This window comes from Eublepharis macularius, chromosome 18 (assembly GCF_028583425.1).
Source record: "Eublepharis macularius isolate TG4126 chromosome 18, MPM_Emac_v1.0, whole genome shotgun sequence".
NCBI classification, from domain to species: Eukaryota; Metazoa; Chordata; class Lepidosauria; order Squamata; family Eublepharidae; genus Eublepharis; species Eublepharis macularius.
The window spans coordinates 1,380,901-1,524,240 of record NC_072807.1 but is presented as its reverse complement, the minus strand read 5'-3'; the positions used below and the strand labels follow the sequence as shown (position 1 = coordinate 1,524,240).

At 47.1% G+C, this 143,340-nt stretch overlaps 3 protein-coding genes across 3 annotated transcripts; 2 read left to right on the top strand and 1 right to left on the bottom strand.

Moving 5' to 3' along the window:
• Window positions 1-45,160: 45,160 nt before the first annotated feature.
• On the top strand, window positions 45,161-46,072 carry LOC129345685 (taste receptor type 2 member 8-like). Its single transcript, XM_055002913.1, has one exon. It carries the CDS (start codon window positions 45,161-45,163, stop codon window positions 46,070-46,072), a length of 912 nt encoding a protein of 303 aa, XP_054858888.1.
• Window positions 46,073-60,530: 14,458 nt separating this feature from the next.
• GSTK1 (glutathione S-transferase kappa 1) lies at window positions 60,531-78,821 on the top strand. Its single transcript, XM_055002973.1, has 8 exons — window positions 60,531-60,654; window positions 68,803-68,884; window positions 69,412-69,540; window positions 71,794-71,894; window positions 72,645-72,680; window positions 73,408-73,524; window positions 76,066-76,159; window positions 78,204-78,821. Exons 1-8 carry the CDS (start codon window positions 60,571-60,573, stop codon window positions 78,245-78,247), a joined length of 687 nt encoding a protein of 228 aa, XP_054858948.1. The 5' UTR covers window positions 60,531-60,570; the 3' UTR covers window positions 78,248-78,821.
• A 1,526-nt stretch (window positions 78,822-80,347) lies between these two features.
• On the bottom strand, window positions 80,348-135,957 carry LOC129345401 (rap1 GTPase-activating protein 1-like). Its single transcript, XM_055002531.1, has 22 exons — window positions 135,934-135,957; window positions 132,284-132,331; window positions 127,807-127,845; window positions 127,033-127,224; window positions 125,608-125,711; window positions 125,403-125,481; window positions 122,806-122,859; window positions 122,635-122,718; window positions 121,098-121,198; window positions 119,329-119,458; window positions 118,912-119,067; window positions 116,108-116,179; window positions 109,320-109,406; window positions 107,151-107,285; window positions 95,574-95,738; window positions 92,899-92,999; window positions 87,757-87,873; window positions 86,529-86,652; window positions 86,290-86,395; window positions 84,546-84,631; window positions 84,341-84,410; window positions 80,348-81,004 (listed from the first exon to the last, which is right to left on the bottom strand). The coding sequence occupies exons 1-21, from the start codon at window positions 135,949-135,951 to the stop codon at window positions 84,387-84,389; spliced, it is 2,022 nt and encodes a 673-aa protein (XP_054858506.1). The 5' UTR covers window positions 135,952-135,957; the 3' UTR covers window positions 80,348-81,004; window positions 84,341-84,386.
• Window positions 135,958-143,340: the final 7,383 nt, after the last annotated feature.

The following is a 143,340-nucleotide window of genomic DNA, read 5'->3' as shown; positions in this document are numbered from 1 at the left end:
GCCAATTCGTGAGGGCTGCCTTTACTGCAAAGGCTTCCTTCTCCCACACATTCCAATTTCTTTCAGCCTCAGAAAACTTTCTCGATAGGAATGCACAAGGTCGAAGCTTCCCGTCCTCCCCCTTCTGCAATAATACTCCTCCAATTGCAGTATCGCTGGCGTCGACCTGCACTATGAAGGGGTAGTTTTCATCAGGGTGGCGGAGAATGGGTTCTGTTATGAACTGCATCTTGAAGCATTCAAAGGCTATTTGGCAATCGGGTGTCCACAGTAATTTGGAGCTGGGCTTTTTCGCTTGATCCCCTTTGTCTTTGGTTTTTAATAGTTCCGTCAGGGGAAGCGCTATCTGCGCGAAATTTGCAATGAATTCCCGGTAAAAATTGGCAAATCCCAAGAAAGATTGCAGTTCTTTACGGGTAGTGGGAGTTTGCCATTCTTGGATCGCCTGTAGTTTGGCTGGATCCATTTTTAAGCCATCTTGGGATATACAGTAACCAAGGTAAGTGAGTTCAGTTTTATGGAATTCGCATTTAGACAATTTAATAGGCAGTTTATTATTCATTAGGGTTGCCAGGACTTTTCTGACCAATTGTATATGTTCTTCCTCCGATTCTGAATAAATTAACACATCATCTAGATACACCACCACTCCTTTATACAGAAATTCATGTAGCACTTCATTTATCATAGACATGAATACAGACGGTGCTCCCGTTAATCCAAAAGGCATAACTAAGTATTCATACTGTCCAAGGGATGTATTAAAAGCGGTTTTCCACTCGTCCCCGGCTTTGATACGAACATGGAAGTAAGCATCTTTCAAATCTAATTTTGTAAAGATCTTACCTTGGGCCACGACGTTGAGAAGATCCCGGACGAGTGGGATGGGGTAGGCGTTGTTGGTTGAAACAGCATTAAGTCCTCTAAAGTCTGTGCATAGTCGGAGTCCTCCGTCTTTTTTCTTTACGAAAAGAACTGGTGCCGCATGGGGACTATTGGCTGGACGAACGAATCCTCTCTGGAGATTGGTGTCAATGAACTTTCTGAGTTCTTCTCTTTCCTGGAGACTCATAGGGTAGAGTCGGCCCTTTGGTAGCGAGGCTCCGGGTAAAATCTCTACCGCACAATCGGTCCGTCTGTGTGGGGGTAGGGTATCGGCTTCCTCTTCGGAGAAGGCCGGTAAGTAAGCCCAATAATGTTCAGGTATCTGGTTTATTTCCTCCTGTGTAAGGAGGGCTTTTTCGGTGTGGGTCGGATTGGTACCCCAATTTTGATTCCACCGATGGTCTTCGCAATTGGCGTGACTGAATGTGACGCTTCCTTCTGCCCAATTTATGTAGGGGTTGTGATCGCATAGCCACTTGCTGCCCAGAATTAACGGGTATTTGGCGGTGGTACTAATAACAAAGGATCTTTTTTCCCAGTGTTGGCCCATGCCCGTCACCACCGGTATTGTTTCAGTGGTGACGGGGTTCATATTGGTGCCATCCATTTGCTCGAAGATGACTGGGTTTTTTAATTCCCGCACTGGCAATACCAGTCCATTAACCAGAGCGGGGGCAATGATGTCTCTAGAGCAGCCCGAGTCAATTAGGGCTTGTACACGGATATGCATCTTTCTCTCAGGGTTTAACAAAGTCACTGGCATAAACAATATGGACCCTTGTGGCCGGTCCCTTGTTGGGACGGACTGAGGGTGGATCTGCCGTTTGGGTCCCTTTACGACAGATCCATTTCGTTTCCCGACTGGGGGCTCTCTGGATTCTCCTCTCCGTTTAAGGCGGTAGGGTCGTATTCCATGAGTTCTTCCACCTCTAACCCTCTGTTGGGGACATTTCGTTGAGAAGTGCCACAACCCCTGCCCAATCTGGGAGCGGGTGTTGGGCGTTGAGATGGGGGAAATGGAGCAGGGGTTGGACGCCGTAATTGGAGTGGAGGTCTCTGCACAGGCCGGTATGGACATTGTGCTGCAAAGTGACCACCTTGCCCGCATTGCAAGCACAAACCTTGTTGCCATCTAGCATCTCTCGCTCCTCGAGTAGCATATCCAGTGCCCCGTCCTCCCTTTTGCAAAGTTAGAGGTCGTCTTTGTCCCGATTGTTGTTGTTGTTCAACTAATCGGACTTCTAATATACGATTCTCAACTTCACAGGTTAGTTGAATCCATCCCAACAGCGTAGGAGGATTGTCTTGCATGAGCGCTCTGTCCAAAAGTTTCGGGTTTAACCCTTGTTTGAACAATATTATTTTAGTGGATTCCTCACATCTGGGGCATTTGGCAGCTAGTTGCCGGAATTTTGTAACATAGTCTCTGGCTGACATGCTGCCTTGCTTAATAGCTTGCAGTTCCGTTCTGGCTCTAGTTTCTTCTAACGGGTCTTCGTATTGTGCCCTTATAGCATCCACCAACCCTTGTAAGGTATTAAGTTCGGGGGCCCCAACATTATATAGTCCTACATACCAGTCCGCCGCTCTGCCTTGAAGCCGGGATCCGAGATGTTCGATCTGGCTGGCCTCGCTCCCGAATAGATGTCCCCATCGATTGAAGAACTGTACCACTTGTACCAGAAAAAATCCCAACTTGGAGGGATCTCCGTCAAAAGTGGCTTCCAGTTTTACCCAGCCCATTGGGAGATCTTGTTGTGGGACTGGGGTGGTGGTGGGGTAGTAGTCCATCGGAATGGATAGCTGCGTTTGCGGTGTGATAGGAGGTTGCTGGGGGGGTGGGGGTAGTTGGGGCCAGGGTTGTGGTTGCGGTAATGGTTGCCCGGGCCCCCCCGGCTGCGGCGGAAGATGCGGGATCGGTTGAATTGGTGGCGGTCTCACCGGCTGAACTGGCGGTGGCCGTACCGGTTGGGTTGGGGGTTGCCGAACAGGTTGGGCCGGAGGTGGTCGCTGGGGTGTGGGTCGGAGCGGTCGAAGTGGGGGAGGCCTTACCGGTTGATCGGGAGGTGGTAACATCGGTTGAGCTGGAGGTAGCCTTATAGGCTGCGGTGGTGGTATTTGTTGAGGTCGGAGCAGAAGGGGCCGCTGCGGTGAGGGCCTGATAGGTGCCGGACCGCGTGGGCTTGCCCCTCCCGGCGTTGCCAATCTCGGACCTGGAAGTATTCCTTGGGGTATGGTCTGCAGAGGTTGATCCCCCCCTGGAGGTTGTTGCAAGGGGGTTGTTGTTGGCGTTTGGTGTGGTGTCCCCCCCCTTGGAGGAGCTGGAAGTTCTTCTTGCTGATCCGGTTGGAGAATTACCGGAGAAGTCGGGGGGGGGGGTATTACCGGAGTAGTTGATCCCGTCGGGCGGACTGGCTCATCTCCGCCCGCTCCCGGGACCTCTGTCGGAGTATCTCCAGGGCCGGGATCTTTAGGGACTTCTGTCAGAGTATCTCCAGGGCAGGAATCTTCCTCTTCCTCCGTGTCAGATGTAGACCCCTCAGGATCGTCTGGGCACAGGTTATCGGAGCAGGAATCCCCTTCACCTCCTGTCCCTTGTTCGCCCGTGGGTGCCGGCTGAAATGGGGCAGACTCCCGCGGGTTGGAGATAACGCTTTGGAGGGTAGCTATTTGTAGAGCCATTTCTTCGGGTGATGGCCTCTCTCCGTTCCCCGCTACCATTACTGAGAGTAAATGTATGGCATGAGCTAGGCTGTCTTCCATATCGGCTAACCTAGCTTCTAGTAACTGAACTCTACTTGGACCCTGTTGGTCCGTCGGTCTTTCACTCAGTGTCGTTGAGTCTCCTGCAGTGGTGGCCACCGGGGTACTCGGCCTCCATGGTGGAGGGTCTCCCTGATCGTCTTGCGACCTCGCTGCTAGAATTCCTTTGGCCAATCCCGTAACTGCGGAAATGCCGGAATCCACAGCCAGGGTACGACTTTGCATTTGTACCCAACGTTGTTCGGAAATCTCTGGTTGTCCCGTCCACGGGGTGACTTCCGAATAGTCCCAGCTTAGGACGCCGCGGCGGGACGTTTCCCATTCCATCTGTTCGGTCGTCCTGTTCCAAAATAGCCATGGTTGGCTGCTGTCCTGCTCAGGGACTGTCTCTAGGCTTCGGCGCCCATCCATGGTTAACGGATGGAGCATCCCGCTGGCCCTGTGTTCTCTCGTTTCCCGAGGCCTGGGTCCCCACTCCAAGGGTGTAGGCACCGAGAACAGTGGGATGGTGATGGCCTTCGGCTTTTCACCCTCACTGTCGAGATCGATGAGAGGAGGGGTGGTAGTCGAAGCTCCGGTCCCCGCCAGTGCAGGGACTTGAGGTTGTAACTGTTGATCGCCGGGAGAAGCATACGGATCAAACAAAGGATCCCTGTCCGGGACTGCTTTGGATTCCGATGAGCCCGGCTTAGACATGATTGGTAACAAAATGTCAGACTGTGGCTAGATAATGTCCTTCCTACAGATTCTCCTTTACAAGCAAACAAGAGTCCATTGTTTGAATAAGGAAACTTTACTGCAGAAATAGTTCATTATAGTCCACTGGCCTGAATAGAAGATTCAGGATGGTACAAGAGCATTGTTACCAATGAAGAGAAAAGCATGAGGTACAAAGTAACAGTTCCCAGCTGAACCAGCCTCCCCCCACAGTTCTCAAAACAACAGCTTTCAGACTTGGGAAGCTGGACTCTCTCAAGGCCAATCTTGGGTGGAACGTTGATAGACATAACATTCTCTTTCGGTGAGAAGTCTGCTTGGGAACCTGTGCACCTGTGGAGAGAGCACTTAAACACTAGAAGCATTAGAAAATGGAGTCAGTACAGCTCATATATACACTGAACCTGACAATTGCAAGAGGTAGTCTGGATTACAACTTTTAGCAAGCCACAGTCTGAAAAAGGGCACAGCAGTCCTTGCATTTGTGGGTCGTCATGATACCCAGAGATAAAGTGCTGTCTGCCTCATAAGCCACTTCAGGATCATATGCTGTGCCTGACTGAGCCTTGACCTTCCATGGAAGTGAGCGCCTCTCTACTCATCTTCCAGGATTGCTTTGCTCATAGAGAGACTCTGCCGCTCTGTGCACCTTGGGGTGATCTTGCTGGTACTTGGCCACCACTGCTCAGTGCACTGCAGGAGTACGATGTGCATATTTCTTTGCCGCATCTCTAAGTTGCTTCCTCCTTTTAGCATTGGTATATCTTGTGCAACATCTGCTAGGAGGCCTCTTGGGGGTGGTAAGAGGTGATGACTGTGAGAGGTGTGAGGGGGAGTTGGACTGAGGGAGGGGTGGTGTGGTGGTAGGGTTGCCAGGTCCAAGTTGGGAAATTTCTGGAGATTTGGGGGGTGGAGCCTGGAGAGGGTGTGGTTTGAGCAAGGGGAGGAGCCTCAGTGAGGTGTGATGCCATAGAGTTCACACTTCAAAGCAGCCATTTTCTCCAGGGAACTGGTCTCGGTTGCCTGGAGATCAATTGTAATTCCAGAAGATCTCCAGCTACCACCTGGAGGCTGAAGTCAAGAATAATAGGTAGCCAGAGGGCAAAAGAAGTATTCAACAACACTCTTGTTCAAGAATTCATTAATCTCTTATTAAGACTGGTAGGTCTAATAACACATGCAATTAATACATATGCAGTTCATACATCACTATATGTGAATTGCTTGTTGATATCACAAGAATAATACATATGCTTATAACAGAGTCCCCGCCTGAGGACCCGGGAGTGTACAGGCAGATGAAAATCAACCAGGTAAGTTTTAAAGTTGTTATTGGAGAATTTCAAAAGTAAATGTTCCTTTTTCTTCTGTTTTCTCTCTCTGTAGGCAAAGAAGAATCCGAGGTGTAGATGGCAAACACCAATACAGAACAAGCCCGGAACCACAGCCGGCAAAACTTCTCTTTACTTTTCAGTTCTTCGTCATAAGACTTCCTGAGGGGCATTTACTATATAACAATCAATAAAGAACAATATTTCCAACATCTGCTGTATATAAATTATTTACACACATCCACATATAATATATTGTACATGGTACATGCTCACCCTTATGATGTTACTTCTCAGATTTGCCTGCAGGGCTATTGTCAAAACACTCTATACCCGACAATAGCCCTACAGAGAAGATTAGCACATCAAGCACCAATCCATATGCAAAAGAACCTCCTCAGGATACAGTGAAGCCTCCCGCCATTAGCACCCTGCACCCTGGGAAACTCTTACAGGATGACTCAGCTCAACCCCACCCCTCCTGAGTAGATATAAATGACCTGCCAACATCTTTTCCACACTGTGACACTGAGAGATCTCTGTCTTTTGGTGCTACATCTCTGAAGACGCCAGCCACAGCTGCTGGCGGAACTACAATGCCAAGACCACGGCAATACAGCCCGGAAAACCCACAACAACCATCACTTCAGTGATAGTTCGTTGTTCAATCCCTTGGGTGTCAAAATGCCCAGGGAATGAATCCATTGAGCCTCTTTACGGAGGAGATCTTGTTGAGCATTAGATTCTCTGGTGGTATTGTAAAGTCCTACCACTTTAATATCCTGTGCTGAATGCTGTGTGTCCATGAAGTGCTGTGTGAGTGGTGCTTCCTTTACTTGATGCCTAATACGCGACATGTGTTCTAATATTCTTACTCTTAAGGCTCAGGATGTGCTACCTACATAAAGCTTTGGACAGGGGCACATAATTAAATACACAACTATCGTTTGACAGGTAATGAAGTTTTTAAATTCTATATTCACATTCAGTTCAGGTATGTTAATACTGGTGCTCTGGAGAATATATTTGCATGATGCACAGTGTGTGCACTTAAACGTGCCCCGTGGAGGAGGTAGATCTGTTGTCCTTGCCCTCACTTCCTCATTGGGCAGGGGATTTAATGAGGACCGCACCAATAAGTCTTTTATGCTGTTTGTTCTCCTGTACGCAATCCTAGGCTCCAAATCACACCCTGGGATATCTGTTAAGATGGACCAATGCTTAAGCACAATTTTTCTCAATTGTGCAGATCGGGGAGTATAATCAATCGGCCACGTAAGCCGTTTATCTGGTAGTCTAGTCCTTTTTGTCAATAGTGTGTCTCTATTTACTCTCTCACATCTCTCCCTTGCCAAATTAATGGTCACTTCAGGATACCCTCTAAGAGCAAAATCCCTGGCAAGGGCCTTGCAACCTTTTCTATATTCCTCCTCAGTAGTAGAGTTCCTTTTAATCCTAAGTGTCTGGCCATATGGGATATTGTTCTTTAAATGAAAAGGATGGAAAGAGGTGTACTCAAGATATGGATGGCAGTCAGTGGGCTTGCTGTATGGTCGAACTCATAAGCTATTATCCCTATTCGTATACACCACAATGTCCAAAAAATTAATGGAATCCCTGTTGATGTTCCAAGAAAATTGGATGTTTGGGTCTTGTTCATTAATCCAATTACAAAAATCATGGACTGCTGTTGTTCCTCGGAATAAAGACTCTGCTAGCCGATTCATGATTGTAAGTGAGAAGTTGTTTAAGGTTGGGGGGCTGTCTGTAGGCAAGGAGAGGTCTTCCACCCAGGGCTTCTGAGAGAGAGGCATCATTTTCCAGGATGGGTTGTAGATCACTGATGATATGTTGGATGGGTTTGAGCTGGGAACTATAGGTGACAACCAGTGGTGTTCTGTTGTTAGTTCCTTTAGGTTTGTCCTGGAGCAGGCTGTTTCTGGGTACTAGTCTGGCCCTGTCGATTTGTTTCCTCTTAAGTGGGAGTCTTAAGAGCATTTTTGCAAGCATTTTTGGGGCTACAGTACCCACTTACAATCATGAATCGGCTAGCAGAGTCACCAGCACAGGTACCAGGCCCTGCAACAGACCCAGATGCCAGCTCTGCCCTTATATCTACCCAGGGAATACAACTACAGGACCCAATGGCATCAACTACACTGTCTCTGGCTCTTACAGTTGCTCATCCTCCAATATGATATATGCCCTCATGTGCCAACAATGTCCATCTACTCTGTACATTGGACAAACCAGCCATCCCCTACACAAAAGAATAAATGGACACAAATCTGACATTAGAAATGGCAACGTCCAGAAACCAGTGGGAGAACACTTCAATCTACCAGGACATTCCATCAAAGACTTAAAGGTCAATGTAGTTGGTTTGCTAATTGAAACTCCCATTCCTGGATACCTTGGTCATCCGCAAAGCAAACTTTCAGTTAGGTCACAAGGTCTACAGGAAACCAACTCACACTGATTGGTACTTACACAAAAACTCCAATCACCACCCCCGACAGAAAAGAGGCATAATGAAAACATTAGTGGATCGTGCAAGACGGATATGTGAGACGCACTTTCTCAATGAGGAAATTAATCATTTAAACCACGCACTTCAGGCAAATGGCTACTCCAGAAATGAAATCCAAAGAGCAATCAAACCCAGGATGAATCAAACAACCAAGGAAAAACAGTATCCTACAGGAAAAGTGTTTTTGCCATATATCAAAGGAATTACTGATCAGATGGGAAAGCTTATGAAAAAGCATAACCTTCAAGCAGTATTCAGACCCACCCGAAAAATACAACAGATGCTACGATCAGCAAAAGACAGTAGAGACCCCCTCACCTCTGCAGGAGTATACCGTATACTCTGCAGCTGTGGACAAGTTTACATCGGGACCACAAAGCGTAGCATCCAGACAAGAATAAAAGAACATGAAAGACACTGCAGACTTGGACAACCTGAAAAATCAGCAGTGGCTGAACATAGCCTAACGCAAACAGGGCACAGTATCTTATTCCAGGACACCAAAATACTGGACAACACTTCCAACTGCTTTGTCAGACTGCACAGGGAAGCCATTGAAATTCACAAGCATAAGCAAAACTTCAACAGGAAAGAAGAAACATTAAGAATGAACAGAGCATGGTTTCCAGTTCTGAAAAACACCAGGCTAACAAAACATTCTATCTCCGACAATAGCCCTGCAGAGAAGATTAGCACATCAAGTACCAATCCATATGCAAAAGAACCTCCTCGGGATACAGTGAAGCCTCTTGACATTAGCATTCCACACCCTGGGAAACTCTTACAGGATGACTCAGCTCAACCCCACCCCTCCTGAGTAGATATAAATGACCTGCCAACATCTTTTCCACACTGTGACACTGAGAGATCTCTGTCTTTTGGTGCTACACCTCTGAAGATGCCAGCCACAGCTGCTGGCGAAACGTCAGGAACTACAATGCCAAGACCACGGCAATACAGCCCGGAAAACCCACAACAACCATCGTTCTCCGGCCGTGAAAGCCTTCGACAATACGTCAATGTAGTTCTTTGTTGACGTCTTCGTCTTTGTTGACGTCTTCGGGTTTGTACCGTAGATCTGAGAGGAGGCTCAGAAGGGAGATCGACTCTTTCTTCTTCTCCTTGACTTTCCTCTTCTTGGCTGTGCAGAACCCCCAGGCTCTTGTCAATAAAATCCTCTCCCTCCTTGATCTCCTGAAGGGTGGTGATCCTCTCCTCCAGGCTCTGAACCTTTTCTTCAAAAGTCTGACCAGCTTACACTTCTGGCAAGTGAATGCTGTCTTCTCTTCTGGGAGGAAAACAAACATGGCACACTCCATGCAGGTGACTGCGAAGGGGGCTTCGGTAGACATGATTGCCTTCCAAATATATACCTAGAGTACTAGCAGAACCAGTATACTAGCAGAGTTTCAGGTCCCCCAGGCAGATCCCCAGGCTAAGAGCCACAGGCCAAGAGCCCTTTAGCTCTCTCCCTCTGGCAAGGAGGAGCCTTTTGTTTCAAAATGTCACTTCCTGCCTAGCCCAGCAGGGCCCCAGGACACTAGGGGGCGGGGCTTGTAACCAAGAGCAACAGCAACCAGCAGCGAACAACAGCAATTCACTCAGCCCCCAACAGCCTCACACAGAACTTAACCAGATCCACTCTCTAGCAAGCTACCCAGAACCACTCACGCTCAGCTTCTCACACAGTAGCTAGGGAAGGCAAAAGGCAGAAAGACAACAACCCATTACCTTCTAGCAGCAGCTCTCCACCATGCGCTCTTGCCTCCGCCCAGGTGCTTCCTGTCTTGTGTACAGAGAAACGAAACTAAAGGAGCACCCCTCAGTGAGAGAACCTAGAAAAAGCCAAAAGCAGAGGGCAATATCAATGAAAAGAATTTAAAGAGATTAAAGATATATTACACTCGTGTGTAAAAGTTCAAGTTGCTTTATTAGAGATATATCAGTATCAAGGTACTCAGATAGGATCATTGGCAGAAGTGACAAAAGGTGGATAAGCAGTGTTAATTATAGGGAATGTTCCCAGCCCTGGGAATGGGAGACCGTTAGGGTTTTGGTGCATGACCTGATACTCAAATTGCCCCAATGGGGTGTTGAAAGTGGTCTTCCATTCATCCCCTTTCTTTATTCTTACCTGGAAGTATGCATCCCTTAAATCTAATTTAGAGAAGATCTTCCCTTGGGCTACAACCCCCAGTAGATCTCTGATGAGTGGGAGGGAGTACGCATTGGACATTGACACCGCATTAATTCCCTGATAGTCCATGCACAGCCTCAAACCCCCATCTTTTTTCTTCCGAAACAGTACTGGGGCTGTATGGAAGGAGCTAGCGGGTCAGATGAAACCCCGGGCCAAATTTTTATCAAATTGCCGCAGTTCTTCTCTCTCCCCCGGGCTCATAGAGTATAATTTCCCCCTTGGCAGCTTCTGCCCTGGGATCAGTTCAATGGCACAGTCAGTAGCCCTGTGGGGGGTGGGGGCGGGGAGCTCGTCGGATTCCTTTTCGTCAAACACCTGACTGAGGTCCTGATTCTCAGGGGGAATCAGTACCTTCTCCTCCTCCATTAGTAGCATAGTCTCTGGGAGGGAAGGGGCAGCGGTTCCCCACTCTCTATTCCACACGTTTGTGGCAATCCCCCCCAGCGAAGCACAGCTCTCCCGCTTTCCACTGCACATACGGGTTATGGTCCCACAGCCAACGTATTCCCAGCACCAAAGGAAATGTAGTGGCTGCACTAACTATGAAAGATCTGGCTTCTCAATGGCTTCCCATTCCCAGGGGGGCGAGATCAGTCTTGTAACTAGGAGGGGTCCTTCTCATCCGGGATCCGTCCATTTGTTCGAATACAATGGGATGAGTTAACTTGCACACATTTAGTCCCAGTCCCGACACTAAGGCGGGAGCAATTAGATCTCGGGTACAGCCAGTCAATTAATGCTCGCACTCGGATGTGTGTCCCCCTCCTGACATAAAACAGGGCTCCTTTGGGTCTCACCTCTTCGGGTGTTGGTTCCTTGGTGACCTGCTGGTGGGGCCTCCTTACAGCAGGTCGAGGTCTTTTCCCAACGGCTGGTTGGGGTCCTGTTTCTCCCCGATGGGTCTCTGCTGGACGGCTCCATCTCTTCTCCCAACTTGAGGCTGGTTGTGCTCTCACTCCTCGCTCGTACCGGTTTCCAGGTCATCTTGGAGGATCCTGTGGGAGGCTTTCGTGCTTTGTGCCCTTTCCCCTGGCCTTCCCCCTTTGACCCGGGACAATTGGTGGCAAAGTGCCCCAACCCCCCACACTGTAGGTACAGGCCTCGTTTCAGGTGAAGGACCCACTCAGTTTCGAGGGAGTGGATCTTGGGAAGTTTCTTCTCCCTTGTGCTTGTTCCCAAGGGAGGTTTGCGAGGTCCCGCTTGGTGCTGCATCCGCAAGAGCTTGACTACCTGGTCCCAGTTTTCGACCTCACTAGCCAGTTATTTCCACCCTAGTAGGGTTCTTAGATCGTCTTATACCAGTGCCTTTGCCACCAAGTTCGGGTTTAGGCAAGCTCGGAAGAATTTGATTTTTATTCCTTCAGCCCAGTCTCTCACCTTGGCCACATATTTCCTGAATTCGGTAGCATGTTTTCGCACCAGGCAGTTGCCTTGCTGCATCCAGTTTGGTTCTTACCCACTCCTCCTCAAGGGGGTCTTCAAATTGCGATCACAGGGCCCTGATAAATGCTTCTAGGTTCTGCAGTTTGGGGGTATGCACCTCATACAGAGTGACATACCACTTCGCTGCAGGGCCCCCCAATCACGAGCCCAGGTAGCTCACTTGGCTATGCTCATTGGGAAATGTATGCCCCCATTCTTGGAAAAACTCCATCACCTGGACCAGGAAGAAACCCAGTTCTTCGGAGTCCCCCTCAAAATGAGCCTCCAGCCTATGCCATCCCTGGGGCAGAGGGGCGGCTGCTGGGCAGGAGGGGCTCACGGTCCAGGGCCCGGTGCTGGCATGCCCACATCAGGTGGCAGTCCAGCGGGTAGCCCAGGTGGGGGTAGACATCTCATCATCTCCTGGATACCCCCCAACATCTGCTCCATTCCATCCCTTTTTTTTAACTTTTAGTATTAAGCTTTATTCGTTTTTCTAAATTGTAGACAATCAGAATCTTGTATTATAGTGCTCAAATAAACTTGTTTAACATTTTAAATGTTATTTAACAATCAAGGCCTTGTATTCTTAACTATTAACTAACTAACTATTTTAACAAAGTGTTTGACTAACTATCACTAACTTACTTCTATATTAACTTAGTATGAGTAAAATAAAAATAAAGGAAATTTTTCTTTGTGATGTTAATCACACACATACACACACACATATACATAAGAGATGCACAATAATGTTCCCTTACTCAGGAACTTATAACTTGCTTTGTTCAATATTAACAAGTATTGATTTTCCTTGAGCACAATTTAATAGTAAACTTATTCCACCTCCCTCCCCAAAGACTAATTCACCCTCTGCTTCTTAGACAATAGTCTTAGGTAACTATAGTTCGAACAACCCAGGACAGGCTTATATGGGCTCAAACAAGCTACAAGGTGTTGGAATGAGAACCTACACCAAATGTTGACCAAAGAAAGTTTTAAGCAAGGCAAAGCTGAACAATACCTTTACTCAAGGTACCAAGACAATAGATGGACTTACACTCTGGTTTATGTCGACGATCTGATTTTGTGTTATGAAGCGGAGGACTATGATGAAATAGCCCAACATCTGAGTCAAGAGGTTGAAGTGAAAGAGTTAGGAGTTATCACCTACTACCTGGGAGTCCAAATAGAAAGAGATGAATATGGGAGCTATCTTCTCAGACAAAAACAGGAAGTACTAGAGTTTCTGGAATATATGCAAATGAAAAATTGCAAGCCAGCAGATTCTCCTATGGAAGTAAATTACCTGAAGCAACAAGGAAATGATGAACTCCTGCTCGACAAGAAACAGTACAGGGAAGCAATTGGAAAACGGCTGTACATAGGTGCCCTGACATGTCCAGATATAGCAGCAGCAGTTGGCATGTTGCGCAGGAAGGTTGAATCAGCAAGCAAAAGAGATTGGAACGCAGTCAAGAGACTGGCCAAATACCTGAATGGGACAATGCATCAGAAACTGAAGTTGCCAACAAGGGATAATCCCAGATTGGTGGGACATACGGATGCAGACTGGGCGGGAGATACCAAAGACAGAAAGTCTACCAGTGGACATTTGTTCTTTTACGGCAACGGAGCAGAGAGTTGGAGTAGCAGAAAACAAGGAACTGTGGCTCTGTCCTCGACTGAAGCTGAATATGTACCAGCAGCCGAGGCATGCAGACAACTGGAGTGGATGCTGCAGCTGATGAATGACTTTGGGACAGAAGAACCCAAACCGATAAAACTCTTTGAGGACAATCAAGGGTGCATAAAACTTGCACAAACAGAAAAGATAAACTCTAGAACCAAACATATTGGTGTGAGACAACATCTAGTGAGAAATATGCAAGAGGATGGGCTTATTGAGTTGGAGTATTGCCACACAGAAGAGTTAATTGCCAGTATAATCACTAAGCCACTCCCTAAAGACAAGTTTAAAAGTCTACACAAGAAGTTAAACACTAGACCTTGAGAAGGGGTGTTGGAAATACAATGTCTTGTGTACAGAGAAGGCAGAAGACACAGAATACGTGCAGGGGCAGCAAATCTGACTGTTAGATAGCAAAATAAGATCCTTCTTTCTGACTCTCTTTTGTCCTTGCATATCTCCAGATTGTATTCTTAGGCTATTTCCTGCTTTTTCTCAGAAGTCCCTCTCACCCAGTTCAGTGAGGCAGTTAGTATCTATTCTGTTTCTCTGCTTTCTATCAAAGTTGTAGTTCTTTAATAAACTCTCTTTATTCGCTCCTTAATCAGACTCAAGATATTCCTAAGATATACCAGAGCCTACAGGCCCTACCTTCCTTTCTGCAAAGAATACCCCGTATGAATTGGTTCTCCATGTCAGTGGAGGTCTAATTCACACAATATTTGTCCTTAAAATTGTAGGTGAGTGGGAATGAATCATACAGACTTGGCTACCCTGTGATTGGGTGCTTATTTGGAGGGCCTTCCATTTTTCTCCTCTCTCTCTTTTCCCCCTTTCTCTGACTGATCGCTCCTTCTTTCTCTCTGGTTGGTGGGTCTATGTCTTCTGACCTCGAACCTTGATCACTGTTCTCCATTTCCAAGTCATGTAGAAGCAGTGCTTTTTTTCAGCAGGAACACAGTGGAACGGAGTTCCGGAACCTCTTGAAAATGGTCACATGGCTGGTGGCCCCGCCCCCTGATCTCCAGACAGAGGGGAGTTTAGAGTGCCCTCTGTGCTGCTCGGCGGCGCGGAGGGCACTCTAAACTCCCCTCTGTCTGGAGATCAGGGGGCGGGACCACCAGCCATGTGACCATTTTCTCCAAAGGCAACCCACTGAGTTCCACCACCTCTTTTCCCAGAAAAAAAGCCCTGTGTAGAAGTGCTTCCGCTTTTTCACCTTCAGCTAGTTTGGTGTAGTGGTTAGGAACGTGGGACTCTAATCTGGAGAGCTGGGTTTGATTCCCCACTCCTCCACTTGAAGCCAGCTGGGTGACCTTGGGTCAGTCACAGCTTCTAAGAGCTCTCTCAGCCCCACCCACTGCTTAGGGTGATTACTGTTGTGGGGATAATAATGGCATACTTTGTAAACTGCTCTGAGTGGGCGTTAAGTTGTCCTGAAGGGCAGTATATAAATTGAATGTTGTTGTTGTTAGTATTATTGTTATTGTTATTATTTTCCTGCCCTGTACCAAGAAAATTTCTAGGATAAAAAGAATTTTCCAATGATATCTTATTTGTCTCTATTCTCAGATCTGCTTCTATCTATCTGCTTGCATGTAGATCTTGTGCTAAGTTAATTTGTTCCTGTGTCCCTCTGAGTTCTTTCTGTTGGTCCTTGATTTCTTGAATATTTTCCCTTTTTTTTTTAACTTATGTCTTGCAGTCCAGAAGATAACTCAGTCCTTAATTTTGTAGGTCTTCCCTAAATCCAGAAAAAGTTTCTTTGGTCTTCTGATCTGTTTTCTGTAGTTGAGTGAGTAATATGTTGTTTTCTTGACATATTTCTTTGATCTTCTCCTTTTCATCTGAACCAATTCGGTAGATAAATTTTAGAACTGTTGTGACATGGAGGACATTATTTTCTCCATTAATATATCAAAGTTGTCCTCTGAAGAGAGTTCAATCTTTGCTTTTCTGGTGTCTTTGGCCATTTTCTTGAGCTGCTTATCAATATAACAATATATTTATAATGCTATACTTACACGTTAGAACTTCAATATTCAGCATTCAATATATCCAACATTCATGTAACAAAATTACCTGGTGAGCAGATTAATAGTCTGACTCTTAGGCTAAAACACTGTACAGATAATACTTTACAATGATTGCTAATTTATAATGATTAATAAACGTTGATATTCAATATAGGTATCAACACCGGTAATCAATATAGGTAAAAACACTAGTATTTGATATGTGTGTGTGTGTGTTATGTGCCGTCAAGCCGCCTCCAACCTATGGCGGTCCTATGGATGAAAGACCTCCAGAACATCCTATCGTTAACAGACTTGCTCAAATCTTGCAAACTGGAGGACCTCACTTCTTTTATAAGCCATCTCTTTTCCTACCGCCTTCTACTTTTCCTAGCATTATTGACTTTTCCAGAGAATCTTGTCTTCTCATAACGTGACCAAAGTATGATAGCCTCAGTTTTGTCATTTTAGCTTCTAGGCTTGAATTGATCTAGTACCCACTTATTTGTCTTTTTGGCTGTCCATGGTATCCACAGATCTCTCCTCCAGCACCACATTTCAAATGAATCCATTTTCTTTCTGTCAGCTTTCTTCACTGTCCAACTTTCACATCCGTACATCGTAATGGGGAATGCCATTGTTTGAATTATTTTGATCTTGGTTCCCAGAGAGACATCTTTATCTTTAAGGATCTTATATAGACATCGAAATTAGCTGTTCAAATGATACCAATAAATCTCATGTGGCAATTTAAATCTTCTTCTTCATTTTAAAACCAGACCAGCATCCAGCAAATATATATATTTTTTTAAAAAATGAAGGTTCTAAGGTGTTGAATGTCAGTTCATTTTCCAGCCCCGTTCAATCTTCAAACTACAGATGGATTTAAAAAGAACAGAAAAAATGAAAAAGGAGGGGAAATCCTGTTGATTTGAATATTAAATATTTTTTAAAAACCATGCCAGCAGGTGGTAGTAGAGTTCTATTCATAAATTTTACGAAGTTGGAATGGTGTAATTCAATTCCAACCTGCAGGTGGCAAAAGGGTTCAGTTTGTAAATTTCCAATGTTCTTCGCTTTAAGCTTTCAGCCATTTTTTTTCCCAAAAGGAAAAAGGAACGTTCCAGGAAAGACCAGTTATATGTTTGTAAGAAATCAGCTTTTCAGCTTTATAACTTTAAATCCTTTCTTGTATAATATACTTCAATCAATAATAAAATGACTTGAAATAGTTACTTTTGTAGTCTGAAAGCTGCACGGGTTTATTATGAGTTGGTCCAGTAAGCCAAACAATTTAGTGTCTGTTTTGTTTCATTTCTTCTAAAAAAACCAACAGAGCAGAGAAAACAAAAGAGAAGATAGTATCCAAATTCTGGTGAAGTTCTTGGATATGTTCCGATGTACTCCTATAATAATCAATTAAAATATAAGATAAAAAGGCAAACAGTTTTCGTACTAAAATCTTTGTCCTGTTAAGGTCCATGGTCTCTTGTAAACGCAAAATTAAACAAGATAGTTTTAAGGTCATCATCCGAATTATATTTTGAAATCCAAAGACCTAATAAAGTGTAAGCAATTGTGGTTTAATTTTAGAGCTGTGGATTTTGCTGTCTGTCTTCATTCAGGTTAAAAAAAATAAAGCATATTGATCCCGTAGTTTTTAGTTTCAAGTCATGTTTTCTTGAAAATTTGGAGGGCCTGATTGTCAATAGAGACCACTTGCATTAGGGTTGCCAGCCTCCAGGTGGTGGCTGGAGATCTCCCGGAATGACAACTGATCTCCAGGCCACAGAGATCAGTTCCCCTGGAGAAAGTGGCTGCTTTGGAAGGTAGACTTTATGGCATTATACCTTATTGAGGCTCTTCCCCTCCCCAAACTCCACTCTTTCCAGGCTCCACGCCCAAAATCTCCAGGAATTTCCCAACCTGGACCTGGCAACCCTATGGTGGGGAGGTCCTCCTATATCTCCAACACCAAACTATTGGAGCAGCACCTCCACCAGATGAATGGATGGACGGGGGTTCAGAACAGCAGCAAACTAAAAAACGAGGCAAAGGACTGCTTGTTGCTGTTTTTTGTGTGACTCTTACACGGCAGTCCTGAAGCCTGGCAAGGTGCAGTGAGGCCCCCATCTCCCTGACAACCCCACCAGCACCCCCTCACGGCTATGCCAGCCCTCTTGACAGGCCTGCGAGCAGCAAACAGAGGCACAGCCAATGCGTGGACCTTGGTCTCCATTGCCTGCTGACATCTCCCCTCCTCCAGAGAACAGGCAACTGGGGACAAGAGGCATATACGGAGATGCCGGCTAGGGGGAAGCCCTCCGTGGGGGGAGCCCGGGTGCTGGCAAGGTGGGCCTGAGCCTCCCCGAGCCACCACTCCTGCCCCACCACTTTGTGAGCCCTCTCCTGGCTCGTGCTCTAAGTCCCCACGGCAGGGTGCTTTTGAGCAGGGGCTCTGGCTGCGCCTCGACTTACGTGGGGCCATGGCCACCCCAGGCAGAGGTTATGTGGGCTGAGCAGAGGATGGCTTGGCTGCTGGGGAGGGGGCTTGGCTGCTGCGGGGGTGCAAGCGGATTGGTCCCTCCAGTAGTCAGCATCCTGCGCAACAGTGAGCCACTTGGACGGAGCCGGATTAGCGAGTTTTTCTTGGCTAAAATGGTTGAAAGATTCAGCAGGAGGTACATAGGATGCAACTCCCTTGGCCTCAGCAGTATGGACCTGGGCAGGCTACAGTGTGATTCTAAGCTTTCTAAGTTCATTGACTTCAATTGATATTGTAGGTTGCCTAGGACAGCAGTTGACAAAAATATAAAAATCAGACTAAAATAAGCCTTTGCTATCACACCCGAGTTTTCCCCTGTCCTTGCCATCTGTTTTCTGTTCCACTATTTACGGAAATTAAGAGATGAGATAAGAAAGTCCCCCCTTGGAAAGAACACTTTTACCTCAAAGACACGTAATTTTATATTCTGCACTGCTTCTACTCTGTCCTCTCTCTCAGAAGCCGTGGAAGTGTGGATTCGGGACCCCAGCTCCCTATACTCGATGGGGCAGTGCTTACACTGGCTCCTGTCAGGCTATGTCAGGAGCATTCCCCCCTGAAGGGAAGCAGCTCTTCTGGCAAAGGGGCAGCCGTTCTTTGGCACAAACATGCTTTAGCCTTCTGAGAGAAGCCGCATAGGGTTGGAAGGGACTTCTAGGGTCATCTAGTCCAACCTCCTGCACAATGCAGGTAATTCACCTCCCCTCCCCACATATACACCCAGTGGCCCTGCTCCATGCCCAGAAGATGGAAAAACACTGTCCGGATCCCTGGGCAAACGGGCCTGGGGAAAATTTGGCACAGGGTCTGAAGAGAGGTGACTGGCCAGATGGAGAAGAAGGTAATCTGACATGAACAACAAACCTGAAATGACTAAGACATTTCTGCCTATCTCTATAACATCATCGGGATAAGTTCAGAATAAGGAAAGGTAGATGGGCTCCATTGTATTTGCTTTTCCTGTGCTCAGATGTTATAGGACTCTGTCAGGCTGTTCAAATGTATGTTTTTTGTGTGTATCCAGTGTGTTTACTTGTTTAGATAAAAGAATTTCCAGCCAGTTTGGTGAAGTGGTGCGAGTGCTGGACTAGGACCTGGAAGACCCAGGTTCAAATCCCCATTCTGCCGTGGAAGCTTGCTAGGTGACCTTGGGCCCGCCAAACCCTGTCTGTATAACCCACCTCACAGGGTTGTTGTGAGAATAAAAGAGAGGAGAGAAGAGGGATGTTAGCAGCTTTGGGTCCCCACCGAGGAGCAAGACTGAGTATAAACGAATGGAAAAAATTAAAATCCTTTTTTCTGAATTTGGAGTCCTTTGGTCTCTGCATATATGAAAAAGCCTCATTTTGGGGCTCACACATATCAAGGTATAAGGAAGAAGCAGGGAGTATGTGCCAATTGGAGATCATCTCTAAAAAGCAAGATTTTGACAGTTGCTCCCTAACTCCACAGTCAACTCATGTAAGGAGGGGGATCTGATGCCTGAAAGGAGGTCCGGTGGCTGGGCAGCCAGACGGTTGCTGTTTCCTGAGAGACCAGCTGATGGCAGCAGAGAATAAACCCCCAGTGGACTGAGTGGATAGGCTGTGAGAAGTTCCTCTTAGAGGGCTAGAAGCTTAAGACCAGGACCAGCGAAATATATCCCGCATTCTCTGTGGTAAGAGCAAGGGCCCGTGGGATTGTTTTAACACATTTTGGAATTGAGAACAGAAAGATGAGCAGGATCTTATGCTGCCCATGGACCTATGGCACCAAAGCAGCCAGTACCATTGAGCAAGGTGCACTACCAATGTGGAAGCATCAAAAGGTGGCTCAGTGCACTGCAAAGAGCTGTTGCTACTCAAAACTTGGCATTACAATTTATGTTGCTACTCAAATGACACCAAACTGAGAGCCAGTTTGGTGTAGTGGTTAAGAGCGCTGGACTCTAATCTGGGGTACCCGGTTTGGTTCCCCACTCCTCCACTTGAAGCCAGCTGGGTGACCTTGGGCTAGTCACAGCTCTCTGGAGCTCCCTCAGCCCCACCACCCTCACAGGGTGATTATTGTTGTGGGGATAACAATGACATACTTTGTAAACCGCTCTGAGTGGGCCTTAAGTTGTCCTGAAGGGCAGTATATAAATCGAATGTTGTTGTTATAAATTAGGGTTGCCAGGTGCCTGGAGAAAAAAAAAGTCCTGTCCCTAGAGGCTTTTAATGGGATGCCATTTCCCAGCCAAAGTTATTTGCCTCCACGCCATGGCAGCAAATAACTGCCCATTTCCACATTGCCCATTTCCACACATTAAGCCTGCAATTAAGGGACAGGACATTTTTCTCCTGGCTGGTTGGCTACTTATTAAAATAAATATCTTGCACATACCTAAAATGCTGGATTTGTATAAATCTGGACCTATGGCTCCATTTTCCCATCCTGAACGATCTAATCTTAAAAATCCATTGGCTGAGAAACCTTATTCATAGCATCTTGCACAGAAAGAGGGGTTTGCCTTTCCTTGGGAAAATCAACTTTGGGGAAGAGGGTGATCAGGAATGGAGAAGTTGTGGAGGAGGAGGAGGCGGAGAAGCATAACCCGTTCACAGTCCAAGCTGCTTCCCCCTTCCCCAGCTTACAGTGCCACCAGGACAAAACCAGCAGTGCGTGTGTGGTGTGTGTGTGTGTGTGTGTGTGTGTGTGTGTGTGTGTGTGTGTGTGTGTGGCTTAGAAGCGGTGGGCAGGGAAGGAGTTAAATCTTCCTCTTTTCTGCAGCTTCTCTACTCCACCTGCCAAAGTTGCTTCCCCTAGGAAAATCAGCCTTCAGGATTTCGTTACAAATATATGCATGCAAAGCAAAGGTATATATATATATATATATATAACTACTTTAATTCCAGTTATAATATTTATGTAACATTTTTTGGTTGCGGGGGGGTTGAAATGTAACATTTATTGAAGAGATTTTTAAAAGGAATAGATTGTAGTGCAATAAATAAGTGAAAAATACGTACAACCTTTTTTTTTTCTACTGAAGGACCTCTTTGTAGACCTCATCGGTGATTTTGCCTCAACGATGTTCCTGTGGAGGGCTTTCACTCACAGTCTAGTTCCATTGCAGAGTTTGGGTGGGTTGAGGTTCCAGAGCAGCATTGCTGGAGCCCCCACTTTGAGGAGAAGCTTATGGGCTGGGAAGCCAGGAGGGTTGAGCATGTTGAGGAACTCCATATGGGTAGTGGGCCGCGTCATCCACTTGAATCACTGAATCCCCAGATCTGTACTCCATTTCTGTCCCTTTGAGGGAGTTGTGTTTCAATAATGATGGCAGCCTTGTCATTCTTGAGTGTCAGAACGGCACGCTTGCATAGCCAGTCCATGGACTTCTCCGTAATAGTGGCGATATCAGGGTATGTCGTGGCTGTTAGGTCTGCTAGGGTCATCAGTACTGTGCCCAGGCCTGCAGGCCTTTCCCTTGGACTCGGGATACTCTCTGTCACCTATTTTTAATAGGAGTCCAGAGAATTCCCCAGTGGTCAAGTGGACCCTCTCAGGTGGACCCTCTTAGTGAGAGTTTCCTGATGAGGGTCCACAGATATGATGCCTTGACAACACACGGTAACCTCGTCAGCTCGAGCTCCCCTTGGGAGTACTGGCAGAGTCTGCCGGAAGTCTCCAGCCAGCATCACAGTGACTCCCCCCATCTCTCTCTCTCATTTCCCCTGACATCTTTGAGGGTTATGCTCAGTGCATCAAAACACCCCTTGTGCACCCTGGTGCTCTCATCCCAAACAATGAGCTTACAGTTCCACAGCACTTGGGCCATGTTGCTTTGTTTTAAGATGCTGCATGGATGAGGTTAAGAGGCAGCTTGAAGCTAGCGAAGGATCATAGGCCATGCCTGAGTGAGCCTTGAACTTCCATGGAAGTGAGCGCCTCTCTGCTCATCTTCCAGGACTGCTTTGCTCATAGAGAGACTCTGCCGCTCTGTGCACCTTTGGGTGATCTTGCTGGTACTTGGCCACTGCTGCTCAGTGCACCGCAGGAGTATGATGTGCATATTTCTTTGCCGCATCTCTAAGTTGCTTCCTCCTTTTAGCATCGGTGTATCTTGCACAACATCTGCCAGAAGGCTTATTGGGGGTAGTCAGAGGAGATGGCTGTGAGAGGTGTGAGGTGGAGTTGGACTGAGGGAGGGGTGGTGTGGTGGGCACTTCGGCAGGTTCATGTGAGAGGTTTGCATTGAAATGGCCCCTAGAAAGGTCGTGCACCATCGCCCCATGAACATTTAAAAACTCAGTTGCCTTACTGGCTTTTATATAAAATCCCTATTCAGGAGTCTTGTACTGTCTTTCTTCAACTGTCTGTACTGTCCTTGACCTTATTTTTACCTCAGAGCACAGAGTTCCACAGCTGACCCATCTGAGAGAGGGGGGGTGCAAGCAGGCAGGCCTCACAGTAGGGTTGCCAGGTGCAGGTTGGATAGAGTGGGGTTTGGGGAGGGGAGGGGCCTCAGATTGGTATAATACCATAGAGTCCACTGTCCAAAGCTGCCATTTTCTCCAGGGGAGCTGATCTCTGTCAGTTGTAATTCTGGGAGATCTCCAACCACCAACTGGGGGCTGGCAGCCCTACACCACAGGGAGATTGGCAACCCTGGTGAACTTTTAGGGGAAGACTGGGAGGTGCATTTTACCTCAGGACACATTCAATGACTCCCTTAGCAACTGTTTGGAATGTTGGCCCCATATGCAAATGACCTTGAAAGCTAGCCCAATCAGGGCAGAGTGGCTGAGTTGGCAGTTGGCAGGGCGGGGGAGGAGAAGCCTGCCAGCCACACAGGGAAGCTGTATCCCTCTGGGAAAACACATTTGACCCCCTTTTACCCTCTTAGGGGGTGAATTTCTTAAAATCCCTTCTCAGTGAGCCCCTCCATCACAAAAGGAACATCCTGCCCAAATTTCACGTTTTTAGGTCCAGGGGTAATGGCATGGTACAGACCCTGTGGGGCGCAGTGTCAGAGCAGAACATGGGAGAGACAGACCCCAGTCCCTCCTTCGCCCTGAAGCTGACTGGGGGGGGGGGGTCATGTCCCAGTCATTCTCTCTAAACTGGACTTACCTCACAGGGTTTTTGAGAGAATAAAATGGAAGAAAGTATACTATTGCTTTTACGAGTATTTCAGCATATGAATCTAAAAGTAAGGGCTTTCCCCCCCAAATATGATTATTTCCTAACTCTAAAGGATGGGGAAACAGTTATAAGGAGATATAGCATCAGGGGAAAATATCGATCTTTAGGTCTGATAGTTGGCAGAAAAACACTTGAGGGGAAGGAGTCTGGGACATGTCCTTGAAGGACTTTCTTGGCAAAATGCTCTTTGCATTTCAGAGAGCCCTTTGAGAATTAAAATGCCAGGGCCAGCTCAAAGCCCTTATTTTTGTCACACATTAAATCACTTGCGAAGCCTCTGGTGCTCCTATGTCAGGAGTATCTTTTGATTTGCACCTACCTGGCCACAGCTGCGCCACAAATGAAGCCAGGAGGAATCAGCCAGTCTGGCCGGTGGTAGAGCCTTCGTGCCCTTGACTCCTATTTGACCTCTCCAGCTAAAGGTTTGTTTCAAAACTTTGAATTAACATTAAGTGCTAGTAGGAGAATAATCGTCACTGATGTTCTGTTATGCCCAGTCACTTGTTGTACAGGCTTTATCTCAGAAAGGTTGTATCATAGCTGTTGTAACCAGCATCATTAGATCGTATTGGCAATGTTGCCCCTAAAATCCGGTCTCCATCGCTTTTTATTTTCAGCACATGAAGCTACCTTATTCTGAATCAGACCATCAATCCCCAAGGGCCTCAGGTAGCAGGCTTTCCCATCACCTCCTCTCTGGCCCTTTTTATTGGAGATGCCGCTTGCCAAGCATGGCCCTTGCCAGTATCTGAAGACTTGCCCTTTGGCAACCCTCAGTGGCTAAACCCCTGCAGCTAAACAAGCGCCCCTAAGCCCCAAGCCCCCACCTTCAAGAAACTGAGGAGCAGGAGACAAAAAGTCTGGAAAATGGCATCTATAGCTACACTCTAGGGATTTCCCCACAGCTCTATGGTTTTTACCACTGAGATTAGGGGAAATTCCTAGAGCACTACCCCCAAATGATGCTCCCCAAATTCCACCTTCTCCAGGCACCTCCCCCAAACTCTTCTGGCACGAGTCAAGGCAGAGTTGGCTACTATGAGGATCTTTCTGCTCAATGCTAATAAATTCACAGGGAAATACTAAGCGGAGTCATGCCAGTCTAAGCCCACTGAAATCAATGGGCTTAGACTGGAGTAACTAAGCCAGAAAGGCAGTCAGACTATTAGCAGACACGGGAACGTATCCCTGGTCTAAGGCAAGAAGACAGCAGAATTCTTTGCATTGTGATATGCTGTGGAAAATGCAGGGTTTTTTTCCAGAGATAGCATCTGAAGAACTAAACCAAACAGAGGAGAGATCAAGTTCCAGAGTTACTAGCAAATTAAAAATTAACTCACATTGAGATTTTAATGGTACATGTAGTTGAATAATACCTGTAACGCACAAACAAAATTTCATATTGGTGAATGGGTGAAGGTGTGTGAATTCCTCCGCCCCACACACTCACAGAAACGCTTGCAGGCTCTAACTGGATTTGGGGTTTTTCCACACTGGGTTTTTGCTTCAGCTTAGCTTCTTAACTGCACTGCCCCCCCTCCCTTACACACAGTATTTGCTCAATGCTGTAAGTAGTTTCCCCCCCTTTCTTTCCGGGATGGCCTCTGAAGAACTGAACCAACAGAGGAGAGATCAAGTTCCAAAGTTTCTTGCAAATTAAAAATTAACCCACACTGAGATTTTAATGGTATATTTTGTACCTGTAAACTACGAAAAAATTTCGTACTGACAAATTGGTGAAAGTGTAGGCTCTAACTGGACTTTGGGATTTTCCACACTGGGCTTCTGCTTCAGCTCATCCTTTTAACTGCACTGCCCCTCCTCCCACACACACACAGTATCTGCTCAATGCCACTCATTAGTCTTCCAGTTTCTCTACACGTTTTTTCCTGCCATAACCCTGAAAATATTACTGTGTAAGAAAAGGGGGAAACTGATGTTAATCAGGAGTCAAGGCAAAAATCCAGCATGGAAAAGCCTTTTTTTTTTTTGCTCTATATTCATGGTACAGGAAGCACTGATAGGTTAAGAACTTGTTGGTATATCAAATAAACTTTGCATGCATAAATCTTCTTAAAGTTTGTGCAGATTTTAAAACATGTATTTAGTAAGAAGTGGGAAAAATCAAGTATTCTTTTTTCTTTTGTGTAAATATTGGGATTTACAGGGATAGTCTTAGTGATTTGGTAAAAGTCCAGCATGGGGGCCCAGAATTGCTGATACCAAGACCCCCCAGGCCCCACAACCCCCCCCCCTCTGCTGGGGCAAAGCAAAAAAGAGTCCTCAGCCTGTGGGAGGTGGGTGGGAGCTGTCACTGGAAGCTAGTGGCTCAAGCCTTGAACAGAGCTGGCACAAGCAGCTATTGCCGAGCTGGCTGTCCAAGACCCAGACAAGGGGGACATGTGTGGTCATTGCTGGGAGCAGACAGCCTGAGCCCCAGACAGGAAGTGTGCAAGTGGGTGGTGGGAGGCTTTGCTCCCCTCCCCCCCGCCCCAGTCAGCAGCTGTCCCAGTTTCCCATTAGCTAAGACCGACCCTGCTCACACCAGCTTTTCTGCAGGTGAAAGAGGGAGGAGGAGACCCTTTTGGACTCTGGGGAAGGCTATGCTGCAGAGCAAGGGACTCAAACGGACACTGAAATGTAGTTTATTTTATATATTGCAGGTTGTGTATTATGTTAGCATATACTCTCCTCCGTTGCGTTGCCCCAGCACCTACCGCCAGGGGAGGGAGGTGGAGCTTCTTCACCTGGCAGGGTCAACCCAAGGAAGGACATTGCATTGCAGCAGCCGCTCTGCAGGGGTTGATGTGTCCTTGTTCCTTAGATTATCCTTGTTTTGTGGTTTCTCCTCTCCCTTCAGCCATAATTTATTTAAGACAAGGAAAATGAAATACCCTGACAGGAACCCTAACCAAGAACAAGAACCATGATGCTGAAGGACAGAGCCCTGACCTTTTCGCTCCTGTCCTCCTGTCCTCTTTCACTGTTCCATCACATGCTTAGTTGCTTCCGTTCTTTTGCTCGTGAGGAACCTGAAAAAGAAGGGCCTGGGTGGGCACGAAGGATCTCAGCACTCAGGCCCATTTGAATGTCTTTCTTTTCTTGTTGTATGTTTTTAAGTTTGGCAGTCTGGGGTAGCTGCTTTGCATTGTTGCCCTTTCTTCATATCCTTCTTTTCATTCAGTCCTCTTAATCTGATCAATTCAAAACTGAAAGAAGTATGTGTATGGATTCTGAACACTGGGAGAGCAGATAATAAAGCCTGCTCTTGAGAAGCTGAGCTTTCCACTTGGCATTCTCGTGCTTTCAGGAACTTGAGCTCAATGAACCCTACAAGATACAGAAGCCACTGACCACACAGTTTGCAAGGACGTCCCTCTCTCTCTCTTGCTATAAATACAGAAGTTAATTAAACGTACATTTTGCTGCGTCCCTGGCTGCTCCTAGAAACCCCTCCCCCTCCCTTCAAGTCTGACCCCCCTCTGTGTGAAGGTGTCATGCAACTTCCCCCAGTTCACATTCCCGTCCATGCACGGCATGACTTGCTCTGCGCAGGAATGCCAGTTTCGACTGTAAAGTGACCTTCGTAAATTAAATGCCGGGTGTTTTGGTGTAACGTGTCCCATTTTGGGATGTTTCTGTTTGCCAGAGGCTATGTTTAGACCAAATTTTACTTTCCTGGATGGTATGGAATTACATCTGTTATCTTTGCAGGGCTATAAAAATGTTTTCTAATAATCAGATGCCATAAATTATCTGTGTAACAATATTCATATTTCTCAGTTGCACTGAACTCTATCATTTTGCGATCAGCAGCATGCAACCCATTTCAAACTGGAAACGTGTGGAATTTCAGATTTTACAGCAATGAGTATGGACTGGCCAGTACCACATTTCACCTCAATTTTCAAGCCACGGAGAAGAAGCGTAACAATTCTGATGCCACAAGGACTGCGAGGATGAGCATTGGGGCCAAATATTACATGAAGTTGGAGATCTGTAACTGGATCTTCCAACATTTTATGTTACCGATCAGGAAATATGTGTAGGGGGGACTCCATGTTGGATTGGAGTACTGGTGCTTGGGGACATGTAAAATTCGAGTCCAGGAGCACCTTAAAAACAAACAAGATCTCCAGGATATAAGCTTTTGAGAGTCAAAGCTCCCTTTGCCAGACAAAATCAAGAATGGTGCATCTCAACCTGGTTACCACTTCTTGAATCTCAAAGGGTAATCTTTGCAAACATTGTAGGCTAACAAAAATAAATGTTCTCTAGATTTTGTAATGTATTGCACACAAGAACAGTAAGATAATTCTTTACATGGATTTTTCAAATGCAATCCATCACACAATTCCTTCAGTCTTAGCCCATTAAAATCAATGGAGCGTCTGTGCACAGAATGGGTTATTCCTTGTGCTGTGACAAGTAGAGCTCCCAATTCTAATCCCTCCAAGTCTGAAAGGACATCTGAAAGTGAAAACAGCTACAAACCTGTCCACTAGGTGTACTAACTCATCGCCACTCAACCAAACAAATCTGGGGATTAGCTCAGCCCAGTCATGGCCATCAGACCCAGTAACTGTCAAATGTGTTCATTGTGAATTTTTCAACATCTCTAAGCTCATTACAAGTGTAAAAGTCAATCAAATTAATTCAATGCAGTGGCTTGGAACGCACTACTTAGCATCCTCCTGCTCAGCAGTCAAGGTCGAATCCCTCCATCAGTCAGCAAAAGGGGCCTGGCAGGGGGTTTGATCTGAGGCTCCTTCAAGGAGGAAAGTCTTGGCTGAGCAGAGTGGTGTGGCACAAGCCACTTGTTTTGGATTACATCCTATGGGCCCCTTTTTCTCAACATAATTTACCTCACAAGCTTGTTGTGAGGAAAAAATTGGGAATGGAGAACAGCGTATGCTACTCTGAAGTATGTGGAGGAAGGATATGTGGAGGAAGGATAGGATAAAAATGCAATATTGTATTTTAAAACTCCAAAATGATGGAGCGCTGAAGTGCCAAAGCTATGAAGGCAGGGAATACCATTTCCCTGATAGCAACGCCCTTCGGCATTTCTTTTTACTGTGGTGGGGAAATAAGACAAACATAATATAAGCAGAGGTAGCAGCGCTCAGAGCATCCCAAGGCAAAGGCAAAAGCTGCTCAGGTTTCACACAGAATGGGAATGTTTGTGAGTGCAATCAGGGCCGTTTTCACACTACTAACCTGCTTCCGTAACGTTGCGCAAAAAATGCGGAAGATAGCTTCTTATCACGAGAGTTTTGTGTGATGCCATGTGTGAAAACGGATAGTAGTGTGAAAATGGCCCAGGATAGAAGTTCAGAGCTCTTTGTAAATCCTGTTCCTGATGTCCCAAAGCACTGTAAAAATGGCTTATGGAGAATTGCCATATTCTTGCTTGCGCAAGTCTGGACAAATCCCTGGGCAGATGTACACAACATGATATCTGACTGCAGCATTAGTAACAGAACCCTCCTCAGGCTGTCATCTCACTCTCTGTGTGGATAGCAGGCCACGATAATTAATACAGCACCCAAAGCCAAAGTTTTCTCTAATAGACACCACACAGAAACGAGGACAGCCGCGATTTAATTCCACTTTCCCCCCTCAAATATTTCTTTCAGAAGATGGCAGTGATGCACAGAAACAATATTTTCTCCACTGAGTATCTTGTTTTAATCATTGTTGGGACTGAGTCCCTTGTTTCCCTGTTAGGGAATGGATTCATCATAGCAGTTCGTGAGGGGCCACAGCTGGCTTCACTGACTCCACAGCAGGACGACTGGGACTTCCTCTTGACCACTTGGAGCCTCTGGATTTCTTTTGCTGTGAGCAGCCAATTTGTGTATTTCAGCTCTCCATACATATACAGCATGAAACAAAATACATTCACCTTTACCTGGATTTATTTGAATATAGCCAGTCTTTGGTGTGCCATGTGGCTCAGTGTCTTCTACTGTGTGAAGGTCACCAACTTTGCCCACATTCTCTTTGTGTGGCTGAAGCCAAGAATTGGAGTACTGGTGCCCAAATTCTTTGGAATATCACTCCTGGCTTTCACAATTTGGTCTATTCCTCCAATCATGAAAAAATAAGGAGAGAAAAAATATCACAATCTCACAGGAAATCTAGCAGAGAACCTCAGTCAAAGCGAGGCTTGTAGCAACTACTCGATGGTGGTTTTAAGTCCTCTCCAGTTCTATTTTACTGCCACCAGTTTCAGCACAGGTGTATTGGCATCCATTCTTGTTCTTGTCTCTCGGTGGAGACACACGAGGAATTTGAAGAACAGCCTCAGGACTAAGGACTTCAGCACTCAGGCCCACCTCCGCATCATGAAGCCTTTGCTTCTCTTGATTGGCTACATTTTACATTTTGTTGCCATGATCGCTGCCATGGGTGATATTCTCAAGTATAGCAAACCCGAGCGACTGATTTCTGACATTGTGCTGTCTTCATATCCTTCAGTACACTCCATCATCTTGGTATTTACCAATCCCAAACTGAAAAAAGCAGATATCCATATTCCAAGCCTGAGAAGAAGTGCTTTCTACGCAGAAGAAAAAGGAGATAGATGTGTGAGGTTTCTTATCCTGTCCATTTTTATTTTTTGCTTTTATAGTTCTGCTGCAAAACGCTTATAGCACTGAAGTTATTGAGTGAGCTGTCAAGAGCATGGTTTTCAGTAAAAACAGAGAAATATGCAGTGTAGAAATAGCAAGTTGCTTACACAAGATTAAGCCTACAAAGCCCATGATGCAGTGTGATGTTGAATTAAATACACATGTGCTAGACTAACCATGGAGACACGAAAAGGTAGAAGATTAACACACCCTAAATAAAAAATACAAAATAATTCCGAGACATAACACCCAGACATTTGAATTGCTTGCTTGTTTACTGTCTCTTCACATCAAGTACATATCTTTAAAACCTAGGTGGGAAAGGGGGTGTTCAGATGGCACTTTTTACAATGGATTCCTCATTTAAGATCACAGGAATGCAGCAAAACAAATTGTCCAGTCCTTTTCTCAAACTATGGCCAATATATGTGCAAAAACTCTAATATTGGAACCAGGTCTGAGTAAATAGCTTTCGATAAATCCCAAATGAGATACCCACAATTTGTCACTGAAAGGAACATGTTCCAGAGGTTTGGTCATGCAAAATTTAATTATGTCCTTTGGCATATGCATGCAACACAATGCACAACCGTATCATTGGTTGGAAAAAAAACCCTTACAATTTGCATCTCTCTCTGTATAAATGACCTATTTGATTATCCAGCAGATTTCCAATCAAACAGAAACTAGGAAACCTGCAAAGAAAACAGACCTTGATCTCGCAGAGTGACAACAATGGGTGCTGAAAGGTCAACCCCCCTTCATGTTCTTTGCCTGGTCCTGTTTGGACTGATGTCCATAGTTGCCTTACTAGCTAATGGATTTATCATAGCCGTGAACGGTCACAGTTGGCTCCGAAGCCGGAAACTGATCCCTTGTGGTCTTCTCCTGACCTGCCTGAGCATCTCCAGGTTCCTGACGCAGGGGCTTCTCATGACAAGCCAGTGCCTTTATAACAGCTCTCCCAGGACCTACGAGTTCAGCCGTGCAGAAAAGTTAATTAACGTGGCCTGGAACTACTGCAACATGGCCAGCTTCTCGTGTGACACCGGTCTCAGTGTTTTCTACTGCCTGAAGGTCACTACTTTTTCTCGCCCTCCTTTCCCTTGGTTGAGATCAAACATTGACAGGCTTGTGCCACAACTCCTGGTGGTTCCCTGTATTGTTTTTGCGTTTTTTTCTCTTCCTTCTTTCATAGCTTATCTGAATCAAGGAGAATGCCACAGTGTGGCAGAAAACCTGACAGAGCACAGATGCTCCAAAAGCAAAGAAGTCGTTGCCATGTTAGCGCCTGTCCAGTTCTCTCTCACTGCCCTCTGTTTCATCGTCTGCTTAGCTGCAGCCGTTCTTTTGCTTGTCTCTCTGGGGAGGCACGTGAGGAACCTGAAGAAGAACGGCCTGGGCTTGAGGGACGTCAGCACCCGGGCCCACCTGAACGTCATGAAATCCCTTCTGTGCTTTCTTCTCTTCTTCGTTTTATATTTTCTTGTAATGAGTGTTGCTTTTTTAAAAGATTTTAGAATTAACAGCCTTGAGCATCTGATCTGCATTGTTCTGCTATCTTCCTATCCTTCTGTCCACTCGATTGTTTTAATACTCACCAATTTCAAACTGAAAGAAATATGTGTTCAGATGCTGAAAACTGGGAAAAGGTTCTTGTGTGCAAGTGGCACTAATGCTGAATGACGCCTACGAGATGCAAAAACCACAGTTCGCAACAACTTGCTGGATTTCATCCGTTTCTTTTTCTATAGATACTGCAATAGATGAAGCTTGCATTTGGCTCTCTTCCTGGATGCTCCTGGAGACCTCGCTGTTTCTCCCCCAAATCGGCTTCCTCTGTGTGAAGGTGCAATGGAACTCCCCCCCATTTGCACGTCAGTCCATGACGGGCATTATTTGCTGCATCCTAGAGTGTTCACTTAAATTCTAAGGTCACTTTCGTAATATAAATGTTGAGTGTTTGGAGCATAAACTGTGCCATGTTCAGACTTTTCTCTTAATCAGAGTCGTGGGCTATTTGTAAATCAAATTTTACCTTTCTGTGTGGTGTAGAAGTACATCTGCTATTTTTGTCCTATGTCTCAAGACCCCATGGTGGTCCTATGTCTCAAGACATTATAGAAATGTATTCTTAGTAACAAGATAACCTGTGTAATAATATTATTTCTAGCTCGCATCAAAGTCCATCATTTAGGGGTCAGTTATATGCATTCCAATGAAAGGGGAAGATGTGCAAATTTTCAGATTGTATAGCAGGGCTTTGTTTTTTGCAGGAACACAGTGGAATGGAGTTCCGGAACCTCTTGAAAATGGTCACATGGCTGGTGGCCCCGCCCCCTGATCTCCAGACAGAGGGGAGTTTAGATTGCTCTCCACGCCGGAGGGCAATCTAAACTCCCCTTTGTCTGGAGATCAGGGGGCGGGGCCACTAGCCATGTGACCATTTTCTCCAAGGCCAACCCACTGAGTTCCACCACCTCTTTTCCCAGAAAAAAGCCCTGTTGTATAGTAATATGGCTGGGCTACATTCTGTACCAATTTCACTTTAGTTTGCACGCCATGCAATAGGCAAACATTTTTGATGCCACAAAGATTGAGTGAATGAGTGTTGGAGCCAGATTAACATGGGAAATAGCCATGAGTGGACTTTCCAACATTTTTATCGTAACTTAAAGAGTGGGGGGGGGCTCCAAGTGTCTTTGGAAGTGTGTATCTCAACCTGGTCACCTCAACCTGAACCTCAAAGCAAAAGCTACAAGCGTTAAAAACATGGTAGGGTAAAAAGAACTAAGTGCTCTTTTGGAGCCAAATATGACGTTTTAATGTATTGCAAACAAGAATTGTACTTGAAGAGTTCAGGAGGTCTGCTGGCATATTTTCCAATGTGCTTCTTAATGTATTTGGTGTATAGTCCTTTACATACATGTTTGCTACAACCCTATACAGAGGAACACCAATCTTAACCTGTTGAAAACAGTGTCTAATCACACCCAACAAATTCTGTCAAGAAGGCACTGGTAAACCTTTGGCAACGCAGGAGCTCAGAATGATTAGACAGAGAAAATGTTCAAAGAGAAATATTTTAAAAGCTCAGGTGGACACCTGATTTAGCCTTCTCCAACTCTGCAGGGCGTAAGGTGAAACGTGAGTATGGGTGTCTGCTTCCTCCTGCCAGCCCTCAGAAGACCCAACCTTGATGTCAGGGGTTCACCTGTCAACTGAGATCCAGTTTGGTGTAGTGGTTAAGAGCGCAGGACTCTAATCTGGAGAGCCGGGTTTGATTCCCCGCTCCTCCACGTGAAGCCGGCTGGGTGACCTTGGGTCAGTCACAGCTTCTAGGAGCTCTCTCAGCCCCACCCACCTCACAGGGTGTTTTGTTGTAGGGATAATAATAGCATACTTCGTAAACCGCTCTGAGTGGGCATTAAGTTGTCCTGAAGGGCGGTATGTAAATCGAACGTTATTATTATTATTATACTCAACAAGATCCAGTGTAATGTTTGTTTATGCTCTGATGCTATGGGTCTAACTAAAGGCTGAAGCTATTTTGTGCCGGTGATGTGAAAGTATGCAAGGGAGGGGCTGTTTTTACTGTTATCTGTATGTTCTCCTAGAGTCCTCTTGCCTGAGCCTGAGAAGAGATGCTAGCACAGACATTTCCTTGAAACTTTTTCGACATCAGTTCTGCTCTCTCCTGCCTGGAGGCTTTTGCTTGAACTTAGCTCACCATTGATTGCTGACACCAAAGTGAGAGGCTGCCGTATTGCTCAGACAGCTCCATGTATTTTTGTGGGTGAGGCATTATCACATGCTTGTATGCACTTTACTTGCCTATTTCTGGCTGCTTTATTCTGTTGTACTTAATAAACTGGTTTAATTGATAAATCTGACCAGTTATATGTAGTTTTTCTCTAGCCAGTTGGAATTCTAACTGAGCAGCACTATGAGGAACCTTTAAAAGGAATGACTTGCAGTTACAATGCAATATTTCTACTGTGCACTCAATGGGCAATAATCAGATTCCCTTAATATAAGACTGGTGGTTTATAGCCTACCATGCTGCTCCATCATGTTTGAAGAACAACGCAAGTAAAAGGAGTCATCCTCCAGCAGAAATGGCTTGGAAGTGGCTTTTGTCCGAGGAAAGCTTCCTGAGCCAGAAGAAGGCTTCAAACGTCAATGAGCCACTGGCTTGGCACTACCTTTAGGTCACTTTATCTGAAAAACTTACCGCAGTGGGTTGCTCTAAGGATAAAACAAACAAACAAACAAAAACAGAGAGCAATGTGTGCTGCCCTTATGTACTTGGGAGAAGGATGGGCTAAAAATGCATTAGATGGACCGTCTGACATTTTTGAAGGTTCCAAACCAGCTGTGAGAGTAGGAAGTGGAAAGATCTAAGCAGAAATAGCAGCTCTTATTGTATTATCCCTTGGGGAGGGACACGTAGGAATGGGCTTTCCTATCCAGACAGTCAGCACAGAGGAGATGTGGGCACAGTTCCAACAACAGGCTTCTTTATTGCTCCCAAAGAGGGAAGAGCACAGGCATTCATTGACTGCTATAACTAAGAGCCAAGCTACACGTGACGAATTACACTTGCCTGGCAAGTGAACAGACTCACGTGTATTCCTCCCTGTTCACTTGCGCTCCACTTGCCAGGCAAGTGTAATTCATCACTTGTAGCTTGGCTCTAACTCACATAGCACTGAACTGGAACGGATAATGCTCCCTCCTGTACATGCCTTGAGGGGGGAAACCAAAAGAAGTTTACGAGGGTTTACTTAAAGGCATATGCACGTATATACATCACACTCATAACTTTCCCTGGACAAGGCAGCTGCCATCAAGGCAAGAGAGGCTTCAGAAGAGAAAAAGCCTGTCAGGCTATGGATGGCAGGATATGGCAGACAGATCCCTGGACCATTGCAGCAAGACACAGGTTCTTGGTTAAATGGTTTTTTATTCAGAAATCAGATCATTTCCATATGTATGTCCACAGGACTACTCAGAAGCAAGGTAAGCATCTAAGCAGCAAGAGTAAAAGTTGACAGGAATGACATCATGTGAGAGAGCTTCTCTTTTAACATTCAAGTCTGCTCTTTTCCCCCCTCCCAATCATAAACAAGATTTTGGCGCTTTTCTTGTGTGAGAACGTTTCTCATATTTGTAATATCAAGTTGAGTCACTAGGGCCGTTTTCACACTACCTTAAGTTCCCGCTTTGTCCCCGCCTTTACTAATGCCGTTTCTTCAAAATCATTCCACACTCCTATTGAAAACGTGCCTGTCTCCTCACCATCCTTCAAAGGAGCGGTTTTTACTCAGGCATGTAACGTGATTGATCACGTGATCTTTCAAACTCGCGATAATTTTCTTTTGGCTCTCTCATGCATAACAGCGCTATACGGATTTATCATGAATCAAAATCTGGACTCCACCCATCATTGAAATGATTGGTTCCCAGCTTGGCCGCCAATTTTTGGTTCATTTTATTGGTTTTTCAAATAGGCAGGCAATTTCAAAACAGTGTGTGGTGTGGTTTGGCACTTGGCGAGAGTGTGTGGCTGTGGAGGATCGTTCTGTGTACGGAAGATTAGCAATGGCACCAAATGCAGCTCTGTTCATTGTATTGGTGAGATTTGTTTTGACCCTCATCCAGATAACCATGCAACTGCATGCCGCATATCTGAGACGCATACTGTGGCGGCAAAAACACTATGTCAGCTTCAGAGATGAAATGTCTCGCAGGCATAAGTGACGGCAAGCGCTTGCCATTCGAAGGCGCAAATTTCAGAGAGAACAGTGGCTCACTTTGGCAGAGGAGCATGTGCCTGGGAAGTGTTGGGTCACTGAGAAAAGCCAGGACTGGTGGGATCGCATTGTCCTCTGCACCTGGGACGATGAGGAGCGGGTTGAGTGCTTCAGAATGACCCGAGAGACGTTTGAGTACATCGTGCGGATTCTCAAACCGCGCCTTGAACGCCAGAGAACAACATTCCGTGATCCCATCACTGTTGAAAAACGGGTTGCAGTGGCAATCGGGTGCCTGGCCACCGGCAGCTGCTACAGACAGGCCAAGGATCAATTTGGCATCGGAGTTTCCACTGCGGGGACTGCTTTTCTGGAGGTGTGCTACGCACTGGAAGCCAAGCTGCTCTCCAAGACCGTGTGCCTGGGAACAGCGGTTGGAGCGGTGAGGTTTTTTTAAAGAAACTGTATTGGAACAGCGATATCACGTTATCTAGCAATGATTTCCAGACTCAATCAGTGATTTGAATGTTCAGCAGTTGTGGAAATGAGTGCCTTCCCTCGCTTGACAGAAATTTCTTTCCTTTTCTTGTGGTAGGTGATGGATGGATTTGCGGCGCTTGGATTCCCCCACTGCGTGGGTGCAATCGATGGGACCCATATCCCTATTTGTGCTCCAGGTGGGAGTCCTGAACAATACGGCAACCATAAAAAATTTTCATCCATACTTCTTCAAGGATCAGTTGATCACAGAGGGAGATTCATTGACACCAAATTGGTTGGAGTGGCAAGAACCACGACACATTCATCTTCAGGAACTCTGCAATATGTGCTGCGATGGATGCTGGGACATTTGTTCCAGGCAATCCTTTCCTGCATTTGGACGGTGTAACGGTGCCTCTGATTGTCATTTCAGATGGAGCATATCCAATTGGGAGGTGGCTTATGAAACCCTATGGCACTTACGCCAAAACAGAGGCACATAGGAGCTTTGACCGTGCGCTGTGTCGCTCTCGCAATGTGGTGGAACACAGTATCGGATGCTTGAAAGCAAGATTTCAAGCGGTATGTTTGATGCATTTACTCCTGGTATCTACTCTACAAACATCGATAACTCATCAGCTGTAATGGCCAAGCATTAAACTATGTTACTGTATACAAAATCATTACAAGTTAAGAATGCTACCATTAGATTTTTAGCATCAGCATCTAAATAACAGGGGAAAATAAAGTCAAAAGACACAGAACTAACATGAGTCATCTTTTATTCACAGCGGCCAAGTTCGAAAAAAGGATGGGACAAGTTGAAAAAAGGTTGGCAATACATGGCCGTGTCATCTCCGCAAGTTGGAGGCAGCAGCAAGGGAAAGACACACTCAGAGTGCAAAAACTGTCTCCAGAGCACAAGAACAATGACCCTTTGTTCCTCCCAGTTGATCTAATGAAGTTTTGGTTTTTGGTTCGAGTTAAGGTTTCATGTGTGCATTGCTGATATCCAAATACAAACTGTTTTTCAAAGATGTGGAGTTTTGTACATAGTGTGTGTATTTTTACTGTTAATTAAAGATGTCTGGCCTTCAAATCATTTTCTCACTTGAATTAGTAATGGTGAAACAAATCAAGGAACAAAGATTGAGAGCCAAACTACAAGTGACGCCTGACACAGGTTGGACACTTGTCAGCTTCCCTCAAGTTTTGATGGGAAATGTAGGCGCCCTGGTTTTACAGCTTGGCTCTCCATTACAGCTGCAAGACCAGGATGCCCACATTTCCCATCAAAACTTGAGGGAAGCCGACTAGTGTCCAACCTGTGTAAGACATCACTTGTAGTTTGGCTCTGAGGCACAACAAGTTACAGATGGTGTGTGGGTTTAGTGTGGACAATGACTACAGAGTGAGCTGCTCCCTTGCTCTCCCCACACAAGATCGTTTGGGATGAGCCACCCTCTTTGGCTGACTGTTGCTCGCAGACTGATTAACTGTAACATTAGTATTGACGTGCCCTTGCTCCTGCCCCAAAAGCGCGGAACCTATGTTGCTTAGTGCACTTACTGCAGCTTTCAAAATATCGATGTTTTTCGAAAATACATCCTGGATTAGAAGCCTCTCCTGTCTGTTCTCAATCATGAACTCCTGGTGCCATTCTCTGGCCTCCTGATGTTCCCTCCGTCTCTCTTCCATTTTGCTTTTGTGCTGTTCTGTGGAGTGGAACATCAATTTATCTGCCACAGAGTAGAGTCCTGCATTTTAACGTTTCTTTGATCTTATGTTTGACAGACGAGTGCCAGGTGAGAGCTCTGCAACTGGCCTGGATGGTGTATCTGAAAACAATTGTGTTGAAAAAAAAGGGAGAGTAAACTGAAGATTGAATAACAGCACAGCAGGCACAACTCACATTTCCCCCAATTAAGCACATGCTCCCGGGTGCTTGTTGTGGCCGGTTGATAACACTCAGCAGCAGGAGCGGACTACACACAGAACTGTTCTTGTAGCCTCTGCTCTATTCTGGTTATGAGCCATTGGCTACACATCATTTGCACCGGTTGAGAATGGCGTGCGTGCCATGCCAATCATCCCTTGTGTAACAACTGTGCCACAAAAGTTGAGAGATTACCCTGTGGTCGAGGACAACATGGTGAACACACGGGCGGTTCGTTCTCCTTATCCGATCATGGGTTCTCCTGTTCTGCTGTGTCAGTAATGTCCAATGTACCTGAAAAATTGGTTAATATTGCCAATGAATTTATCATACACATGAAAACATACATCACCATTTTGCAGCCACTGAAAACAATTTTTAAAAAATTAATGCCACCCTGCAACGGTGGCATAAAACGCACAGCACATCTCCGTTTCATGTTGCAATTATTTTGCATTAAATCTTTCAAATAATGAATTATCACACAATCAATTGAGGGTGGAGACCCCCTGTCACTGCAGTTTAAAAACACTGTATTGATTCAAACCGTACCAGAAAAAATATTGAGTCATGAAACAAGGAAAAAGGAACAAAGACTCAAGGTGTGTCACTGTTAACTTGATGAACATAAAGAGGCATACTTGATGTCATGCGAGAGAATGTAATCTCAGCTAAATCTGGTCGTCTGGGATGCACACATCCAGCCCCAGTACTAGAGTAATAAGGTACAGCTGTAGTAACTTCTGAAACTTTGAGGGGCCGCTCATCTCAAAACGTGTATCAGTCACTGCATGCATAATAGAGCAACCAAATATGTGGCGTGCAGCCACGTCAAAAACACAGATGAACATAGAATATAAAAAGAGAGGTTTTTTGGTTGAGTCACTCCAAACTTGCCCCCCCCCCCCTCAATTGGATGGATTGGAAATATGAGGCGAGTTACCGTTTAAGTTGGAACGATCCTCCAAGCCATCAATGGTGGCATCCAGGTCTTGATCCCCTTGGCTGAGCTCTTTCTTTCGTTCCTCCTCAATTTCTGCAGAGGGAAAAAAGGAAAAGTGGAATTGAAATGCACGCCCCCCCACAGACACACACCACAAGAGATTGGAGAGGTAGATTTTAGCTTGAAAATCTTCAAATTTACTCGCTAAACACATCATAACTTACCCGAAATGACAGGAGTTGATGTGGCGAAACCAGCAGAGAAAATAACTTCATAGTCGTGGGAGAAGAGCTCCTCCGAACTGGGCTGCAGCTCTATCACATTCCTCCTTGGCTCCTCTATGACCCGCAAAACAGTGCTGCAAGATACCCTCTTCGGCCTGACGCTTGCATCACCTCGGAGAATGCTATCCAGCTCTCTAGAATAAGGGCAAATTGTGGGAGCGTTTCCGGAACGATTGTTGTGAGCGACTACCGGCTTATATTCCAAATGCATTGTTTTTGTCCTGGTGCGGCACTCTAAGGCTGAGCGTTTATGCCCCCTGAGTGCCATCTGTTCTGCCACCTTCAGAAAGCAGTCGAAGTTCCTGTGAGAAGTTCTTAGGGCCTCCTGGATCTTCTCCTCTCCCCAGCAGCTCAGGAGGTCTAGAACCTCCTTTTCTTTCCATGTGGCACCCCTAACCCCCACCGCCTTACCGAGCTGTGTCATCTACAAATCACTCACCCACCCCTGTTGTCTCCAAAGCACAATTTCCCTGTTTTTCAGCCTGAAAATAGATACATGCCTCCGGCTACCACCCTAAACATCCCACTCGGTCAATTGTCTACAGCCAAGCCTTACGTTACAACCGTATCTGCTCCAATGCTCCCACTTAAGAGATTTACAACAAGCATTTTTGGGACTACAGTACCCACCAAATGAAGTGAGGAAACAAATCGACAGGGCCAGACTAGTACCCAGAAACAGTCTACTCCAGGACAAACCTAAAGGTATATAGCACAGGTATATAGTCACTCTACGCAAAAGAATAAATGGACACAAATCTGACATTAGAAATGGAAACGTCCAGAAACCAGAGGGAGAACACTTCAATCTACCAGGACATTCCATCAAAGACTTAAAGGTCACTGTAGTTCAACAAAAACCTTTCAAAAACAAAATCCAACGGGAGGCTGCTGAACTGGAATTCATATGCAAATTTGACTCTGTCAAGCTGGGACTGAATAGGGACTATGAATGGTTATCACATTATCACAGGTAACAGATTTCCTTTACAGAGGTGGGGTCTGGGGGAGCTCAGTGGCACCTGGCGTGGGCTTTTGGGAACCACAGATCTCTTTGTCAGATGCATCTGGCAGGGAGAGCTGTGGTTATCGAAGGCTCATACTGCATTGGAATTGGATGGTCTAGCTGTTTGGCTGCTACAAACGAACAGGGCAAACTCCTTTGAAGCCAACTGATACACACACTAAAAGGAGATGTTTACATATACTAGCAAAGGAATGTTTTGATTGCACCCTCCCCCTTCCCCCCCTAATTGCCTCTTCTCTCTCCTCCTCTTCTGTATTTGACCAGTCTCTGTATCAGGCATCTGACGAAGAGAGCTGTGATCCTCGAAAGCTTATGCTACAATAAAATTGGTTAGTCTTAAAGGTGCTACTGGACTCTTTTTGATTTTACAATCCACTTTGGTTTTCACTATCCTGACTAATGTATTACCATTTGCAAACTTGGTCACTAAACCATTTACTCCCAACTCCAAATCATTTATGAAAAAATTTAATAGCGCCGTTTCCAGTACTGGTCCTTGTGGGACTGCTCACTCCCGTTCATTGTCCATTTATTCCTATGTTCTGTGTCCTGTAGTTTTTAATCAGTAAGAGAGTGTACCCTCTTATCCTATGACTACCAAGCTTACTCAGGAGCCTTTGATTTGGTACTTCATCAAAAGCCTTTTGGAAGCCCAAGTACATGATGTCTACCAGGTATCTGAACAAAGGCTGTTTCCACATGTCCTTAAAGGGACAGCCCACTCACTGAACACTGGCAGCTTTTCCCCTTCACTCCAGATAGCTCCATTTTCAAAATGGTTGCAAGCTGTTTGGCTTCTGGTTTTTTGGTGCCTTTTCTGGGAATGCACTTTCCCATAGTCCCCAAAAAGGTGCCCCCCACTCCCTGTTTCAATAGTCTTTTCACTCCTTTTTTGAGTCAAATGGCAAATGTGTACCCTTTCAAATCCAATCCCACCTGCCCACACAGCAAGAGGAAAACTTATGGGGGGGGTACATAGGCAGGGGTGGGGTGGGGGGTTCAGACAATTCAGCCTGGAACTTGGAAAAGATTGGCAGCAAGAACACCCCATTTTGCAGAGGAATGGTGAGCATCAAAAGGAAGGATTTGGGTTCGCCTCTCATTGTGGGAACAAAACTACACAGCACAAGGAAACATGGCAGCAACAGGCAATAGCAGAACGCAGAGGTGTTACGACCCCTTTCTTTCTCTTGGGTAGATTTGGTCTTTAAGCCTTTTATTCTTGCCCCTCTTGGTAGATTGCTGCCACCAGGAATTAAATTCCAGAATAACTTAAATTTCTCCTTTTAGTAACGTGCCCAAGGGTCAGGCTCTTTCATGGTACTATGTGGCCCTGAGGAAAGGAATGGGATATAGGAATGACAGATACTCTGGGATATATATATAAAAAGTACACTTTTATTTTTATAAGAAGCGTATTGGTTTCATATTATTTCTAAAACTTGGCGATTTCTAAAGAGTAGTTCTCAGTTCTTAAAGTTACTTTACTTAAACCCAGTCACCCAGATCTTCTCTCAGGCTTCACATACAGCTTGCCTGCTTTTGATATTAATTTCTCTCTCAATTACAAGACCTTTTCTCAGGCGCCCACACAGTTTGCCTGCTTTCCCCTAACTGAATGTTCTTTCACAAACACACAGTTCAGGCTTCCACACAAGTTATATTTCTCTCAAACAACATATATAAGCTCAGGCTGCACACAGCTTGCCTACTTTCTCCTGACTAAATATTTCTCTCAGAGTCAAGTCAAGTTTATTATTACAGTCTGCGACCAGTACATATGTACTGCGATCAGTACGTATAAAACCATTTCTCTCAAAACTGCTTAAACATACTCAGGCTACACACAGCTTGCCTGCTAAGACCAGACTCAGTATTTCTCTCAGAAATGCTTAAACATGCTCAGGCTGCACCCAGCTGGCCTCTCCCACTCTGACTGAATCTTTTTTCTCCACTCTCAGTCCAAAACTTCCTTCACTCCGCCCACCCTCTCAGCCATCAACCAATCATCTCACTCACTCCTCCCTCTCTTTCACCCCCATTCTTTATCTATACCGCACCAAGCATTTAAAGACACATACACACATTCACTTAAAATCATTACAAAAGGTAATAAATCATTGGCACTATAGAAAAATAAAAAAGTGAACAAAAGGCAGGATTGTTTTGAATGCTGCTGCACTGCACTGGTTGGAGTGCTCTCCTGTTGCTGCTGCTCTGCCTGGCCCCAGTTGCTTTCTATGGGTCCAGGTGTGAAAACAGCTGCCCCAGAGGCTTGTTTCTCCACACACACATCGTTGAAAAGAACAGTGTGTGTTTGTTCATGTGCAGCCAATGCATGTACAATGAGCCAAAACTCATGAAAATGTAAAAAATCAAACAGATCCGATCCAAGCCAGCACTGGCTGACCCAGAACAAACGAGTAATGGAACAGAATTATTCCAGAACACCCAGAACTGTAACTGAAATGGAAATTTTCTTGGTGCAGACCCTACTTACAATCAAGGGAGACCCACACACAGAGAGAAGTGTGTGTCTGGGGTCTGAGGCACAGCCCCCAGCCTTGCCGGGAGGAAGCAATGGGAGGCAGCCAGGAGACAGCTGTCCTGCCACCCCAGCCAGCAACCAGGGCCAGAACCTGCCTACACCAGGGGAAAGGGGCAAAGGTCCAAAGCCTCAGAGGGCTAGAAGGGGCAGGGAGAGGCCAGCTAGTCCCACCCTCCAGGGGAGCAGAGGGAGAGGGCAAAGGCAGGGGGAATGGGGATCCAGCAGCTGCCCAAACAGAGCCCTTACCAGCCAAGGAGGAGAAGCAGCCACAACAGCTCAGAGCCATGCCCCAGCCTACACCTCAGCTAGAAGACAGTAACCTGGCTCAGGAGATGCTAAGAGCAAAGCCCTTCCAGGTGGAGCTGCTGGAGGCACTGTGCTGGAAATGCTGGGCAGCCAGCCAAGGGGCCACAGCTGGGCCTGCCTTCAGCAACCAGCTCAGCCAGAGAGGCCTGGCAACCAACCAACGAGACACAGCTGTTGCTGACCTATGCAGCCAAACCAGCTACCCCAGCTGCAATGGCTTGAGGCAGCCCAGAACAATGCTGGGAGGCCAAGGAGGGGTGTGGCCTGGCAGGTGGAGCCAGCAAGGAGGGTGGGGCAGGGAGAGAAAGCCCTATAAAGGATGGCTTGGCAGAGCACTGAGGTGGTGGGTTTGAGTGGGAGTAATGGAGTGGAGCAAGACCAAAGGTAAGGAGGAGAGTAGATGGAGGAGGAGATGGCAGAGATCAAAGAGGGTGAGTGGTGCAGGTTGAGCAGACCAGTGAGTGGATTGAGAGGGATTCTAGGTGATGTATACCACCCCTCCTTCCACAGAGCAGGGTCCAGCAGCATTGCTGGCACCCCTTTGATGTCAGGAACAGACAGCCTGGTGCCCCACCCAGCAGTGGCTGCTGTAAGCCCTGACAGTGTGCAGGGCCCCCGATGTCTAAGGCATGTTGAGTGGCCTGTTGCAACATCTTCTCAGCTGTAGATTCTACTGTCTGCATTTGCAGGTTGTTCAGTTATTTGAGTCTGAAGAGACTTTGGTTCAGTGATTTCAGATAGGACAGTGAGAAGACCTTCCTGAAATGCCTTGGTATCCTGAAGGCTCTCTCTTGAAAGGGCCATAACTGGTGGATCATCAACAGGAGAGAAAGCAGTCTCTCTCTCTCTCTCTCTCTCTCTCTCTCTCTCTCTCTCTCTCTCTCTCTCTCTCTCTCTCTCTCTCTCTCTCTCTCTCTCTTGCTCACTTAGAACCAGTAATGGGGCAACAGAAACTGCAGCCTTTGTTAGGCTTGGCTGAGGCAGCCATTTTGGATCTGGTCTGTGCAGTCTGCTTCTTTTTTAAATTCCTGCCAGTTTGAAAGGACTCCGGTCTCCAAGGGTGCTAAATGCCTGTTGAATTAGGACCGCTCCAGTAGAAGTAAGGGGCAGGTGGCAGTGGATTGGGCCTGCAGAAGCCTGGAGCTCACTCCGACACGCTGTGTATAGTTAGGAGTAAGTTTACCAGTAGCTGGCTTCTGGAGGCAGGGCTTCCACTCATGGCCTTTGCTCCTGCCACTGCTCTCTGGACTGGTGGGAGAAAGATCCAGGGGTGGAAAGGACGCCGCATGACTTGTGATGTCACGTCTGCCTGAAACTGGATGTGATGTGAGCGTGCCGGGGCACTTTGGTTGCCCCTGAAACCTCCAACACATTGACATCACATCTGGAGTTTGGGGTGGATATGGCATCATACATTGCACACAATGTCATTTCTGCCCCAGCTCCTGGAAATGCCAGCCACTGGCCTGACATCTCTAGCTAGGAGGCTCCACCCCATCTCATGTGCAAATGTAGTAGTTACTTGAAGACAATAAATTCCACAATGGAATCCTCATATAAAATGAAAGGCCGATTGGTAGATTGTAGGGGGGAAATGGCTCATGTTCCCACAGAAAATACGTGTGTATAATGCAGACTAGAGGTCAAAGATCTTGTTAAATCAAGTTCCTGGTGTCCCAAGAACTGTACAAGTGGCAAACAAAGAGTTGCCATACACCTCGTTGTACAACTCTGGACAAATCCCTGGACACATGTGTACAACATACCTGTTTACATCATTAGTAACAAAACCCTCCTCAAATTTGCATCTCACTCTCTGGATAGCACGTCACAACCATTAATATAGCGACAAAAGCCAGAGTTTTCTCTGCTAAACCTAACACAGAAACAAGGAGAACCACAATATAATTCCTCTTGTCCCCTTCTTAGGTTGTTCTCTCCGAAGATGTCAGCAATTGACAGAAATTTGATTTCACCGATGGGTATATTTTTTCTGATTGTTTATGAGATTGAGTCCCTTCTTTCCCTGTTAGGGAATGGATATATCATAGTTGCGATTGGCCACAGCTGGCTCTTCAGCAGGAAGATGATCCCTTGCGATTTCCTCTTGACCGCTTTGAGCCTCTCCAGATTTCTTTTGCAGTGGGTTTCTGTAAGCAGCCAATTTGCGTATTTCAGGTCTCCAGAAACTTACCTAGATAGTAAAACATTCCTTGCATTTGGCTTTTCCTGGATGTATTTGAACATAGCCAGCCTGTGGTGTGCCACATGGCTCAATGTCTTCTACTGTGTGAAGGTCACCAACTTTGCCCACCCTCTCTTTGTGTGGCTGAAGTCAAGAGCTGGAGTACTGGTGCCCAGATTCCTTGGATTATCTCTCCTGGCTTTCATCATTTGCTCTATTCCTCCAATACTGATATATTTTGAAGAAGAAAAACACCACAATCTCACAGGAAATCTGCCAGAGAACACCAGCCAGATTGAGGCTCATGGCAACGATGTATTTACTTTTTTACATCCTCTCCAGAACTATTTCACTGCCATCGGTTTTAGCATCTGCTTAACAGCATCACTTCTTGTCCTTCTCTCTCTGTGGAGACACACAAGGCATCTGGAGAAGGGCCGCCTCGGGACTAAGGACTTCAGCACTCAGGCCCACCTCCGCGTCATGAAGCCTTTGCTTCTCTTGCTCTTCTTCTACATTTTACATTTTTCGGCCATGATGATCACCCTGGGTAATGTTTTCCAGTACGGAAAACTTGAGCGACTGATTTCTGACATTGTGCTGTCTTCATATCCTTCAATACACTCCATCATCATGATATTCACCAACCCTAAACTGAGGGAACTGTATATCCACGTTCTAAACCTTGGAAGAAGTGCCTCATGAAGAGGAAGCTTGCCCCGCTCTTATCCCAGAGAAAAGACCGTACAGGTGCAGGACTTTGTCTCTTTCTGTGTCTCTATTACAAATATTTCTCCGTTGTGGAGACCACGGGAAGTATCACAATGGAATGAGGACAGTTCGCTCGTGTCCTTAAATCTCTTTAGAAGGACGATAACACCCACAGCTGTGTTGGGCAACTCCATTCAACTGGTTTCATCCTTGGGGATGGTCTAACTGCTCCATGAGAAAGAACCTGCCCTACTACACACACCTCTCCAGAAATCCTATATTTTGCCATTATTTATTTATTTAGACATTACTGCTTGCTTAGTTTAATATCCCATTTTCTTGGTGGAGAATTTAAGTAGACTAAACAGCAACTCCATTCACCCCTCAGACCTTCCCTAACTATTTCTAGCAGCCAATATGAGCTATCGGATGTTGTGAAAAAATCTTCAAGGACCAGAGCGTGGCGGTGGTCAGAATCTGCAATCTGTCCCTGTCCTGAGACTTACAGAGAGTGGCCAGGAGGGTGAGGAGGCGTGGGCCGGTCAGCCCCAACCACCTCACAGTAAATAACCTTGTCTTTTCCTGGAAAGAGGAGCAGAAGAGCCGGGCGCGCTTCTCTCAGCTTCTTGGAGGATAGAATGAAATTGTACTAGATGGATCTCAACAGCATTTGGCACTTCTATGGTGGATCCAAGGTGCCTTTTGAGAAAACTGCGCCACTGTTTTCCTGTGTTTTTGCCTTACCGTCTTATGCATGTTGACTCACAAAGTAGCCTCACCAAGTTAAGTGTGATTTACTCTCTTGTAAGTGTGCACAGGATTGCTAAACTCTTCTATGCCCATTGACTTAAATAGGCTTAGACAGGGAACTCTAATCAGGATTGCAGTATTACAGTGCAAGCCTATAAAGAGTTACTCTAGCCTTAGACTGGAGTAACTCTGCTTAGGATTGCACTGTGAGTTGCCGAAGGAGTTTGCCCCAGCCAGCCTGCCATTTCAGCCAACCAGCACTTCATTGCAAGCTAATAATTTTAATTCATTCTTTGTTTTTATCTGCTGAGTCTGTGGCTGTGTTCTTTGTTAAGGATTTACATATGTTTGGGCTTGAATATGCGATACATATCTGTTCTGGGGGTTAGAACTTAATTTAGGTAGGAATTTACAAACATCAGCTGTTGGATCTTATAACTCTGTTCTGTTAAGTCTTTTTTATTGGACTTCCTCCAATGGAAAATGATGCTATTTAATTATGAAAGGTTTACTTTGATGGAGAAAAGCATTTCTTTTCTTTCTTTCTTTTTTAATTTTTAATTTAATGAGAAAAGCATTTCTTTGTAGAAATGAATTCTCTCTGTTGGGAGAAGGTGGAAGGAAAGCATAGAATCCAACCTCAAGGACTTAGAAAATACCAGCCTTGCGTGATTACAGTGGCCGTTTCCACACGGCTTACCGCTGCTCATAACAAACCGGAAGATTGCGCAAAAACCGCGGAAGATTGTGTTTTCTTGCGTGAGATTTGCGCGACATCACATGATATCGTGCAAATCTTGTGTGAGAAAACACGATCTTCCGCGTTTTTTGTGCGATCTTCCGGGTTGTTACGAGCAGCGGGTAAGCCGTGTGGAAACAGCCAGTAAAAGCCTGGAATATAGACATTCTGTTAGGAATGAGCTGAGTCCCATGAAGACAGAGATGGTATTATAATCGATCAATAACATTAGAAGCTTTTAAAATTGTTCAGTAGAAATTTCTCTCGGCATTCTCTTATTATGCAGTCATGATGATAATAATAATCAGAAACATTTTTAAAAGAACAAATTTAGCCCAAATGTCCTTCAGAATCTACAAGTAGAAACATCAGTAGGAAAAGACGCGCCATTTATACGCCATTATTATTCTCAGAAGCCAGCTTAGACACCCAATCAGGATTTGTAGCTTTGCAGGAACTCAGGACCTAAATGCACATTACACTGTTTATCGGTGTGCCTGTCAGACATGTGCTGGGAGTTCTGTGTGGAAACATAACCCTCAGGCCCTCCAAGGGCAGACTGGATCAGGAGCAGGGAACGTAGCCTGAGGGAGCTTAAGCCTCCCCTCTGTGCAGGTTCTCCAATCTGGAACAGCCCCGGGGGAGCTACTATTTGCCCTCAATATGCAAATTTACATCTGTTTATGTGTAGTTCATCAGTACATGCACATTCCCTGGAGGAAAGTGTATTTAGCCCAATAAATATGCATTTGCCAGGGCAGCAGCTCCTCTGACTGCGGCTCCATGGCTGGCTCTTTGCATTCCCCATCCTTCAAGAAGGACATGATGACTGGAGGTGAGGTGGGGGCAGCTGGCTGGCTCACAACACTTTCTGTCTTCTCCCGTGCCTGGAGAAGCTGCTGTGCACCTCTGGCCTCAACTGAGCCACTGCCACTGAGCTGTGCAGTAGGGCCACATCTCAGAAGAGTAAGGGCAGCTCGGCAGGACTGATGCTTCTGTCTGCTGACACAGCATCGATGGGGCCTCCAGCCCAGATGTGGCAGAGGAGAAGCTTCCACTGGTGAATCCAGCAGTGAGGCGGAGGCAGATGGCCAGTCCCCACCCCGAAACTGGCCCGCTGTGGAGCACAGGAGTGCAGCCAGGGCAGAACAGCGGGCCCTGGAGTGCTCCTGTATTCCACAGCAGGCTGATTTTGGCTCATTTGGGGCTGAAATTGGCCCACTGTGGCCTACAGGAGCACACCATACCACCTGGGAGTGCACCCCAGGAGGTGCATTCTCCCACCTTATCCCCCGCTGGCCAGGTAAGCCGTGGCAGGAGGAGAAGATTGGGAGCAGGGAGTCCCCCGCCCCCATCTGGGGACTGGCAACTCTAGCTGACCAGCAGGCTCTCGTGGGGCCCCTGTGAAGGGTGGGATCGTGCCTGGGACAGGAAGCAATGGCGTCACGTCTGGAAGTGACGTCATTGCGCCTGTGGGGAGCGTGCGCACTGCGTGCTGGCCAGGGAGCTGTCCTGCCTCCCAGGCCCGTCCCCTGGTGCCTTTCCCCCCTGCTGGCCAGGCGGGGTTGCCAGGTGCCCTTGCCCTTACCTTCCTCTTGCCCTTGTCAGGTCTTACTCATGAGCATTGCAAGCCCAAAGCTGCATGATGATGTCACCTCTGATGACATCACTTGTGGTGACATCACCACACAGGTGCGCTAGCATGCGCGTGCTTCACAGCAGGCCAGTTTGGGCCTCAAACACACCCAATTCGGCTTGTTTGGGCCCAAATTAGCCTGTGGCAAAGCACAGCAGTGCTCTTGGGGAGGTACAGTGATGTCAATGACATCATCGCGCCACCCGGGGAGTGCAGCCAGGAGGCCCATTCCTGAGCCTTCCTCCCCCCTTGGCTAGGTAAGTGCAGCCGGGGGCGGGCAGAGGGCAAAAGCGGGGGGCTCCCTGCTCCCACCAGGGAAATGGGATCCCTATGGCCAGGTGAGTGACGGTGTGAGCAAAAGCAACCAGCCATTTTTTCTTTCTAGCTTGAACTCAAAGCACCTTTTGCCTGGCCTTGAGTGTAACCGCGCAGCAGAGAAACGCTCGGCCAGCAAGACCAGAAGCAGTAAACAGCTACTGGCTGAAACCAGCTAGGTGACATGGGAAAGTTTCCCTTAGAGCTGAGAAAAGAGGAGGGCCTTTTGACTCAGCAAGGACGTGGGCTTTGCCTCAAAACGGATCAAGGGGGATAAAAAGATCCTCCCAGCCATTTTAGGGTGGGCTCAGAGTGTTTTCACTGACTTGAAACTCTGAAACCCTTTATTCCTGGAACAAAAACTTTCCCTCTTCAAAATCCTCCAAGTCTTGGTGTAATCATTGAGCCAAGGACCAGGCCACGAATAGGGTCCCAGGTGCCTGCCGGTAGCAGGAAAACTCCCAGGGATTCACCCCCTCGTCCGCCAATCACCCAGTAATCGATGAGTGGCAGCAAGCTCCCAGAGGTTGCCCGCCTGGCAGGTACCTCAGGAACTTGTGCCCCGCGTGCACTCACAACAGGCGCAGCGACGTCACTTCTGGAAGTGATGTAATGAGGCTGGTCGCAGAAGCGTTCCCGCGCTTTGTTTGGGGCACGTTCCCCCCCTCGCCAGCCAGATAAATGGGGATGGGGGATGGAGTGGGGGATCCCCTGCCCCCAGCAGGGGACTGGCGACCTTAATCGTGACATCCATAGAAAATGAACGGAACGTTAGTTACACGGTGATTTTTTTTACCTCCCTGTCATGCAAAGGTTCAGCTGCCTGTTTCTACCTATTCAGTTTCTCTTAAAGGGACATTTTCTCCAGGCCATCTTTCGCCTCCTCTGAACACCTTTAGGCTCTCCTCATTCCACCACATCTTCCCCTCATCTGGGTTTCCAGCCTCCCCACTCGCGGTCTGTGCAGGGGCTGGCTTGACTTCACCCGAGAGCCGTGGGCCAGTGTTCCTCACGGTGCATGAAAACCCGGTGGTTTGCTTACGTTGCGCAGCATGCCCAGAATCCACAGTCAGAGATGCAAATGCAAAATAAAATGTTGTAACAGAACCTCTCTACACTTTGCATGTCCATTGACTTCAACTTGTACAAAAATATTCCCCACTTCAGACCTCCCACCCCCACCTCTATGAAATGTGCCTTCTTTTCACAGGGCATATTCAGTGATTTCCCCAGAAACCACAACTAAACCCTGCTTGAATCTGAGTTCTGTGGCTACTCAAAGATCCCTGCAGAGCATCAGAGTGTACAAGACTGTGATAGGATGTGTCTACGGTTGCCAGGTCCCCCAGGGCCCAAATTGGGGGGTGGGAGGGGCTGTGGGGTGTGTATGTGTGTATGTGTGTGCGCGTGCAGGAAACTTAACTCACAATGTCATTCCTGGCATGACCTGGAAGTGCAGGGTCATGCATAGGGCCGATTTGGAAAAAAATGGCCTCCAAACTGGTGTGTGTGTGTGTGTGTGTGTGTGTGTGTGTTTTTGAAAAAATTTTTATTGGGTTAGAATCCGTTATTTTTACATTTACATTCAGTTTTTCCCAAGTTTTTCATTTCTAACCCCCTCCCTTTCCCCCCCTTTTGTTGACTTCCAACAGCTTTCCCACCCTTTGTTTTTTTCCCTTACTTCTATTAATTTCCTCTATCTAAAACAGATATACATTCTCCATTATATTAAGCAGTACATCCTTAACTACTTTTCTTATTATATACCCAAACTGTAAGTCCTTGTTTCCATCTTGAATAAACCATTTTTAAATATTTCTACATATCATAAACCTATATATCATAAACCATAAAAATCTTACATTCAAATCAAACAATTTGACTTATTCTCTATATATTACTCATTCTATCTTTTTATGGTAATTCTATATAGCTCATCACATAGTCAATCAATTTGACTCTTCTGTATATTCAGTTTGGTGCATTATATAGATCTTATCAAAGAAAGAAAATACTGTTGAACATAAGAACATAAGAACATAAGCAAAGCCATGTTGGATCAGGCCAGTGGCCCATCCAGTCCAACATTCTGTCACACACAGTGGCTAGAAATCCAGTGCCATCTAAAGGACTGTCAGTGAGGCCAGGACACCAGAAGCCCTCCCACTGCCTTCCTTCCAGCACCAAGACAACAGAGCACCACCTCCCCACAAAGAGAATACCATCTATCTCCTGTGGCTAATAGCCACTGATGGACCTCTGCTCCATATATTTGTCCAGTCCCCTCTTGAAGCTGGCAATGCTTGTAGCTGCCACCACCTCCTGTGGCAACGAATTCCATGTGTTTATCACCCTTTGTGTAAAGTAGTATTTTCTTCTATCTGTTCTAACCCGACTGCTCAATAATTTCATAGAGTGCCCACGAGTTCTTGTATTGTGAGAAAGGGAGAAAAACACATCTTTCTCGACCTTCTCTAACCCGTGCATTATCTTGTAAACCTCTATCATGTCTCCCCTCAGTCGTCTTTTCTCCAGGCTAAAGAGCCCCAAGCGCCTCAATCTTTCCTCATAGGGAAAGTGTTCCAACCCTTTAATCATTTTAGTTGCCCTTCTCTGTACTTTTTCCAGTGTTGGTTACTCAATCCTTATATTTAAACCTTGTCATTAGTTATTTTCTATCAATATTCTATCTATTAACCTATATATATCTATATATATATCAATCTGTTAATCTAACTGCTTATAAATTCACATTTATCTCTTCCTCCCCCGGTAAAGTCACCCCCCTCTACATTTTATTATACTTCAGTAGTTCTCAAACTGCCACAGTTTTCCTCCCACCTCCCATTTCTTCTCCAAATATTGTTTCAGCTTCTCCCAATCTGTGTTAAACTGCCCTGAGTCCAGATTTCTCAGTTTTCTTGTCATCTTGTCCATTTCTGCCATGTACAGCAATTTGTAGATCCAATCTTCAATAGTTGGCACTTCTTGTACTTTCCATTTTTGCGCATACAAAAGTCTGGCTGCTGCTGTCATATAAAATATCAACGTCCTATGATGGGCTGGAATTCCCTCCATTCCCAGGTTTAGTAGCAGGAGTTCTGGGTTCTTATTTATTTGAAACTGTAAAATTTCACTCATTTCTCTTATTATTTCCCCCCAGTACTGCCTGGCTACCTCACATGACCACCACATATGATAGAGGGAGCCCTTATGCTTCTTACATTTCCAGCATTTATTAGAAGTGTTCAAATTCCCTAGCGCAATCTTCTTTGGTGTCATGTACCAACGATAAATCATTTTGTAAATGTTCTCTTTAATATTAGTACATGTCGTTGTCTTCATTGTAGTTTTCCACAAGTATTCCCATGCCTCCATTGTTATTTCTTTATTAAAATTTATAGCCCATTTCACCATCTGTGTTTTAACTGTCTCGTCCTCGGTATACCATTTCAACAGTACTTGGTATACCTTGGATATTCTTTTCTTGTCTTCTTTAAAAAGGGTCTGCTCTAGTTCCGAGTTCTCTGTTCGTATGCCCCCCTTTACAGAGCCCGAATTGTATAAGTCTCTAATCTGTCTATACTGGAACCAGTCATAATTAGGTGATAGTTCCTCTTGCGTCTTTATTCTAAGTTTAGATGCTTCAGTTTTAGTTATTTCTTTGTACGTTAAACATTGTTGCTCATTATCAACAGCTCTCGGGTCTATCACCTCATATGGAACCACCCACAAGGGGGTTCCTTCTTGTAGGTAAATTCTATACTTCTTCCAGATTGTATATAAACTTCTCCGTACAAAATGGTGCAGGAACATCGAGTTGACCTTTACTTTGTCATGCCATAGGTATGCGTGCCATCCAAAAATTTTCTTATATCCCTCTAGGGCTAATAGTTTCTTGTTCTTTAATGTCATCCACTCTTTCAACCAGACTAGGCAAATTGCATCATGATAAAGTCTCAGGTTGGGCAGTTGCATTCCGCCTCTTTCCTTTGCATCTTGTAAAACTTTTACTTTCACTCGAGGCTTCTTGCCTGCCCAAACAAAATCCGATATTTTCCTCTGCCATTTTTCAAATTGTTTAGAGTCTCTGATGATTGGTATTGTCTGTAGCAAAAACATTACTCTTGGTAACACATTCATCTTAACTGCTGCAATCCTGCCCAACCATGACAGGTTCAGTCTATTCCATTTAATCAAGTCTCTCTCTATCTGAGTCCATAGTTTTTCATAGTTGTTTTTGAATAAGTCTATATTCTTTGCAGTCAGTTCAACTCCCAAATATTTCACTTTGCTTGTTACTTCACAATCCGTTGTTTCCATTAACAATTGTTGTTTCTGCTTAGTCATATTTTTACATAATATCTTTGACTTCTTTTTGTTAATATAAAAACCTGCCAAGTCTCCAAACTCCTTAATCTTATCTATCACTTTTGGCATGTTCTCCAATGGGTCCTCTACAATTAACATTATGTCATCCGCAAATGCTCTGACCTTGTATGAATAGTCCTTTATTTTTATTCCACGAATTTCCTCATCTTGACGTATTTGTATCATCAGAATCTCCAATACTAAAATGAACAACAATGGAGATAACGGGCAACCTTGTCTTGTTCCTTTACTAATCGTCAATTTCTTGGTCAATTCATCATTCACTACAATTGCTGCAGTCTGGTCTCTGTAAATTTCCTTAATTGCTCTGATGAATCTTTCTCCCAATTGTAGCTTTTCCATAGTGGCAAACATAAAGTCCCAGTTTAAATTGTCAAACGCTTTTTCAGCGTCTACAAAGAAGAAACCAATCTCCTTGTCACAACGCTTATCATAATATTCAATAGCATTGATCACTGTCCTTAAATTGTCTCTTATTTGTCTATCTGGCAAAAAGCCTGCTTGTTCCTCCTCTATGACTTCCGAGAGCCACCCCTTCAGTCTCTCCGCCAATATCTTCGCAAAAATTTTATAGTCATTGTTGAGTAGTGATATAGGTCTATAATTTTTCACGTTAGTCAGGTCTTGGCCCTCTTTTGGGATCAATGATATATTCGCTTCACTCCAAGTATCTGGAATCCTTTGATCCCTGAAAACTCCATTCATCACCTCTTTTAGGAATGGTGCCAGTTCATTGGCCATTGTCTTATAAAATTTAGCCGTAAGTCCATCTGGCCCTGGCGCCTTTCCTAGATTTGCGGATTGTATTGCCTTACTTATTTCCTCGTCAGTTACTTCACTGTTCAACTTATTTCTCCAAGCTTCCGAGATTTCTGGGAGTTTGGTTTTCTCCAGATATGATGCTATTGATTCTTTGTTTACTTCTTTTTTATTATACAGCTTAGCGTAGAATTTATAAAAGGCTCTACTAATGGTAGTCTGCTCCAAATACGTTTTGTTATCTTCACAAATTTTATTTATTATTTTCTTTTCCCTTTTCTTCTTCAATTGCCATGCCAGGTATTTCCCAGGTTTGTTAGCACCCTCAAACACTTTTTGATTCAGTCTTTTAAGATTCCACTCCAATTCTTTATTGCTCATTGCTATTAACTGTTCTTGAAGAATTTTGATTTCCTGGTATACCTTCTTTTTCCCTGGTCTCTTTTTTAGCTGTATTTCTTTGGCTTTTATTTTCTCCTCAATCTCTTGTCTTTTCTCCTCTTTCTTCTTTCTTGCTCTACCATTTAAGTCCATTAGTATGCCCCTTACAACCGCCTTGTACGCATCCCAAACTTTGTTGGTTGGTACTTCTTTATTCACGTTGTATTGTATAAAAAACTTTGTCTCTCTTCTCAGTATTTCCATATTCTCTCTTTCCTGTAACAAGTCCTCATTTATTCTCCATGCTTTCCTTTTTCTCCTTTTTCCAAATTTCCACATAATTGGGTTGTGATCTGAGCCTACCATCGGCATTATTTCTACCTCCTTAGTCCATAACGCTAAGTCTTTTGAGGCCCAGATCATATCAATTCTTGATAATGTAGAATGCCTTGCAGAATAGAAAGTAAACTGTCTACTTTTAGGATATTCTCTCCTCCATACATCTTCGAGAGTCTCTTGTTGACTCAACTCAAAAAAAAGCTTTGGTAATAGTCCTCTTTTCTTTTGTGCCGTTATAGTCTTTTTGTCTAGCTCCAAGTCTGTCACTCCATTGAAGTCTCCAGCAAGAATTATCTGGTCATATACAAGATCATCTAGATGCTTCCTTAAATCCTCAAAGAAGCTTTCTTTTGCACCGTTAGGTGCATAAAGTCCGACTACCAACACTCTCTTTAAATTCCAAATGCATTCCACTGCTACAAATCTAGCTTCCACATCTCTCATAACAAATTTTGGCTGTAGCTCCTCTTTTATATACAACACCACTCCTCTTTTTTTCTTGTTGGAGGCCGCTACAAACTCTTTGCCCAGTTTTCCAGATTTTAAATATTTTACATCCTGTTTTCTAATATGGGTCTCTTGCAAACAAACAATATCACATTTTTGTTTTAGTAGCCAATGAAAAATATTGTTCCTCTTATTCGGTGAGTTTAGTCCATTTACATTCCAAGATAATACTTTACACTCCATATTCATAGTTTTGTTGGTAAGTCTTTTTCATTGTCCTTAATAAATCGCTCCATCTCTCGCTCAGATCTGATGCGTTTTTTTGCCCCTCCAAACTCAAAGGACACTCCTTCCGGTAGCTCCCATCTGTACCTGATTTTCATGTCCTTCAAAATCTGAATTAGCACTTTGTATTTTTTCCAGTCCAATAACACTGATCTGGGCAGTTCCTTCATTATAATGATCGTCTTGCCATCAATCTCCAATGGATCTTGAAACTGTTTTGTCACAATCCTCTCTTTCATGTTTCGAGTTGTAAACTGCACAATCACATCCCTTGGTAATTTCCTCTGGGTTGCAATTCTCGAATTCACACGGTATGCCACATCTAGGATAGCCACAACTTCCTCCTCCTCCTTCCCCAGGTATTCAGCCAACACCTCCGTCATCTGTTCTTGCGCTGACTTCCCTTCCACTTCTGGCAGGCCACGAAAACGTAGCTGCTTCTCCATGTGTTTAGTTTCTGCAACTGACATTCTCCCCTTCACCAATCTCATCTCTGTTTGTTGCGTATCTATTAAATTCTCCATCGCGTCTTCTACTGTTTTAACTCTCTGCTGCGTTCCTTGTAATTCACTACGAATCGTTTCCATACCTTTTTTCACTTCTGACAGCTCCGACTTTACTGTCTGTGTAACCTCTTTAACCTCTTTTATCAGCTCCAATTTCGTGTCCTTAAGCTCTTTAATCATATCTAAAAGTTTTTTGTCCAGATTTTTATCCAGATTTTCTATTGCCGATTGCCACTCTTTTTTCGACATCGTGGGGCTTGCTTTAGCTCGCTCCCACGAATCCGCTCTCTTCCTTAACTCCGTGGCGTAAAATTAAACGTTTTTCTTTTTCAAATGTCCCACTCTTCTTGCCAAAATTAAATTTTAAAGTGTCCAAAATGTCGGGTGTCTTTTCTCTATGGTTTCTCTATGATGTTGTAATCCAAAATGGCCTACTTCCTCTTCCGCTGAAGCCGCGACCCTTCCCCTTTCAAAAATGGCGATTCCCTACTTCCTGTCCTCCGGCAAGGGCCGCTTCTCTCCAGCCACTCTATTGTTGTTACGCACTTCCTGTCTCCCGTCTTCCCACAGGTCTCGCGATGGTGTCTTTTTCTCACAGCTCCAAAGCCACAGGTATTCAAAACAATAGTCCGATTTCTTTAATAACTTCTTTAAACTTAGTCTCTTTTCGAATACAACTCCTGCCGAGTCTTCACCTCCTTTTCACTAGTCTGTTGCAGTTTAAAAATCTACTTTTTTTCCTCTCTGTTTTTGTCAATCTGTCCCGTATCAAAAGATAGCGATCTTTACCTTCTCTTCACTTTTCTCGGGTTGTAATCGCTGTTTCGATTTTAAGTTCTCCTCTCAGCTTCTTTCCCCAATCGAAGCTTGGGTATGTAGGTCTTATGCCTGCCGAATTGGCCCCAAAACTGCCGCAGAGATTATAGCCGACCCGTCGCAAGGTGGGACCTCAAGGATCGGGGAGAGACTCGTTGTGTAGAGCCCCCCCTCGTCCGAGATCTAGCTCACCCTAGGGTCTTGAGCGTTCTTTGCCTGCTCCCCGCCTGAGAGCAGTCGGTCGCGGGCTATTTTCACCCCTCCGGCTGGTTAAAACGGCAGTCCGGTCAGCTCCGCAAATGGAGCTGCGTTAGACCTCCATGAATCCCAAACCGGAAGTCAGTGTGTGTGTTTTTTTATCAGATTGCCCCCCGCAGGGGTCTTCACCTCCTTGTTGTGCTGGCACTGACGTTATTCCCAGTGTGACAAGGAAGTCCTCTAGATCGTACAGGAGAGCTCTGTGGAGCTCCCAGGCCTGTTCCCCACCCCTTCCCCCACCCCTCGCCGGCCAGGTAAGCCAGGATCCCCTACCCTCACCAGGGGAATGGAATCCCCAGTCATGTCAGCACCGAGATTCCTGATTGGGACTGCACAACTTTTACCCATCACCATCACAATCGCTAAACTGAGGAGTCAGGGGGCAAACTTCCCTGAGGGACTCACAGGACTGCAATCCTCAAAAATATTGGTTCATGTTGCCAAAAGTTAGTGGACAAAGAGGGTTGTACCTGTGCAACTTTTCACCATTGACCTCAGGACAGTAGCCCGGTTAAGCTACAGTGGAGAGACACAGAGTCTGTGTACAGTGTAGGTAGGATTGTCAGCCTCTAGAAGGGAACTCCCAGAATTACAACTGATTTCCAGACAACAGAGATCAGGTGCCCTGGAGAAAATAGGTGAGTTACACAGTATTCATACACAATCCCCTTCTTTTCGTTTAAGAGAAAATCAAAATATGGTGGGAAAGGATAATTTTGGGGGATTTTCTCCATGTCACAGATACAACGGGAAAAGGTCTTGCAAGCATTGTGTTGGACAAAGTTGCAGAATAGTCTAAACTACTGGTGTTGTGACCAGAGGCGCCAAAGGAGTGCAAGCCATTGCTCTAGAAAAAACCCTCCGGTGTTCTTTGTACCTTGCCCGCCCCACAACTGGAGCCTTGTGTGGGTGCCTGCTGCAGGCTGCTCTGGCCTGACAAAGGAATTTTTGGACTATTATTTCACACTTATTTTAAACAATAATAATTAAATAATATTCAGAATTTACCACAACTGACCCTGAAACATGTTTCTTCTTTTTGAAACATCTGTTTCTGACCCAATAGAATACCTACTTGGAGTCTATCAAATCAGTTTTGCTGCAGTTGCCACAATTAGTTGACACATCTTCATCATGACGGGTACACACAGGCAAAAAATATACTTAGCCACCTCTACCCAATTAGGGTCCTGACACCAACAGATAATACGAATTGGTTTTTAAAACAGCACATATGTATAAAACCAACAGTTATTGATTTGGGTTGGGATATTTGGTGGAGGATTACTTGCATCAAAGATATATTGGTTTTAAAAACTGCGTGACACACCTTTTGCTGTTAACAGGTTCTTTTCTTGTATTATTTATGACTCCTTCGATCCAGTGCCGAGTGACCTAAATCTTTTTTTTTTTACTGGTTTCAAATTAAAATCTTCCGTTGCTTGCGATTGTGCTGCTGCTGCTGAAGGATGCTGGATGGACCTCCTCACTTTCAACGATGAGAGTTGGAAAAACTTTTCTGCAGACCTTGGGAACGGGCTCCTCCGGAACAACATTTCTATTGCTTTTACACAAATGATGCTAATTTTATTGAATAATATTCCAAATAAAAGCATGGAAGACATTTTCTGGTCTCTGGCTTCATATAAAGTAATAAAAGGTAATCAAAAAAGCAAAATGTTGTGTGATTTGTCTTTAACAGAGGAAGCAAATTGAAATGGAAATGGGAGGAGGGGGTTAAAGAACGGGAGGGGCCAAATGGAAGTGGTTAGAGGAAAAATGGGTTGTACCAAAGAGGAAAGGTGTCAGGTGCTTGGCATCACCAGCCATGCCCAGCAATACTGACATGCTTGTGGTTAATTGCTCTTCTTCTACTCAGCCCCTCTTCTTTGTCTGGGAAAAGGCGCCTGCCCAGCTGCCTCGACCTTGAACAGCCCAGACATCGGCCCGCTGTCTTTCCCGCTTAACTGTCTTTCCCGTTGAGCGAACTGACCATTGGGCTGGGGGCGGAATTTGCCCACGCTGTAGGAACCTATATATGTTTGAGGCTTGCATATAAACGCCGTTCCTGGCAAAAACGGGAGTAAGATCCCGATACGGGCAGCTTTTCAATAAAGTGCTTTTACTACTATAGCGGAGTCTTTTTGAGAGTCGCTTGGGGGATCCTTACAAAAGGCAGCCTGGATATACTACAATAGATAATAACGCTACCAAGCGCGTGCTTCTCAGCAGATTCGTGCCCCCCTCCGAGCCGAGAGCAAGCGAGGGCCACGGCTATGGCCACGCAGCGGATGCGGGGCCGGGCTGAGACTCGGACGGGCTCCCCCAAGGCCGCCCGCTGAGCTCATCAGGGCAGCCGAGGGATTCGAACCAGCAAGCGCTGCAGGCAGCCCCGCCGCTGAAGCAGGCGCTGCCGCCCTCGCGTGCCTTTGGCAGGAGCCGCAAGCCCCCGGCCACGGCCCCCCAGCCAGGGTGACTGGCGCGCACCGGAGGAGCGGCGTTCACTCCACGGGCCTCCCCGGGTTGCCAGAGAAGCCCCCGGTACTGCCAGCCTCATTAGGGGGCCCATCCGCCGTGCCCTTAAGGGCCGCGCTGCGGAACCCCCTGGAAGCCCCGCCAGCCCCCGAGCCCTGCAGCTCGGCGGCAGTTCGCCCGCTTCGGCCCTACTTAGCGGCAACCTCGACGGCCCGCGTGGCGACGCCAGGCGGCAAAACCGCCCGCGCGAGAAAGGCCGCCTCCTCCCGGGCGGCTCTGCTCCGGCCCGGCCCGCCTCCTTCGGCGCCGCCCCGCGCCCCAGCGGCCGTGTGCCGCGAGGGGCAGCCGAGAGCGGCTCGGGCGGTCCGGCTGGCGGCTGCGCCTGGAGGCGACGATGGCGGCTGCGCGCGGCGGCGGCAAGAGGCTGGTGGAGCTCTTCTTCGACGTGGTGTCGCCCTACTCCTGGCTGGCCTTCGAGGTCGGGGCAGAGGGGCCGGCGGGCGGGCGGGCGGCAGGGCGGGGGCCGTTTCTCGTCCTCGGCGTGCCTCGCCGCCTCTCCAACGGGCTCCGAGCCGCATTTGACGGACGCGCTCGGCGGCTCCCCGTCGCGCCTCCCGGCCGGTGCCATCCAGGCCCTCGCCCGCCTCCCGCCCTTGCGCGGAGCGCTTCGCCCGGCCGCTTTGCAGGCGCGGCGCGCAGGCCTCGAGCCGCGCCTTTGCGCCCGGTCCGGTCCGGCGCGGGGCGGGGCGCCTGCCGCGCAGCGGCTCTTCGGTTGGGGAGGCGCGAAGGCGACCCGCCAAGGGGGCTCGGGGGGACGCGGGGCCTTGCCGGGTGTCGAGCGCCTCGCAGTCGCCAAGGGAGAGGATTCCCTGGCAGGCGCGAGGGCGTTGTAATAACCAGAACTAGTTAGCTACCGCCCTTCAGGCCAACGGAACACGCACCTTAGAGTGGTTTACAAAGCGTGTCATTATTATCCCAACCACAACAATCCCCTGTGAGGCGGGTGGGGCTGAGAGAGCTCAAGAGAGCTGGGACTGCCCCAAGGCCACCCAGCTGCCTTCAAGCGGAGGAGCGGGGAATCCAACCCGGCTCTCCAGATTAGAGCCTGGCTTGTCGTTGTGAACGGGCCAGCAGTTGGTTCAGATGTATTCACTTAATGCGAGTCGAATGTACCAACACCAGTTTGACCTACAACTTTAGTTCTGCGCTCAGACGGCTTCAGTTCCTCAATAGGCCTCACCTCCAGTTTTTGAAAGGCCTTATCTTGACCCGTAGGAGTGAAGATTTGAACCTGGGTCTCCCAGAACAGCTGCAGTATCTGGGTTCATCTGTGGAAAGACGCTGTGCACAGGCTCCAGTCCTCTGTAACCCTAACCCTGCTGCAGTAGGGGGGAGGACAGTTCAAAAGTCTGGGCAGTGTGGCCGTGTGATCCCTGCCCCATGGTGTTGCAAGCAGGGCAAGGCTCGTGGCCTGGTGCTTTGCACCAAGACTTGGAGAACTCGGAAGAGGAAAAGCTTTTGCTCCAGGACGCAAGGGCCACAGTTTCAAGCCAGTGAAAACACTCCGAGCCCACCCTAAAATGGCTGGGAGGATCTATTTATTTATTTATTGCGTTTCTAGACCGCCCTCCCCGTCAGACGGTCTCAGGGTGGTGTAACCGCATACAATGTGTAACATGCAGTTAAAAAAAGGCAAAGCCCACGTCCTTGCTGAGTCAAAAGGCCCTCCTCTTTTCTCAGCTCTAAGGGAAACTTTCCCATGTCACCTAGCTGGTTTCAGCCAGTAGCTGTTTACTGCTTCTGGTCTTGCTGGCCGAGCGTTTCTCTGCTGCGCGGTTACACTCAAGGCCAGGCAAAAGGTGCTTTGAGTTCAAGCTGGGGGGGGGGAAGGGGGAGGCTGTGCTTTTGCTCCCAATGGCCCTGGTCCAACTGGAGACCCTCAGGGTTGATTTTCCACAAGGAATCTGCTGTGCAAGTCCCTGTGACAACCACGAGTTCCCATTTTGACTTGATTTGCACAAGCAAAAGAATGGGGTGCCAGCATGGGGAAGACTCGAGTTCAAATCCCTGCTCAGCTGTGGAAGCTCACTGGGTGACCGAGGCTTTCTCGTTCTCAGCCTAACCTACTTATTGGTTATTTCTTGAAAAAAATTCAGTTGACACCATGTGTAGTTTGAGCTTAAAACAATAAAGAATTATTTGTTCATAGGAAAACATAAGAACGCATAGTGAAAAAATACAGACTTAGCTAACAAACTGCATGTTCTCAGTCGAGAGGCAGAAAAGCAATGGTCTTCAAACAGAAAAGAACATTCTGGAAACTGCAAATGACCGACATTTAAAACAGCCAATAAACAAGTCAAATCCTCCCTCATTATATTAACTCAACCCACTGCTTTCTCCAGCAACCTTGTGTCTATTTTAACTTAGTTACAAAGTTAGATAACTTCGATGGTTGTGGGTTTTCCGGGCTGTATTGCCGTGGTCTTGGCATTGTAGTTCCTGACGTTTCGCCAGCAGCTGTGGCTGGCATCTTCAGAGGTGTAGCACCAAAAGACAGAGATCTCTCAGTGTCACAGTGTGGAAAAGATGTAGGTCATTTGTATCTACTCAGGAGGGGTGGGGTTGAGCTGAGTCATCCTGTAAGAGTTTCCCAGGGTGTGGAATGCTAATGGCGGGAGGCTTCACTGTATCCTGAGGAGGTTCTTTTGCATATGGATTGGTACTTGATGTGCTAATCTTCTCTGCAGGGCTATTGTCAAGGATAGAATGTTTTGTTGGCCTGGTGTTTTTCAGAACTGGCAACCATGCTCGGTTCATTCTTAAGGTTTCTTCTTTCCTGTTGAAGTTTTGCTTATGCTTGTGAATTTCAATGGCTTCCCTGTGCAGTCTGACAAAGTAGTTGGAAGTGTTGTCCAGTATTTTGGTGTCCTGGAATAAGATACTGTGCCCTGTTTGAGTTAGGCTATGTTCAGCCACTGCTGATTTTTCAGGTTGTCCAAGTCTGCAGTGTCTTTCATGTTCTTTTATTCTTGTCTGGATGCTACGCTTTGTGGTCCCGATGTAAACTTGTCCACAGCTGCAGGGTATACGGTATACTCCTGCAGAGGTTAGGGGGTCTCTGCTGTCTTTTGCTGATCGTAGCATCTGTTGTATTTTTCGGGTGGGTCTGAATACTGCTTGAAGGTTATGCTTTTTCATAAGCTTTCCCATCTGATCAGTAATTCCTTTGATATATGGCAAAAACACTTTTCCTGTGGGAGACTGTTTTTCTTTGGTTGTTTGCTTCATCCTGGGTTTGATTGCTCTTCGGATTTCATTTCTGGAGTAGCCATTTGCCTGAAGTGCGTGGTTTAGATGATTAATTTCCTCATTTAGCAAGTGCGGCTCACATATCCGTCTTGCACGATCCACTAATGTTTTCATTATGCCTCTTTTCTGTCGGGGATGGTGATTGGAGTTTTTGTGTAGGTACCGATCAGTGTGAGTTGGTTTCCTGTAGACCTTGTGACCTAACTGAAAGTTTGCTTTGCGGATGACCCAGGTATCCAGGAATGGGAGTTTTCCCTCGATTTCTTTCTCCATGGTGAATTGTATGTTCAGGTGGATGTTGTTGAGATGATTCAAAAACCCCATCAATTCTTCCTCCCCATGGCTCCAAATGATAAATGTATCATCCACAAACCGGAACCATACACTAGGTTTGTGGGGTGCTGATTCTAGAGCTGTTTTTTCAAAATGTTCCATGTAGAAGTTTGCTATAACTGGGCTGAGTGGGCTCCCCATGGCCACCCCATCCATCTGTTCATAGAATTCGTTGTCCCATTGGAAGTAACTGGTTGTCAGGCAATGGTGGAATAAGGCTGTTACATCCTCTGGGAAAATCTGATTAATAAGTGCAATGGTGTCTTTTACTGGAACCTTGGTAAACAGGGATACAACATCAAAACTGACAAGTATGTCTTGTGGATTGAGTTTCAGAGAACTGATTTTGTTGATGAAATCTGCTGAATCTTTGATGTAAGATGAGGTTTTCCCGATGTGGTCCTGCAGGAGATCTGCCAGATGTCTAGCTAATTCATATAGCATTGCATTAGATAACTTCCTTTTTGTTAACAACAATGGTTTAGCTCTATAATAACTAGAGTATTGTTGACTTGAAACCTCCAACACTACCATACAGGGTTGTTGTGAGGATAAAGGGGAGGAGGGGAGAAAGATGTCGCTGCTTTGGGTTGCACTTGGGGCGAGAAATGAGGTATAAATGTTGTATCTCTTCCAACTAAAGGGAGTGAATCATATTTAGAAATAGATCCAGAGGAGTTAGCCGTGTTAGTCTGTAGTAGCAAAATCAAAAAGAGTCCAGTAGCACCTTTAAGACTAACCAATTTTATTGTAGCATAAGCTTTCGAGAATCAAGTTCTCTTAGTCAGATGCCTGATCCAAACTGGCCACATACAGAAGAGGAGGGGAGAGAGGGAAAGAAGGGGACATATATCACAAGGGGACAGGATGCAATTAGCGGGGAGGCAACCCAAACATTCCTTTGCTAGTAAATGTAAACATCTCCTTTTGGTGTGGAGTCAGTTTGCCGTGTTTGTTTGGAAAGTGTCCAATTCCTATGTAGTATAAGCCTTCGATAACCACAGCTCTCCCTGCCAGATACATCTGACAAAGAGAACTGTGGTCTCCGAAAGCCCACACCAGGCGTCACTGGGCTCCCCCAGACCACGCCTCTTTAAAGGAAATCTGTTACCTGTGATAATGTGATAACCATTCATAGTCCCTATTCAGTCCCAGCTTGACAGAGTCAAATTTGCATATGAATTCCAGTTGAGCAGCCTCCCGTTGGATTTTGTTTTTGAAGGGTTTCTGTTGAACCACAGCGACTTTTAAGTCTTTGATGGAATGTCCTGGTAGGTTGAAGTGTTCTCCCACTGGTTTCTGGACGTTTCCATTTCTAATGTCAGATTTGTGTCCATTTATTCTTTTGCGTAGAGGTTGGCTGATTTGTCCAATGTACAGAGCAGAAGGACATGGTTGGCACATGAGGACATATATCAGATTGGAGGATGAGCAGCTGTAAGAGCCAGAGACAGTGTAGTTGATGCCATTGGGTCCTGTAATTGTATTCCCTGGGTAGATATAGGGGCAGAGCTGGCATCTGGGTCTGTTGCAGGGCCTGGTACCTCTGCTGGTGACTCTGCTGGCCGATTCATGGTTGTGAGTGAGAAGTCGTTTAAGGTTGGGGGGCTGTCTGTAGGCAAGGAAAGGTCTTCCACCCAGGGCTTCTGAGAGAGAGGTATCATTTTCCAGGATGGGTTGTAGCTCACTGATGATACGTTGGATGGGTTTGAGCTGGGAGCTATAGGTGACAACCAGTGGTGTTCTGTTGTTAGTTCCTTTAGGTTTGTGCTGGAGCAGGCTGTTTCTGGGTACTAGTCTGGCCCTGTTGATTTGTTTCTTCACTTCATTTGGTGGGTACTGTAGTCCCAAAAATGCTTGTTGTAAATCTCTTAAGTGTGAGTCTCGGTCGAGAGCATTGGAGCAGATACGATTGTAACGTAAGGCTTGGCTGTAGACAATAGACCGAGTGGTATGTTTAGGGTGGTAGCTGGAGGCATGTAGATATGAGTATCGGTCTGTCGGTTTCCGGTATAAGGTGGTATTTATCCGTCCATTATGTAGTTGTACGGTGGTGTCCAGGAAGTGTACCTGTTGTGTAGAGTGGTCCAGGCTCAGGTTGATAGTAGGGTGAAAGTTGTTGAAGTCCTGATGAAATCTCTCAAGGGCTTCCTTCCCATGGGTCCAAATGATGAAGATGTCATCCAGGAATCTTAAGTATAGTAGTGGTTCCAGTGGATGGGAGCTGAGGAAGCGTTGCTCTAAGTCCGCCATGAATATGTTAGCATATTGTGGTGCCATGCGTGTGCCCATGGCTGTGCCATTCACCTGTAGATATAAGTTGTCACCAAATTCGAAGTAATTGTGAGTGAGTACGAAGTGACAAAGTTCAGTGGTGAGGTGTGCTGTGGTTTTGTCCGGGATAATATTCCGTATGGCTTGCAGTCCATCTGCATGTGGGATATTGGTGTACAGGGCCTCCACATCCATGGTTGCTAGGATGGTGTCATCTGGTAGTTTGTCAATGGACTGTATTTTCCTGAGGAAGTCAGTGGTGTCCCGTAAGTAGCTGCGTGTGCTGGTGGCATAGGGCCTGAGGATAGAGTCCATGTATCCCGAGACTCCTACTGTGATGGTGCATTTTCCTGAAACAATCGGGCGTCCTGTGTTACCTGGTTTGTGGATTTTGGGTAGTAGGTAGAATCTTCCTGGTCGTGGTTCCTGGGGTGTGTCCGTATGGATGCATTCTTGTATGTCCACGGGGAGTGTTTTTAATATTTTATTGAGTTCCCTTTTGTATTGCTCCGTGGGGTCAGAAGGTAGTTTTTTATAGAATGTTGTGTTGGAGAGTTGTCTTTCTGCTTCTTGTATATAATTATGTTTGTCCATGATGACCACTGCTCCGCCTTTGTCAGCTTCCTTGATTACGAACAAACAAACAAACAAACAAACAAACAAACAAACAAACAAACAAACAAACAAACAAACACGGCAAACTGACTCCACACCAAAAGGAGATGTTTACATTTACTAGCAAAGGAATATTTGGGTTGCCTCCCTGCTAATTGCATCCTGTCCCCTTGTGATATATGTCCCCTTCTTTCCCTCTCTCCCCTCCTCTTCTGTATGTGGCCAGTTTGGATCAGGCATCTGACGAAGAGAACTTGATTCTCGAAAGCTTATGCTACAATAAAATTGGTTAGTCTTAAAGGTGCTACTGGACTCTTTTTGATATTTAGGAATGTTTCTCCTAACTTTAAAAACTCCCAGCAAAATGATAACCAACAGAGCAAGCAAAAAGAATAAGTAGGCTCTTTCTCCTTGCTGTGCTACTTTTCTGTTTGCGGTGAGTGTTTATGTGAAGGAACATTCTAAAGCGGGATGCCTCACCTGCATTCTGAAGTCGTGCGATCTCTTCTGCCCCCTTGTTCTCTTGCACGTGTGAACTAGGTCCAGTTTTAAGGCTGTTGGGTTTTCAGTTTCAATATGACCTCAAGAGTCGATATTTATTGAAAACTTCAGGCATCCCAACTAAACGTGAAATGTCTTCTGTTAAAATCAATGGGCTGTGAGATGTCCTTCGCTCTTCCTTTGAAAAAGGCATGTAAAACCACTTAATTTGGGCTAGACTGTGTTTGCTTAAACTAATTCTGTTCTCTCCCCTGCCTGGATATTTAATTTAAAAATTCCCTTTGCTACATACAAGCCCCTTTAAGCCAAGGAACATTGCTTCAAAAGACCCACTAGAAATACATCCAGAGGAGTTAGCCGTGTTAGTCTGTAGAAGCAAAATAGAAAAGAGTCCAGTAGCACCTTTAAGACGAACCAACTTTACTGTAGCATAAGCTTTTGAGAACCACAGCTCTCTTCATCAGATGTATCTGATAAAGAGAACTGTGGTTCTTGAAAGCTTATGCTACAGTAAAGTCGGTTCATCTTAAAGGTGCTACTGGACTCTTTTCTATTTTACTAGAAATACAGAATTTTCTTCCCTGGGCTCTAGAGTGTTAGATGGTGGTGATGTTTTCCCACATAAATGTCCCTATATGTGGATCTCCAATTCCCTTTGTTTTGGTTGTCTTAAGTTCTTCTGGCTGTTCTTTGTTGGATAAGGAAAGAAAAAGCTAGAGACTGCAGCAGTTGCCTTCACTGGCAATTTGAGTGCTCGGAGTGTGATGAAGTGTTTAGATAATTCTCATTACAAATCGTGCGAGGCCCCCATCTGTTTGCATGCTAATTTCCACCTCCTCTGGTGTCCCAGTGGTTCCCTGGCAACTGTACTGAGTGCCTGTTTCTCTGTGTACAGGAAGAGGCCTGGAGAGTGTCTTGTGTGTGGAGCAGAGGAAGGACTGCTGTTGATCTCTTCGGAGACCATGACGGGTTGCATGGAATGCTTTCTTGTTTCCTCTGCCGATGGACTGTGGCTAGGGCTTGCGCACCAGCCAGAGCCCTGGTGGCCTGAAGGTGGGATGCAGATGTGAGCTGTGGAAAACATAGGGGGCATTAATCACAGCCACCCACCCCAGAGCTATGGCAAGCACTGGAATGGGGACGGTCCCACCTTGCCCTTTTTTGGCAAGGCTTAGATGGTTTGTCTGTGCCCTGCGTGATCTCCACGTCTCCAAAGGACTCCTCAGCAGTTTGCGTTGTTGGCCAAGAGCACCGTGTGGCCACCGCGTGCTTGTAGTTAACGCTCCTGCAAATTTTCCTCTTTACATTCCTACTAGTCTTGGCTCGTCTAACTGGGCTTTTCTTCGGGTGTTCCTCAGACCTGGTGTGTTTATATCTGTTACCTTCTCCATCCACATTTTACAAGTGGCGACATCGGCTGCTGCCACACCAGGCCCAGTTGGTTTCTTTGGTACCACGTGCTCACGCAGTTGCCCTTTACAGTCGCCAAAGAAAGAGCCACTCTTTGCCATTTGCCAGCTTCAGACCTCCCCCTGCCCGTGTGCTGGAGGCTAGAGGCTGACCAGTGTATTTATTGGTCTCTCGCCTGCAGGTTCTCTGCCGGTACCGACCCATATGGAACATTGAGCTGCGTTTGCAGCCCACTTTCCTCGCTGGGATCATGAAGGAGGCAGGTAGGTGCTGAGTAGTATTGATACCGATAGTATCGATTCACAGAGGATGTGTGCAGCAGTGATTTTTGACAAAAGATACTACTTGAGAGCGATCCTAAACTTCTGACTTTTGAAGTTTGGTATGAGCTACAGCAGATGGAGCAGCATTTTACACGGGTCATGCATTCTCACATGCTGTCTTACCACTGGAAAAGAGTACTGCCGTCTTCCAGGCTGATCAGTGCCTGGAAAAACAGGTTTTTCTCCATTCTGTCCTGCATATTCTCAGTTATCTCTATTTTTGGACTGTGTTGCAAAGGCACAATTTGACTGAGTAAATTTAAAATACATAGATAGGGATTGAGGGGCAGTCAGAGATGCTTCCACTGGTTTGGATGTCCATGAAAATGACTTTACTGCCCCATGCGTGGGGTTGCCCTGCCAGGGTGTGACGTGGGCCGATTCTCTCTTCCATCTCCATGGAAGAGTGAGGGGTGGGTGCCCGCAGTGTGGACTCTTCTGCTGTCACGTGGGGTCTTTTGAAACAGGTAACCAGCCCCCCGCAATGGTTCCCCAGAGAGGCAAGTACATGACGAAGGACATCCCGCGGATGGGGAAGTACTACCAAGTGCCGCTGCAAATCCCAAAGGATTTCTTTCGGAGTGTTATTGAAAAGGGTAAGGAACTGAAGGCGCTCTAAGCTCTTGAGCAGCCAGCCTCTGCTCTTCTGAAAAAGGGTCGTGCGAGGTTGGGAAGATCTCTGCCTGAGACCTTGGGGAAGTGCTGCCAGTCAGAGCAGATGGCACTGACCTTGATGGGCAGAGGGTCTGGCTCTGCCTGTGTCCGTGTCTATTGCTCCATTCATTCATTCATTCATTCATTCATTCATTCATTCATTCATTCATTCATTCATTCATTGGATTTGTAGTCCACTTTCCCTGCAAAGCAAGCTCAGAGTGGATTAAAACAATAGAATATATTCAATAACAATTAAAAATTTATAACATTATATACAATATAAACAATTAAAAATATTCATTGCTGGAATATACTGGATATTATATAGTATTAAATATATGATACATATTGTTAGATTATATTATATGTTATTGAATAGCTATGTTATATAGGGTTTAGGATGGTTAAGGATTATATATTAAGAGGTAGTAAAGTTAATTAGATGAAGGGAATGGAAAACTGTCGGAAGTCAACGGGAAAGGGGGGGAAAGGGGGGGATATTACTATATGGGGGAGATAAAATAATGTGTTGTATGTGTGAATTGATATAATGACCGATCCAATACAAATTCTTATTTAAAAAAACAATTAAAAACTGGTAGCAGCAACAGGGGAGTTGTGATTCCACAGCCCTCCTTCAGCAGCGCTTATAGTACATCATGGGTTCCATGGGAACCTCCTTCCCTTACAAGAAGCCACTTGAAATCAATGAGAATTTCCCCAAATGTCATATATAGAGTCATATATTCATTTAGTACGTTTTTATCCTGCCCTGATTCCAAGGAACTCAGGGAATTGTATATGATTTTCTACCTTCCTTCATTTTATTCTCACAACAACCCTGTGAGGTAGGTTAGGCTGAGGAGTGACTGGCCCAAGGTCACCCAGAAGGCTTCAGAGCAGATTGGGGATTTGAACCTTGGTCTCCCCTGGTCTCCCAGGTCCCAGTCCAGCACTAGCCACTCCACTGCACTAGCTGTATTGTGGCACACTAACCACTATGAAACACTGTGAAACATATGTGGAGTGTGCCCCCAAGTCATAGCTGACTTACGGCAACTCCTGGTGGGGTTTTCATGGCAAGAGACTAACAGAGGTGGTTTGCCATTGCCTGCCTCTGTAACCCTGGTCTTCGTTGAAGGTCTCCCAATTGCTAACCAAGGCCAACCCTGCTTAGCTTCTGAGATCTGACAAGATCAGGCTCACCTGGGCTGTGCAGGTTAGGGTGTAAAACATATAATTAATATAAAAATAGGGGTGTGGAAACGGCCAGCTCTTACTCATTGGCTCTCCTAAAGTCATCTTGAATGCACAGAAATAGCAGCATTTGACCAATTGCCATAAATAATTCACAGAGAACTCCTTCAAACCATTATCGTACCCTGGAAAAAGTTAGCTAAATATTCTTCTTGGCAAACTTTGACTTGTATCAAGTAGAAATGAGGAATGCAGGGTTAAGTTCCTGGTCGAAGTTGATAGCTTCAGGGTTAGGGTCTGAGTAGAAGAGCAAGATCCGAGTCCGGCAGCACCTTAAAGACCCACCAGATTTCCAGGGGGAGGGGCACTTGACTCTTGAAAGCTTTCACCGTGCTCTTTCAGAATGAGCGGCCAGGATTTCCGGGACTAAGGAGTGTGATGGGGCTCGGTAGGTTGAGCTGGGTGGGTGTTGTGGGTGTAAGGCAAAGTTCTGAATGGAGGAGCCTAAAGCTTTGTACAGCTGTGCTGTCTGACCTTAGAAACAAAAGTCTGTGATATTATGTAGGCACTCATTGAGGAGTGTTGGCCCAGATGTTTTGACTATAGGGAACCTTAATGGATTTTAGTGTGGACCTGATTGAATGGTTTTTATTTTGGTTAATTTGGGGGTAGAAGTACTTTCCTTACTTTGTAAACTGCCTTCCAGAAACTCCTACTGAGGCTGCCCATCTCGATGGCAGCATAAGTATTTATTTAGTGCATTTTTACCCCACCAAGGACCTCCAGGTGGCATACACGATTTTCTTTTACTTTACTTTCACAACAACCCTGTGAGGTAGCTTAAACTGAGAGGCGTAACTGAATCATAGTTACCCAGCAAGCTCCCGTAGCAGAGCGGGAATTCAGATCCTGGTCCTAGTTCTGGACTACCTTTTCATTTCAAGTTCTTGTAGACTCTCTGAATCTCTGTAAGCCCCTCTGTTTCCCAAACCCAGGCAGCCTGCCCGCCATGCGCTTCGTCACTGCTGTGGGTGTGGCGCAGCCCCAGTTCCTGGAGCCGGTGTCGAGAGAACTTTGGATGCGCCTCTGGAGTCGGGTAAGTGTTCTGGACTGGCGATTCTGATGTGATGTTTCTTTGCTCCTCACTATTAAGCCCCCAGGGTGCAGGGGCAAGAAACCTGAAATGGCCTTGGCTAGGTTTGCACAGCATTTGATCCCTTGAGGCAAATGTAGCCACATAAGATTGGTATATGAGGATCTGTTAAACTTTGTCCACTGCCTGCCCAAGATTGTAAAAAAAAGTTGAGAAGCGCTTGGTAGATTTCTGCCTTGGGTTGCCAAGTGACCCAGAGAAAACCTGCTGCCCCTTCAACAGGGGTATCACGTGGAAATGGGGGGCTGCGGTTTTCCTTGCAGGGAGGTAAATCAGATGACCTGGTGTTTGCTGCAGGTGAAATCGATACTAAAGGGGCCGTTATGGGACCGCTTTACAAGTGGAGACCACTCGTTTACAGCCTGCTAATGGGTTTTATTTTAGCTGGGTTGACACAAGTTGTGCAGGTGTGGAGCTTGTAAGATAAGTAATATACTGGCCATAGCACTCTGAATTCCAGAGCTTCCTGCGCTGTTCTGCTTCCTGCCCCCCTTCTCCTTTCAGTCCCCTTGAATGAATCTGAGGCTAACAAGATTTGTTCACATGAGATCATGTTCTCCGGTCAGGTGACCAGCCTCCTCATTGAGCACAGTTACGGCTTTTAGACCGATTAATTCTGTTGGAAGTGTTTGCTCTGTGCCCAATCCGTTCTTTGTCCAGAAGTCTTAGTAACCGCTTGCCTTCTCTCTCCAGGATGAAGACATTCTCGATCAAGAGAGTATTTTGGCAGTACGTTCCTCTCCTTGCTTGCTCTCGCTTTGCTCTCAGAGCCAGACTAGATGTGGCAGTGGCCACGGCTCCGTCCTGAGGCTGCCAGCTAGAGGCTGCAGCGTGTGCCGTGCAGTCCCGAGAGGGGAGCACTCAGAGCGTCTTTGCAGAAGGACATTTTTTCAGTGTCTTGTATGCTCGGTGTGATGGAAGCTCTGCAGCTGGATGTGTGACTTAAATAGAACTCATTGCCAAAAGATGAGAGTGCTGGCTTTGGTGGGTAGGCACAGCAGCAGCTGTTAACCACGGTGGCTAAATGGCGGCGCACCTGGATACCCGTTTCTAAGGCAAAAGGGGCAGAGGACGGCTGTCACTGGCGTGTCCTGTCTGTGGGATTCCAGGGTGCCGTGGGCTGCCCCTCATCAGAAACGGAACCAGGGGGGTCTTTTTTCGGATCCAGCCGGGCTGCAGCTCCGTTTTGCTTTGCATGCCCAGGGTCCCAGGTCCCATTCCTCTCCTCTCCTCTTAGCAAGACTGAGAGAAACTTACCCTGAGACTCCAGGGAGCCAGGAGCAGCGGCGGTCCGTGTCCCGGGAGTGGAGCGAGACGGCTGCAGATGCAGCAAGCGAATGTACTGTGCTGAACGTAGACTAGTTTTACCCAATTAAAACCTGTGGACGTGGCCTTTGATCCTGTTAGGCATGACAGCGCCTGCCTTCTGTGTGACGGTGTGCGTGTTTCTCCTCAGGCTGCAGAGCAAGCAGGTTTACCCTTGGATCAAGCCAAGAAGCTTCTGGAAATGAGCACCTCGCCTGAGGTGAAGAATCGCCTGAAAGCCACAACAGGCGAAGCGCTGAGACATGGGGTGAGAGACGCTTGTGCTTCTCCCAGGCAGTCCTTTGGGAACAACTGGGCATCTTTTATGACGGGTCCTTTTGGGTCAGAAGAGCCCCGGAGGGAATCGGGCGCTCAGGAATCCAGACCTTTCAGTCCTTTCGCAGTCTTTTCAGGGCTGTTGAACCTGACAGCAGCCCCCTGACAAGCTTCCCTTTGGGGCTCCCTTCATGTGAAAAGTGCACAACTTTCCCTTCTCCGGAGGGGCTAGGGTCTCTGGAGGTTTGTCCTGCTAGTGCCGTCATCCCTTCAGTGCCCTGATTGACTACTCAGGATGTGGAGCCCATTGTTTAAAAGGAGCCAGCCGGGTGACCTTGGGTCGGTCACAGCTTCTCGGAGCTCTCTCAGCCCCACCTACCTCACAGGGTGATTGTTGGGGGGATAATAATGACACACTTTGTAAACCGCTCTGAGGGGGCGTTAAGTTGTCCTGAAGGGCGGTATATAAATCTCCCGGATCCTAGTCTGGACCTCTCACCACTCCACCCTGCTGGCCTGCGGGGGGGGGGGGGGAGGCACTGGCTTGGCAGGTGGAGGAAGTTCCACCGTCTGAATCAACCGAATGAATACCACGGTGGAGTGGAGCATACCACTGTCACGGCAGAAAGAGGCGCTCTCCAGTAGCTGGTCTGTTGGTTGCCCCGCCAGCTGACCCTTTTTGCCTTGGGCCAGATTGGCTGAAGGGTCACCGCAGGCTGGAGAGAAAGTCACGGAAAGACCAGGAAGATAAGCCTATATAGCACCTTGACTAACGAACTAAAGAAAAATAAATACACCATAAATATGAAGTGAAAAATGTGTTGTTCGTTAATTTCTTATTGCAAATTCAATTTCAAACACTTTTATTTATTTATTTTCAATTTCTATTCCACCCTCCCCAAACTGGCCAGCTCAGGGCGGATTACATTCTGCAGTCAAGACGGCTACAATAAAGTGCTAATGTGTATTACATATGTGTAACAATAAAGTGACCAGCGCTTATAAATTTAAAGTGAAAGTGACTTAATACAGGATAATAAATATAGATTATACAAACTAGGCAAATATATCCCATTCATAAGGAACAATGTTCCACAAATCCAGTGGGGCTGCTACTCCAGTTCTTTCTGCCGCATAACTGTACTGGGGGAGCGGGCATTCACGTCCCGTTTCTGGTCTCCGCCTTCCTGGCAGTTTCAGAAATCAGAGAATACCAAAGTATACCAAAAGAGGCATCCCTGGCAAGTGCCAATGTGATGCTTTCAGGCAGCTGTCCGAACATGAGCACACCCGTTGCAATTACGCGGCACTTCTGGACTACTCTGATGGCGCTCTCTTTGTGACCTTGGATTGTTACTCTTTATTGTTTGATTGTGACTGCCTTAGGGTATTGTATTAGAAATAAACAGTGTGTAGACCACCCAGATATCGTACAACAATAAATAAACTGCCTCTCGGAACACATTAGAAAAATTCATGATAAGGTGTATTCCAATAAATTGTGCAAACAGTGCAATAACAATATCAATCCATACACTCATGTGTCTAATGCAGACAAAAAAATCCTGTACAGAATATTCTATAGAACCCCCCCTAAGGTACAGAAACCCCAAGGACACTACGCTCTAGATCATTATTTTGTAGCAAGACAACAATTCTACAGAGTATTCCAATGTGTCTTCTAGACTTTTTTCATGCAGATTAAAGGTGTTGCGACGGGGTGCGCTGCAGCCCCTAGCATTGCCAATATCTTCATGGCGGCATGGGAGGCAAAATACATAATGAACACAACCAACCCCTTCTACGACCAGATTTACATATTCAGGAGGTACATTGATGACCTTTTTTTTCCAGTATATTTATTGTACGATATCTGGGTGGTCTACACACTGTTTATTTCTACTGCTTGCTGGATATTGAGCCTGTTTTTCGTTGATTAGGGTATTGTATTGGCAGCAATTGTGTTTCTAAGAGTGATTGAAATTGAATTTGCAATAAGAAATTAACACACATTTTTCACTTCATATTTATGGTGTATTTATTTTTCTTTCGTTCGTTAGTCACGGTGCCAGAGGGGCTTCTTTTCTGAAGGGTCACCACAGGCGCCAAATCTTACTTTGATGACTGATTCTGATTCTCTCTTATTCTGTGCAGAAGAACAGAGTGGCTGTCAGAACACTTGTGTGTGTGCCTTCAGACGATCTAACACTGTAGAAGCACAAGGAAGTTGTTGTTTTGTCTTCTACAATTTCTGGCACAGTGTAGCAGAAAAACATGCACAGTTTATTTAATTTTGTTTTTTAAAAAACAAAAAGAGGGAGAGAAGAATCCAAGGCCAGCTAACTCCAGGCTTGGCAAACTTAGCAAACTGCTGGGGCAGCCGATCTCTGGGCAATATTCTGGCAGACTGAGATGCTGGGACGGGGGAAGACTCCCAAGAACAGCATGGCTGCAACCGGGGCCTCCTAGTTCACCTTCTAGGTGACACACCGCATTACCCCCTGGGACTGAAGAAGTGTTTCTACTTTTTCAGGCGTTTGGGTTGCCTTCTGTTGTGGCCCACATGGACAGCGAGCCCCAACTTATCTTTGGTTCAGATCGCTTGGAACTGCTGGCAAACATCTTGGGTGAGTGCGCTGACTGGGACTGGCGTGTTCAGCTAACATGCTTTCTGCTTCCAAGAACAGCTGCGATGACTCTTGGCTGCTTGTAGGCGCCTTAAAAATGTTTAATCTTATTAAGGCTGCAGTGCTGTGCCCGTTTACCTGACTATAACCCTCTTTGACTTACTTCTGAGTAGATACCATAGGCTTGTGCAGTATGAGTTCAGAGACCGCAAACCTTACTATAGATTAATTTGTGCTGCTTTTGAGGTTCCTCTCTTAACCTTTGCTGAACCTGGAAATTTTGCCCAAACATCGTATGAATGCAGTTGCTGTTTTTGTTGCTCCTACCACATGGTGACTATTATTTTTCCTGATGGATCATAATCGTAGTCCACCATTTCTCCAAAGATCGGAGTGGGGGCTGCAGTGTATGCTTTGCACTAAAGAAGGGGAAACTGCGTCCCACGTAGATTCTGCTCCTATGTACAAAGAAAGTCCTTCCATGTAGAAGTTGATATGCCTGCCAGAAGGGCTGTAGGGGGTTTTCGGCTATGCCTAACTTCTTAGGAGATGGCCTGACATCTAAAATCCAAGGCACTTGGATTTTATTTTACCTTTTGTATAACGACTTTTGTTTGGCTTCATCCAGTACGATATATTTCTCTAGGGTATTGCTCTTCATCTGTTCCCTACATGCCAGATCACACAAATACCGTGTGGTTTGCCATAAGGTATTTTTCCAGGGTTTACTGGTCTGCTGCTGGGCTAGGGCACCACCTCAGTGGGTCTGTTCCCAGGAGACTCCTGAGTGGTGAAAGCCATGACCAGGTCCTTTTCTAGGGAGCCGTTTGTCCAGGGAGCTTTGCCTGAGGAGGAGAGGCACTCTCTCCACTTCCCATCCGACACAATTGGTTGCATTATTTTTTTTATTATTTATTTATTTATTTTTTCAATTTATATACCGCCCATCCCCAGGGGCTCTGGGCGGTGAACAGTTAAAATCGATAAAAACAAGAACTAAAATCAATATACAAATAATAAAACAAATTAACAAAGTGCCGTGGTGGGGAGAACCCTCCCCCACCCCAAAGGTGGGAGGCCGACATGGCACTGCCCCCTTCAACCACCGAATGCCTGGCGGAACAGCTCTGTCTTACAGGCCCGGCGGAACGATAATATGTCCCGCTAGGCCCGGGTTTCCACTGACAGAGCGTTCTACCAGGCTGGGGCCAGGACTGAAAAGGCCCTGGCCCTGGTTGAAGCCAGGCGGGCTTCCTTAGGGCCGGGGACCACAAGTAAATATTTATTCGCTGATCGAAGCGATCTCCAGGGAATGTACAGGGAGAGGCAGTCCCGAAGATATGCCGGTCCCAACCCGCTCAGGGCTTTAAAGGTAAGAACCAACACTTTGAACCTGATTCGGAATTCAACCGGAAGCCAGTGCAGCTGGCGCAGGACAGGTGTGATGTGTGACTGGTAAGGTATACCAGTCAGGACCCGTGCCACCGCATTCTGGACCAGTTGTAGTTTCCGGATCAGGCCCAAGGGTAGCCCAGCGTAGAGTGAGTTACAGTAATCTAGCCTGGAGGTGACCGTTGCATGGGTCACTGTAGCCAGGTCCTGGGGCGTCAGGTAGGGGGCAAGTTGCCTGATCTGACGAAGATGGAAAAATGCAGACTTGGCAACCGCCGTGACCTGGGCCTCCATCGATAGGGAGGCATCCAGGAGCACACCCAGACTCTTTACCACTGGCAAAGTTGCCAGTGGTGTCCCATCCAGGGCAGGGAGCTGGATCCCAACATCTGGCAGCCCCCGTCCCAGCTGCAGGACCTCCGTCTTCACTGGGTTCAATTTCAGCCTGCTCTGTTTCAACCATGCCGTCACAGCCTCCAAAGTTCTGGCCAGATTGTCTGGGGCCGTGTCTGGCCGGCCGTCCATCAACAGAAAAAGTTGCATTAATCAGTTGCATTAATCAGTATACTGTGGACTCTATTTGTTAAAGTTGTTTGCTCCTTCCTGCTGACCTAGGGTTGTGTTGCTTTCCACTGACTGATGTTTTTCACAGGAGAAAAATGGCTGGGGCCTGTCCCTGCACCTTCCAAGTTGTAACTCTGAGAAGTCAAAGGAACAATATGTACAACGAAGCAAGGAGACGGACTTGGGAGCATTGGCCTTACTGGTTTCCACGGATTCAGAGCAGGATGGGTAGAGCATACCCCCTTCAGCCTGAAATAGAATGACGCGAGCGCCTGCCCAGCTCCTGCCACTTGAGACCCATCAGTATTCCCGAGTGCCAAGTGCCATGACCACAACATGTACCTGATCTGCCCCAGAAACCTCTTGCAGGTGGACAACTTGTAATGTTGTGGGGTGAGACCGTAATGGCAAGAGGGTGTGGATTAACCTAGCCAGTCGGGCCTACCAAGGTTTTGGGGAAGCCCTCTGGTGACGGTGAGAGAGAATTGGCTCTTGGCACCCTTGTCTCCTAGCTTGCTTTGCCAGCCTGCTTCAGGCATGGTGGGCATGTGGCACAATTGATAGGTGGATGGGATGGGAATGGCCCTATGTTGCAAGAGTCCAGCATCTTCGTGCCATGTGGCCACGAGTTCCTTCCACCCTCGATCCTGCCTGCCTGCCCAATATCTACATTTTTAAAGAAGATGAAATAGATTTGTTGGGTTGAACTATGACGAAGTCTGTTTCATTGATAAGAACCTTACATTGGATGGACTTTTGCTGTGAAACCTGACTTTGAGATGATATATGAGAATCAGCTCAAAGTCAGGTTTCACAGCAAAAGTCCATCCAATGTAAGGTTCTTATCAATGAAACAGACTTCGTCATAGTTCAACCCAACAAATCTATTTCACCTTCTAAAAAAAAGTAGATATTGGGCAGGCAGGATCGAGGGTGGAAGGTACTTGTGGCCACATGGCACGAAAACAAATAAATTCCTGAGTGCCTTTCAGGTATAAACAAACAGTTTCTATCTGTTATAAGTTGCTTTACATAACTTGCATAACTGGAGCTCCCCAGTTGTTGACAGGCAGGATTTTACTCTATGAAACACGTGAAGCAGAATTCTGACCTGACTTCTTCATTCTGTCTCAAAGCTATTTTATTGAACGTGGCCAAAGGCCATCACAATTGAGTAAATAAAACTATGATGATTCTGATGAAAGCTGTTTTGTTAACTTTCAGAACTTCAGATGTGGTGGTTTTCCCTAAAGGAATCCTGCTTCGCGTGCCTCTACTTTGGCTTCTGTTACTCTTTCCAAAACTCAAAACACTTCCAGGTCATCTGTGGAAGCAGTATTTTGGGGGTGATTATCATCTCTCTATCAGTCAAAAAGTTTAGAAAGCTACTTGAACTAAATAGGGTGTGATGTACATGCACTTTTATCAGATTGGCCAGGAATCCTTTTCTTTCTATCTATGCAAATGGGACAATAGTTGCCTTCTGTTTAATGCCAATTAAACACCTCAAAACTATCTGGGGAGAGGTAAATTTCATCTCATTTGGAGTTCTGACCATGACAGGAGGCAGCCAGCAGTCTGGATTGCCAGCAGCTTAGAAAAGTACAAAAAATACTCCCAAGCTAGCACAAGTTGCATCAGGAGGATGTGGCACAGGTTTGGGCCCAGCTTCTGCACCCCCTCATCACCAAGGGCACTCATTGCAGCAAGGAATATCCCAATTCTCTGCAAGCGACTGAGCCAAGACCACGGCCGTGCAGCCCGGAAAATCGACAACAACTAACAATTGAACCAAATTTTTTCTGGGCTTAGTGAATTTCACCCTTTGTTTAAATGTCTTTGCTTGAGTCTCTGTAGTGTAATACCCAAACATGCGAGAGTAGAAATTGTCCCCTTCTGGTTCCCTGCAGTCTTGGCCATGTGGCGTGCCCTCTCTGCCGGCAGTAGGCACTGAAATGGAGTGGTGATTTATGCCGATCCTCTCCTGCTGCTGTCACATCCACCCCCCACCCCACCTGAGTTCCCGGGTCACAGGCAGCAGCTGCAGGAGGGGAGGGGTCCTGTTAACGGTGTGCTGAGCCTCGCTGCCTGGTGCTGCTCTGTGTGCAGGAACCTGCCAGGGCCACAACTGTCTTAATCTCATCAGGAGCCCTGGAAGGCGTTGCTTCCTCGGTGATTCCAGCGCTTGCCAAACTCTTCACAAAACTCCACAGCACGCAGGCCAGATTGGTCACAGTTGTCTTTTTATTGCAAGCCCAAGATACCACAGACACAACAAGCGTGGAGTGAGGGGTCACAGATTCACATTTACAGGTGGTTGCTGCTTCACGGCACATATACTCGGGGAAGAAGAGGTGTGAATGGGAGGGTGGTATAGTGAAATCCCAAACAAAGACCTGGGGAGACCCTGGGCGTGATGAAGTGGATGCACAACTTTCCTACTGCCCCACACAATGTGGTGCTCTCCCTATGGTACATTACGAATCATTCATTCACAAACCAGATGGAAGCGATGGAGTGGAATTCTGCACTGGATCCTGTTGCCACTTTCCTGGGAAGGGCCTGCTCCACAGCAGAGTCCTCCTGTGTTGGATTTTGGATTCACCATCGTAGCAGGAATCGGAGCGAACAGACCGGGGCGCTCCCGACATGGCTGCTTCTCAGCTATGGCTGATGGGAGGCTCCCTCTGTGGGCGGAGGCGGGTCCTGGCCTTCTGAGGTTGCCAAACAGGAATGACACAAATGGGTGAGCGGATGCCACGGAGGATGGTGTGGTGGGTGTCGGTACCCATTTGTCAAGGAAGGGCCAGGTCAGTGATTTTTTGGGCATTTGGTTCTCTGACCTTCAGACTGAGCAGTTGCCAAGAGATCTTATTTTGGCAGAAATTCCTACAAGTACAGAAAGGAAAATGCCTAATTTCATTAATTCAGTCTGAGATCATTACAAAATCTTGCAGAAGTGTTTTCTTACACTTTGTCCTAAGTTTAACAAAGAGGGAATCCCCTAAATCAGGGGTCCCCAACCTTTTTGAGCCTGTGGGTACAATCACAAGAATGGTTACTGTAGGGAACACCATGGCATCTGCAGGCAGCACATCGGGGACCCTGCCATGAATGGACTGGAACGGATGCCAAATCTGGACCAGGTTTTACGATCAGTGAACAATCTTCTACCACTCCGTGTGTGGAAGATGCACCTCTCTTGCCGTCCACTCCATGATGTGGCTCTTCCTGACCCCTGGAGGGACCCATTCTGGAATCTCAGGGTCTGGGTAGAAGGACAGCTGTGTAGGTTTTGGGGCTGGGGATGAAGTGAGGGAGGCCAGGAGTTGACGTCCCTCCCTGTTTTCTAAGTGCCCCTCCACAGAGGAGAGGGGCAAACCGTTCCTTTTCCCTTCCTTGCGCCTGCTCACTGATCCGTTTGGCTCTTCCTCTGCGCAGCTATTATGAGCCCACAAGTGACCTTTCTGGGCATCAGAGGGAGCTGCAGCAATGGAGGGGTAATGCGCGGAAACAGTGTGCCTTCTCCATGTGGCCCTCTGAGGACATTACTCCTGGCAAAACTGAGGCTGTGAGAATTTGGGGCCGTTCTATGACCAGCAGCCTCCATAAAAGAATCCAGGTGGACCAGAGGAGGGGCTCTTTGCCAAGGCCAGTGTATTGTTGTGTTTCATTTAAGCCCAAAGGAAATGACCCAGAAACAGCAGGGCGAGGAGATCCGGAAATCGTTTTGTGGATTCACGTGCCAGGCTGAAGGAATCCTCCTCCAATAGGCATTTACAGCATTTAAATGCCCCCTGACCCAGAACATTCCCATTCTGCATTTAAGTGCTGTAGAACAAGAGTCCATTTTTATGGAAGCAAGAAAACGAGGAAGTACTACTAGGTGAAAGGTCCCCAAGGTAGGGCCTGTGGATGCCATATTGCCTGCCGACACGTTTCCTGACACCCAACAAGTTTTTTTAGAAAATGGATGGGGCCAGGTGGGGATTTTGCTTCTTACTGGGCACTGAAGATTTTATTTACTGTGCAGATTTTTAAAAATACATGGCTTTGGCAGCAGCTGCCATTACAACACAGCGATCTTCACTTGTGTGAATGAAAGTAAGCCACGGCAGCCATTCTGTGGCTGTGCCCATCCCAGTTTGTCAGAATTCCATAGGTGCCCACAGGCTCAAAGTTTTGGGGGATCCCTGCACGAGGCCATGCATGATACAGATGCAGCTGGGAACCCTGGTTTCTTCTGCTGACATGGTACATTTTGGCAGTTTCAACTAGGGATGTGCCCCCTAAAAAACCCAGGTATCTAGATCAAGATTTCAAGGATAACAACCCACCCCCAAACTAGTGTCCCTGAAATCCAGGTCAGATTCTCTGCGCCAGGTTAGAGAATCTTGGATTTAACTAACTATTATTTCCTATGAGGAAATGCTTACTCCTGGCTGTCCACTGAAGAACCCCCAAATGTCAGGAGGATTGGACCCCAGGGTCAAGTTCTATGGGCCTCTGAACAAGCTGCCCCCCCGCCCTGCCAGTCTCCCATTGTTTCCTGTGAGGAAACATTTCCAAGACACCTAAACTCCGCGGCTTGCCTCCCTCCACACCATGCTTGGGATTCTCTGGTTTGACATTACTCCCTTGCAAGCTTAACCAAAAAAGCCCAAGAGAACCAAACTGCAGCAAGAGAACCCCAGCGTCAAACCAGAGAATCCCAAGCAAAGGAGAGGCTTGCTGAGCCATGGACTTCAAAAGATGCCTGCAGGCAGCAGCATGAAGGGCTTACTGGGAGCTCGGGCAGGGGTGGAGAAGCAGGATAGGATGGGGGTCCACTCTCCTCCCCCACCCCAGCAGCCTCTCCCTGTTCTCCTGCAGCAGTGCAGAGCTTGGCCCCATCCCCACCACTGCCCTCCCATCGCCATTCGGCTCCCCCTCTGAGCTGCTTGGCTTGGCCTTGCCTCGGCCCAGCGGGGTCTGGCTCCCCAGATCAGATCCAGGCTTCATCCTGGGGAACCAGCATGGCTGAATTACACTGGATTGGCATAGATCCAGCTATTTTGTTTGTTCTCAAATCCAAATCACACATCCCATCACTAGTCTCAACCCATCGCTAACAGCACAAGAAAGCAGACCGTCACTCAGCCAACATATGGGCAGTTTGCAAGAACGCAACCTGCAGATCTGACAATGCACAGAAATTGGCTTCGGTTAGCTTTGACCTGTCTGAACTAAGTTGCATGTGAAGGAACCAAACAAATCCAGAGGGTAGGAAGGGCTTTGGAATAAACACACCAGGCTGGCCCTGCGAGGGCCAAGGCATTTCCTGTGGACTCAAAGGGGCCGCTACGGCACAAGCCGCTACGTGATGCAGCGATCAACTAGGAGATTACTGTGGGCAGCTCATTAATTTCTTAGAACGCCCTGCCCTACAGAGCTGGCACTGGGGCCTGACATGGGTTGTGCCTCAGAGGGGTTCCTTGTTTCTATGCAAAGCTAGACCAAAATAGCGCATGAGATCAGGTAGCATTTAGAGGGCAAAGTAATCAGTCGCCTGAAAAATAAGCTCCGAAGTCTTTACCAAGGCCAGACAGCTACTGTCTGCCATTCAAAAGCTCCTACATTTCTTAGGGACTCCTCTCCGCCCCAGTCCTGACACCTCACCCTCCGAGAAAACTGCACACCGCACTGATGAGAGAAGCAGAAAGCAGCAGAGAGACAGATGGGCACATACAAAACAGCCAGCGAGCAGAAACATGGCCCAGCCAAAGAAGCCCCAGCAGCAGAGGGAGACAGAAGAGGGGACAGGCTGGGACCGGAGTGGGGAGCGGCTCTCGGGGGCTGCTTGGTAGCTGGCAGAGTGCCTGCGGGAGAGGAGGGCTTCTGGTCGGAGCCCAGACCGAACGTCTGGGGAAATAGTAAGGGTTATGGGGCGGGGGGGGGGGGACGGCAGCAAAGGGGCTTGGGAATCAGGGTGCAGCCTAGCAGGGCTAGGTAGCTAGACATGAGGCATTTTAATGTGGGTGGGGGGGGGCATTTCTCCACTTGGAGGTGTAGGGGGTGCAGCATGAGGTGAACAGGGACCGCGACGGGGCATGACGTCACAGAGGTCACCCTCCAAAGCAGCCGTTTTCTCGAGGGGGGGGGGGGGCTGGTTGCTGTAGATCTGTTGGGACTCTGGAGAATCGCCAGGCCTGCCTACCCAACGCCCTGTCCCTGGGTGGGGATTACCTGTGAATTACCCAGCATGCACTGAGACACCCCTCCAGCGATGACATCACACACAGCACAAAATGGAGGCCTGTGAAATAAGGAAGCGGCAGTTTCTTTAAAACTCTCCCCCTTGACCCCCCTTTCCTGCCTGGACATTCACAGCCCGCGGACCGCCTCCCTTTGCATTATGGGGAGCGGGGGGGGGGGGGAAATCGGCACCTACTGGACTGTAACGCTGAGCATCCACTTTGCCGTTTTCCCCCTTCTCGGTGGACCCGGCGGTGCTGGCCGGAGGGAGCAGCCGAGTGACTGAAAGAAACGAAGCACGTGAGAGGCCCTTCCTTCACCCACGCCCGCCCGTGGCCCACGGCCCACGCCTGGTTCTGCCAGGCCACTGCCCTCAGGCGGGCAGGGAAGGGGGTCGCCCCGCTTGCTCCTCCTCCTGCCCTGGGACCAACAGCACACCCCGGCCCCTCCTTCCCTCGCCTTTCCTCCTCAGCCCTCCTTCCCCACCTGCTTGGGTTTCCTCCCAATCCCCCACAGCCTCCCTGAGTGGCTCTTCTCCCAGGCTATCTAGGCAGCCTCTGCAGTTCTCTGGCCCCTCCTGCCCCACCCTCAGTCCAGGGTGGGGGTTTGCTCAGCCCCCTGCCTGCCCAGCTCACGCCTCCGGCTGCTGCAACTTCCCCACTGGCTCCCTCATCGGCCTGGGGTCTGTGCTTGCCCCACCCTGGCTGCCAAGCACTCCTGTGGGCCTGGCTGAGGCCGGGGTGCCTGTGTGGCTGCTGGAGGCAGCGGAGTGAACTGCATGGCTGGGGGTTGTCGCCCCGGGTTGGGCGTGAGCATCGGCAGCTGCCACTGTGATGGGGAGAGGGGCTTGGGGATCTGTAGAGGCACCCAAGAGACTGAAAGAGGAGGCGGTGCGAGGCCTGGGGAAGGTGCCTGCTGTTGCAGTGCTAGTGGGGGGCAGTGGAGAGGGGTATGGTACTGCTGGACAGCATAAAAGGGCCAAAGAGTACCAGAACTGCCACGCCCCCAATTCTGGCTTCTCCCAGTTCTGTTCTGACAGTCACCAACTCAGCTTCGGGTGCTCCAATTTTCTCAAGTGTAAACAGGCGCTGTAAGTTGCATATGCAATATACTTTGGAGGAGGGATGTGGGTGAAGTTCAGCCTCCTCGCCTGGTTCTCTAGACTGTACATCTTTTGAGCAGAGCAGGGATACAGCTTGTCTAGTGTGTCTCCATGTAAATGCACGTGCAGGAATGCGAAGGGGTCCTGGGATGCGTTGGTGACTTGCATTTTGAACTCTTAAGTATATGACAACAATGATTATGGGTTTTTAAGGGGAAAAGTTATAGGGTGCAAACATCCACTTGGCTTTGTTAAATCAGGGCAGGACAGGCTTTTGAAGAAAATGAGTATCGCAGAAGGCGAACAGCTGTGTTAATGAAGCAAGATGGGACCCAGGCTCAAATCCCTGCCCTGCCATGGAAGTTGGCTGGCTGATCCTGGGCCAGTCGCGCTCGCTCAGCCTAACCTCCCTCACAAGATTGTTGGGAGGATAAAATGGAGGAGAGGAGAATGACGGAAGCCGTTTCTGGTTCCCATCATGGAATAAAGTAGGATGTAAATGTTTAATTAATTCACTTACTTACTTCATTTATACCCCGCCTTTCTCCCCAATGGGGACGCAAAGCCCCGTGTAGCTTTCTCCTCCACTTTATCCTGACAACAACCCTGTAAGGTAGGTTAGGCTGAGTGTGTCACCCAACAAGCTTCCGTGGCAGAGTGGGGATTTGAACCCAGAGCTTCCAGGTCTGACACTCTAACTCACTGCACCACACTGGTTCAATAAAGCACTATAGAATAATATTAATTACATAGATTAATTAAAATAAGTAAACACATGACAACATGTAACCTATGTGGCCCATACAAGAACGTGTTCTGTCGCTTGGACCACCTGTACCTGGTGAACTGGTGCTGCTGGGTGTACAGGCCGCGGTATCCTCCAGCCACGCACTCTGGGCCATCAAGTCCTGCTTATGGGGACCTTCAAGGGAACACATCAACTCCTGCACCAGAGAGACGGGAAACAGCCCCCCCCCCATACATCAGAGTCAGGTTTCAGGGCTGCTCCGGCTGCTCAGCCAAGACAGGAAGATACTTAAGCAAAAGGGGCGTTCAGAGACCCCCCCCCCCACTGACCGCCTCGTTCTCCTCCTCCGACGTTTCGTTCTCTCTCACTCCACTGCAGCAGCTGCTCACGTTCGATGAAGAACGGGACAGGGGATGCATGGCCCAGTACCCTGACGCCTGACCAGGGAGCACCCTGATGGAGGAACAGATGCCCCAAATCAACTGCTGTGATGCTGGAGAGCCAATGAAGCTGATGGGCAGCAGTTCAAGATGGACAAAAGGAAATACTTCTTTACGCAACGAGTGATTAAAATGTGGCATTAGGTGATGTGGTGATGGCCACAGGCCTAGATGGAGGGGACAGATGTATGGAGGAGGGGTTTATCAGGGGCTACAAGCCATAGTGGCTGAAGGGAGACTCAACATTCTGAGCCAGTAAACCTCTGAACACCAGGAGGCGACAGCAGCAGGCGGCCTCGGCCTCTATAACAACAACAAACAACAACTGCAAAAGACAGTGCTACTTGGAACAGCATACATATTACGCCGATATCTGGTTGATACTTAGGTCTCTGGTGGAAACTTGTATCAGCTTAGCAAGGCCAATCAATAATAACATGTGACCTCTGCTTATTGTTGATTGTGTTTCAGATAATCCAAATAATAATAATAATAGTACTAGTACTAGATTTATATACTACCCTTCAGGACAATTTAACACCCACTCAGAGCAGTTTACAAAGTATGCTATTATTATCCCCACAACAACAATCGCCTTGTGAGGAGGGTGGAGCTGAGAGAGCTCTGAGAGAGCTGTGACTGACCCAAGGTCACCCAGCTGGCTTCGAGCAGCGGAGTGGGGAAGCAAACCCGGTTCTCCAGGTTAGAGTCCCGCGCTCTTAACCACCACACCAGACTAGGCCCTGTTGTTAGCCCTCCAGAGTAACTGGCTGGCCGCTGTGTGAGAGAGGATGCTCGGCCCTGGGCCCCATCTTGCTCCTGGCCTGATCCCGCAGGGCTCTTCTTACGTTCTTACTGCAATTCCTCTGCCATAAAACTTGGCATCCCCTTGGGCCAAAGCCATGCTCTGGCTCAGCAGAGAGCGCCTGCTTTGGACACAGAAGACTCCGGTTGCAATCCCTGGCACGTCCCGCTAACCAGGTAGTAGGTGATATGAAGGTCCCCCTGCGCCCCCGCCCCCCCCCCCGCCGGCCCTGTGGGGCTGCCGTTGGTCGGAGTAGGCGAGGCCGACCTTGCCAGGACATGGCCGGGCTCAGCAGAAGCGTTCTCCACTCACTTGCTCTTCCTGTTTGGGAACTCTGGGGAACTGGGGCTGGAGGAGCCATCAGACTTGAGATCACAAAAGGGCCCTGGACTCTCCAGTACTTTCTGTATCCTGTCACCGACCTCTTTGCTGAAGAGAAAAGAAAAAGTTTACCACACAGAGCCCAAAGTCTAAAGTTCGCTGCGAGACCCGTTATCATTTCTTCCCTGTTTATTTTAAACAACCTTCTTTTCCTTTTGCAAATTCAGCTGCCAGGATTCCTTGATCAACAAAGACTGTCCAGGGCTTTCTATATCCTTTGAAGGACATCCTTTATTGAGGAGGAGAACAGCGGGGGCGGGGGGCACTTTTCAAGACTTCCCTTGCCATTTTCTCACTGGAAGAAGCCATGCCAGAGTTGCTTTTACCACAGATGGGGGGGGGGATACAAATAACTGTCCTTTCCCTCCCTATGGAAATAAAAGCAGTTTCCAAGGAAGAAATTGGCAGGGGAAGAAAAGGTTAAAGCCCCCCACCTCTATCCTGTCTTGCTTCTTCATAAAGCATTTGCAAAAAAGAAAAAATGTAGTTTAAAACACAGAAGAAACCACAACATGCTGGGCCATCCGGGATTCCCTAGCAGGCAGTACAGGGGCAACAGAGATTCTTGGGAAGACCACAGTGATGAAAGTGGCCCTTTTCTCTCCAGTCTGAAACATTTCATGGGTTGTTTGTGATGCAGCCGGTGACTCGGCATGCCTTGGACATTAGGGGGTGCTGCTGCATGTCTCTCTGTGTAACTTTCTTGACAGTGAGCTGCAAGCTGCTTCTGTTTGTCTAAAGTGGGAATGCCTCCTGAATCTCCGTCTCTTGGGAGATTCTCTTTCCTCCTTGCCTTATGGCCTTCCAAGGGGAACGATGCATTCTCAGAGCTCCTGCCATGAAGGCCTCCTCCACATACCCGCATGCAGCCTCGATGCTGGATTAGCTGGGAAAGTAACTGTTTAGAATAGGGCTCTTTCTTTCTGCTTCAAGGTATCTACATGAGAGGAATCTACTTCAATAAACTAAGTTCTCTCTTGTCTACAGTTTGATTGCCTGAAGATTAATTACTGCACATTGGGGGAAACACTTCTGACCAACTCTGTGACTATTCTGCTACCAAATGGAATATAAATACTTCTAATCGTTTGAACACATCTGGAGCAATCAGCCCAGTTCTTTATACCTGTTCCTTATAACGTAGATGCCAATGTTCTTTCTGGTTCTCAGCTTGTGGGACAGTGTAGTTTGGATATGGGCACACATATCAGAATTGCTTGACATAAAAAAGCCCCAACCCCTCCGGGGACTGGCTGCTAAGTCGAGTCCCTCGGAGGTATATTTCAGAGGCAGGGAGAACTGTAACAGTGTGGGTGCCATAGCACAAAGGGGGGGGGAGAGCAGGTGTTAAGGAAGACTTTGAGGCTGGGGAGGTGGTAGTGGTGTAGCACCCACAAACCAACTTTTGTACTGGATTCTCCAAATTGCTTGAAAGCTGTATTAGGAAGGAATGGCAGAATGGTTTTTTACTCATTCAACCAATCTACATTTCAGGCTTACTTCACTAGCAGCTATACTATACAGACAAGAGCCTGCCTGGATTTATAAATGTATATCCTGCAAAACCTCCCCTGGTGTTCATCCAGTTTTGCTCTCTAATGAAGCTGGAGCAGATGAAATCTGGTATTTAGAACCAGGACGTAGCCCCAAATGACCTCCAGAATGTAACCTTTTCACACACCTTCCCCCCATCCTGCCCACGCATATTCATCTAGGACATGGGCTTGATAGTTAAGGAAATATCAGCTTTAACTTTAAACATACTAACCCTCACAGCAGCAAGGAAAGAAACTTTTAAAACTGAGCCTGCTAGCATTAGAAGAGAGAGAAGCAGCAACGTTGGCTCGTAGCCTCTGCTGTCCTTGCAGAACAGGAGTCCACCAATGTGGTGGTGCCAATGGGTATCCACCATCTTTCCTGGTACTCCCCCAAAGTGTTTATAGAAAGTGGGTGGAGTCAGATGGGGCTTTTGTCCAGCAGGGCTTCTTATTAGCAACTGGAGATCTGACTGGCTGTGCTGGTTTTTAAATGGTTGCTTTGACAGCATCTGTCACCACCGTGTGTCTGAAGGTAAGTTGTGGTTATGAGAGCAAATATTTTAAAACACTATGATCATCTTAAAAGGCACACTGTTAAACAGAGCTTCTGCCTGAAATGAAGATTCATGCACAGCCACTCTCTGAAGAATTTTGTGGCTGGGCCCTGCACCCCAAGTCAGAGTTCCAAAGGTGCCCGCAGGCTCCAAAAGGCTGGGGACTGCCGGCACGGCGTATCCAGCCAGAAGGCCAAACTAGATGTGGTCCATGAGGAGACCTGTGCAGCATCTCACCGTGTTTTGTGCATTTATTAATGCATCCACAGGGACCCTAGATTTGATTAGAGCACAGTTCAGCAGAGAACAGCACTTAGCCCTACTCCCCATGGGCTGTTTTCCTGGTCAATCCACCCTTGGCTGTTTTGCTCATACCAAGAGACAAGAGGCAGGGATCAGTATATTTTCCCCTGTGGAGAGGAAATCAGGTGGGAAAAGAGATTTTGACTGGGAATGACCTGTGGGGAAAGGACTAAGCATCTCGTCCCCTAGGCTACTGATCCAATCCAGAACCACCTGTGGAGGCATTTCAGTAAAACAAGAACTGCCTGGAAGCCACACCAGGTGTCTTCCATGTGCCAGGCTTAGTTTCACACGCAGGCTCTGGCTTGTCCCTGGACTAAGGACTGTCTGTCACCTGTCCGTCAGGAGGGGGGTCACGGAGAGGGAATCAGCTGTCGTTCAAGTGGCCGTGGACCTAGACGGGCTTGGATGGGGCCCCGCGCAAGATACTCTGTGTGGGTATTTGGAGCAGAGAAGCAACCCGGGGGATGGTTTCTCTCCCCCACCCCACTCCATATCGACGACCTTGGATTAGAGTAACTGCATATTTTTGCACTGGAAGCTACAGAAACACGAGGCTTCCACAACGGTTATGCTTTGCCACATTTTCACAAACTCTGTGGTTTGGCTCAGTTTATGAATGCGGGGCAAGCAGAACTCCTGATTTGGCAGGAGAAGGGAGCAACCTCTGCACCACTTGACTTGCTTTTAAAAAATAAATAAATCCAAAAATCTTTGAAAAAGTGTTTGCCACACAGCAGGTGGTGCTAGTAGGGCCATTTCCAGATGGCTTACCTTCACGCGGGACGTCGTGCCTCGTTGCGGGGAAAATGCTAAATATCATGTTTCCTCGCGCGAGTTTTGCACGACATCGTGCAAAACTCGCGCGAGGAAACGCGATATTTCGCATTTTCCCCACAACAAGGCGCGACGTCCCGCGTGAAGTTAAGCCATCTGGAAATGGCCCAGGTGGATCCAGTCATTCTCCAAGGAGCCCTCCTCCAGCCTCAGGAGCCTGCCTTCCACTTAAGCGACTCTCCCAGCAACAGAAGAGCCACTTGAGGGGGAGGTGGGCTCATCGCACCGGACGAAGGCTTCAAACGTGAGCCAAATAAACTTGGCTCAGTGGAGTGGCAGGACCCACCCCACCGTTTACTAGTCAGAAAGCGTACGCCACATGCCTATGCCTTGGGGCTTGCTTCAAGAGCTCTTAGGATTGCAGCCGCTCTCTTCAGCCAAGATTCACGGCCACAAGTCTCTTCCTCTTGCTATACTGCAGTGTACCCCATCTGTGTTTTTGTACACCAAAGACAGAGGGGGAAAGGAGAGAGAGAGAGCTGGATTTCCTAGGATGAACCCAACGTCCCCTTCACGCACTTCCTTCTACAATGTTTGCTCCAGACAGACTAGTGCAGGGATATTTGTTTTTCAAAAAAACATACCTAAATGGGTACGAGAATGAAAGAGAGAAGAAGTAAGAGGGGAGAAAATGAAAAGGGTAACGTTCTCTGCATTCTAAAAACTGATGATCCCAATTTGATCAAGTGCAAAAAGGAAAGATCATGATCACTGGGAAAAGGGAAAGATCAGAATCCCACACCTCCCTGCTATTTCTAAGGGTTGCCCTACTCCCAACTTCTGTCCTCTTTTCTGTCCTCTTTGCCTCCCCGAGTGTGAGGTGAAATGAACACAGCCCTCACAATCCCTCCAGGGAGCGATCTCCCCGGCTCTTTGCAGAGAGGTGAGAGGGACAGCGCCTTCTGCCTTTTCAGCTTCTGTGTTTCCTGGCTGACGCTGTGTGTCTCCCTTGGCTTGAGTGTCCTTGTGCAGGAGGGCTCGTGTAGAGAGACCCACGGGCTCCTTATATGGCACTTCACGCCAGGTTTTTCCCCCCACAGGGTGGTACACAAGAGGCATTTTCGCCCACCAAGCACACTTGTCCCATTCTCTCTGCTTAAAACAACTTGGCAAAATCAGACCACTGGTGGGACAAAAGCAACAGACACACAGTTACCCATGGGAACGTCCACTAACGTAGCGCCAGAAACCTGTTTGTCTTCGGTTCCAAGAACGGCCCTTCCTCTCTGCTCATTGTCCCCATGAATCTCTGCCCGCGTCTCAGTCCAGACTCCTGTCTTCTCACAGGCTGCCCCTGGTGCCATCTCGTTCCATTCCATCCCAATCTGATTTCCTCAATCTCTTATTATTTTCTGTGGGTCCCCAATTTGAGGACAAGACCACCCACAATGTCCCCTTTCACTTTCTACGCATGAAGAACTCACCAAGTTGAAGGAACCTTTACAAAAAATGGGAACAGCAGAACCTACATAAAAATGTCTAGTAAAGGTTTTAAACAACTGATTGCGGCGATTAGATTGCCTTTAATGCCCTGGGCAAGGCCCACTGGTGACCAATTATCTATCAGATGGGAGGAGACCTCACAATCGACCTTTTGTACCCTTATCTGCAACACTTTTTTTTAAACCTTCAGGCTCCTGCAAAAAGGCACCCAGAGGGACTCAGCAGCGGCTCACGCCAATGACTCCATACAAAACCGTCGCTTTGTCTCAAGAACTGTAACTAGCAGCGCCCACAACGTCCCATTCTAACAGCACCTCTTGCCTAAACAGCCCCACGTGTGTCCATGGCTAAATCCCCCACCCCAATTCTGGCCCTGTGTTTCCTCCCCCGGTGCGTACCTCTTCTCCTCCTGGATGTTCTCGATGCCGATGGCGCTACTGCGGCGCCCATGGAAGCGGCCTCGGTTGCGTGATGGGCTTCTCCCAGGCAGGGCAAAAGACTAAAGAGGAGGAAAAGGACAGTAGGGGGAAAAGAGGAGGAGGAGGAAGGAAAAGGAACAGAAGGTGGGGACTGTAAGAGGGGGCGAAGGGTGGCAGAGCGGAGTCCGTTCCCTGCCTTTGTACCGTCAATCAGTGGTAAAAGATTTAGCTCATCCATAGAGCAGAATGTGGGAAAATGCAAGTTGGGCATTCAAGGGATGAACCAAGGAAGGAAAGGGGGAGAAACAATGAAATCCTAGAGAGAGTCTGAGATGGAAAGACTAGTGGACAGAAATGCATAAGGATTATATGGGAAAGCAACACCAGCACAGGGGAAAGATTTGCAAAGCCAAACTAGACAGTCTGCTAAGCTGCTGCTGAAAATGGCAGCCACGTTCCACCTCCCCCCCTCTGTAATGGCATGAGGCAGGCATCCGTGCATTTATTTGAATGCAGAGTTTGGCCCAGAAAAAAGAGAGAGGGGTATAGAGAGCTCCTCTTCACGGCAGCCCATACCCATTCAAGTGTGCCCTCGAGCCCCTGCCCTTCCTGCAGGTGGCATATCCCTTTTCCCTGCAGCGTTGCCACCAAAGAGACCCCTCTTTGGGGAATGAGCCTGTGTCCGACTAGCAATGCACGGAACGTGGAGTTTCCCCACATTTCCCTCCATTCCTGAAGCTCATTTAAACCCTTGAAAGGTCATGTACGGATGTGAAAGGGTATAGTATATCCTGATATCGTTAGATCTTGGAAGCCAAGCAGGGCTGGTATTTGGATGGGGGACCGCACAGGGAGATTCTGCGGAGGAAAGCAACAGAAAACCACCTCCGCTTCTCACTTGCCTTGAATGGCCCTTGCTGGTTGTAACTGGAAAGCTCAAAATCAAGATCAGGCAGAGAAATCACTGCACAGGCAGGAGACTGGAATTAAACCTCTCCTCCTACCTGTCCTGCAAGCACAGCTCCACTGAGGAGACGGGGCGTCATTTCGCCATTTGGTCCCTCCTGTCCGGTGACCAGTCTGGACTCGGGAAGATGCCTCTGCTCACTGGCAGCCACTGGTATGCCAGCCACCCTCACTCACCAGAGGGAGGAGCAAGCCAAGAGAAGCCAGATGCCCCAAGGCAAAGCGGCTGCTGGCAGAGAAGCCCAGACCAGCTCAGCATCCCACAGGGGTGAAGGGAGCTACAGCAGCGGATGCCAGAGACAGCTGCGCTGGGGCCCCTGCCAGCACGTGGGCCCCCGAAACCACCCGTGCCCAGACCCTGGGGAGAGGCATGCCAGCCAAGGGGGAAGCTGCCCTGTGACTTCTGCTACCTGCTGGTATTGATGGGTTAGGCCGCCCCTTACCCCGAGACCATCCCGCTCCGGAACATTCAGTCAATGGGAGCAGCTGGTCTCGGTTTGCTTCCTTGTCCAAGGAGGGGATCCCTGCGAGCTCTTAACAGACTGCGGGGTGTGTGTGTGTGGGTGGCATTTACAGCTGCCCTCATAAAACAACTATGCCGAACTCCGTGGATTAGGCAGATCTTTACCATCATCCACTACCCGCAAACAGACAGGCTGGTTAAAAGGTTTGACCAGCTGTTAAAGTCTACATTGCGAAAACTGGCCTATGTCAAGCCCAGTCACCGGGACTCGTTCCTGGATCCTCTGTTGTTTGCCAGGAGGGAAGCGCTGCAGGCCTCCACTGGTTTTGTCCTATTCCAGCCTTCATATGGCTGCAAGCCTCAGAGCGCATCCTGGATGACACGGAAGGCCAGTGGGTGTCACTCGACACAGGGGCCAGCCTGCCGGCACCAGAGTGCAGAGTGCGTACAGCAGTTGAGAGAACAGCTGGGACAAGCACGGGAAGAGGCCAGGCGGCACCTCTGGGAAGCCCAAGAGGCCCAATGGACTGACCGTGGAAGCTAAGCAGGGTCAGTTCTGGTTAGTGCTTGAATGGGAGACAGCCAAGGAAGACCAGGATCATTACGCCAAGGCAGGCAATGGCAAAACACCTCCGTTCGTCTCCTGCCTTGAAAAACCCTGCTAGGATTTGGGTCAGGGCTGCCTGCCTGCTATAGTGGAAGCTAAACAGGTGGAGTGCCATGACCCAGATTTTACCTGCTTGGGAGGTCCCAAACCTGTGAAGGGAGGTTTAGGGGTGTGTGGCAGGGTGTTTCTACGGGCGTGAGAGGGGCCATCGCCATACCAGCTTCTCCCCCTGCACTTGGGCTTCCTCTGTGTTTGTGGATCCGCCTCCTGCAGCAGCCGTTTTGGGGTGGCACCCACCACCCCGTGTCAGAAGTCCAAAGGTGCCCACAGGCTCAAAAGGGTTGGGGACCCCTGCTGTAAGGCAATGCTTTCCCATTCCGTAAGCTCACTGCAGAGTCTGTATAAGCATATGCACAGATTGGGGGCCAGACTGTGGTGAATATGATGGAAAGCACACAGAAAGAGAGGTGGGGGAGGGGTAGAAATCAATGAAAACAACGAAGATACACAAACATGAAGAAATTAAGAACTGCAAACCAAAAATGCAGACAACAGGAGGTCCCCAGGGGGAAAAGGAGGTGGGGCATCTCCCAGGGATGTCCCGTCTTCAACGCTTACCGCAGCAATGGCCTTGGGGCCCTCAGCGACGCTCTGGTTGAGAGCAAGGCTGGCAGTAGCCGGGCGGTTGGGTGGAGTTGCTGGCTGCTGCTGCTGCTGCTGCTGCTGCTTCCTCATGGCTATCCCCATAGTGTCCAGGCTCTGGCTACGGCCTCGGATCACTCGCTGGAAAGAAGGGAGACATGGAGACAGGCACCAAAGCAATCAAAGGACACAAACATGACATCACCTGGAGCAGCCAGGGGCAGTGCTGGGCAGGGGAGGGGGGGGCAGAGGAACCCACGTGAGTATCACCAGGACTCCCCCATCCTTCTAGAACTCAGGCAGAAATGGCAGAGTCTTAATGCTGGTATAACTACTTTGGGCCCCTCTAATTCACGTCTTCAAAAAGCACATTTTTCTGCAATTCTCTTTTCAGCAAGCGAAATACATCCCTGGACAACTGTAACTCTCCAACATGTCCACTTAGGCCAGGCCTAGACATGCAGGAGAATGAGGCGGCGGAGTCCTGAGGTGACAGGTAGAACTGGCTGCGCCACATCAAGCGGTGGGTGGGGACACTCAGATCTCTGCTGCATGTGCAACACGCTGAAGCCGTATCAGGATTGTAGAAAAAAGTCACATCTGACATAGCAATTCCAATCAAAACTGAGGGGAATCGTTTTCCCTCTGTTGTCTGTCAAAGTTTGTTTCTTTTGCCAACAGCATCTGATGGTCAACTCACTGACTAAAACGCAAGATCCTTCTCAGCTCTAATCTAGCAAGTTATAGCTTCGTCTTTTACACATGCATTTGCCATTTTATTTCTAATGGATAACAATTGTCAAAACCATCAGTTCAAACTTTTTCCAGCTCAGCATGCCATACAGGATCCATTCCTCCTCCATTCAGCAACCCCGAGAGGCAGGCTGAGCGGAGAGAAGGGGTCGGCCCAAGACCATCCAATGAACTGCAGGGCTGAGGGGGGATCTGAACCCCCGTCGCCCAGGTCCTAGTCTGGCATTCAGGCCAGCGCACCTCGCGGACTCATGACTAGTACTAAACCACAGGCTGCAGGATCAGCAGTCCCGTGAGGCGCAGCTATATTGTCGCGTCCACCAGTTCAGGCTGCAGGTCAAGAAATGGAATCCCTGCCAGCTGCTTTGAACTACATGCAGAGGTGGGGTATAAATGTTTTAATAATATTTTTAAACACCTCCAGCACACATTCAACCAACAGGTCTGGGAGAAGATTCAAGCCCAGCTCACGGAATAGTTGGCAAGGTTTTTATTCTTCTGTTTTTACAGAATGCTCTGCAAATTAATGTAACGAACTTTGGTTTCCTCCATCACAGTTCTAAAACCATGCGCACCTGTCTGCCCACTGAGCGCGAGACTTCTTGGATCTGTCAATGTGGGCTCAGGGGCATGAAAACTCATGTCACCCCTAAGTATTATTTATTTAATTACTTCATTTATACCCCACTTTTCTTCCCAAAGCAGCCTACATCCTTCTCCTCTCTTTCCTTTTATCCTCACAACAACCCTGTGAGGTAGGTTAGGCTGAGAGTGCAGACAAGCCCAAGGTTACCCAGCAAGCTTCCAAGGCAGACTAGGTTAATCTTTCAGTGCCACATGAAATAATGCCCTTGTTGTTTGATGTTTGTAATTTACATATTCCATGATACAAAATAATAACAATAACAACAACAACAACAACAACAACAACATTCAATTTATATACCGCCCTTCAGGACAACTTAATGCCCACTCAGAGCGGTTTACAAAGCATGTCATTATTATCCCCACAACAAAACACCCTGTGAGGTGGGTGGGGCGGAGAGAGCTCCAGAGAGCTGTGACTCGCCCAAGGCCACCCAGCTGGCTTCAAGTGGAGGAGTGGGGGATCGAATCCTGCTCTCCAGATTAGAGTCCCGCACTCTTAACCACTACACCAAACTGGCTCTCTCAAAATGTTTTCTTCTTACGTTAACTACACCACTTGAGGCACCCAGCTGGGCAGCCCCTGTGTCCCTGAACTACTGAAAATGTGGCCATCTTGGCTGCTGCAAATGGGTAATGTGTCACCTGATCAGTCAAAGATTTAAGAAACAAATGCTGCATTCATGGATAGCTGAGCATCTCCCCTCGCCTCCCCCCCCCCAGCCCCTTCGCTCCCAGACTCTGGAACGTGCTATCCATCAATTTGGAAGGTGGCTATCCTCCAGTGATGTCGGCCGGGGGGGGGGGCATGGTGCCACTGTGCCAATTTTTAAATGACTAATTTCTTCTCTAAAATGGAGCAGTTTGGCACTGAGTAGACAAAATGAACCTTGATGGGCCAGTGGTCTGGCTTTGTATAAGGCAACTTCATACTTGTACGTAAGACAAGTATTTCGAAAGGTGCCCAAAGTCTCCCACGCTCTTGCACGCCCACAGGAAACTGGGCCCTGCGGCACAGGAATCTTTCATTCCCTGGGGAGGAGAAGAGACATGTGATGTGACACTGCAGGGACTGGACGCTCTCGGCCACTGACTGCACCTTCCCCTTGGCCAGCGTTGCAATTCCCTCCCTCGTCCTGTAATTTACATGCCAGAAGGCAGTCCTCATTTCATCCCTCCCTTAAGAGAAAAAGGCCAAAATCCAGGTGCTTTATAGTCACTAGGAACAATGAATCCGGGCCACATGTGGGTTGCTGCAAAGAAGAGGAGGCAGGATATTTCTCCTTCCACATGCGCTGCCCTCCGAGGGACAGGGATGCCGCCTCCTCTCATTCCCAGTTTTGCTCCTTTCTCCGGGTCAGAATACACGAGACAAACTTCATGTGAAGAGCACTTGACTGGCCCTGCAATCTCTGCTGGGTGTCATGTCTGTACCCCTACATCCATGTCATTGTTCTAGGTGTTGAACCATTGCTAATACTGTGCCTTGATTTCAGTTTGTAAATGCTATAATCATCACTTTCGTTTCTCTCTCTCTCGCAGCCTGAGAACACAGCTGTGTTATGTCTCTCTTTGAAGCTCACTGAAGTGACCTTGCACTGGCTGAAATGTTGCCATTTCTTTTATGCCTCTTTGTCCTGTCCAGGTTGATGTATAAACTCCAGCAGAAGTTCCCAGACTCCTTCCTGTGCAAACTTGTGGTTTGGGAGGGGGGAAATAATTGAGTATTTAGAGCTGTACTTTGCTCAAGTTTCTATTCCTATCAAGGAAGCGTGTACTGCTTGGATGCTTTCTTGCCTCTGAGTAATCCTATGGACACATATATGGAAAAATTGGATTTCTGAATAAAAACCATTTAACCAAGAGCTTGGACTTCCTGTTGCAATGGTACAGAGACCTGTCTACCATATCCTGTCATCCATAGCCTGACACTGGGAACACCCCCCCCTTCTAACACCCCCACCCCCTTCTCTGAGCAAAGTGGATTTTCTTGCAAAGAACAGATGCTCAACTGAAGAGATTGTCTTTCAAAGAGATTCTCTCAAAGAGAGACTGATTCTCTTTTAAAAATCCAATCAACTGGTTTTGCTTCAGCTCAGAGACCCTGGTGGGGTGGGGGGAATCCAGGCTGCGATTCCCTGTCGGGAAAGGAGAATGGGATGGAGTTCTCTCAGATGGATTTCTCTCTCACTTGCAAAACATCTCAGCTTTTTTCCTGTCTCTTGTTACCTCATTCCCCATCCCCCCATCCCAAGTTTTTGAGTGAGAGAGAGAGAGAGAGAGAGAGAGAGAGTGAAACTCCCCCTCCCTCCCCAGCTGAGAATCACGTTGAGCTGATGGTTTTTAAAGCTACAATTCCCAGGGATCCTTGCAGGATCCAACACCTGCCCATGAGTATCGTGTGCTTTGACCCTCAGCTCTACTGCATCTTCAGTGCAGCTTGGCTCACAGTACTGTGCAGCCTGAGGTGGAAGAGGGCAAGCAGCAGAGGCCAACACACGGAGCCCTTCAGGCAGCACAGGACCCAGCCTCTTCAGCTGGTGCTTCAGGATTCCACCTCTTATCCCTCCCTCCAATCCCATTCTTAGAAAATCTCCCTGGTTCCCATGGTTTGCAAAAACGTTTGCACCCTTGGCCCAAGAAATTGCAGTATCTTGAATCACTCATTCCAAGCACCAAAAATAAAATCTAACTCCTCTTTTTTAAAATGCTAACGATCCCAGAGGGGCAGCCATGCTAATCAACAACAGCAAAAATAAATAGGGGTCATTTGGCACCAGCAAATATTTTTATATTACCATAAGCTTTTGTGGACTTAAGTTTCTATTCAAGAATAAGGCTAAGCCCAAAAAAGTTTATGGAATTTTTTTTAAAAAAAACTTGTTAGGCTTTGAGGTGCCACAAGACCCTTGTTTTTTAAATAAAAGTTGCTGTCATTCTGGCCCCAGCAAGGGCCGTTTCCAGACGGCCCCCCGCCTCGCGAAACGTCGCGCGTCGTCGCGTGTCGTTGCGCAGAAAACGCGAAATATCGCGTTTTCTCGCGCGAGTTTTGCGCGACGTCGCGCAAAACTCGCGCAAGAAAACGCGATATTTCGCGTTTTCTGCGCGACGACGCGCGACGACGCGCGACGTTTCGCGAGGCGGGGGGGCCGTCTGGAAACGGCCAAGGTCTCCTTTTTGGGAAAGGGCAGTGTTCTTTTCCAGCAACAACGGAGAACAAAAATACTTCTTCCCAGCTGAAATAAAGATTCTTGCATTATTCACATAGCACACTCGGTGGTTTTTTGAACAAGAAGAACTCAGTTCTCACACTCTGTTGCTCCAAGACCTAAGGTGAACCAGAAATATTTCCCCAGGCCTGGGTGGGGTAGAAAACTCAATGCCTGGCAGAGAAATTTAAAATGGAACGGTCCAGTCAACGGAAATATGAAATGCCCCATTTGGCAGCAACAAGCAATACAAAAAAATTCTTGTTGGTTCATCCAAGCTCTGTTCAAAACAGGATCTGAATAATGGGCTTAATCCTGCCTCGCCACTATTCCCAAACACATTTACACACACAACAAGGTCTGTGCAGCAAAGAGGCAGGTGCCCACCAGAGCTGATGGACAGAAGATTGCGAACAAACAAAAGGAAGCCTTTTTTCATTCTAAGAGTGAAGAGGCTTGTGGATTTCCCTGCTGCAGGATGTAGCAATGGGTGCTAATTTCATTGGCTTGAAATGTTTTTGGGAGTACAGATCCATCAACAGCTGATAGCGAGAATAACTAAACAAAACTTACATGTTCTAAGGCAGTAACTGTTGGAATATATGTGTGTTGCAAGGTCTGAGATTCAGTCATTATGGGGTTAATGTGTTTACCTACCATGCTATTGTTTAGATTGACCTGGAAAGGGAACCTGGCACAAAGCCAATAATCTGCAAGCCCGGGAAACTTGAGAGTGTTTGTAAACTGTTATTGGTCAACAGGTCAGGTGACTGTCCTTTCAGGGTCAAGAAGAAGGAGGAAGAAGAAGATTCTCCACTTCCATTATCCCAGCTCTTTGAGCCAAAACACACGTTAAGAAAAACCTAGGTTCAGCACGTGTTCTCTTACCTCAAGGTTTGCTGGGATCTGTAGGCGTCCTGGAAGCTTAAAGTTTAGCATTTACAGAGCAGCAAAAAGGGAAAGGGAAATACAGGCGCCTGTATTTTAAGCTTTAAGCTTCCAGGACGCCTTTAAGCTTCCAGGACGCTTAGAGATCCTTTAAGCTTCCAGGACTTTAAGCTTCCAGGACCCCTACAGATCTTTAAGCTTCCAGGACGCCTACTTTAAGCTTCCAGGACTCCTACAGATCCCGGCAAACCTTGAGGTAAGAGAACACGTGCTGAACCTAGGTTTTTCTTAACGTGTGTTTTGGCTCTTTGTTGTAAGCAGTAGTGAGAAAATGTAGCTCCAGGCTTTGTTGTTTTGTAGGCAACCTGTGACCCTTTTCCTTTTAGAAGTAAATGTTTTTAAAAGCTAAACCCGTGTGCTGACTCTCTATTGATCCAAGATCCATTGCACCTATGATTTAAAGCTATTTTTAACCTTTTTTTTCCAACAAAATGGTAGCAGAGAGGATGGTTGATTTTGGCGATTTTGGTTGGTGATTTTGTTATGGTGGTTTGTTTTGCCAAACAAGCAAATAATTTTTGAAATGGATCTTTAAAGAGAGACTAAGCTAGATAGGCACAAAGGCTCAGATTTTTTTTCTACCAAACCTTTTTTGCTGCATTCAGTTGTAACTGGGAAAAGGAGACTATTTTAAAGATCTTGTTGTCTTTAAAAGTTTCTTAAAACTGGTCTGCACTGAGAAAACTGCAGCTGAGAACTATTGGAAGTTTTTCTTTACCCTCAGAGCCGAGCAGAGACGGCAGAGAGAACAAAGGAGATCGTTAACTCCACGTGTGCCTGAATCTTCACAGCTGAAAAATGAGTTCCTCTGACCAGGGAGTCGTGAGTAATCCAAAGCCATTTCAAATTAGCCAAGGAAATTTCAATATGCCCCATTTAAATAAAAACAACTTTACTTGGTGGCTGGCATTATTAAAAAGCCAACTTGAAATGCATAATGCTGAGGACATTCTAACTGCAAACATACCAGATGATCCTCAAATAAAGCTTGAATTTACCAGGAAAAATGCTCTAGCCAAAACATTAATTATGACCTCAGTATCTCATTATGAAGTCCAGGACTTGCATACCTTTGATACTGCAAAAGAGATGCTTGAAGCTTTAAAGAAGCGTTTTGAAAAACAGACATGCACCAAAATAATCTACCTTAAAACAGAATTGTTTGATTTTAAAATTAAAGAAGGGGATTCCATACCAGCCCAATTGCAAAGATTTATGAAATTGCATAGAGAGTTGGAAGAACTCGGAGAGGCCCCGAAAGAGCGAGATGTTGTTGTTGCCTTGCTGAAAAGTTTACCAAGTAGCTATGAAAATTTAGCACTTCTCTTGAGACATAAAGAGAATTTAACACTGGAGCAATTGTTGACAAGTTTAAGAGAGGAACTGGATTCAAGAGAGGGAAGGAATTTACAGGCTGTGTCTGATGGAATGACTGTTTTGAATTTGGGAAATGGATATAGAGGCAGACAGACTAATTGCTTTTCTTGTGGTGGAAGGAGCCACATGGCCAGAGACTGTGCATTAAACCGAATGAATAATGGAGCGGCCATTGCTAGCCAATCAAATGCACGTTACCCTAGTACAGAGACTCATGTTGAAAGAGCGTCTTCTCGTGGCAGAAGAGATTATAGCCAAAAAGGGAATTTCAAAGCCAGAAGCAGAGGGAGTATGTCTAGAGGCAGATTTCAGAGAAATGGCAGGAGTAATTTTTCACTAAGAGTTTTTGATGATGAAGATATTCAGGATAAGAAATTATTCCTCATCGATTCAGGAAGCTGCTGGCATATTTGCAAATATCGTGAATTGTTTTCTGAACTTGATACTGATGATAAACCCAGACTGTTCCAAGCAAATAAACAACCACTTAATGTGCTAGGAACTGGAAAGGTGCCAATTAAGCTATGCACAACAAGAGGGGAAATAGTAAATGTTACCCTTCAAGATGTGGCACTTGTTCCTGAAGCAGCAGAGAATTTAATCTCAACTAAGAAACTTGTGGAAAAGGACTGTGTGGTGGTTCTTCAGAAGAGAATGGGTAGTAGAAGTGTAATTGTTGAAAGGAAATCTGGAGTTAAGTTTGCTGTTGAAGAGAGAAATGGACTGCATTATTTTGTGGATGTTAGTGAAAGACCAGAAGTTGCTGATGCTGGTGAAGGGCAGATTTATCAAACTAGCCAAGGTGCTTGTGATCACAGGAAATGCTTGTATTCATGGCATGTAAAAACAGGCCATAGAGGCATACAAAGTGTTGAAAAGTTGTTAGAGGACTGTGGAATTTTTGTTCCTGTTTGTGATAAAGCAAGAGAGAAATGTGAAACCTGTCTTAAAGCAAAGGGAACTAGCCCAAGCTACACAGGAAAGTCCACTACTCATTATGAGGAACTTCTAGAGACTGTATACTCTGATCTTGTTGGTCCACTAGCGCCATCTCTTGGCGGCAACAGATATTTTGCAACTTTTACTGAAAGCAAAACGAGGTATAGCATTGTATATCTGATGAAGAGCAAAGATGAAACGCTTGAGAAATTTAAATCTTTTGTTGCCACAGTTAAGAATAAGTTTGGAAAGGCTCCTCAAAGCCTACGTACTGATGGTGGTGGAGAATATTGCAATGCAGAATTTAAGAAATTTTTGCAATTTGAAGGCATTGAGCATAAAGTCACTATACATCACTCTCCACAACAAAATGGTTGTTCTGAGAGACTGAATCGGACTATACAGGAAATGTGCAGATCTATGCTTATACATTCTGGATTACCCAATGCATTATGGGCCGAAGCTGTGAACACAGCAGTTTATCTACACAACAGAGTACCTTCAAAGGTGACAGGCATTACTCCATTTGAAGCCTGGTTTGGCAAGAAGCCAGCTCTGAAGCACATCAAAGCATTTGGTTCCAAGGCCTATGCTTTTATACCAAAGGAAAGGAGAGGAAAGCTTGATCCTCGAGCTGAAGTTGGACTAATTGTAGGGTATGCCACTGGTGGAAGAGGATACAGAATTTACAATCCTCAAGAGCACAGAGTCAAAGAACAGAACGTGGTGTATGTGGATGAGAGCCATTTATTACATGCTTCTAATGCAACTGAATCCACAGTGACAACTGATCCAAGTGACACAGAAACTGCTCCTGTAGAATTGGTCGATTGGTTACCTGCAGTGACACCCGGGAAACTGGCAAGTCCACCTTCTCAAGAGATTACCCAAACAGAAGGGGAAGCAGGGACTGGACCAGAGGAGACAGAAGCAGCAACCACTGTGAGACGATCGGAAAGAAGCAACAAAGGAAACCCACCAGAGAAGTATGGATTCTGTGAAACTGTGCAACTTATCCAAGAACCTAAGAACTGGAAAGATATATGCAAACTACCTGCAGATGAAAGAGACAAATGGATTGAAGCAATGGAAGAAGAACTGCAATCCATAAATACAAAACAAGTATGGACTCTCACAAATTTACCCCCAGACAGAAGACCTGTTGGATGCAAATGGGTGTTCAAAATCAAGCACAATGCTGATGGGACTGTTGAGAAATACAAAGCACGTTTAGTAGCTAAAGGATTCTCCCAGGAATATGGAACTGACTACTTTGAGACTTTTGCACCAGTTATCAACCATGCAACGTTCAGGACACTACTCAGTGTTGCAGCATCAAGAAACATGATAGTAGAGCATCTGGATATAAAGACAGCCTTTCTCAATGGAGAATTATCTGAGGAAATCTATATGGAGCAACCTGAAGGATTCCAGATCAAGGGAATGGAAGATCATGTGTACAAGCTCAACAAAGGTCTATATGGCTTAAAGCAAGCAGCAAAAGCCTGGTATGACAAAATATCAGGGCTACTACAAAAGCAAGGATTCAAGCAAGGAAAAGCTGAACCATGTCTGTACACCAGAGTTAAAAATGGACAATACCAGTACATTCTTATTTATGTTGATGACTTGATAATATCTTGCCAAGACAGACAAGACATCAAAGAAATAGTTGATGGACTGAACAAAGAGGTAGAGGTGAAGCAACTTGGAGATGCACAACATTACCTCGGAATACAGCTAGAAAGACTTGAAGATGGAACCTTTCTTCTAAGTCAGAAAAGAAAAACATTGGACTTTATAGAATCTATTGGCATGAAAAACTGCAATGCGACAAGTATACCACTTGAACCTGATTACTTGAGAGAAAGAGATGGAAAACCACTTAGGAATATTGGTGAATACAGAGAAGCAATTGGAAAACTTCTGTACTTGAGCAAAACCACAAGACCTGATATAGCAGTAGCTGTTAGCATCTTATGCAGAAAAGTAAGTTCTCCTAATCATCATGACTGGAACGCGATAAAGAAAATAGCAAGATACCTGAAAGGAACAGCAGACCTAAAGCTGAGAATCTCGCCATCTGAGAAACCAAGACTGGTTGGATATATGGACGCCAATTGGGGAGAAGAATCAAGTGACTACAGATCAACCAGCGGATATCTATTCTTTTATGGAAATGGACTGATAGACTGGACTAGTAGAAAACAAACTATTGTAGCACAATCTACAGCAGAAGCTGAATGTGTGTCAGCGGCGAGTGCCTGCAGTGAACTAGAGTGGATCTTCAACCTGCTAAAGGACTTTGGAATAAACGAACCTATACCTGTAGTTACGTTTGAGGCCAATCAAGCGTGTATTACCATATGCCAAGGAGAAAATACCAAAGCAAGAAGCAGATCTATTGGACTTAAATGTGAACTTGTGAGAGATATGTACCAGAAGGGACTAATAGAAATTGAACATTGTCGTACTGAAGAAATGGTGGCTGATATTCTGACTAAACCATTGTCTAAAACTAAGTTTGAGTATCTTCGTGAAATGTTGAATATGTTTGATCCTAATGCTGAGACAAAACTTGAATGATGTTTGTTAAATATGAATGCATAATGACTTCCATGCTAGACCTTGAGAAGGGGTGTTGGAATATATGTGTGTTGCAAGGTCTGAGATTCAGTCATTATGGGGTTAATGTGTTTACCTACCATGCTATTGTTTAGATTGACCTGGAAAGGGAACCTGGCACAAAGCCAATAATCTGCAAGCCCAGGAAACTTGAGAGTGTTTGTAAACTGTTATTGGTCAACAGGTCAGGTGACTGTCCTTTCAGGGTCAAGAAGAAGGAGGAAAAAGAAGATTCTCCACTTCCATTATCCCAGCTCTTTGTTGTAAGCAGTAGTGAGAAAATGTAGCTCCAGGCTTTGTTGTTTTGTAGGCAACCTGTGACCCTTTTCCTTTTAGAAGTAAATGTTTTTAAAAGCTAAACCCGTGTGCTGACTCTCTATTGATCCAAGATCCATTGCACCTATGATTTAAAGCTATTTTTAACCTTTTTTCCCAACAGTAACTGCATAACTATCAGTGCTGAGTGTCAACAACAGAAGGAGGCTCCACATCTGTGCCCTGCTTGTAAGCATCTGGTTGACTACGGGGAGAATGCCGGAGTGCAGGGGCCATCCGGGCTGTTCTTCTAGGTGCTTTTGGGCCAAGCCGTGCGTGAAGTAGTCACCTTTTCTTTTTCCAGCTTGCTCATTTAAACATGGATGCCGGCTGGTGGCCAATGCAGTTGGATGGCATGACCAATGAAACAGGGCTAGATAGATAGATAGCCCCTGTTGTTCTCATGGCCCGAAGAACTTCTCTCACGTTCTGGAACTGTCTCCCTCCCCGCCCCACCCCCTCGAGTCCACTAATTTCACTCCGCGCCCCACCCTGGCAGTTTATTGTAATGCTGGCAGGTTTTTTAACCCCCCTCCCCCTGGAGCAGCAGGGGATTCCTGCACCCAACGGGGGCTTTGCAGCCCTAACATAAGAGCTGCTTTCACACATTGTTGGATACTGTCCTCTCGGCTCAAGGCAGAAATGCTTGCTCTAGTGCACTGCAAGTGCGTTACTCAGCCCTATGTGAAAGCAGCCCATATTTACACTGGAAGAGGGGGATCTGAATGCCTTCTCCTCTCACCTTGAAGTTCTCAAAGAATCCACCACCTCCATTCTCCATTTTGTCGTCTTCCCCAGAGGCCCAGCCCATCATGCTGCGGCTGCGGACCTGCAGCTCCTCGAACAGGCTCTCCAGAAGGGCGCTGCGGGTGCGCTCCTGCACCAGAAAGGGAAAGCGCATGCGTGTCAAAACATGCAAGCAGGGGCAGAGAAAGGCACAGACAAAAGTAATGGACACAACAATGAGAACGACAACTAGAATTACTCAGTAAAGCTTTTCAGCCACAGGGGATGGTGGGGGAAGGGGGACTGCATGTTTGTTTTAACTACTCCTTCAAACAAAGAAGTCCTTGCCCATCACACATGGGATAGAGAAGGCAAAGAAAGAAGTATTTTTCTCCCTTTCTGATAATACAAGAACTTGTGGGCACTCAATGAAATTGCTGAGCAGTTGGGTTAGAATGGATAAAAGGAAGTACTTCTTCACCCAAAGAGTGATTAACATATGGAATTCACTGCCTCAGGAGGTGGTGGCAGCTTCAAGCACAGACAGCTTCAAGAGGGGATTGGATAAACATATGGAGCAGAGGTCCATCAGTGGCTATTAGCCACAAGGCATAGATGGCACTCTCTGTCTGGGGCAGTGATGCTCTGTACTCTTGGTGTTTGGCGGGGGGGGGGCAATCAGTGGGAGGGCTTCTAGTGTCCCTTCCCCACTGGCAGACCTCCTGAGGACACCTGGTTTTTGGCCACTGTGTGACACAGAGTGTTGGACTGGATGGGCCATTGGCCTGATCCAACATGGCTTCTCTTATGTTCTTAGGTTTTTATGTTCTTATAACAAAAACTAGCATGCCTGGAAGAAGATTTTATCGAATCCCGCTCCTTACATGCTATTTCTGCATGTATGCTGATGGTTTTTTAAAATACAGGCGGGGGAAACATTAAGACATAGAGGCTCTTCTCTACAATTTAAGAAAAACATGATTTCTTGACTGAGTTAACTGGCCCCGTGCTTGAGCAAATCTAAGGTGGATTTACATGTTACAAAGTCCTAATGTGTGTTCCTCTCCCACACAATGGCTGCCACAGTCAAATGTGCTCTGGAAATTCCATACTTGTAACTCTCAGTCGCCAGGCATTTGCAGGCCTGATTCAGATCAAGAGCAAAACCCATCCACATGAAGCAGTGAGAGCACGAAGAAGTAAATTACACATCACATGGCAGCTCCAAGATCTTTTAAACATGTGGATCTGCACTTACTAAGAATAGCAAGCCCCCCCTGCCCCCGCCCACCTTTTAAACCTCCGTACAATAAAAAGCTTCCACTGCTCATTTCCATATATTAAGCTTCTAGTAAAGGGACAGGACATTTTCCTCCAGGCTGTTAGCAACCATATAGGGCTGTTGTGGTTTTTTGTTGTTGCAAGAATAGGACCTGAAAACGTCGAATAAGAATTTTGTTCTGTATTTGTTGTATGCTAAGTCTTCTGTGTTGTCAACGTTATCCTAAAACAGTGAGCGTGTGAGTGTGTGCATGTGGGAGCTGAACCTTCCCTCCCTGGCTAAGGAGGTCTGCTTTGCCTGCCTTCCACCAAACACTGCAAAGAACACGCTGGTGATTGGCAAGGAAGACAAACAGAGCAGATCGCAAATAACCAATCCTACCTCAGTTCCTGCTACTTCGCAATGTGCTTTAAGAAACAAAAGTACTTAGTGCTTATAATCCATTCCAGCTTTCATCAATTTAAAGTTTAAAACTACCATATGCATCAGTAGGAACTGCTGAAAAGGTTGGATCCAGCAGAAAATTTCTACAGGTGGAAGACTGGAAAATATTTCCATCACCAAAGAATGACTTCCTTGCCTCTCCTATGCCGCTGCTGCAAACGTAAATGTTTCTCTTGGGGGACAGGGGATCCAACCCCCCAGACATCAAAGAGTGGGGAATCAACGTTCTGTAGCAGGAGGGAGGAAATCAGCAGAAATCACACACTTCCTCTGCAGAAATGTTCCACTGGATCCAACCCCAAAGTCTGTTACTCAAGAGCTCTAGATAGTTCTACATAAAATGATTTATTCCTCCTGCATTTTATATTCCACCATTTCTTTCCAAGATTATTTCCAGGCTCCCATACAGAACCCAAGAGACATAAATACAGATGCAAATTTAATTTAAAAAACAAACACCTCTAGCTTAGCAAATTTCTCAGCATGGAAGCAACTGTGCTCTGCGTTGATAAGTTTTGCCAAGAGAAATTCACGGAATTCTGTGCCCTGCAGAGAGGAGGAAGAGGAGAAAAACACTCATTTATAGTTTGGATGGTCCTAAGAAACCTATTTTCAGAATCGCTCAGTAATATCCAGAAGCTCCTTTGGTGCCAGAATGGAGTCATGGATATGCTCTTTTGCAAACCAAATGCATACATTCTGCATAGGAACATATTTCCCTCTTCACCCAATGAGTGGTCTTTTATAGTAAACCTGCATGTTCATAACCATCCATTCCCATTAGAGCGAAGGGCCAAGCCACAGGTGACGAATGACACTTGAACGGCAAGTGAGCAGACTCACGTGTATCCCTCCCTGTTCACTTGCCCTCCACGCGATCACGTGATCGAGTGGAGGGCAAGTGGAGCTCGAGTGAACAGGGAGGGGTACACATGAGTCTCAAGTGTCATTCGTCACTTGTGGCTTGGCCCTAAGCCACTGTAAATGCACAAGTCGGGAAAGAGGGATCAATTTGGGAACATCAGATGCAACAAAAAAGTCTTCTGCTGCTGGTGGAAGAGGGCAGCAGAAGGAGACCAGCCAGTCTCTGCAGGTTCCAGAGTTTCGGCGGAGAGGGCCAGGTGGAGTTCCAGTTCACAGCCATGGAATCGCAACGCCCTCCTCCGCCTCCTTCAACAGAATCCTCGCACGTATACACACTGGATATCAAGAAGAGAGCTACTTTTCTTCTACATCAGCTAGCTTTCTACAGGCAAGGAGTGCTTCCGTATAGCAAGACATTCACACACGCCATTCTTCACATGCAATCCCCACGTGATCTTTCTCCATGTGCAGATTGGTCCCTAGCAGAAGGTTACCTGGATGAAGGATGTGGAATAATTTAAGACTGTGAGTCGCACCAAGTGGAATTTAGGCACCTGTGCAAGTTTCAAAGTGGCAACAACTGTGGCAGCAGGAACAGGACACAACTACCTATGAGCAAATGCACAACATGAACAAAACGTTCCGGTTGTAAGGCCAGCACTAAATTTTTCGGCACCCAGGGGCACCACGTCACTGTTGTTCACTGAGGTCTTCTGTGCAGGCACCTGTGGGACTGAGCATGTGCAGGCCCGCCAACGGGAGTGTTTTGCGGCTCTTCCTCCTCTAGGAGAGGGCGTTCTCCTGCCAGAGGGCCTGTGCAGCGATTTCCCAGTGAAAACGCTCATGCTCTGGCGGAGCACACCCCCTGACCCTCAGCTTCTTCTTTGCTGCCCAACTTTCCAACGTGAGAAGTGACGAGTATACAGCGAGGCAGGAGGGAGGGGGTGTGTGCCTGCACAGAAGACCCCAAAGAACAACAGTTACAAGTAAGTGCAACTCTGGGGTCATTGTCGATCTTCTTGTGACATTCCACACTGGGAGTTTAGCAAGCCACTTACCAGGAGGAGGGCTGACTCTTCACTGGAACAACAATTGCAAAACTGCTCAACCCACTGCTGCTTCTTTCCTGTGGAATACATCCAGGGCATAATGCTTCCCGGCCGATGCCCATGTTGTGGCTTTGCCGATCTCGTGTAACAGAACACCTTTCAGAAGTGCTGTCGATGTCACTTGAGACTTGGTGGCATGGGCATGGATCTCCAACGGACAAGGCGCGTCAGTGTTTTCATAACAGAACTTGATGGCCTATATCACCCATCTTGCAATGGTTTCTGAAGATGCCCTCTTCCCTTTTTTAGGTTCTGCACAGCAAGTGAACAGTTGGGTATCTGTTCTAAATCGGGCTGTATGATCTAAGCAGAACAAAACAGCCCTTCTCACATCCAGTGTACGAAGTGCTCTTTCTGCCTCCAAAGCAGGTGACGGGAAGAACACTGGTAGCACACTCTCTCTCGTGTCACGCAGAATTTAGAAACCACTTTAGGATGAAACGCAAGACTTGGTCTGCGAACTACTTTCTCTGGATGTATTTTAAGGAATGGCTGGTCCATCCTCAGAGTCGCTTGCTCGCTCACTCTCCCGGCTGATGTAATTTCCACTAAGAAAGCTCCTTGTAAGACACCATCCTCAAAGGACATTCAAATGGCTTCTTCATCATTTTAGCTAGGACCACTGTGGCACAACCCGAGTGATTGGTGGAAACATGTTACTCAGTCCCCTCAGGAACAGTTTAGACATTTAATGTGAAAATACAGTTTTCCCATCTATTGGGAAGTGGAAGGCTGAAATAGCTGTCATGTGGACTTTAACAGAGGAGTCGGATAAAGCTTCCTTTTTCAAACTCGCAAAGTATCTTAATACTGCAGTCAGGGCACAGGTATAAAGATTAATTCCTTTAGCTCCCACTAGACATGGGCACGAACCACAAAAAACCTGAACCATGCAGTTCGTGGGGTTTCCATGAACCAGGAACCACAAACTCCCATGAACCGGGGCAAGTTCGCGAACCAGTTTGTGGTTCGTGGTTTGTGGAGTTTAAATTCCCCTTTCCGGCTGCTTAGCAGCGGCAGGGAAAAGAGCATTTGATCGTTTAAAGGGACCTTTCCTGCCGCTTGCAAGCGGCAGGGCCCTTTAAACGGCCCAAACCCCACAAACCCCAGCCTCAGACCCCCTCAACCCAGCCCCCAGCCCTACCCACCACCCACCCCAGCCCCACACTTACCTTGTCTTACGGCTCCACTGTTCTTCGCCGCCCTGCGGGCCCGCGGCCTCCTCCCCCGAGGGGTGGGAAGGCTGTTTTCAGCCTCCTCTGCCACTGTGCGCGCCCGCAGAGCGGTGGAGGAGGCCAAAAACGGCCTTCCCGCCCCTCGCAGGAGCGGGAGGACACCATGGCCGTGGAGAACACTGGAGCTGCGAGACAACGTAAGAGTAGGGCTGGGGTTGGGGGGCTGGGGTTTGGGCCATTTAAAGGGCCCTGCTGCATGCAAGTGGCAGGTCCCTTTAAACTATCAGCTGGCAGGCGGCGATGGGGGGATCCCCCCCGTCACTTTGCAGCAGCAGGGAAAGGGGCATTTTCCTTTAATACGAACCAAACGGAACCAGTAGACCAGTTCCGTGGAAGTTTGTGGAAATGAGCTTCCACAAACCACTGGTTCATGACCCACGAACCGGGCTGGTTCATGGGTTTTTTTGGTTTGTATTCTGGTTCGTGCCCATCTCTAGCTTCCACCCAAGTCTCAACCCTAGACAATTTTCTAGTATAAGATAATCTTGTGTTAAGCTTCCTAGCACTGAGTATGACTTCCGCCACCTCATCAGACAGGTTGTGTACTGAAGAATTAGTCATACTGCCAGATTCAGTCTGGGAACTGGTCATGGTACTTGATTCCATTGTAAGACAGGAGACCATGGGAAGCAGACCTTTGACCATCCCCAGCAGTCACTGAAACAACGGCTGCTGCGGCCAGAAAGGTACTATTCCAATACACATGGTCTGTTCTGCTTGTATTTTTCCCATCACATGCAATATCAGTGGGATAGGTAGGCATGCATAAAACTGTTGTCCTGACCACCTGGCCTGGAAGGCATCCCCCAGGGAGGCTGTGTCCTGCCCCCCTCTGCAGCAGAACATGGGAGACTTACTGTTTTCCCTCGCTGAGAAGAGGTCTATGTCTGGAAATCCCTGCCACTGGAAGATCGGCTGTAATACCGATCCAGGATTGAACATTCGTGAGTGGGAGAACCCAGTTTGCTTTGTTTGTCTGCAGTGCTGTTGGAAACTAATATGAGTTTGAAGGGCCTCTCTAGAATGTGCAGTGATTAGCCAATCATCTATATAAGGGTAAATAGAACACTCTTGTGTTCTAAGAAATGCCACCACAGTTGCCACATATTTATTGAATATTCTGGGAGCTGTTGCCAAACCAAAGGGCAAGATTTTGTATTAGTAGATCTTATCTCCCAATGGAAATCACAAGAATTAATTAATTGATTGAATAGCATGCTACAGTAAAGTTGGTTAGTCTTAAAGGTGCTACTGGACTTTTATCTATTTTGCTACTACAGACTAACACAACTAACTCCTCTGGATTAATTGGTTGATTGATTGATTTTATTATATTTATATTCTGCTCTCCCTGCAGAGAAGGCTCAGAGTGGATTACGTCACAATATAACAACAGGTAGCGTCCTTTAGATTAAGGACAGCAAACCAAGAATCAGGGGGTAGTAAGTAGAATCAAGGGAAGGGTTACCATCCTTAACTTGCGCATCCTGATAGACTTATTTCAATCTCTCCAGTCTAAGATGGGTCTGCTGCATTCCCCATCCTCTTTATCTACTAGGAAAATTTTTGAGTAGAATCCTAGTCTAGATTTTGATCCTGGTACTTCTTGTATTGCTCCTTTCCCCATCCGGGCTTGCAACTCCACCACCACTTGTGGTGATGAGTGCATTGCCTTACTAGGAAAACTCAATTTTATAACCGCTCAGAACTACTTCCAACACCCAAATATCTCTCATTTGCAAATGTACTGAGTCTGCGAGGGTATCTCCAAAAATCACCAACGGCACCACAGCCTAGTCAGAATTGCTTCTGACTCTGCAGCACATCTTGGGAGCCAGACGCCGGGTTCCCTTGCCACTGCTCCTGTGGGGTTTTCGTCTCTGGTATCGCCCCTGATTAGTCAGCTGACTCTGAAGATGCTGGTGGCAAGCCTGGCATTGATCCTGCCTTCCTTTCTAGCGCTGCTGCCGCCTGCTAAACGGTCTCGGCTGAATTGCTAAGAGGGAAGAGCACCGGATGATCTGGCTGTCTGATGAGTCTTCCGTTTCTGTGGAAGGTAGTCGGGGGTTTTAGCAGAAAACAAAGTCTGCCCCTCCAAGGGTAGGTCCTCCTCTTCGGTGCTATTGCTGATGCCAGCACTCTAGTTGAGGAATCCGCCACATTCTGGCCATTGTTAATTTGCTACGTTGAAAGTCGGATTTCCTCCTCTTGGATAACTTTCGCAAGTGCTCTCTGATCTTTGTGGGTTATTGTGGGCTCATTGTAAGCAGCCATTTGATTCCGTAGAAATATTTGGTAGGCTCCCAGAATAATGGTGTAATTTGCTATTGTGGTGTTTAAGGCTTATAAAGCATCCGCCTTCCTACTCAGCACGTCCGTCTTTTTGCCCCCTTTATCAGCAGGCACCGAGTGCGGCCCTCGCCTTTGCCTTGCTTGCATTCCCTCAGTAACTAGTAAGAAGGGCGGTGGGCAGGTGAGGAGGAAAGAGCAACTGTCCTCCTCTGCCTTATATGGTCCCTCAGCCTTTTTAGGGGCAGGTGGAACCAAAGTAGTCATCATATCCAGAAGCCCTCCAATCATGGGGAAGGCAATGTGGTTTGGGTTGCCAGAGTATAAGTGCTGCAATATCTTTTCCTTGGGTCTGGTTCATGTCGATATCTAAAGATTTTGCCATCCTCAGCATTTGTTCCACACAGAGGCAGAAATCGTCCACGGGAGAAGCAGACTCCCTGTGCCCAACAGTTTCATCGGGCAAGGGGTTGGAGATGGAAGTAACGCTGGGGCTCCTTTCCATGAATGGCTCTGGCTTGGACTCTGGCAGATGGAATGCCATGGCAGATTTGGGTGTCGAGCGAGGCAGGCATTGGGGCCCCAGAGCCCCATACTCAGACCCGACTGACTCCACGTGACACACATCTCCCCAACCAGTGCCTGATGTTGGAGGCCTCTCTTGTCGGTGCCAGGAAGGACATCCACACAGGCAGCACTCCTGATAACCGTTCTACAAACCCTTGGATGCTTTGGCTCTGGATGGGGTTGCACAATTTGACCTTCCTCAGACGAGTAAATGTGCTTTGAGTGTGGCGAGGGCCTCTGGGGGGGTTTCAACCTCCTCCGCTGTTCCTATTTTGAAGCCAATAACTGGCCTCTGTTTAGGACTTTCCCTCTTTTTCGACGTGTCTTGACTTTGATGTGTGTCTCGACTTCTTCCTAGGAGGTTCTGAGGCGCCGCACGCAGCCTCTCTCAACTCTGAGGATCTCGACCGATCCGCTGATAGATCAGAAGGTGGTGGAGTCGAAGAATGATCTCTCCTGGACGGTTCCAGTGGGTCTCTTGAGGAGAACCTCTGCCAGATTCGAGGGGAGTTTGTCGGATCTGAAGCCGCTGCAGCAGTTGGCCTCAAGGTCAGCTTTGAGGTCAGATCCGCACATTCATTGAGCTCTGCGAGAGTTCCTTGCTGTTGGAGCTGGTCATTGCCAATAATGCCCTCTCCCACAGTACAGCCTTACGTCTAGTAGCTTATTTGGCTCTGGCCTTGGGGATGAAAACCTGGCAGTGCTTGCAGGAGTTCACATGGTGGCTTTCCCCCAGGCAAATGAGGCAGAGTGAGTACCCATCAGTCCTCGTCATTTTTATTGCACACTGGGTGTTTTTTGAACTGGGCTTTATCAGCCATGAGCAAGTTAGAGACTTTGCTTACTGTCTCCTTCTGTCTCTCTGCAGAACGGAATCAGTGACAACGAAGCTCACGAATAGAAAAGCTCTTATTGATGATCCTAACCAGTCGGTGGCAAAGGAGGAACTGAGGGTCAGGTGGTACACAAATCGCTGCACAACTGCTCTGGGAGGAGAGCGCCCTCTCTTGGAGGAGAAAAAGCTGTAAACTCCTCCATTTGGCAGGTCTGCCGGAGCGCAATCCCATGTGCACAAGAAGACCGACAATGAACCATTTTTTCCAGGCCTAGATTACAACGCAGATCAGTTCACTGGAACCTGGTAAACACTACCAGAATACCTCTCTCTCACACACACACAAACCTTTTTGAATATGGCTGGATTTGGGAGAGGGGGTCCAAAGAAAGGGACATCATCACGGGCTGTAACAGAAACCTGCAGGAAAACATAAAATGAGAAAGTGACTCAGGAGTGGTGATAGAAAGAACTTGGATCACGGCAGGGTCTGAAGCCAACACAATCGCCTGCAGCTGGACGAAATGGCCAGCTGTGGAACAAACCACAAAGCCCACGGCTTCCAAGACACGGGAGATATAAACCTGGCATTATGGAGGATTTGCTTTTCTTTTGCTTCCCATTCCACAAGCAACTTTTACAGGAAAACCCCCCAAAACAAAACCTCATTAAAGTGTGTTGAGCCACCATCTAGGACCCAGAGCGGCCGGCTATTCCACCCCAACCTGGCAGCTTCTCCTTCTCCAAGTTTTCTTGCTCTTGCGCCACTAGCTCAGTTCCCCAGTTACATTCACTAGGAAATTCTGGAGACAACTCTTTGCTATATTCCAAACCGATCAGGTCAGCTGCATTTCTCTAGCACCGAGAAATCGGCTCTCTTCTCAGGAAATCCTCTGGAAATGACGGCACGTTTTTCTACACTAGAGAAATGCACAACTCACATCTGCACCCTTAGCGTCCCACTGGATGTTTAAATAGTTCTGAAGTTGAACATACATGCCTGTGTGCAGCCAGGCTGCTTTTAATCCCCTGCGCGATTCCCTGCAGTGCTGGACCCAAGGGGAACCAGCAAGAGACACCACCGCTGTGGTTATCCAGGCTGAACACTGGGGCCCATTTTGTATTTGCACCAATACAGACTCACGTAGCATTCACTGAGATGGGTACCATACCATACATCACCTCCTTCTCAGCAAAATGCACAGGAGGGCAGCCAAGGGCCCTTCCACACTCATGGTTTAAAGTGCTATTTCTGAGCATTTGCCACAATTGCAATGGCTTTGGCTTGGCACCCGCTCATTTCACACTGTCTACAACAGTTTCAATTTGTCGTTCTGTTTTTCATTTCATACCTAATTTAAAACCCTGGTTCAGTCGTGGGCTTTGTGGGCTTAGGAATTCATGTCACTTTTTTAAAAAAAAGTTTGCACATGCGTTGTAACGTTGCGACGTTACCACTTTGTTAGACTAAGACACCCCACCCCTCCCTAAGCACATCAATACTGCATCTCTGTGCGCCTTTTTCACGTTTGAAAGTAGTGTCGAGGGATGTTGAGAACTGATTATCCCCACCCTGCAAATTTTCAGGCCACCACATTGGTCTCATGCAACCACGTGAACTCTGAATGGGTGCAGTACGGTGATGTGGGGTTTTTTTGTGGAGAAAATGTAGGCTCCCCATGCTTGTTGGAACACCATTTTTAAAGGCCATCATTATCATTTTTATTGAGCATTAACAATCAAAAGGGAAATGTGTCCAAATGTTCAAACGATCAAAGAACTGGTTCTTTGCAGAGCCAGAAAGCATATCTACTGGTGACGAATTTCCGTGGCACCTTTCCCCCCACACAGCAGTAACGTAAGAGTGTTGCAAGTTCTTATCTATTGATTAATTTTTTTAAAAAAACTGGCATTGTTTGCATTGTTGTTCTGGAGGTTCTGTGCTCTCACTCAACCCTACATTACAAGAAGTGCTAAATGCCCATGCTTATGTTTAACATTACTTTATGTAATTGCGCATATATTCACAATGCTGCAATGTTACTGTCCTTCATAAAAACGAATTAAAATGTCCTAATCAGCGGTTAGGGTGCTAACAAGGATGGGTGTTATTAGATCCACACAGACTAATTAGCTCAGGGAAAAGGAAATAGGGGTGCAGAGAAGCAAACAGCTCCAATGTGATGCTTAAAAGGGAGAGGAAGCCACGGCAGCAGGATGAAGGGGGGGGCGCAAGGATGGGAGCCAGAAGAGAGGAGGGGCTGAGTGGAGGCCTGGCTGGAGGGCGAGAACCCGGGCCCCTTGCTCACTCCCAGCCTCCCAGCCTCCTTTGCTCTGGGGCCGCAGATTACACCGGTTCACAAACTCATGGGATTTGGCAAAGGCAAGAGGCAGCTGGACAGAGTTGCCGGGGCACAGAGGGCGAGCGTGCACAGGTGCACCCCAGGACCCCAGCCCTGTCCACCTCCCTCCCGCTATGCACTCTGCTTTTCCCGCTCGGGTCAGACCAGGTGGGTGCCCGGCTCCCCACTGCCAGCCAGTCGGCCTGGCCTGGGCAGGGGACGCTTCGATGCACCGCCACCAAACGCTGACATGGTACTGTCCTTTGCAGAAAAAGTGTCTGGGGTGCTGTTGAGGGTGGGTGTGGTTAGATCCTCAGTGACCAATCAATGAACTAGGAAAACGAGAGAGGAGAGAAGAGAAGCAAAAGTGTTCACACTGGCATTAATCGGGCCAGTCACGACTTGGCAGCTGCTTCAAAATTAAATCACAATATGTCTGCAGAAAGAAAAACCAGGGATGCCCCGGACAAAGAACGGCGTTGTGTCCCGTGACTACCTTGCAAGTGTGAAACCCCTGCAAACATGGGATGTGAAACAGGTACTGAAATGATTAAAAGACTCAGTGTGAAAGGGGCCAAGGGCTACAGCATCATTTCTACATATCTTGCTGAGACTAAGAGGCAGAAAAGAATTCCATCCTGGCCCCCTCCTGCAGGGAGTAAAGAGGACCAGCTAGGCAGAGAACCACCACTGAAAATGCTGGCTACAGCTGCTCAGCCAGGGTATCCCCAGGCGGGCCACTCACCATGCAATCAACACAACCGTATGAAAGGAAAGCCAAAGCTGCCCAGGCTGTCTATGGATCCCCACCTTGTAGAGAGTCTCCCCAAGGGGGCTGTGATGGAGCTGCACCACGACGTAAGCATGCAGGAAGTTGGATGCAATCATGTCGGGGACAAAGGGCGTATTTTCGTCTTGGAAAACAATGGCCACAATATCATTCCCAATGTGGCGCTTCCGCTGAAGCTGGAAACAAGAGAACGAGAGAGGGTTACCCTTCCAAACTGCAAACTCCCAGCTCAAAAGTGATTCAATTGCGCAGAGTTTAAAACCCAAACCCTTCCCAAGCTGCTGTTCGATCACCCACCGAATCAGCTGACTGCCTCTTCTTTCCAATCCACTCAGGAATCTCTGGGCAGCACCTCAAGGGCTGCCACCGCTGTACGGAAAGCGTATCCACCATTCTGAGCTCCCCGTTCTCCATAATCCTGCCCCTCCCCAAGGTACCTGCTGGGCATCTCCTTCAGTAAAGGGCAATTTCGTAGAGACATGGAACATGATCTCCTTGCCCCGGAAATTTGTGTAGATGGACTCAGTTCCTGTCTGACCTCTTGTAACATCCAAGCCACCTCGGAAGCTAAGAAGATCAGTCCCCATGCATGACAAGGAAGGCAGAAGGTGGAAGACGAAAGGAGAGAAAGGAAAGGTTGAGCCATGAAAACACTATTTTGAAATTTGGGAAGAAAATCAATTCTATGCTCCTTCCCTTCCAGTGAAAAAAAATTCAGTCCTAACAGGGGCCTATAGCAAAGACCTAGATACTGTGGTAAACCTCTAACAGAAGGGATTTCTGTCAACAGAGTGGGAATTCCTCCCCTCGCCCTCCCACTGCCCCCCCAAATGCCCCCCCCAAATTCTGTTTCTGGGGGTCCCCAGGAAAGGGGGAGTCAGAGGTCTGCAGTGGGAGGAGGAAACTGGCTTCATAAATGGTTAAGTTTTCTGCCTCCCCTCTGCACTTATCTAAGCTCCCCCTCCCAAAGCGTTCTCCTGTGTGTCAGTGGACCCCCCCCCCTTGCAATATGATGGGGGTCAAAATGGGGGCTGCAGTGATAGGGGGGAATCAGAAAAAATTGTCCTCCTCTCCTTCCATGAGCAGAAGGGCCTAATGCAAGCAGAAAGGCAGCTCAGGGTTCAGGCCTGCCAAGGTACTTCAAAGCTCCCTCTTCAGAGATCTCCATCTGCCTTCAGCAGAGCTGCAAAGTATGCAGTGAAACGTGGGGCCTGGGAGCCCGCACTGCAGGTTGGGCATGGCGAGAAAAACGAACATACACTCAGAGCCCTGGTTAAGCTTGAGAAAGAGAAGGAACTCCGTCCAGGACAGGAAAGGGAAGATACAGATTTCTATCTAGCTATCTAGTCTATGGATGCCAGGAAATGTCAGGGCCGTATGCTCTGCACCCACGCTGGCAAGAAGGCAAAGAGTGACTGAGTGAGAGGGAGCAGGATTAGAGTCCAGTGGCACCTTAAAGACCAACAAGATTTCCAGAGTGTAACATTTCATGAGTCAGAGCTCCTTTCTTCAGAGAGAGAGAGAGAGTGTGTGACAAAGAGAGAAAGATTGGTTGTAAAAAAGAGGAAGTCCCTGAGACTACATTCTACACATCAATGGAGAGCAAACAGCACAGAGACAAAGCAAGGATAAACAAATCCCTGACACACATTCTCTCTCTGACTCTGATGAGAGCCAAGCTATAAGTGACGCCTGACACAGGTTGGACACTTGTCAGCTTCCCTCAAGTTTTGATGGGAAATGTGGGCGTCCTGGTTTTACAGCTTGGCTCTCCATTACAGCTGCAATACCAGGATGCCTGCATTTCCCATCAAAACTTGAGGGAAGCTGACAAGTGTCCAACCTGTGTCAGGCGTCTCTTGTAGCAGGTCTCGCTCTTCTTACACTGGTTTCTCCTCCCTTCCTCCTCGGCCACTTTTCCCAAGCCCCCTTCCCCACAACATCTCCCTTGTTTTTCCCTTGCTCAGTTCATTGCCTGCTCGGCACTCTCCTTCAGCCCCTTTTCCTTTGGGCTCCCTGTCCCTTTGTTTCCATACTTCCCAGTTCCCAGCCATTCCCCAAATGGGCCTGCAGACTGCCGGACTCTGGGCAAAGCCTGTTCTAAGTCACTGTGCCAACTCAAGCGCTCATTGCCAGAGACTTTCCTAGAACAATCCAATAGAGATGATTTGGCAGCAGAAGATTTTTTAAAAGCCATTGTACTCACCCACGGAAAGCCTGAAGCTGGATCCTGTCTCCAAGAAGATCCAAAAACTCTAAGAAGCTGAGACTCTCCTCTGTATTACTGAAAACCTCTTCCTCTGTGGTCTGGAAATGGAGAGGGGTTAGGAAATAGGAAGATGGCCCTTTTGCATTCAAGCTCCTGACTCTGCCCTGGGAGCTAAGAGGGAGGAAGACTCTTTATTCCTTGTGTGTTTTAAACTTTCTAAAAGTAAGAAAGAGCCCCTACACATCTCCAACTCAGCAGCTTTAATACGGAGCAGCAGTCAATGTCCTGGAAGTAATGCCTGTGTGATTGTTCTGGACCTTTTGTTCATGTAATTTAAAAAAAAAATTATTTGTGGAGTCTGCTTACACACCAAAACAAAGGACAAATATTTTTAATTCCAAGGGGTATGAGTGACAATATTGGCCTAAGGGAGGCTAACAAAACATGCTCTAAAATTATTATTGTTGCATCTTGCTTTCATCTCCCAATGGGGCTTACAAAAGCATTCTCCCTTCCTCCATTTTATCCCTACAACAACCGCGAGCTGAGAAATGGAGCAAGGTCACCCAGCAAGCTCTGTGGCAGAACGGGGATTCAAGCCTGGGTCCCTCTGATCCTAGTCCAGCACTCTCACCACCACACCACATTGGCCACTGGACCCCTGCTTCATTTTGTGGCCACACAGTTACCCGCATGGATTACCAGCCCAGTTCCCCTGCTGCAGCACGTCCACCACCCAGCCCCCTTACGTGCAGGTGTGCACATGAAGCTGCCTCATGCCAAGTCTGGCCCTTCAAGCTCAGCCATGTCTGTGGGGTCTGACTGTGGCTTCCCAGGGTCTCAAGCAGAGAAAGGCCCCCTGTATCACCTGCTGCTTTAGAGCTTTGAACTGGAGACCTCAGGGATCGACCCTGGGACATCCTACATGAAAAATAGATCCAGAGGAGTTAGCCGTGTTAGTCTGTAGTAGCAAAATCAAAAAGAGTCCAGTAGCACCTTTAAGACTAACCAATTTTATTGTAGCATAAGCTTTCGAGAATCAGTTCTCTTCATCAGATGCATCTAACGAAGAGAACTGATTCTCGAAAGCTTATGCTACAATAAAGTTGGTTAGTCTTAAAGGTGCTGCTGGACTCTTTTTGATTTTACATGAAAAACAGGCATTCTTCTATTAAGCCGCAGCCCTACCTGTTGAATTAAGGGAACGAACAGGTGAGAGCCCCGGGCATCTGAGGGGTATCTGGATGCCAGTGAACCACAAAAGCAGCTCAGGGCCTCCTCCTTAGTCACACACCTGCTTGTCCCAATTGCTACCATTTCCAAGTATTGGAGGCAAAGGAAATGAGGAAGAAGCAGAGAGAATTTGTTGAAAAGGGGTGATGGTAGTTAGAAAGAGAAAGAAAGAAAGAATTAAGCTACAGAGAAAGAGGAAAACTGAGCTGAGAAGAGGAGAGAGAGAAATTCTCATCTCAGTTCCCCAGGTGTTGGTTACCTGGTTTTTGGCTGGAGCACTGAATGTGACAAGTCTTTTTACCTGTCCAAGTTTCTGGTAGATAACCCCAAACTTGAAGTTATTGCTGATGACATGTTCATCAAAGGCAACAATGAGCTGGGAAGCCTAGGAGGTGGAGGAAAGAGGCAGAATGATAGCAGGCAGCTGCCCCAGGGAGACAAAATGATATGTATAAAGGAATGGTAGGCCTACCTTGGGGTACAACACTGGGAAGAAACGGTCGACATTCACATCTTCGCAGAGCAACTGCAGGTGGAGAAAAGGAGAGGTTAGCATTCTCACTGCACTGACGCGATTTTACAGAAACTGCTACTCGCGCAAAAAAGAAATGTAAGAGCTGCTTCAATAATTAATATACAATATTCATCCTTTGCAAATTCAAACTGAATAGCCTTGCATTTACTTCTAAAAGTTTGCTCTTATTTTCCACGTTATTCTTTTTGTAGCTTGGAATTCAAGGGTTTAAACATTCTTAAGGTGGGTTTCAAAATTCAGTATTAACTTTAAAACAATCTGATTGGGTGACTTGTATGACACAAGATATGGGTGACTTACAATTGTGCTTGGACTTTATAACAATTTATCAGCTAGGTTTAAGCAGCTGGAATTAGATGAATGCATGATCTGGAAAGGCTTGCTTGAACTCTCTCGCTTATTAATAGCAAACAAATCCTCTCCCTCTACTCAGACCCTGACTAACAAAGATTATCGGGGGGGGGTAGTTGTTGTGGGGGAGGTAGCTGTGAATTTCCTGCATTGTGCAGGGGTTGGGCTAGATGACTCTGGAGGTCCCTTCCAACCCCATGAGTCTATAAAGAGCGCGGGGGGGGGGGGAGGCAGCAAGGAAGAAACGTGCAACATTGACAATGGTCGACTAGTTTTACAGCGCAACACAATTTCTTTCAGTTTCCATATAGAAGATACCCAGGTGCATTTAAGGTTGACATTTGGCTGGTCAAGGGGGAAAAAAAGGGTCAACGGATCATTAGGATATTGGTCACATATTTAAAACATTAATTTGTTAAAATGGTGACGTAGAGAACTGTTAATTACTCTAGATCAGCAGACTCCCCTCCCTCCCCAAAGTTCCTGGCTCCATCCACACCAAACTGGCCTATTTGTCAAGAGCTGCTCCCATTTTCTGTGTCCTGTTTGCCTCAGGAGTGGCAGTGACTTGTTAAAACGTTTTGCGTGCTGGAGTAAGTTCCCTCCCTAAAATCTTCCAGTATCAGAATGGGTGGGACGGAGACCTCCTTGCATGTGCCTGTCTCAAAACACACCAATGAACCTGAAGCACCAAACGCCCCCTGCCCCTTCTCATGATGCAGCTGCCCTGGTATACACTGAACTCCTAGTAACATATTATGGGACAATTATGTTGTTCTAGTATATATTTAACACAAAGAATAAACACTCTCTTGCCTTTTAAACCAGTGCAGGACAAGCCATTGGGAGTAAATTAGTATAATTTGCAGAGAACAGACTTCAGCAATGAGTAACCAGGGAAAGGTGTGTGTTCAGGCAGGCAGTGGTCTTTGGTGAGAGAGCTGAGCTGTTAGGCACGTGTCTCCATTTTTGTCCATGAGGCGCTGGCTGGGTGGCATGCCACTCCTGGGCATTTATGAACCGTGCCAGCAGCCTGTGGGCCTTTGCAGGCATTTCAGAACAGGAGTCCAGCTTACAAGAGGACGCAGTCACAGCCCTACGCCCAGCAGAAGAAGGTGAACCCTGCGGCTTAGCTGAGAAGAGCAAGGACAGAAGCTCCCCACAGAGAACCGCCGAGCACAGGATACCGTCCCTAGATCAGGGAAGCGGGCGACTTCGACTCCCCCTGCAGGCCTGGAGAGAAAAGGCTGCCAAATCTTGCTGTTGATAGCTGCTCTCACGGCATTGTGTTCTAATTCTGTAATCCCAGTCTTTGCATTGTTCGAGATATCACCTTTGATGTGTTTTTGTGTTATTTCTAATTTTTGTCATTCTAGTTCTATTGCACTGTTTATTCAACGTCTCATACTATCACGCTGCTTGACTGCATGCTTTATACTGGGTAATGTGCCTTGAGTCCTAGTGAGAAAGGCAGGTTAATTTTTTTTTTAATCATGCAGTTTAAAAGGAAGGCTGGCAGCCATTCATGCAAAGGCACTCTTGACTATATCGATTATATTTGACCATGTCCAAATGGCTGTCACCCCAGCTTTTTATGTATCCCTGTCTTAAGACTGATTGAACCCTTCTCAATATTGTTAACCACCCATGTTCATAAATGTTTATTCTGAAGACTTCCAAACAGATGCTGACCTTCAAACTGGCAATCTGGGGAGTGGCTCTGGGGCGGAGCCTTTACTTCGCATGCAGAAGCCCCCAGGTTCGATCCCCAGCACCTCCAGTTAAAAGGATAGTAGGAGACGTGAAAGACCTCCGACTGAAATGCGGGAGAGCAGCTGCCACTCTGAGACCACCTGATGGGTCAAGGGTCTGATTAAGTACAAGGCAACCTCATGTGGTCACGTGACCTGGGCATGTATTAAATGCACATCGACCATGTGCCACAGAAAAGTGACAAGAGTCAGGTTTATGTCTACGGCAATGCAGTCCTTAAGAACTCTTTCCTGGGAGTAAGCCCCACTGAGCAGACCTGAGTGAAGATTCAATTTAAGATGGCACTGTGAGTTTACTACATCAGCACAGAGTGCCAAGCCTGAGTGAAAATTAAAAATGGAACACCCATCCGAGGATTACAAGGGGGGAAACCAGCAACTGAAATTAAAAGTGCTGAGCTCCAAATGTACCTTTGCCATCTGGACAGCATTCGGGAATTCATTCAGGCAGGAAATAGGGATGAGGTCATGCTTGGTACCGGTTCGAGTCCTGACATAAACCAACACAAAACAGAGAGCAAATGCTAGAGAGAAAACTGTGCAATGTCTCCAGCTGTTTCCCATCTAGAAAATCTATTGCATCACAATATGAAGTTGTGCAAATGGGCAGTTTTACCTCAAAAGCAGGCGGAGGTTTTCTTGCCTTTCAACTTGTTCATACTTCACTGAAAGGACAAGGTTGCCTAAAGTCGTGTCATTGGCATAAAAGTTCTGATGCTCCTAAAAAAAAACACTGTGATGTCTCTTTACCTTCTGCGATCCAGGAAAAAAGTGCATATACACATACCTAGATAGCTGTGCCAGTCCCCTCCCATTCCTACAGTTGCTGAGCACACACAGTCTTCTTAATTCTGAACCACATTGTGTTAACATGAGGAAATACGTGGGCTAAAAGACAGAGGAGGAAGTTTAAATAGCACATGTCAATCCCAACCCAGAACACAGCAGCCGTCTCAGGAACAGATTCCTATTGACAGTGGAACCTGGGGACATCATAGCAAGAAAACCCAGTAATCTAGGTGGGGGTTGGGCCGTTTAAAGGGCCCTGCTGCTTGCAAGCGGCAGGAAAGGGCCCTTTAAACGATTAAATGCCCTTTTCCCTGCTGCTCAGCAGCCAGAATGGGGCATTTAAACCTCACACGAACCGCATGGTTCAGTTTTTCTGTGGTTCGTGCCCATGTCTAGTCTGCACCCCACCAACAGGGCCAAACTGGGCACAGCTCTAGGAGATCTATGAATACAGAATACAGACCACTGAGCCTGCAGTAGCTGCTTATTCTACAGGGGCAAGTTACTGTGGTTTCAGTTGTCACCCTCTGAACTGCTTGACACTGACACTTTTTAAATGTTTTTAATGGTATGTGATATTTGTATTTTGTTATCCGCCCTGAGCCTGCGAAAGCGGGGAGGGTGGAATATAAATATAATAAATTAAATTAAATTAATCTTTTTTCTTTTGGCATTATCACCTTTTCACACTATTTCTACCATTAACAACACCCTCCCTGAACAAAATTCTGAAGTGGGCTTTAGCAGGAGGGGGTAGCACGAAGATCCCACTGTGCTAAATCTGGAAATGGTTATCTCTACCACTGTCATTATAACAACAACAACAACAACAACAACATTCGATTTATAAACTGCTCTTCAGAATAACTTAACACCCACTCAGAGTGGTTTACAAAGTATGCCATTATTATCCCCACAACAAACACCCTGTGCGGTGGGTGGGGCTGAGAGAGCTCCCAGAAGCTGTGACTGACCCAAGGTCACCCAGCTGGCTTCAAGCGGAGGAGTGGGGAAGCAAACCTGGCTCCTGCGGCTCTTAACCACTACACCAAACAGATATTATTCTTGCTGTATTTTTGGAAATATACAAACAGATTTTCTAAAATGGTGTCAAAACTTCAGAGCCGTGATGGGGGCCAGGTAGCCAAGCAGTATGAGAAGCTCCCATCCTAAACTCATTCCCAAAATTCAGCCTCAGGAACCATCCTTAAATTTGCTGAAGGAAAGGTTTGGGGGCCGTAGGCCTTCTTACCTTCCCCAGGAAGTGCTTGCGGTACAGCTTGGCAGTTGGGTCACACTCCAGCTTCACTTTGCCACTGCAAGGGGAGGGCAAGTCGTGGAATTCTGGGCCTGAACTGGGCAAGCTGTGACAGGTCCCTTCGATCCAGTAGCCCCCAAACTGGGGTAAGATAATAAGAGGGTAGGGCCACCCTCTCCGTAACACCTATCAGGAATGCAAGGCAAACAGTGTGAGGGCTGGCATGAGCTGGGAGTCGAGACAGAACGGATCTGGTGCAAAGTGGTGACTGTACAGAACTTCAAAATTATTCAGATCAATAATTTCGTATACACATACTCCCACTTGCCATCTTCTATAACTTTTAAACCAATATTTTTTACTGGACACCGACATAGGAACAAACACACCCCTTGAATCAGGGGGAAGTTTCTTCCCTTGGAGGAAAGTGCATTCATTAACACCCGGTCCTCAATGCGGTACCTGTGGACAGCCTGGCAGAGGCTTCTCTCTCTCTCGCTCCCTCTCTCTCTCTCTCTCTCTCTCTCACACACACACACACACCCCTGCACTAGCAGAGCAAATCAACAAGATCCAACCCACTAAATACTCTTCAAGAATTCTGATGGACTGTGTGGGGTTTAGGCAACTTGATTTTCTCCCACACAAACTGGCACCTGATCCTCAGAGGGGGGGTGGGGGTGGGGGTGGGGGTAGCTTGAGCTAGAAGTCGTCTTGTGCTCACGGGACCCTCAACACAAAATCATGGTGGGTTTTGCTGTGGCTTACCTCCTGGATGCTGGGGTATGGAATATACTCTTCTTCTCTCTGAAAGCACAAAAAGTAATTAGCAAAGATACGTGGGCAGGGAACAATGGATCATCTGTGCCACCAGAATGAACCCTTTGAGAGAATTTTTGAGCTCAGGACAAGCCAACACTTGTGGGCCCTCCATTATTCCATCCAATCCACCACCACTGCTTTCATCTCACTACTAAATAATGGCTAATAGTGGGAGAGAGAAATGGTATTTCCCAGCTTCTGGAAATAATGCTGTCATTCATGCATTCAAGCATTGCCCACATCCAATATGTCTACCGACGCAATCCCTCCTTTCCTCTCAGAAGTGCTTGTACTTTGAGAGTTATCTCCATTTTATACTTGAAAAGGGTTGCCCATAGGGAAGAACCACCAGATGCCCATTTCTTATTGCTGAATTTTGTTATTGCTACTGTTACTCAGTTTTCTAATTTGATATAAAAGGAAAATTTTGTTCATGTTTGCAGCTTTTGTGCAGTCCCATACTGGGACTGCACATGCACAGGCCAACCACGGAGATTTCTAGAAGACTGGGAGCGCCCCTCCTCCGTTGACGCTTTCCCACCCAAAACATCAAATGACCGGGGGGGGTTGCCCTCCGTTCTCTTTTCGCCGCCACAGAGAGAGGATCTCCATTCGGGGCCGTATTGACCCAGGGCCGGGCCTCTAGGCTTTCAGGTATTTCGGGGGCCCTCTGGGACTTCAATCTTTCACCCCACTGCAGCTGACAGCCTGACCCTGGTACGGTGGGTACTAGACCGCAGCACATAGCCCTATATCCACTTTGAGGGTCTCCTGAAGAATTCTATTCATATTTTAAAAAATATTTTTATTGCTCAAGTAGAACTCTTCAAGAAAGCACATTTTGGGGGTATAATTGTTCAATACTGTAATATTTTGAAGTGAGTAATTTTTTTTATTATTTATTAATATATATATATATATATATATATATATATATATATATATATATATATATATATATATATATATATATATATATATGGATAATAATTTTAATATAAGAGACAATTTGTTTCACTTCAATAAGGAAGCAGTTAATTATCTTATTAACAGAGGCTATAGAAGAGAATCGATTGTTATTTATGTGGGGGTGTGCCTCAGCAAAAAACACTGACGGGCCCCTCGTCCCTGCAGGGCCCCTCGGCTTCGGCCTAGTCAGCCTGATGAATAATACAGCCCTGTCTCCATGGCTGCTCTCCGGTTTCTGTCTTTCCCTCTGTCGTTATGGCTCAGGAGAGGCTTCCTCACGATGCTGGAGAACGCCAGCCGGATTAAAGGCGCCTGCTCCTCCCCTGGCCCCCTTGAGTACCAAGGGCCCAGGCCAGAGTCGTGGCCCGTCAGAGTCTCTCCACAATGGCTCTTCTCCAGGGCTGTGGCTTCGAGCCAGCCTGACTGAAGGGAAGTCCAGATTAAAGCTCAGGCCAGAGGGGCAGCCCGTCAGAGCCTCCCCACCATGGCTCTCCCTCCCGAGCTGCAGCTGCACGTCAGCCTGGTTAAAGCCACCTGCCCCCTCGGTTCCAAGGGGGCGATCCGGGAAATGTGGCCTGACGGAGGCCCCCCCCGTTCCAAGTCTCTTTCCCAGAGGCTTTGCCTGCCAGGATAAAGCCCCCACCCCCTTGGCTGTGCCTGCTCCGAGGGGAGACACCTGCAGCTGTGACTTAAAGATCCCAGGGTCTGAGGCCGAGAGGCTTTTCCCCAGCAGGGCCTTTGGAAATCTGCCCGCCTGTCTCAAGGAATCCCTCCTCCTCCTCCCAGGCTGTCCTTAAATCCGAGGAGCAGTCCCTGGAGGCAGGAGTTAACACAGCTAACCCAGTGAAACAGCAGCCTGGATCCCTCAGTGCAAGGACTGGGGCTCCTCAGCCGCTCCCGCTTCAACAGAGGTGACAAACCGGCCCCTCTCAGCCCCATGCTTTTGGAAGGCAGTTTTTCCCATGCATGGCCACACTCCCCTTTTCCTACCAGGGAATGGTGCTGGCTGCCCCTGGGGTTCTCAGTCTCATTGCTGTAACATTCAGCAGTCATCTAGGAACGTGCAGAGGGTTCTGGGCTAGGATTTGGGAAATCCAGATTCTAACGGCAATATGCCTGAAAGGCTTGCCTGTGGCCTTGGGCCCATCACATTCTCTTGGCCTGGCTTCCTTTGCAGGGTTGTTGCGTGAATGGAATAGAAAGGTATAAAATGTTATAGGCACTTTTAGTCCCCATTGGGGCAGAAAGGTGGGGTTTTAGGGTTGCCAGCCCCCAGGTAGTGGCTGGAGATCTCCCGGAATTACAACTGGTCTCCAGGCCACAGAGATCAGTTCACCTGGAGAAAATGGCTACTTTGGGGGGTGGACTTCATGGAATTATGCCATGCCAAGGCATAATTATGCCATCCCTCTCCAAACCCCACTTTCTCCAGGTGTCTCCAGGTTTCACCCCCCAGATCTCCAGGAGAGTCCCAACTTGGAGCTGGCAACCCTATGGGGTTTAGATAACTCCACACCCAACTTTTTAAAGGACACGTTATGTTTCTACTAAGAAAGAGTGCCCCAGGGCAAGAAGTCCTTGACACACAAACTTTCATTGAATTGGCTACTGCTAGGGCCCCTGCTGCAATCCTTTAGCAAATTTACACTTCATTCCAGAGGTCATCATCGTTGTTGTTCATATCCTTTATCTATAGGGTTGCCAGCCTCCAGGTAGTGGCTGGAGATCTCCTGGAATTACAACTGGTCTCCAGGCCACAGAGATCAGTTCACCTGGAGAAAATGGCTACTTTGGGGGGTGGACACTATGGAATTATGCCATGCCAAGGTCCTTCCCCTCCCCAAACCCCACTTTCTCCATGTTTCTCCAGGTTTCACCCCCCCCAGATCTCCTGGAATTTCCCAACTTGGAGCTGGCAACCCTATTTATCTAGCATGGCTCTCCCTGCCAGAGCGCTGTTTTTTCTTTTCTGCACTCCTGCTTGTACTTTGGCAGGGACTCTTTTAGAGAGCTCCCTGCCTCTTTTGAAGCACCTCTGGGCGAGTGTCAATGAGACGCTCAGCACCTGTGGGGAAGGGGGTCCTCCATCGTCTCTTACTTTGAGAGCTTCACACCCACCTCCTTCAGTAAGTGAGCTTGCTACTTTCCCAACACGGGACTGCACAGAAGCCACGACGACGATGAAAACGAGGTTGCCCTCTGTGCAGGCACCCCCACACACACACCCTCTCCTGCCCCACTGTGAACTCTCTGGTACCTTCGTTTCTGGGGGGTCTCTGGCAGTGGCCTGAAGGCAACAAAGGGAGTAGTGCCCCTCCTCCTGATTGTGTGATATTTGGGGGAGGGGAGCACCAAAGGGGTGCTCTTGGTCTTCTGGAAAGCCTAGACATCTTCTCCGTGGCCGGCCCGTGCGTGCGCCATCCCTAAGTGCGCTAGCACAGAAGATGAAGTGCGCTAGCACTCGATGAACAATAGTTACAGGCAAGAGCAACCCCTTTTAATCCCGCTCTCAGGACGAATGGGGGGGCCTGTTAATCAAATGGGCCGGATCCTCCAGGTTATTGACAGAACCGCACCCTGTTAGGAACCCCATGGTGACAGCCCCTATACTTGTCAAGACTCTTCCCCCTATAACATTTTGCTCTCTTTTACAAAATGTGAATCACAGCCTGTCACGATCTGGTTGTGCCAGGAAGGCCTAGCAAGGCCCCAGAAGCCTGTTAGCAGTGGGAGTGGGCCTGCCTACAATTCCCAGGAGCCCCTGAGCCGTTTTGGCCCCCTTTTTGGACAATCAGAACACAGGGGGCTGGTGCTATATAAGTCTGGGAGGGGAAAAGCCTGCGTTCTTCTTCCTCCCAGGGAGCAGCAGGCCAGAGGAGGTCTCTACTAGGGGGAGAGGCCCCCATCCAGGGAGGGTGAGAAGAAGACAGGCCTGGCAGGCAGAGGGACAGGGACTTCAGTCGCGCTAGGGGCCTTTTGTTTATTTTGCTTTCACCCATCTATTGTTGCTAATGCACCTTATTTGCTTGTTTGTTTGTTGTTTTATTAACTGACCTCCTTGTAAATAAATCCTTTTGTTTGTTGTTACTCTGCTGGGTCCTCACACCTGTTTACTGGCCAAGCTACGGAGGTTAGAAGGGTTGGGAGGGTACTCTGGGCCTTCCCAGAGTGGTGGCAGCGTAAGGGGGCTCACCCCACCTGAGGTATGACACAGCCGTTCATTGGTATGGAGGGGAAAGTACATGGAGGCGCTTAAACGCTACTGTCCCTTGTCTCTGGTCCTTGAAAACTGATCCTGCTCTTTACTGGTCAAGCCCCACCCTGAGTTCTGTTTGCCAGCCATCCTACTCCTCAATGGTATGTTGGGAATCACTTTATTTTCAGATGTACAACATAAGCTTTTTTTACTATGACTCTTTTTAACTTCTAAAATTCCAAGTGGGGCTGAACTCACCTTAAGTGGGGCTGGAAGTGAACATCTCTGCTCATCCAAACGACTTCTCTAAGCACAGAGAAAGCGAAAACGGTGAAGCCTTGCATCCCAGTAGGTCTCCCTCCCCCCACCCACCCCCATAGCAGGATCTTTTCTGGCACTGGATCACGGCCACCATTTCAGGTTTCAGAAAAAGGAAAGCAAGGCTCACTCTGGGATCTATTGAAAGCCAGTGTGGGTAGTGGCAGGGGTGGCGCAAGGGTTTGCGGCGCTCGCGGCCGGCTGGCCAGGTGCAAGCGCAAGTGCCGGCCTGTGTGATGACGTCATGTGTGACATCATGGGAGCGCGCGCACCACCGCCGGCCCGAGCTCTCCCGCTCAGTTGCCTGCACCGCCGCAGATGCCTGCCCGCGGCGGCTGCGCCCGGCCAGGGGCTTGTGCTGGCGGTGGCGCGGGGCGGGAGGGATAGGAGGCTGCTGCTTTGTGGCGCGCTCCCGCCCCCCGCGCTTCCTCTAGCGCTCCCTCCGGCACCCCGTGCCTGAGGCCACTGCCTACCTGTCCTCAATGGGCACGCCGGCCCTGGGTAGTGGTTAGAGTGTCAGCATAGGATCTGGCAGGGCCAAATCCCCACTCTGCCATGGAAGCTCGCTGGGCGACCTTGGGCCAGGCACACATTCTCAGCCTAACTTCTGTTGGAATAAATCACTGTAGCCTAATTTGAATAGAAAGAGTGAAGAGTACTTGCAGATGGAAGGGGGCTTGATACTTTGTATAGTGTCAGTTTGTTTATCTGTTGCTATTGAACTGGCCCCTCCCTACTGTGAATGAACATTCCTTTTGTGTTAAAAACGGTCTGTTACTGTAACTGTCTATCTTATGTACAAGTCATGAACAAGTTTTCTCTCATAGTTTGCTGTTTGCTTTACTGTATATAGTTATCAAATGAAGTTCAATATTATCTGAACAAATACGTCTGCAGAATGATATTACTTCTCACTGGATTCAGCTATTGACTCTGATAAATATTTTACCTTCTTCATATATATGAAGGCAGCTTCCTCCAACTTTAAAATGAATCTTCTGTTGGAGGAAGAGCCACTGAAGTTGGAGGAAAGTTCTTTAGGCTGGAGGAAGGCTTCTTGGATGATGGTTGGATCCACCCCACCATCAACACAACCAACATTCATGTTTTAGTTCTCAAAGTAAAGTGATTTGAGTCATTGGCATGCACACCCACTAACCCATAGGCCCACTTAATTTTTATAGCAATAGTTTCCTACTCAATGTGCAGAACCAGTGATGGAGAAGAGCATTTTCTCTGGCATATTTCTAGTGTTAGAGCTGCCATGAACTTGGCGTTCAGCACCAGCAGGGGCAGACAAGCCATTTAACTTGCAGGGAAATTTCCCGGTGGGCCACAGCTCTAGAAGTCCTCTGGGGGACCAGAAACTAGCTGAGCCAAGCCCAGTAACTGCTCAAGCCTCAGGGATCGCTTGGCCTGGAACACCATCAGCTTCACTAGCTCCAGGGTTGTTTCCCTTCCCAATCTGCTGCTGCGCATCAGGCAATCCTGTCGCATCAGCATCAGGGGCTCTCTGACATCATCAACGAAACGCAGATCCCCAAACACCGCTCTTCCGGCTTTGGTCTCACGGGCTGTTTTTGAGCCAGCTGGAGATGGAAGTTTAGACCCCGGCTAGATGGAGAAAAAACTCCTCTGGAAGACTTCAGGTTCTGCACCCATGTCGGTAGTGAAATGTATGTTAACTAACAGAGCATTTTTTCATGGTTTATTTGTAAAAAGTAGAATAGGACAGAGATTTTAATCCAGCAGCATAGCCAGAGGAGTCTGTGAGGCTGTCAGGTGCTCAGGGTCACCTGTCACATTCAGTACCCCCTGCAGCTGGAGCCAGGTGGCTGAAGCGGATGCTGGTGAGGTGATTCTGTCATTTGAACCCGGGGTGGGAAACTGAGAGCAGGAGGTGTTTGTTCCTGTCGTAATCTCTTCCGAGCCTGGGAGCCTGCCTGACCTTGAGACGGCCATGAATTTCACAGCCTGTTTTCCTACTTGCAGGGTTAGGCTGTTAGAAAAAAGGGGGTGGGAATTAGGAGTAGCCTTGGGGAACCTATTTCTGTCTTATACTTGTCTGTAGCTGCCAGTCCTAGCAAGAATGACGTAACTGTATGATATGGCATCTTATCAATAAAGAACTTCTGCTCATGAAGTGAAGTGTAATGATTTTAAGTAAATGTGTGTGCGCCTTTAAATGCTTGGTGTGGTATAGTGGGGGTGAAAGAGAGGGAGGAGTGAGGGAGATGATTGGTTGATGGCTGAGAGGGTGGGCGGAGTGAAGGCAGTTTTAGACTGAGGGTGGAGGGAAAAGATTCAGTCCGGGTGGGAGAGGCCAGCTGGGTGCAGCCAGAGCGTGTTTCAGCAGTTCTGAGAGAAATACTGAGTCTGGGTATTCACAGGCCAGCTGTGTGCAGCCTGAGCTTGTGTGTGTTGTCTGAGAGAAATATCACCTGCGTGGAAGCCTGAACTGTGTGTTTGTGAAAGAACAGTCAGGAGAAAGTGGGCAACCTGTGTGTGCGCCTGAGAAAAGGTCTTGTAATTGAGAGAGAAATTAATATCAAAAGCAGGCAAGCTGTGTGTGAAGCCTGAGAGAAGATCTGTGTGACTGGGTTTAAGCAAAGTAACTTTAGGAACTGAGAACTACTCTTTAGAAACCATCAAGTTTTAGAAATAATATGAAACCAATATGCTGCTTATAAAAATAAAAGTTTTGGTTTTTTTAATATCCCAGAGTATCTGTCATTCCTATATCCCATTCCTTTCCTCAGGGCCACATAGTACCACGAAGGAGCCTGACCCTTGGGCACGTTACTAAAAGGAGAAATTTAAGTTATTCCTGGTGGCAGCAATCTACCAAGAGGGGCAAGAATAAAAGGCTTAAAGACCAAATCTACCCAAGAGGAAGAAAGGGGTCGTAACATGAAGTCTCTTGAGAGGTGCCTGGCATCCTTACAGAGGAAGCCCGTGGTTAGAATGCAAGGATTCACTGCAGAGATGGGAGGTCTTGCTGGTAGTATACAGTATGCAGGGTGCAAACAGGCAACCCGGGAGCCATTTTGGCTCAGAAAAATGGTGCCAGAGGAAATGTTGAAGCCGTTCCTCCTCCAGTGCTGTGCTCCAGCTGAACTGGGCCCCAGGGTGCTTGAGAGCTCCTGATGCTGTGTGTGACTGCAAGCTGAGTCAGAGAACTCCCAACCCAACTTGTATCATGCTTATCACCTAGCTGGGTCCTTAGAGGAGCTGCAATGGAGAGGCCAGGCTTGGGTGAGCAGAGAAAAGTGCAGGGGAGATCTTTAAATGTCTATGGGGGAGGGAAAGCAACATGGTATAGCCCGATACGTAGGGTCAGTATTTGCATGGGGGATGACCAAGGAAGACTGCAAAGGAAGGCAACTTCAAACCACCTCTGCTTCTCCCTTCCCTTGAAAGCCCCTTGCTGGGGGTGCCAGAAATCAGTTGCGATTAGATGGCATGTGTGTAGGTTTGGAGATGGGCAGGCAGGATTAGAACTGCACGGCAATTGCATAGCAGGTTTAATGCACAGAAAGCAATTCACTATCTTGAATCAGACATTGACGGAATAAGCAGACTTTACATACCTGCATTTTTTCAATCATTTCAAACAAATCCACTGCCTGTGAGAATACAAAATAAATTGATCCATTAGATTTTGAAAGATTGTGCTTTTAATTCTGTGACAAGGGTAACACAACACTTTAGTGTGCCCACCAACATCTGGACCTGCAGGACTCTTTAACAGGAACACTTATGGGCTCTCAGTGCTTCCTTGACCCATAACGCAGCAGAAATAGGTACGAGGGCGAGACTATTGTGCAAGGTTTAATAATGGCTCCTAACAATCAGACTCAAAAATAGCACACACTCAGTTTATGTCATTTTAATGATCTCTCATTTTCTGTTTTGCACTAATAAAGAATTTTTTAAAAATAAAAAGATAGCCAATAGAAGGAGAGGCCATCAGATGTGTGGACCCCAACTCAAGAATGGCTTTAAAGATCATAACTAGCACCTTCAATTGAATTCAAAACCCAACTGGCAGCCAATGTAGCCGTTTCTGTATGAGCAACATATCTTTCCATGGGCTAGCCCTGACAATCTTCAACCTGCTGCATTCTAGACCAGCCTCTCTTTGCAGGTTGTCATTAAAGGCAGCCCAGCGTAGCCTTGTTATAATAATCAAACCACGAGTTACAAAAGCCTGGATCTGCACAGATAGTTTGGCAGAGTCTAAGAAAAGAGACAGTGGGAGAACCAGGCGCAACAAACAAAAGAGACGGGTGGCCGCTGTGCCAACCTGCTTTACAAACAGCAGTGCCGCCTGAGCACCCCCAAGCTCTGAAAAACTCTATTCCACCCAGGACAAGTGGGCCCAGCCTCTCTACAGCACCAGCCTTCCTGACCAGCGTTGTCTCTTCACTGTCTGAATTTCAGCTTCCAGAATGACAAAATATCGTTATTGCCTTGCTAATGATGTCTTGGCACCCGGATGTCACATGAGAGATCTTTGACTTTGGCTGAACTACTGCTGGCAGGATGAGCAAAAAGAATCCAGCTCTGGAGACCTTTCATAGAGGCTTGGGTATAGATTTACCACCTTTGCTTTTTATTGGTTATCTTTCTTTCTTTGCTTTCTGCAAATAAATACATTTTTAAAAATACAAAAAAGTATCACATGGTTTGGAGCATCCTTAAAGAAAAAAAATCAGTACTGTATTTCTTATTCTGGGTCTCCTCACTGGTTGACCTGAAAAGCAGCCATGCCAGCCTGGGAAATTGCCCATTTAACACCCAATGCTGAGGATCTCCCACCCCATACACACCCTTTTCCTGAGCTGAAATGGTCCTTGGCCGTGCTATTTGACCCCCTAAGGGTAACCTATGTGTTCCCTGGGATACGCGTGCATTTCCCCAGTGGGCAAAATAGTGCTCCCAAGGCTTGGAAAAACAGAGTGGGGAAAATGCTGAAGCCCCTTTCCCCGACACGCTGCACTCCCAATCCAAATGGGATTGTCCATGAACAGGAACTGAGGAGAACCGGCAACTCACATCTGACGGTTACTCAGAGAGAGGATCCTGGATCCAGCCTGTATTTTCCATAATGTCTTAATCGGCCTCTCTCCCCCTCATCCTGGTAGGAGCAACATAGGCACGGGACAGGGGTGTGCCGACCGGGTCAGTACTCCCTTGCTTCTGTTGGGAATGCCTTGTGCTTGTGGCTGAGTACTGCTTAGTTCTGTTCTGTGGTGTTTCCCCACTGGCTGAACCCAGTGCCTGGCTGCTGTTGGGCTAAGTTGCAACAGTGTCTCTTAACAACAACAACATTCAACAACATTCAATTTATAAACCACCTTTCAGGACAACTTAACGCCCACACATATCGGTTTACAAAGTATGTTATTATTAGCCCCACAACAAAACACCCTGTGAGGTGGGTGGAGCTGAGAGAGCTCTGAGAGAGCTGTGACTGACCCAAGGTCACCCAGCTGGCTTCAAGCGGAGGAGTGGGAATCAAACCCGATTCTCCAGATTAGAGTCCCGCGCTCTTAACCACTACACCAAACTGGCCCTAGTTTCAGTTTGGTTTGGGCGGAGTGGGTATGATTCTCTGGTGTAATGTAAGCCCCCTTGCTTCGCTTTGGTTCTGGGAGGATTCCATTCCCGTGCTTCAGTTCGGTTCTGTTGGGCTTTCTCTGGAATGAGCTCAGCCTGCATTTGGGAGCGTGCCCTGGCCACGGCAGTCTTGCCCCCATGTTTTTTCTTCAGTGGGAGTCAGCTTTGACTTTTTCCCCACAGGAAACAATAGAGTGGCTGGGGGCATCTTGTTCAGGAGGCCACAGAATTGGATCCCAGGGTCCAATGTTCCTGAACCTTGGGGCATCTTTAGAGGGTAGTCAGGAGTAGGTCCTCTGCAAATTTGGTGGAGTTTGCTTGAAAAATGCCACCCCCAGCCCCCTGGATATCCCCCAGATAGGTTTCCCCTTAGCCTCAGAAATCAAGCCCCCATCACCATCTTCCATTTTCATTCCACCACTAAGCAGCGGATCAGAATGCAGTTTTTTTTTTAATTCTTTTTAAAGAACCCTTCTGTTCTGTGCACTCTCCTGGAATGAAGCCCACATACACTACCAGGAAATGAAAGGTCTGCCTCCTCTGCATGAATACCAAGAGGCAGGAAAGAAGTTCATTATTCTGGTGGGAGAGACCACCATAAAGGAGCAGAGCGTTTTCTTTGCATGCAGAAGATCTCATGGCATCTGCAGGTCAAATTTTCTCATGGTGGGATCAGAACCAAGAAAGGCCTCTGCTTGAATGCTTAGAGGGGAATAGACCCTACTTGGCTCGACACACCAGTGTTCTGACTTGGCACAGAGAAGTTGTACGTGCTGATAATAAGTAACATTTCGCATTTGGTCAGAACTGCAGCACACACCTGAGCCTTGCAGATATACAAGAGATGAGAGAGAGTTTCATTTACTTGCACGCAAGCACAGTGAATAGAAGGAAAAACAGCTAAAACGCAAAGGTCTGATCAGTTGATACTCATCAGTTGATACATCACCCTCAGAACAAACACACAGCTACACCTGCAGTGGGTACACACACATGCAGAACAACGGGCCACGTGTCCTCCAGTTCAAGCATATATCACAGGTCATATTCTTATTGTGGGATTGTCATGAGAAACTGGAGCGCCTTACCTTGCTTGGAACAGCAGCGTGGAGGGCAGCCTCGGATTCTGGGATGGGTGCGTCTAAGAGGACACTAACACAGTTCTCTGCCTCACCAGACCTCCTGCAAGGAGAAAGGAAGGCTGTCCAAGTACACCCCGGAAGCAGGAGGCACCCCCCTTTCCACTCCCCTTCCCCCCTTTGGTCATCCTAGATGCTACTGTAAGAAGAACTAGCAGGTCTGTGTCCTGCCAGGCTCCAGGATATCACTTTTTAGCATCAGTGGAGAACATTTCCACTTCCTTTTGAAGACAAGACCCAGAAGTTACAATGAACGCATGCAAAGAACTGTGCCTTGTCTTCCTGTGATGCTGGCAAGAAAAGGGGCTCTGTTGGAAGGGCTTGGCCTGCACACTGCAGTTTGAATCCAGATAACAAGATCTGTTTCGTGGAATGTGTTTCCATTTGCAGAACGGAACTTCTTTCCTTGTCCCCCACCCACTGCAGCCCACCGATCTCCCTGAATAGGGCCAGCCAAGGTTTATTAGCTCTTCTGGTGACTGAACCCCACTTCCTTCAATAAAGAGAAAGCTGAGAAGCCCGGGACGCGTTTTACTTACTGGGCATTCAAAAGGAACAATATAAAAATGAAAACAGGCAAGCTTTTCAAAACCCCTCCATGTTCCATCGTGGCAGCTACAGAAGTCCAGAGTGACCAGATTCATTTATTTATTTATATCATTTATAGTCTGCCTTTCTCACTGAGACTCAAGGCAGATTACACAGTATGAGATTAGTACAATCAGTAACAAGTACATTTCAATACAGTATCAAGGACATTTCCATAAACAATGCCATAGGGTAAATAGATACAAGTTTGAAGACATAGTATTAGCAAGAATCCGATACAGAGTAGAAAAAATACTGAAGCAGAACATAATCAATTCTAGGACTGACATTAGATAACATGGAGCACTGGTGGTACATAGGAGTACATATTTAAAGCAGCAGAAAATACCTAAGGCAATATAGAGCAGAACCACAAGTGACAAAAGGCACAGATTGGACACTTGTCAGCTTCCCTCAAGTTTTGATGGGAAATGTAGGCATCCTGGTCTCGCAGCTTGGCTCTCTGACTGCTGCCCAATGGACTTTTCAACTGTCACTTGTCCAACATTCCACCAAGCTGCCTACATTTCCCATCAAAACTTGAGGGAAGCTGACAAGTGTCCAATCTGTGCCTTTTGTCACTTGTGGTTCTGCTCTTAGTGATGAAGTCTATGGTCCCTAACTCATTAGCGAAGCATCTGAGACCCCTTCCCTACAATACAGACCTCCCATTTGAGTAAAAAGCCTGTTTGAATAGTTCGGTTTTGCATCATTTATGGAAAGCCAGGAGAGCGGGGGCTCTTTTGACTTCCTCAGGCAGGTCATTCCACAGGATAGGGGCTACTACAGTCAGTCAATCTTTATTACGGTCATAGACCACACAATAATAGCATAGGGGCTACTACAGAGAAAGCCCATGAACGGGCTGCTGCTGACTTCACTTGTGTGCAGCCTGGCACCTGCAGGAGACCCTGTTCAGCTGACCGAAGCTGCCAAGGAGGAACATAGAGAGGGAGGCGGTCCCGTAGGTATGCCGGACCAAAGCCGTGAAGAACTTTTTATGTAATAACTAATACCTTGAACTGAGCATGGTAACTGATGGGCAGCCAATGGAGCGACTGTAGGATGGGAGTGATGTTCATGCTCCTGCTCGCTCCTGATAACAGTCGAGCTGCAGCGTTTTGCACTAATTGGAGCCTCCTAGTTAACTTAGATGGGAGACCGATGTATAGAGCATTACAGGGCTTTTTTTCAGCGGGAACGTGGGGGAATGGAGTTCCGGCACCTCTTGAAAATGGTCACATGGCTGGTGGCCCCGCCCACTGATCTCCAGACAGAGGGGAATCGAGATTGCCCTCCATGCCACTTGGCGGTGTGGAGGGCAATCTCAACTCCCCTCTGTCTGGAGATCAGGGGATGGGACCACCAGGCATGTGACCATTTTCTCTGAGGGCAACCCACTGAGTTCCACCACCTCTTTCCCCAGAAAAAAAGCCCTGGAGCATTACAATAGTCAAGCCTTGATGTTACCATAGCATGGATCCAAGTGGCCAGGTCAGCCGTGTCGAGATAAGAAGCCATTTTCCAGGATAGAGTGAGATTGTAGTAAGTGTTTTTTGCCGCTGCCTTAACTTGTTTTCTAGTTGTAGTGCTGGATCCAGTATAACTCCTAGGCTCTTAACCGAGTCAGCGAGGGTCAAACGAACACCATCGAAAGTGGGGAGTACAATATCCTTCAATATCTCTGCCTTCCCAACAAGCATCACTTCAGTCTTGGTTGGGTTCAATTTTAATTTGTTATTTTTCAGCCATTTCACCACGGCTGTCAGGCAGCGCTCTAAGATTTCCACTGCATCCTGTGGGGACCTGGATAGCGAGATACAGAGTTGGGTATCATCTGCATATTGATGACACCCAGCTCCATAGCTGCGAATGAGTTCGCCTAAAGGCTTTATGTAGAGGTTGAATAGCATGGGAGATGTTATTCAGCCTCTACGTAAAACCTTCAGGCAGTTGTTCAAGCGCTGCCCCTAATGCCCATCCTGTCCATAGCGGGCATATCCCTAGTATAGCTAAAAGAAATAGCAGGAGCAATTTTATAAACATCCTCCCCAAATGCCAGCAACAAAGAGCAAGTTACAAAGTCCTCAGCGCTTGCCTGAGAGTTAAGGATAGGAAAGAGGAGAGAACACAGATCATGATCTGTGTATATTATTGTGTATATTATTACGAATTGTCACTGTGGCTGAAGATATTTATTGGATGTGAACCATATATTTTAAATTGAGAAGTATATATTTTTTATTATTTATTGCACCTTGCACTTTATAACTGCATATATAAATATAAAAATATTGAACATTATTGTTTTTGCACGGTGCACTTTAATAGTTGAAAAGGTTGTACGTTCTCGCTGCGGGAGATCCGTGCTCTCTCCTTTTTCCCGTGCTTTCCACAGCGTTTTCCCTTGTTTGTTTTTTCTAAGAGTTAAGGATGGCAGGCCAAGCCTAGCGACCAGCAGAAGGGTTGGGGCAGGGAAATGGTGAGGCTGGCATTACAATGAAGTCACTTCCAGGTAAAACCTGGAAGCTACAACAGTCGAGTTTCTAGCGATTCCTAGAGCTACAGCCACTGCTTCAAGATTTCCCCCAGAAGTGATTTCACTCGCTTGTGACACCAGTGTGTTTTTAAAATCCGTCTTTGTTAAGGTAACTTTATTAAGGATCTACCAGTACAAGGTCTTTACTCTAAGATAGTCATTGGCAGAAGTGATCATTCAAACAGAGACTAACTAGATATAGGTAGATTTTCCTGCCCTGGGGTCCGTTGCATTCTGGCACGAACATCCCGGAGCTTTGTGAGAATTGATAAGAGCATTTTAGACACAGCACAGTGTTCGGTCATTTTTGCCTGTGAGAATAGCTGCATGTTTCATTACACATCTGGCCTTCAAGGCCATTCCCTGTTAGAAATGAAAGTACACATTTATATCTGATAACCAAACCCTCCTCCTCCAGTCCAGTGCACATTAATAACTCAGTAGAAGTTGCAAACCAAGACAGCAGTAACTCAGTATAGCCAGCAAAACACACATACATTAATGGCAGGGATGTATGCATTCCTGGCACACGGTATAGCCGGGGAAGGACTAGCCAAGGACGCTTCATCTGAGTGACACCAAAACCCTGCCCACGTTGAACTGCAGCCATTTGCAAAGGAAGTGCAGCTTTATAAGCTGCGTCTTTTTTCCTCAGGAAAGGAATAGGGGAAGGCCGAGGCAGCACCGCCAAAGGGCAACGATGGCTCCCAAGAAGAGATCCTAGTTTAGTCGGTTTCCTGGAGGAGCCTGAGTTTGTCTTCAGAACAATGGTTGGTGTGTGTGTGTGTGTGTGTGTGTGTGTGTGTGAGAGAGAGAGAGAGAGAGAGAGAGAGAGAGACCTGATCATAGTCCGTTCACCAAAGGAAGGCATTTCCCTGCGATGCCAATTAAATTCCACACTGTAGCCTTAAAGCTGTGAGGAAATCAAATTAAAATAGTTGAACTGTTAACAGGAGGAGGGCACAGCCAGCCAGACGACAATCTCTGCAAGCCGATTCCAAGCTGCCTCAGCTTACATACTCTTTCACGTATCGAGAATTGCCAACTTTGGGTTTAAAAAATAGCACTAGCCCCCTGTGGACGGGCAGGATGAGCGCGCAAACAGAACC

Excerpts from the sequence above, each read along its gene's own strand:
- LOC129345685 (XM_055002913.1), top strand. The coding sequence starts at position 45,161 with ATGGGTATATTTTTTCTGATTGTTTATGAGATTGAGTCCCTTCTTTCC.
- LOC129345401 (XM_055002531.1), bottom strand. Across the intron at positions 127,846-132,283 it reads CACTTCCAGCCCCACTTAAG|AGAGAAGAAGAGTATATTCC; the intron begins GTGAGTTCAGCC and ends TTGTGCTTTCAG. Across the intron at positions 125,482-125,607 it reads AACCTCCGCCTGCTTTTGAG|GACTCGAACCGGTACCAAGC; the intron begins GTAAAACTGCCC and ends GGTTTATGTCAG.
- GSTK1 (XM_055002973.1), top strand. The coding sequence starts at position 60,571 with ATGGCGGCTGCGCGCGGCGGCGGCAAGAGGCTGGTGGAGCTCTTCTTC. Across the intron at positions 60,655-68,802 it reads ACTCCTGGCTGGCCTTCGAG|GTTCTCTGCCGGTACCGACC; the intron begins GTCGGGGCAGAG and ends TCTCGCCTGCAG. Across the intron at positions 69,541-71,793 it reads TCGGAGTGTTATTGAAAAGG|GCAGCCTGCCCGCCATGCGC; the intron begins GTAAGGAACTGA and ends TCCCAAACCCAG.